General features: G+C 46.5%; 1 protein-coding gene across 1 annotated transcript; it reads right to left on the bottom strand.

Moving 5' to 3' along the window:
• Window positions 1-43,434: 43,434 nt before the first annotated feature.
• lmcd1 (LIM and cysteine-rich domains 1) lies at window positions 43,435-143,133 on the bottom strand. Its single transcript, XM_086001377.1, has 6 exons — window positions 142,916-143,133; window positions 110,853-110,938; window positions 104,081-104,336; window positions 79,283-79,657; window positions 50,621-50,836; window positions 43,435-47,544 (listed from the first exon to the last, which is right to left on the bottom strand). The coding sequence occupies exons 1-6, from the start codon at window positions 142,940-142,942 to the stop codon at window positions 47,383-47,385; spliced, it is 1,122 nt and encodes a 373-aa protein (XP_085857503.1). The 5' UTR covers window positions 142,943-143,133; the 3' UTR covers window positions 43,435-47,382.
• Window positions 143,134-144,179: the final 1,046 nt, after the last annotated feature.

Genomic DNA, 144,179 nt, shown 5'->3' with positions numbered 1-144,179 from the left:
ATGGTGCTCAAGATGCACACCCCCTTGCTCAATCGCTTCCTCAATGTTGCTGCCTCACCAGTTTTTCGTTTCAAACGCTTTGGCAGGGGCACTCAAGGGGTAAAATTGTTGCGTCACCCTGTGGACAGTGGCTTTTCTAATTGCCTTCCTCATAAAGAACTCGATTCGGTCACTCCCATCAGTGATGAGGATTCGAAAAAATGCGGCTCAACACAGGCCAGTGAACCTTTTAGTCCTGCTATCATCCTAAACGCTCCTTCCCACTTCGAAGCATCTGAAATTCAAAAATGAATAAAGCTTCAATCAACATGCTCCGTATTGCAGAGCCATACATTACATGGGAATATCCAAATCTGAAGTCTGTCCGTGAATTGATTTACAAACGTGGTTTCGACAGATCCAACACCAGCGCATCGCTTTCACTGCCAATGCCTCGATTGCAAAGCAGCTTGGAAAGTATGACATAATTTGTATTGGCGATCTGATCCATGGGATCTACACAGTCAGCAAGAACTTCAACATGGCCAACGGTGTCTTGTGGCCCTTCAAACTGTCCTCGCCACGTGGTGGCATGAACGAAAAGACAATACCTTTTGTTGAGGGTGGTGCTGCTGGTAACAGAAAAGACCGAATCAACAGAATGATCAGAACTAGGAACTAAGGGCCTGCCTGTCTCCAACTCCGACGCTTGGACAGCACCTGACGCGGGCCGACATTTGCCATTCTAGCCCGTTACATGCCGATGCTGTTTTTCAGCCACTCGCTCGCTGCGGCCGCCCATTCCCCCTTAACAAACGTAAACATCTACTGACACAGCAAACATCGAGGACGGGTCCAACGGACAGCCCGCGGCCGTGATCGGCCACGTGAAAGTTGCAGTCCGCACCGAGCACTGTTCTGCGTAGCAACGGCTCACTCTCCATTGTGCGATCGTCGTAGCACTATGGTACGCACCGTTCTGTGCGTGCCAGGCTCCCAACGATTATGCTCACCTGTCGGCGAGTTCACCAACCTCGCCCGTAAAGTCCTTCTGGATCGCCCGGTTGGCGTTCCTGCAGAGTTCGTCAGAACAAGGACTTCTACCATCAACAGAGCGATTGCCCGCGTCCGCCCGACCTGCCCGTCACTCTGACATGGCCTGCTGTTTCGCACGTTTCCACGGTCCTTCGCCTGACGGATACGTTTTATTCGCCATGACGTGCGTAAGGATCCGCTGACGACTAGCATCTTCAGACCTCGCCCGCCAAGTCGAGACAGCACGCCCACTGAGACCAACTGCTCATCAGACCATCTTATCTTTGGACTTTCGTTAAAGCGAATTCTGGGGGGGCGCATGTGGCGGTTCCACCGGGTGTCCCTTACACATATAATGTATATAATTCACTTTAACCTAACTGTACATGTATTACTTACCTGTTTGGGCCATTGCCCCTTTAACTTACCTGTGGGGGCCGTTGCCCCTTTAAGACGCGCCCTAGCGCGCTGACGTCACATCACGCATTGCGTGACGTACGCGCGACAGCCGCCGGCACAGCCCGGCCTACCGCGACTTCGGCCGCATCGGCTGGCAGACATGAGCGACGCGATCCCCCGCGGCAAGCGCCGGCTCAGCTCGGCCTCCAGCTCCTGCTACCGCGGTCACGACTTCGGCCTCAATGGCCAGCCTCCGCACCGGGTGAACGCGCCGACGTATCGGCGCGGGTCACGTGACCGCCCCAAGCGCGGGCCAACGCGCTAGCGTCAGGATGCGGTCACGTGACATCCGAAGAGCGGGAAAACGTGACTAAGCGTGATGACGTCATCACGCTCTCCCGAGGACTACGGACTCAGTCCTCATGGAGTCCCCGTCAGGGTAAGACCTATCTCGCATTGCTCCTGTATAAAGCCAGCTTACCTGTTGTATTTCGTCAGTTCCAGTTAATAAACAACTTAGTGATTATTCATCTAAACTCGAAATAAATTATTTAGTAGGCATTCGTCCCGAGAGGTCAACACGAATACCTACAACTTACCCTTTAATTAATTTAAATTAAATCAATACCACCAATTATACTACAATTAAATGATATACTCAAGGGCCCTTGTTTCCTAGCACTCCCCACTACACAACAGAGACCTTAGAAACTATAACCACAAAATTAAGACCTTCTAAACTTTATAAACTATGAACCTTAACTGTCAAACTATAGAGTAGTATAAGTACTCACCTGGCTGTACTCACCCAATCAGCTGCTCCCTCCTGCCCGCATCACGTTTTGAATCGTGACGTGGCTCTGGAACGCTGCTGCCGGTCTGTGAGATTGGTAAGCCTCTATAAAAAGCCTATGAAAGTGAGTTTAAATACTCACTGAACCTCCGCTCTCAGAGATCCTGACACCAGCCTCTGTAAAAAGCCCGCGAAACTGAGTTTAAATACTCACTGAACCTCCGCTCTCACTGCTCCCGACACTGGCCTGTGAAAGAAAGCCCATGAAAGTCTGAAAGAAAGCCCATCCATAGACATTCCCCTGTCCACTACTTTAATCACCTCTTCAAAAAATTCAATCAGGTCTGTCGGGCATGACTTACCTTTAACAAATCCATACTAGCTCTCTCTGATCAGCTGAAAATTTTCAAGGTGCTCAGTCACCCTATCCTTAAATATAGACTCTAGCAATTTTCCGACAACAGATGTTAGGCTAACTGGTCTATAATTCCCTGATTTCCCTCTCTCACCATTCTTAAAATTATGGAGTGACATGCACAATTTTCCAATCTAAAGGAATGATTCCTGAATAGAGAGAACTTTGGAAGATTATAGTAAGGGCATCTGCAATGTGCTCACTTACTTCTTTTAAAACCCTGGGATGGAAACCATCTGGTCCTGGGGATTTGTCACTCTTTAGTGCCATTATTTTCCTCATTACTGTTATTTTGCTTATGTTAAATTTATTGAGTCCCTGTCCCCGATTCAATATTAGTTTCCTTGGGATTTCCAGCATGCTATCCTCTTCCTCTACTGTAAATACTGACGCAAAGTAATTATTCAACATGTCCGCCATTTCCTTATTATCATTGACAATATCATCGATATCAGTTTTCAAGGGGCCAACATTGCTCCTGACCACCCTCTTTTTCCAAATATAATTGTAAAATTTTTGTGTTGATTTTGATATCTCTTGTAAGTTTCTTTACATACTCCCTTTTTGTAGCCTTACTATCTGTTTTGTCACCCTTTGCTGTTCTTTGTATCGTTCCCATTCGCCAGGATCTGTGCTATTTTTTTATATTTTTGTATGCCCCTCCCTTTAGTTTGATGTTGTCTCTTACCTCTTTAGTCGTCCATGGCGTTTTTTTTTGGCTAGTAGAGTGCGTGCCCCTTAGGGGTATAAACTGGTCTGTATCACATTAAGTTCTTTTTTGAACATCTCCCACTGATCTTCTATCGTTTTACCCATTAACAGATTTACCCAGTTTACTGTGGAGAGCCTTTGGGGGAAAAGTTCGGTTGCTTTGCGTCTCCCGCTAGTTGGGCGCAAAGCAACTAGCGCCCGGGCACGGCGATCTTTGTGCTGCTCGCAAAATTGACCAGACATTTTGCTGCAGCGCTAAACACTACTGCCACAATCTCCTGCGTCTGCAGATCATGATGTCAGTCAAGCATGCAACGCCCCAAACTGGATATTGAGTGGCGCCCCCTGCCTTACCACCTGCCGCTAGCAATGACAGGTTGAGGGGAACGTTTTGCAGTCGGGAAGGGGCTGGGGGAGCGCTATTTAAAGGCAGTCACTTCCTGACCTTTTTTGTCAGCGACATTTTTGCACCACGCATTCAGAGAGAGAGAGAGACTTCTGGAGAGATTCAACGCTGTGTGAAGGAGTTTTGGGTACTGAGCAGCACTTTGCAGGTTCATTTTGATTTGACCTTCCTTGCATTGATTTAGAAGAGACTATAGGGCTACACTCTGAGCTCTTTCCCTGGGCCTCTCCATTGTTCTTTCCGGCGGAATTGATATACAGGTCTCTCCAGGCCGAGATTCAAGGCTGCAATGAGCAGGGTGTGGATGGAGAGCAAGATCGACCCTCCCCTTTAAGAACTGGCTGACGCCAGTGTGTCTGCGTTCCATTGCTGACTGACATCACATGAGCTTCGCCAGTGCTCTGAGTTAGCGCCTCACTCCTTGGCGTTAGCGTCTTAAGAGAGGCGTGTAGTGCCTGATTTAGCGCTCCAATCACCTCCAGGGGCGATAGAAGCTAAGTTTGCAGTCGGAGGCGATAATTAGCAGCAGGCGCTAAACTTTGCGCCCGGCCGATAATTGCTCCCCAAACGGGGTGATCTCGAAGTTCTCCCCCTTTTTCTCATCATAACCGAATGAACAGCATTGTTAAATCTAGATAGTCCTCTAGTTTATCATTCGGACAGTAAAGTGGACACGTAATCATATATCATGGAGTATTTGTACAATCCAATTGAAAATTTCCAAAGGCACCGTTTTACTTTGTGTCTTGATGGATGCTGTTGTCAACCAGGTTTATTTGCTTTTATCTATGTTTTCATTTACAGATGATGCCAGCCCTGTGTGGTGACTGGTATTCTGACCTTTCAGCGTTGGCAGTGTGATTCCGATTTCGGCTTGCATCGCTTGTCGGTGCAGAAGTAAGAAGCTGAAAATTAAACCAGGCTGTGTTTTGTTTCTAATTGTATGTTACTATGAGAAACACATTCAAAAATGCAACAGGTCAAATTCCTGTGATATTTGTTCAGTCTTGGTAAGAGTGCTGTGGTTATATTTAGACTGGGTAAAATGTTTCTGCAACAGATGACAATTTGCTGAATGTAACTTCAAGGCCAAAGTATCTCTTCTGAGGCCAGTGGCAGCTTTCCAATTGGTTTGCAATCAGATTCAGTTCCACCATTTCTTGCCTTGGTAACAATGAAAGCAATATTAAAAATGGAAAAGAACCCAGACATTTCCTGAATAGATACGGCAAGTCTCCTCCACTGGGAGTGGAATGGACTGCTGATCCTTCCGATGCAATGTTCTGTTTTCCCTTTACCACGGTCAAAGAGTGTGTCTGAAGTCATGTAATATCATCAACGATTAGGGCATGTGTGCACTGTAGCTATTTCCCCCTGTGTGCCTGTGCAAATTGCACGTCATCGATTTTAAGCACATTTGTTAGAATTAAGATGCAAATAGTACAGAAAGCGGCCACTCAGCCCTTCGCTCTGCAAAAGTTATCCACTTAGTCTCAGTCTCCCGTCCTTTCCCCGTACCTTTTAAAATGTTCCTGTTTTAAAATATTTATCCACTTTCTTTTTAAAAGCTATTATGGATTCTGCTTTCACCATTGTTTTGATAAAGCATTTCATATTCTAACAACCCTCTGCAAAAAAGAAAATTCTCCTAATCTCCCCCTTCGTATTTTTGGTGATGATCTTAAATTTATGGCCTCCGTTACCGACTCACAGATCAGTAGAAATAACGTTTCCCTATTGATCTTATCAAAACCATAGTATAATAATCAGATGCAAATGTAGGTGTGCACCATTTTGTGCAAGGGTTTGCAAATAGAGGAAGCTAGAAACATCTCAGAGAAGACCATGATGTGACTTTTGACTCCCTTTGCTCCCTCTATCTTGAAACGTCTGGAGCTGGACACCGATTTAAGATAGGTTTCTTCAGAATCTGAAGGCCTTTGCCCCATGCAGTATTTGACTCAATATCTTACAGTTGTGGCTCAGGAATGTACAGGGATGACTTCTATCATATTTAACTCTTCCTGTAGCTTCCCCTTGGCACTATAGAGTAAAAATGCTCTACTTAATGCATCTGCAAGATGCATCCAATCAGCTGACTGACAATCCATGTATCACACATCAAACTTTCATTAACATACTTTGTCCTTTTTGGATTATTAAGAGGTCTCTTCACTACAGCTTCGAAGGACTTGTGATGTGTCTGTATAGCCACTTGTAAGTATGATGACGAATCCTTTCGAGTCCAAATACTATTGCTAAAAGGTCTTTTAAAAATTGTTATCTCTCGATGCTCTACTTATATGCAAATCTGGCTGTCCACTTTATATTAGTATGTTCCAAGACCTATTTCTGAGGCAGCCACTTATAGGGTGAGTTATCCCTGTAGTACTTCAGTATCAGTTGAACTGTTGTTAGCTGGTTGACTTAGTCAATTGCTTGTCTACAGATGCATAATCAATGCCGTTCCTGTCATTGAGTGTCAGTTTTCTCAGTGGCTTACACACATAACTGAGCAGTAAAGCTTTACTAAGATCCAACAAATCTTCTGATTCCTTGATTTACTTATCTTTATTGGGTCTTAGCTTTGAGTTTGTTCATGCCATCCTTCCATGAGAGGTCTAAGCTGTCTGTTGTGTTTGTACCGCTATACACAACTACATAAAATAATAAAGCAGCAGAGACTGAGAGTAACTTCAAATGATCTTTACTGGGTAACTGGAACTTCGGCACTGACTATACAAATCGATACGCGTCTGTTATATACGCTCGCAACTAAGGATGTACATCCGCAAAACAAAGTAGTCCTTTCAATGTTGTATACATTACAATTCCTCCCCCATTAGTTTAATAGTATATTAACAAAATTTCTATAATTAACATACAGAGCCTGTCTTTACAGTAACCTTATGGTTTTCTTAAAAGTAACAAAATTCAAATTCCAACATAACATTTTATTTTGTCAACAGCCCTTTTACAAGTCAAGTCTCTGGGGAGGCCTCCTCTGCCTCTCTGGGTAACGTCTCTCCAGACTCTTTTGCTTTGGGGAATGAGACTGTACAGATACAGGTGCATCAGGTGAGCTACCAGCACAGGTAGAGCTCTCAGCTGTGGATGAGGCTGGTGCTGATGCTAATGAATCAGGAGTGTCTGTTTCCCCCATGTCAGGTGAGTCTGGGTGAGGTATAGGGGTGTTTTCCACCTGAACATCCAGAATTTGGTCCACATGACGTCTCAAAACGTTCTCTCCCACATCCACAGTATACATCAGTGGTCCCTCTCTTGTGGATATTGTCCCTGGTTGCCACTTTTCTGTCCGGAAATCACGAGCAAGAACTGACTGTCCCACACTGAAGCTTCTTGTTGGCTTAGCATTCAAATGTTTGAACTGTTTGTTCTCTACATCATGATGTACATTTGGTTTAAGAAGGTCCATGCGAGATCTCAGGTTTCTGTTCAGAAACATCATCGCTGGAGTCTGATTAGTGGCTGCATGTACTGCGTTCCGATAAGCAAAGAGGAAATTGTCTATCTTGTGTTGCAGAGGTAGATTCTCGCTGTACATTGCTTTGATGGCCTTCTTGAAAGTCTGTACGAATCTTTCTGCCAAGCCATTTGTAGCTGGATGGTACGGGGCAGATGTGTAGTGCTTGATTCCATTTTTCCTCATGAAACCTTGGAATTTGTCAGAGACAAATTGTTGTCCATTGTCTGTGCAGATTTGTTCTGGTAGGCCATTTCTAGCGAACATGGTCCTCAGAACTGAAATGGTCTTTTCAGATGTGGTTAATTTCATTTTAATGACCTCGGGCCATTTGGAATGTGCATCGGCTGCAATCATGAACATGGAGTCCATGAACGGTCCAGCAAAGTCGATGTGCACACGTTGCCATGGTGATGAGGGCCATTCCCATGGATGGAGAGGGGCTTGTGGTGGTGCATTCTGGACCTTTTTATTATGTCCGTGTGTAATTGAGACACGGACTGCAGGAGTTGGTTATAACAGGTCTTTACTGAGTGGAGACAAACTGGAACTAACTATGCAAAGTTACTACACAGGCTTATATACAGGGGTGGTCACGACTGGTACTGCAGTATACAGGGGCTGCAGAATATAGTTCCTTCTGCAAAGTACATACACTACAATTCCTCCTCTTTTAGCTAAACAGTACATAACATTCGATTAATAATTAAATAACATATTTACAATTACAGTTGTCATATACATTAGCTGAAGTTAAGCAATTATAAGTTCAGTCTTTGAGGAGGCTTCCTGATTCTGTCTGGATAACGCCTCTTTGGGGTATCAGGTTCTTCTGGCAGAGTTGATTCGGAATCAACGTCGTTGTTGGGTTCGTCTGCTTCCAATATTCCCGATTCTGAGGTAGATGCAATTGGTACTTCGGTTTCATCACCAGGTGTATCGGATCGTGGTGTGGAATTGACGTTTTCCAGTGACTCTAGAATCTGGTCAGCATGGAATCTTACAATGCTCTCTCCAACGTCCACGGTATACATTAGAGGTCCTTGCTGTGTACAGATCGTTCCTGGCTGCCATTTCTCTGTGCAGTAGTCCCGGGCCAAAACTGGTTGATCTATCTTAAAACTCCTGGTCGGCCTTTCATTCAGATTCTGAAACTGCCTGTTCTCCACATCTCTTCTGATGTTTGGCTTAACCAAATCCAAGCGGCATCGTAGTCTTCGATTGAAGAACATCATGGCTGGAGTTTGGTTGGTAACCGCATGTGTCGCATTCTGGTAGGCAAACAAGAAGTTATCCACCTTGTGTTATAGGGGTATGTCTTCATTACACATTGCCTTGATAGCCTTCTTGAATGTTTGAACGAACCTCTCAGCCAATCCATTGGTGGCTGGATGATATGGGGCGGATGTGTAATGCTTAACACCATTGTTCTTTAAGAACCTCCGGAACTCTTCAGACACAAACTGTGGTCCATTGTCGGAGCAAATCTGTTCAGGCTGCCCATTTCTGGCGAATATGGTTCGTAAGACTGTGATAGTTTTTTCTGTGGTGGTTGAGGACATATTTATTAACTCTGGCCACTTTGAATGTGCATCCACCGCAATTAAAAACATCGAGTCCATAAATGGACCAGCAAAATCAATGTGCACCCTTTGCCATGGAGATGAGGGCCACTCCCATGGATGTAGAGGGGCTTGTGGTGGGGCGTTTTGGACTTCTGGCATCCTGTACAGCTCTTAGTCATCTCTTCGATTTCTCTATCGATTCCCGACCACCACACAAACGCTCTGGCTAAGTTCTTCATTTTTACCCCTCCCAGATGACCCTCATGAAGCTCATTGAGCACTCTATCCTTCAATTTGGGTGGAATTACTACTCTGGATCCACACATCAAGGTTCCTCGGCACACTGACAGCTGTTCTGTTCTCGGCGAGAATGCTGGCAACAGTGGTTTGCCATGTGCTGGCCATCCCTTCACCATTAAATCATAGACCCAGGAGAGTGTCGGATCATTTCGCGTTTCCTTTTCTATGTTTGCATTCGTCACAGGTAGACATCCGACTATGGTCAAGTGGAATATCTCCACTGGATCCACTGCAGGTGCTTCTTCCACCGTCGGCAACGGTAGGCGCGACAACCCATCAGCATTCCCATGCTGTTTAGTTCCTTTGTACTCGATGTCATATTGGTGTGCTCCTAGGAAAAGGGACCACCTCTGTAGCCGTTGTGCTGTCATTATCGGGACGCCCTTCTGAGGGTTGAAAATGGAGACAAGAGGTTGATGATCAGTTAGTAGAGTAAATTTCTGACTGTGCAGGTAGTGATTGAACTTCTTCACCCCCCACACCAGGCTGAGGGCCTCTCTGTCAATCTGAGCATAGTTACGCTCGGCTGAAGTTAATGAGCGTGACGCAAAAGCTATCGGCCTCTCTGAACCATCAACGAATTTATATGACAGTACCGCTCCAATGCCGTAGGGAGACGCATCACACGCCAGTCTTATTGGTAGTGATGGGTTGTAGTGAGCCAATACTTCTCTTGAAGTGATTAGGTCTTTACTCTTCTGAAAGGCCCGCTTACATTCATCGCTCAATTTCCATGCTACTCCAGTTTGTAGTAGGGCGTTCAGTGGGTGCAGAATTGTGGACAAATTCGGCAAAAACTTATGGTAGTAATTCACCAATCCGAGGAATGACCTCAGTTGCGACACATTTTCAGGCGCTGGAGCCTTAACTACCGCTTCAATTTTGTCAGGGGACTTATGTAACCCCTCTTCATCAATCATGTGGCCACAATACGATATCTGTTTCTTAAAAAAACTCGCACTTGGGGCGATTGGCTCGTAGCCCATGTTCTCTTAGTCTAGTGAGCACCTGCTCTAGGTTGGCAAGGTGTTCACTCTCATCTTCACCTGTCACGAGGATGTCGTCCAAGTAACACTGAGTCCCCGGAATCCCTTGCAAGACTTGTTCCATCGCTCTTTGCCATATCGCCGGAGCTGATGCTACTCCGAATACCAGTCGATTATACTGGTAAAGATCTTCGTGAGTGTTTATCGTGAGATACTTCCTAGAGGATTGTTCAACCTCCATCTGCAAATATGCTTGTGCTAGGTCAATTTTTGTAAAACGCTTCCCTCCAGATAGTGAGGTGAAAATATCTTCTATCCTCGGGAGAGGATATTGTACTGTGTGAAGGACTGGGTTCACCGTCACCTTGAAGTCCCCACAGGTCCGAACCTTCCTTGGCTCCTCAGACTTATTGTTTAACGTTTTCTTCATGACAGGAACGATGGGTGTCGCCCACTCGCTCCAGTCTACCTTAGATAACACGCCTGCATTCTCCAGATTCTCCAGCTCTGCCTCGACGGCTGGGCGAATTGCATATGGTACCGGTCTTGCTTTGAAAAACTTGGGAATTGCATTCTCTTCTATTTTTATCGAGGCGGTTACGCCTTTAAGAGTTCCCAGTTCCTGTTGAAATACTTCTTTGGCGTTAGCTAAGATTTTTGACAATCGGCCAGGTGTGACGTCGTCATCCTTTTTACCAGCCACCATCAGTGCCTGAATGGAGTGCCAGTCTAAACTTATCTTTCTGATCCATTCACATCCCAATAATGGTGGTCCACCATGTTGCAGTATGTACAGATACAATTTCTGTATTTCCTTGCCGTTGTATTCGACAGGCACCCTTATTTTCCCTCTGGGGTATACTTTTTGCCCCGTATACGTCTTCAAGACAATGGATGTCTCTTTCAAGGGTATGTGTGAGAATAGCCGCTCGTAGTCTCGTCGATTCATGACGGTCAGGGCTGATCCTGTATCCAATTCCATTTTGACTTGGGACCCTGTTATCGTGAGGGTGACCCAAATGGTTCGGTGATCCTCTTTTGCGATTACGTTGTGAAGTTTGAGACAGCTTAGTCTCTTGTTCCCGGATTCACTATCGCTCATCTGGTCTTCGGAACTACTGTCCGTCATCTTTTGTATTTTCCTGTACTGTTCCTTAGTAGCCTTTTTGTTGTCGTTAGTCTTCTTCCCAGACCTGCAAACTCGTGCAATGTGTCCCATCTTTCCGCATCGCCTGCATATTTTGTCCTTGGACCAGCAGTCCTTCTGGTCATGGGTTGTTCTGCCGCAGCGATAACATTTTTCAAAGCCCCGTGTCATTTCATGGGTGCCGTATTCCTGTGGCTTTTGCTGTATTTCCGCAGCTCCCCTTGCTGCTGCTTCGTACGATACTGCCACGCTGAAAGCCTTATCTAGCGTCAGCTCTTTCTCTGAGAGTAACCTCTTCTGGGTTCCTTCACTCAGGAGTCCACAGACAAATTTGTCCCGTAGAGTATCTGCCAGTCCTGCTCCGAACTGGCAGTGCTTTGATAGCTTGCCTAGTTCCGTAAGATAATCAGCATTGCTCTCATCTTTATGCTGATTTCTCCTGTGGAATTTAAATCTTTCTGCTATCAGCAGCGGTGTAGGATTTAGGTGTTCCTGTAGGATATCAACAATTTTGTTAAAACTCTTCGCCATTGGTTTGGCTGGAGTAATCAGGTTCCGCAATAGGCCGTATGTTCTTGCGCCCATTAAGTTTAGTAGTACTGATGCCTTTTTCTCATCGGCTACTTCGTTTACCTCGCAATATACTTTGACTCTTTCCACATACGTGGTCCAGTCTTCTATTGCATTATCGAAGGCAGTGATATTGCCAGTCTTCGGCATCTTGGGAATCTAAGATGGCACTCCTGCGCTTTGCCTTCTTCCCCGATTTAACAAAATGGTGCCTCCCGCGCGTTCCGTCTTCTCCGCTGCTGCTAGCGCTGTTGCTGGTGTTTTATGCCTTGATGGCGACGCCCTATGGTCTTCGCGCACTTCCCCCCGCGCTGCTGCTAACGCCACTCTCCGCGGTTCCCGTGGCAAACTGCAGCTCCTCGCGGCTTTCTGCGCTTCTAATTTCTTTTATTTCCCCGTCGTCGGAGCAACCCTATGGGACACTTTCCTCCCACTTCTCGGGTCTGTACGCTGCCCGGCTTCGTAGCACCGGCCGCGCCCTGTGTGCTCCACCCTCTCTCTCTCTCTCCTCTTCCCGACAACGCTGCTCGGCCCCGTTGAAAAGCCACCCGATCGAGCTCTAGCCCGCCGCAGCCCAGGAAGAATCAGTGTACTACCTGCCACCAGCCCGCTTAGCTGGAACACCATCGACAGGATAACCAAGCCCCGCTCTTGACAGCCTCTCCTGCAAATCTTCAACTCCGATGAATCAGAGGCGGTTGCCCACGGTCGACACCCGTTTCTTCTGTTTGTTTTATTTATTTTTTCTTTCTTCCTTCTGGCCTCGACCTCTCACAACTTCGCTTCAGGGATGGATCCCCATGAGGTGGTGCAGACTGTAGGTAAGTTCGGATCTGCTCGTTGTCAGTATTATGTCCATGTGTAATTAAGACACGGACTACAGGAGTTGGTTATAACAGGTCTTTACTGAGTGGAGACAAACTGGAACTAACTATGCAAAGTTACTACACAGGCTTATATACAGGGGTGGGCACTACTGGTACTGCAGTATACAGGGGCTGCAGAATATAGTTCCTTCTGCAAAGTATATACACTACACTTTTGACATCCTGAGCAGCTCTTTGTCAGATCCTCGATCTGTTTGTCAATTCCCGGCCACCACACGTATCCACAGGCAAGGCTTTTCATCTTTACCGTACCTAAGTGGCCTTCATGCAGTTCATCTAGCACTCGGTTACGAAGCTTGGGAGGAATCACAACTCGTGAGCCGCACATCAGTGTTCCCCAACACACTGATAACTGCTCCCTCCAGCTGAAAATGCTGGAAACAATGAGTCACCATGCGTTGGCCATCCCTTCACAGTGATGTCATAACTTTTGACAATGTAGGGTCATTGCGTGTTTCTCCTTCAATGAGGGAGTTTGTCACTGGTAGCTGCTCAACTATTGTCGTGTGAAATACCTCTGCTGAGTCAACTGTTGTAGCTCTCTCTGAGGTCGGCAGTGGTAAACGTGACAAACCATCGGCGTTGCCATGTTGCTTGGTCCCCTTGTATTGAATGTCATACAGGTGAGCCCCTAGAAAGAGTGACCATCGCTGCAGCCATTGTGCCGTCATCACTGGAACGCCCTTCCTTAGGTTGAAGATTGAAACGAGAGGCTGGTGGTCAGTTAACAGTGTAAACTGTTGACCATACAAGTAGTGGTTGAATTTTTTGACTCCCCACACAAGGCTGAGGGCCTCTTGGTCAATCTGTGCATAATTGCGTTCAGCTGTAGTCAATGATCTTGGGGCAAAGGCTATTGGTCTTTCTGAGCCGTCTGGGAACTTATGTGACAACACGGCACCAATGCCATGGGGTGAAGCATCATATGCCAGTCGAATAGGTAAGGATGGGTCAAAGTGAGCTAGCACTGTAATGTCCGTGTGTAATTGAGACACGGACTGCAGAAGTTGGTTATAACAGGGGTTTACTGAATGGAGACAAAACTGGAACTACTATACAAAGTTACTACACAAGGCTTATATACAGGGGTGGTCACTACTGGTACTGCAGTATACAGGGGCTGCAGAATATAGTTCCTTCTTCAAGGTACATACACTACAATTCCTCCCCTTTTAGCTAAACAGTACATAACATTCGATTAATACTTAAATAACATATTTACAATTACAGTTGCTATATACATTAGCTGAAGTTAATCAATTATAAATTCAGTCTTTGAGGAGGCTTCCTGATTCTGTCCGGATAACGCCTCTTTGGGGTATCAGGTTCTTCTGGCAAAGTTGATTCGGGATCAACGTCGTTGTTTGATTCGTCTGCTTCCAATATCACCGATTCTGAGGTAGATGCAATTGGTACTTCGGTTTCATCACCAGGTGTATAGGATCGTGGTGTAGATTTGACGTTTTCCAGTGACTCTAGAATCTGGTCAGCATGGCGTCTTACAATGCTCTCTCCAACGTCCACGGTATACATTAGAGGTCCTTGCCGTGTGCAGATCGTTCCTGGCTGCCATTTCTCTGTGCGGTAGTCCCGGGCCAAAACTGGTTGACCTATCTTGAAACTCCTGGTTGGCCTTTCATTCATATTCTGAAACTGCCTGTTCTCCACATCTCTTCTGATGATTGGCTTAACCAAATCCAAGCGGCATCTTAGTCTTCGATTGAAGAACATCATGGCTGGAGTTTGGTTGGTAACCGCATGTGTCGCATTCTGGTAGACAAACAAGAGGTTATCCACCTTGTGTTGTAGGGGTATGTCTTCATTACACATTGCCTTGATAGCCTTCTTGAATATTTGAATGAACCTCTCAGCCAATCCATTGGTGGCTGGATGATATGGGGTAGATGTGTAATGCTTAACACCATTGTTCTTTAAGAACCTCCGGAACTCTTCAGACACAAGCTGTGGTCCATTGTCAGAGCAAATCTGTTCAGGCAGCCCATTTCTGGCGAATATGGTTCGTAAGACTGTGATTGTTTTTTCTGTGGTGGTTGAGGACATATTTATTACCTCTGGCCACTTTGAATGTGCATTCTCTGCAATTAAAAACATCGAGTCCATAAATGGACCAGCAAAATCAATGTGTACCCTTTGCCATGGAGATGAGGGCCACTCCCATGGATGTAGAGGGGCTTGTGGTGGGGCGTTTTGGACTTCTGGCACCCTGTACAGCTCTTGGTCATCTCTTCGATTTCTCTATCGATTCCCGGCCACCACACAAACGCTCTGGCTAAGTTCTTCATTTTTACCCCTCCCAGATGACCCTCATGAAGCTCATTGAGCATTCTATCCTTCAATTTGGGTGGAATTACTACTCTGGATCCACACATCAAAGTTCCTCAGCACACTGACAGCTGTTCTCTTCTCGGCGAGAATGCTGGCAACAGTGGTTCGCCATGTGCTGGCCATCCCTTCACCATTAAATCATGGACCCTGGAGAGTGTCAGGTCATTTCGTGTTTCCTTTTCTATGTTTGCATTAGTCACAGGTAGACATTCGACTATGGTCGAGTGGAATATCTCCACTGGATCCACTGCAGGTGCTTCTTCCACCGTCGGCAACGGTAGGCGCGACAATCCATCAGCATTCCCATGCTGTTTAGTTCCTTTGTACTCGATGTCATATTGGTGTGCCCCTAGGAAAAGGGACCACCTCTGTAGCCGTTGTGCTGTCATTATCGGGACGCCCTTCTTAGGGTTGAAAATGGAGACAAGAGGTTGATGATCAGTTAATAGAGTAAATTTCTGTCCGTGCAGGTAGTGATTGAACTTCTTCACCCCCCACACCAGGCTGAGGGCCTCTCTGTCAACCTGGGCGTAGTTACGCTCGGCTGCAGTTAACGAGCGTGACGCAAAAGCTATCGGCCTCTCTGAACCATCAAGGGATTTATGTGACAGTACCGCTCCAACGCCGTAGGGAGACGCATCACACGCCAGTCTTATCGGTAGTGATGGGTTGTAGTGAGCCAATACTTCTCTTGAAGTGATCAGGCCTTTACACTTCTGAAAGGCCCGCTTACATTCATCGCTCCATTTCCATGCTACTCCAGTTTGTAGCAGGGCGTTCAGTGGGTGCAGAATTGTGGACAAATTCGGCAAAAACTTATGGTAGTAATTCACCAATCCGAGGAATGACCTCAGTTGCGACACATTTTCAGGCGCTGGAGCCTTAACTACCGCTTCAATTTTGTCAGGGGACTTATGTAACCCCTCTTCATAAATCACGTGTCCACAATACGATATTTGTTTCTTAAAAAACTCGCACTTGGGGCGATTGGCTCGTAGCCCATGTTCTCTTAGTCTAGTGAGCACCTGCTCTAGGTTGGCAAGGTGTTCACTGTCATTTTCACCTGTCACTAGGATGTCGTCCAAGTAACACTGAGTCCCCGGAATCCCTTGCAGGACTTGTTCCATCGCTCTTTGCCATATAGCCGGAGCTGATGCAACTCCAAGTACCAGTCGATTATACTGGTAAAGACCTTTGTGAGTGTTTATCATGAGATATTTCCTAGAGGATTCTTCAACCTCCATCTGCAAATATGCTTGCGCTAGGTCAATTTTTGTAAAACGTTTCCCTCCAGATAGTGAGGCAAAAATATCTTCTATCCTCGGAAGAGGATACTGTACTGTGTGAAGGATTGGGTTCACAGTCACCTTGAAGTTCCCACAGATGCGAACCTTCCTTGGCTCCTCAGACTTATAGTTTAACGTTTTCTTCATAACAGGAACGATGGGTGTTGCCCACTCGCTCCAGTCTACCTTAGTTAACACGCCTGCATTCTCCAGATTCTCCAGCTCTGCCTCGACGGCTGGGTGAATTGCATACGGTACCGGTCTTGCTTTGAAAAACTTGAGAATTGTATTCTCTTCTATTTTTATCGAGGCGGTTACGCCTTTAAGAGTTCCCAGTTCTTGTTGAAATACCTCTTTAGCGTTAGCCAAGATTTTTGACAATCGGCCAGGTGTGACGTCGTCATCCTTTTTACCAGCCACCGTCAGTGCCTGAATGGAGTGCCAGTCTAAACTTATCTTTCCGATCCATTCACATCCCAATAACAGTGGTCCACCATGTTGCAGTATGTACAGATACAATTTCTGTATTTCCTTGCCGTTGTATTCGACAGGCACCCTTATTTTCCCTCTGGGGTATACTTTCTGCCCCGTATATGTCTTCAAGACAATGGATGTGCCTTTCAAGGGTATGTGTGAGAATAGCCGCTCGTAGTCTCGTTGATTCATGACGGTCAGAGCTGATCCTGTATTCAATTCCATTTTGACTTGGGACCCTGCTATCGTGAGGGTGACCCAAATGGTTCGGTGATCCTCTTTTGTGATTACGTTGTGTAGTTTGAGACAGCTTAGTCTCTTGTTCCCGGATTCACTATCGCTCTTCTGGTCTTCAGAACTACTGTCCATCATCTTTTGTACTTTCCTCTACTTTTCTTTAGTAGTCTTTTTGTTGTCGTTAGTCTTCTTCCTGGACCTGCAAACTCGTGCAATGTGTCCCATCTTTCCGCATTGCCTGCATGTTTTGTCCTTAGACCAGCAGTCCTTCTGGTCATGGGTTGTTCTGCCGCAGCGATAACATTTTTCAAATCCCCGTGTCATTTCATAGGTGCCGTATTCCTGTGGCTTTTGATGTATTTCCACAGCTCCCCTTGCTGCTGATTCGTACGATACTGCCACGCTGAAAGCCTTATCTAGCGTCAGCTCTTTCTCTGAGAGTAACCTCTTCTGGGTTCCTTCACTCAGGAGTCCACAGACAAATTTGTCCCGTAGGGTATGTGCCAGTCCTGCTCTGAACTGGCAGTGCTTTGATAGCTTGCGTAGTTCCGTAAGGTAATCAGCATTGCTCTCATCTTTATGCTGATTTCTCCTGTGGAATTTAAATCTTTCTGCTATCAGCAGCGGTGTAGGATTTAGGTGTTCCTGTAGGATATGAACAATTTTGTTAAAACCCTTCTCCATCGGTTTGACTGGAGTGATCAGGTTCTGCAATAGGCCGTACGTTCTTGCGCCCATTAAGTTTAGTAGTACCGATGCCTTTTTCTCATCGGCTACTTCATTTGCCTTGCAATATACTTCAACTCTTTCCGCATACGTGGTCCAGTCTTCTATTGCATTATCGAAGGCAGTGATATTGCCAGTCTTCGGCATCTTGGAGATCTAAGATGGTGCTTCCCGCGCTTTGCCTTCTTCCCTGATTGAACAAAATGGCGCCTCCCACGCTTTGCCTTCTTCCCCGCTGGATTAAGATGGCGCCTCCCGCGTTTTCTGTCTTTTCCGTTGCTGCCAGCGCTGTTGCTGGCCTTTTTATGCCTTGATGGCGACGCCCTATGGTCTTCGCGCGCTTCCCCCCGCGCTGCTGCCAACGCCGCTCTCCGCGGTCCCCATGGCAAACTGCAGCTCCTCGCGGCTTTCTGCGCTTCTAATTTCTTTTTCTTTTCTTTTAATTACTGTTCCCGTCGTCAGAGCAGACCCAATGGGACACTTCCCTCCCTCTTCTCGGGTCTGTACACTGCCCGGCTTCGTAGCACCGGCCGCGCCCTGTGTGCTCCACCCTCTCTCTCTCCTCTTCCCGACAACGCTGCTCGGCCCCGTTGAAAAGCCACCCGATCGAGCTCTAGCCCGCCGCAGCCCAGGAAGGATCAGTGTACTACCTGCCACCAGCCCGATTAGCTGGAACACCATAGGCTGGATAACCAAGCCCAGCGCTCGACAGCCTCTCCTGCAAATCTTCGAATTCGATGAATCAGAGGGCGGTTGCCCACGGTAAATGCCTGTTTCTTCTGTTTGCTTTTTTTTTCTTTTTGGATTTCTTCCTTCTGACTTCGACCTCTAGTAAATTCGCTTCAGGGATGGATCCCCGTGAGGTGGTGCAGAACTGTAGGTAAGTTCGGATCTGTTCATCACCAATGTAATGTCCGTGTGTAATTGAGACACGGACTGCAGAAGTTGGTTATAACAGGTGTTTACTGAATGGAGACAAAACTGGAACTACTATACAAAGTTGCTGCACAGGCTTATATACAGGGGTGGTCACTACTGGTACTGCAGTATACAGGGGCTGCAGAATATAGTTCCTTCTTCAAGGTACATACACTACAAGCACCTCTTCTGAAGTAATGAGTCTTTTACTCTCTTGAAAAGCTTCTTCACAGCTGTCACTCCACTTCCATTGTGACCCTGTCTGTAGCAGTGCATTTAGTGGATGTAACACTGTGGATAGGTTGGGCAAGAACTTGTGATAGTAGTTCACCAGTCCAAGATATGATCTCAACTGAGACACATTTTCAGGTGTTGGTGCATTAATCACAGCTTCAATCTTGTCTGGAGACTTGTGTAAACTGTCCTTGTCAATCACATGTCCACAGTATGAGATTTCCTTTTTGAAAAACTCACACTTGTCTCGGTTCGCTCGGAGCCCATACTCCCGTAACCTGATGAGCACCTGTTCGAGGTTGGAAAGGTGGTCATTGTCATTCTTGCCAGTAATGATGATGTCATCAAGATAATACTGAGTACCTGGGATCCCCTGCAGGACTTGGTCCATTGCCCTTTTCCAGATTGCAGGAGCTGATGCTATTCTGAATACCAGCCGATTGTACTGGTAAAGGCCTTTGTGCGTATTTATTGTCAGGTACTTCTTTGATGCATCATCAATTTCCATTTGGAGATAGGCCTGGGCCAAGTCAATCTTTGTGAAGCATTCCCCTCTTGACAGGGAAGCAAAGATGTCCTCAATGCGAGGCAATGGGTACTGTACTGTGTGGAGGACTGGGTTAACAGTCACTTTAAAGTCTCCGCAGATGCGCACTTTTCTTGGCTTTCCTGGTTTTGTGCTGGAGGTTTTCTTCATCACTGGAACTATAGGTGTGGCCCATTCACTCCAATCCACCTTGGACAGGACCCCTAACTGCTCCAAGTTCTGCAGCTCTGCTTCTACTGAAGGGCGAATTGCATAAGGCATTGGTCTGGCCTTGTGGAACTTTGGATTTGCATTCTCCTCAATCTTAATTTTTGATTTCATGCCCTTAAGTGTTCCTATTCCCTTCTTGAACACTTCCTGAGAGTCAGAGAGTATTTGTGACAGTCTCTCAGGAGTGGCGTTGCTGTCCTCCTTTGCTGACACAAACAGTGCTTGGATGGTGTGCCAATCCAACTGTATTTTCCTGAGCCATTCGCGTCCCAGCAATGGGGGTCCTCCATTTTCCACTACATAGAGGTTCAATTGCGGTATTTTTTTTTCTTTGTATGTCACTGTCACTTTTATTTTACCTTTGGGGCACACTCTTTGTCCTGTGTATGTCTTTAACAGTACTTTAGTTGGCCTTAGTGGTATGTGTGAAAACAGTCGTTTGTAGTCATGTACAGAGATCACTGTTAAAGCTGAGCCTGTGTCCAACTCCATTTTCAGCCTAACTCCTGCCACTTCTGGAGTAACCCATATTATTCTGTGATCCCCTGTGTCTTTCACACTGTGTAGTTTTAGACAAGCCAAATCCTCTTCCTCTGAGTCTGTGTCACTTTTTTCTTTATCTGAACTGTCTCCAGTCACGTGGTGTACCTTCTTGTATCTATCTTTGAAAGGTTTCTTGTTTTCAGTCACTTGATGTACCTTTTTGTTACTCTGTATTGTATCAGTTTTCGGCTTCTTATTTGCTTTGCAGACTCTTTCAATGTGCCCTCGTCTGCCACATTGTCTGCAGTCTTTGGCCTAGAAATTCAGTAAGGCGCTGCCAGCTTTGCGCCCAGTTACTGCCTAAAGAGGGCTTCTGCGCCAATACAGGAGTTTGCGCTGATATTCAGCACAGCGGTAATGGCGGCGGTAGCCGTTAGCGCTGCGCCGGCACCGATGACGTCATCGGTGTGCGCAGTGCCCCGGTTCCGCCCCGATACCGGCCCGATCCCCATATTTAGTTGCGGCCGCCTCTTCCGCAGTGGCTGCAAACAGCGACCAGAAAACGGGGCCGTACTGTAGCCTTAGTGGGGCGCTTTAAGGTGGAGGTGCGGCCGGCCGCTTTTTCGGCGGCCGCCTGCCCGCTCCTCCTTCCCCGGCCTCCTCCACCCCCCCCCGCGGCATTGCCGGCTGCTTTCCGCGAACCCGGCACTTCTCCGTGGTGCCGGGCTCATTTGCCAGCACTATCCAGCTGCGATCTCCCCGTTGCAGGCACCTCCACCTTAAGAGAAGGAGGAGGCCTGCAGTACCGCAGCCTGCCGCTCCGCAGCGGGTGGCGCAGCGGCGCCTAGAGTGCTGAAATTCAGTTTCAGCGCCCCAAGCGGGGGCGGGCACACCCTGGAATAGCGCCCGGTTCTGACTTGGGGCGCAAAAAGTGAATATCTGACGGTCGCAAATGGCTCCGCGCCCAGCGCTAACTTTTGGGCGCTAGCCAGTTGGCGGGGCCATAGTGAATTTCTAGGCCTTTGTCTTTAAACCAACAGTCATTGTGGTCATGTGACATTTTGCCACAGTGATAGCACTTCTTTTCTTGTTTCAGTGACATTTTATTAGTTGAATATTCCAGGGATTTTTGTTGAATTTCTAAAGCACCACATGCTGCTGCTTCCATTGATATTGCAATACTTACAGCCTTCTCCAACGTGAGGTCTTTTTCAGACAGGAGCTTCTTTTGTGTGCTTTCATTTTGCATGCCACACACAAATCTGTCCCTCAATGCGTCTGATAAGCCCACTCCAAATTGGCAATGTTCTGATAATTTGTGTAACTTTGCCAAATATTCAGAAATGCTTTCATTTTTGCTCTGGTTCCGTTTATGGAATTTAAATCTTTCGGCTATGAGCAGTGGTTTGGGGCTTAAATGGTCTTGGAGTGTGTCCACTATTTGTTTGAATGTTTGTTTGCTGGCTTTTCAGGGGTTAATAAACTACGTAGCAGCCCATATGTCTTTGCGCCCATAACACTCAGCAAAACAGTGGCTTTCTTTTCTACCTCCACTCCATTAGCCTCACAGTACAGCTTCACTCTTTCAATGTAAGTTGCCCAGTCTTCAATGCTGCTATCAAATGCTGTAATCGTGCCAATCATCGCCATTTTTTTTTTCCAAACCCGTTTTTCTTTCTTTACTAGTTAGCTAGTGTCATGCAAGTCCTGTGCACTTTTCACTTGACTTACGTATCCCCTGCCTAGCTTAGCAAGCGTGCTCCGTTTTCTCTACCTTCTCGCTCCTTTCTTCCAAATTTCGGTGTCCTCTGGATGTGATGCCAGAATAGGAAGACGTAGGTTCATAATTCTCATCGCCAATTTGTTGTGTTTGTACCGCTATACACAACTACTTAAAATAATAAAGCAGCAGAGACTGAGAGTAACTTCAAGTGATCTTTACTGGGTAACTGGAACTTCGGCACTGACTATACAAATCGATACGCGTCTGTTATATACGCTCGCAACTAAGGATGTACATCCGCAAAACAAAGTAGTCCCTTCAATGTTGTATACATTACACTGTCTATTAAGGTTGTTGGTGGCTTCATCAACTCTATCACCATAGGCATTTGCAGCAGTCTATACTGTTGGTAGTTCCTCTATTGCTTTATTCTACCTGTGTGGGCATTCTTCTGTTACCCTGGACATACCAAAGGAGATAAACAACCATCTATATCTGCTAAATTAAGTATTAAACATAGTAAGATAGGAAATCATTTCATCCAGGGCTAGACACCAAAATCGATTTTCTGTGTACAAAGTAATGAATGATTTTACATGGCTTCAATCTGATAATATTTCCTCTTTCTAGCCCTGTTCAAATCTCTAGGGTTGATGCAGGTTCTCATTTTCCAGTGAGAAGTACAACAAAATAATAGGCACTTCACTTAAATATTAATGTATGGGCATATTGGTTCTATAATCCATTTCTCACTGCTCTGGCACATAAGAGCCAGGCATAAAGCAAATCCCTATTTGAAACCTGGATTATTAGCCAAAGGTAAATATCCTGGAGTTCATGGAAAAAAAACAATATTTAAGTAATTTTTTTAGATTTCTTTCTGCTGGGACTAAGGTTCTCATGATGCCTTGTGCCAATTTCTACCCAGCACCAATGGGTTTTCCAATGGGAATCCCCCTAACTGACATGTTTGGAAGAAGAGGAGGAGGACCTAAAGAGGGATGGCACACCAGGCAATGCAAAAGATTCTCTGTGCCCACTTGCATCTCCAAACAGAGGTAAACATCTCTCTTTACCACACAATTAGAACTCATGGAAGCTCCTCTTTCCAAAGGATGCTCCTGATGGCCTCACTAAGTTATGTGAGTCCTAACTAATGATAATTTTGGGTGCTTTTTCTCCATACACAGTATGTCATGTTTTCAATGGTTCGGCAATGAAGGCGAGCATGCCAAAATGATTGAGAGCCAGGGTTCTCTGATTCACCACACCTAGCCAAAAGCTACCAACCTTTTAGAGTAGGGCTAGCACTCCTTTCTGGCAATGACTTTGTGGATGTATCTTTGAGTCAGTAGAGAGGTAGATGCCATCTGCTGCATGGCCACCTACAGCCAGCAGGCAGTACAGAGCCAGCACACCCAGTGACAGTCATGGTCAGCTGGGTAACTTGCCACCTCCATGCTGGTGTGCTGACTTATCAGTACCAGTGCCATGGTGTAGCACAGAGCAACTGTCCTCGCTACCACCTCATGCGACACCACGCCCACTTTGGCAGTCATCAAATAGGGGCTGAGTCCTGAGCTGCTCAGTGATTTCCTTGCAGACTTGTACCTACTCTTTGGGTTTCTCTTCACTTCATTTTTTCCCATCTCTTGGCAAAGCCCACTGCTGGGTTTGGTTGCCCTGAGGCTTTCCAAAGCCTTTCAGAATTTCTCCGCCCCCCGCCCCGCCTCCTACTGTGACAGGGTCCTTTAATTATCCACATTGCTTTAATTTTCCACTCCCAGCACTGGTGTCGTCCCTACACCAGACCAAATCTGCCCCTGTAACTATGCTAAGGAGCTGACTTCAGAAAATGGGGTGTAAACAGCACACCTCCAGTTTGCCTCAAAACTGCCACGAGGCAATCTGACGTAAATAATGGCAGGATCAAAAAATCTAGGGTTATCACATACCTGACAAGGTTGGGTGTCCCTGAGACTGATACTGACACGAGTTCAGGGCTGAGGAGCATGGATCTGTAAACCTATTCCTCCACCAGGAGAAGTACATAGAATTACATAGAAATTATAGCACAGAAACAGGCCATTCAGCCCAACTGGTCTATGGCAGTGTTTATGCTCCATGTGAGCCTCCTCCAACCCTATTTCGTCTAAACCTAGCAGCATATCCTTCTATTCTTTCTCCCTCATGTATTTATCTAGCTTCCCCTTAAATGTATCTGTGCTATTCACCTCAACTACTCCATGTGGTAACAAGTTCCACATTCTAATCATTCCCTGGGTAAAGTAGTTTCTCCTGAATACCTTCTTAGATTTATTAATGACTATTTTATAGTTATGACCCCTAGTTTTGAACTCCCCACAAGTGGAAACATTTCTACGCCTATCCTATCAAACCCTCTCATAATTTTAAAGGCCTCTCTTAGGTCACCCCTCAGTCTTCACTTTTCTAGAGAAAAGAGTCCCAACAAATTGAGAACTATTTTGGCAAAGGATGGGCCTTCGATTAGCTGATGAAGCGAGCGTGGCTGTCATGCAATGTGCGAGCGTGTGATCTCATGACATGAGTATACTGAGCGGACTGAAGAATGATGTGGAGTAGGCGAATCTCATTCCAACTACAACACATTCAAAGAACCAAAAGGTGTTTTTTTTTTAAGAGTAAAGTAAATGGCTTCTGTAACCAGAAATGTGCTTTCACTAGGATAATTTAAGCATATAAAAACATTCTGTACCAGGCACTAAATATTTTCTGACTATAATATCTTCTCAAGCCAAACCAATTTTCAGATTAAACATAAAACCTTCGCAAAATATTGGATTTTGGCATCAAATCTAGCATGGCGGTTTAGTTATTTGGACAATGGAGCAAGCAGTGGAAAAACTAATATTGCTGGACACTAAAATACAATCTGCGCACAGACAGGGTCCACCCTGCCATTCTACACAGGGGGATTTAAAGTCACAGCATCCCCTTTCACTGAGTTATTTATGTAAAGGATGGTCAGCATTAAACTCCTCCAAAAATCCAGTTTTGCTAACCTTAGTTGCTGTTCTTATTTCTTCCTATTCTTTTTGTATCACTATTATTTGACATCAGTAACTTGCAGACAAATCTGCACAAATCAGCCCAATGACCTTTGAAGAATATCTCACACTAACATCTGGAGTTGGGATGTTACACTGCTATTTATGTGTGTTGAGAAGAACAAAATAATTACTTTATTATCTGTACTATTGATACCTTTGACGAAACAGTCCAGTGCTTTCTTTTCTCCTCCAGTTCTTTGCTGTCATTTCATATACTGATTGGAGACCGTCAGAATGTTATATCTTCACCCTCTAGGGTGCAGATATCACAGTTTCTGGAATGTTCTTCCACTGTGCCTTGCCCTTCTGCTCTGTCGGTCCTAGGATCCTATTCTTAGATTCCTGCAGAACTGGATTTTGCAAATTGTATTCACTTGCCGTGGAGCAGTGCCAACATATGCAAACCGTGGCTCTTTAGAACAAGGCAGAAATGCAATGTGAAGCAAACCAGTTTGTTAGCAAAAATAGCACAAACCAATGGTTGTGTTCTCCCCACCTCTCCTGACTCATTCTGGCTATGGTTCCATATGGGCACCAGCGGTCTTTCAGTACCTTGTCTAAAGCAAATATTCTTCATGCATGAGCCAAAGACATCAAGTGAGGGCAGGCTTTTCTGCTGCTGGGGGTTTCACAGCTCAGCCTGATCGTACTCTCGCATGACATCCTTGTGCGTACTTTGCAGTAGGAGGTCGCTGGAGAATGAACAGGAGTCAGGAATGATGGCTGATTGTTCTGCTTCTACTGTCTTTCTATCCATCGCTGGTGTGAGATTGTGGTCAAAAAGGGCACTGGGCAGAGTGTCAGTGATGTGACTAGCCTGCTCTCTCTCTGGGTCGAGTGAGGTTGTGATCACTCGCTGTCATCTTTCATAGGCACTGCTAACTCACACAAGTAAGGTGCTTGTTTTTTTTACCATCTCTTCCTCTCTACCTCTGTCTCATTCTTATAAACACCCTTTTGAACTCTACCTTTATTCAAGGGGCTGAATGGCCTACTCCTGTTCCTATGTTCCTATGACTGGCCAGAACTACTATGTAAATCGACAGCTTATCGATAATCCAGTGAGTCAGTATTTCAAACTCTTTAACATATGAAAAAGAACAAATCAGTTCAGAGCTTGTCGATGTTGATTCCTTTCTCCATATTATGAGGATCTCGGTAAATTGGTCGGGAGTGGGGGCAGATTGCTCAGTGAGTAAATGTACTCATGGTGTGGCATTAAACAATACAGACCAGGGACATTCAAATCCCAGTCTGTGTTGAGTTACCCAATCTTAATTGATACAGCTGTAGAGGCATTACAATCAACAACGATCTTTCTGTCTAGGGAGAGGAAGGGTCTCCCAGGCCCCCGCTTCTGATCACTATTCAGTGACTCTGGGAAAGTGCACGTGTGGACATTGGGTGAGGACAGGATTGAGCCCAGCCCATGTTCCCTCATCACTGTCAAATAAACTGATTACACATGAAGAGTGGCTGCCTGGGCAAAGTGCCAGAGGGTGCCTATTGCCTGTGGAGCTCTACCCCAGCATGGTTCTGTACATTCAGGGGAGCAGGCGAGAAAAGAAGGAGCATTGAAAAAAAAAGGGCTCCTAAACCTTGGCTTCCAATTTTGTGATGTTCTATTTTATGCTGGGATTTGCGATTTATAGCCCTTATCTCACACTTATGCACGTAAAATGGTTCTGTGGTGCAGCTCACTCAGCCTGTAGAACATCTTCCAACTTGTTACATGCACTAGTTCCCCATGAGCAGCACAAACCGTTCTTCCTGTTCTACAGTAATAAACTATCCGTATCTAAGTATAATTCTATCAGTCTATCCATCTATCTTGGTCTGTCTGTTTGTGAAGAAAATACCTCAGCTGGCCAACAAACATCTCTTGATATGTGTAATATTGACCGGTAATTACCTATTTACATCTTTACCCGAAACCTTCAACAGATGTGATAAAATGTCATTATAATAAACAAGGTAGAGTTAACAGCTCTGAAAGAAGCTAAAACAATCACCCTTCAGCAACACTGAACATGAGGAGCTTTCAAGTTGTATTTATAAAGTACTTATCACAAAAAGTGGTGGGAATGGATAGAATGCAGATTCACCTACAAAGAATTTTTTTGGAGGCTTTTGAAGGCGGTGGTGGGGAGAGTATGAATTACTCCCCTGCCTTCGGGAAGAGAGTTCCAGAAGGCAGGAGAGTAATGGCTGATAGATGAGTCTCCAACAGTGGAGCAGAAGCAGCAGGGAAGAGTGATCCAGTGTTTGCGAGAAGAAGGGGACAAACTAGAAGGTAAGACTAGAGGAGATTTTCCAGGTAAGGTGGAGCTTGGCCATGGAGGAATTTGATGATGTTGATGAGGATGACAATATTGAGCCCAGGGAGTCAGTAGAGCTTGGCAAGGACGAGGACTCAGGCTGCATGCCTCAACATAATATAAGGAGAAAGTATTTCACATGAGATACAAGAGATGATATTAACTCCCTGCGCCTGATGGAAACATGGTTACCAGGATGATTTGTGATATTTATCATAGCTTGTTGCTAGCCATGATGTAATTTCCCTTTATATCACACATCTAAAAATAATTTTACATGTGTTTATATATTGCTTCATAATTGAAATGATTTTGAGAGATCTAGTCAGTGAATACTTGGAAAAATATAATTTATGAAGGATTCATAACTACTGAAGGTTTTAGAACACACAACTGATACGGTCGTTGGGGGAAATAGAGTTTATACATAGTTGGATTTTTAGAAATCTTTTGACAAGGTTTACACATTAATAATTGTTGCCATGATACTAAATCATGGAATAGGAGGTAAAATGAGGGGCTAATGAACTAATTGGCTTTAAAACAGGAAATACAGTCAGCTTAAGTGGAAACGTTTTGGCTGGAAAGAGGCTGTGAGCAGGGTACCTCGGTTCAGTGTTTGGATTCTTACAATGCTGTATATGCATGACTTGAATGAAGCTGTCACAAGACAATTTGCACAGATGGACAGCAAATAATGAGGAACAATCCAAACAGATTCATAAAGATTTTGATCTTTTAAGTGGCTAGGCCAATAATGATAGGACAGATATTAAAGACCTTGAGAAGGTACAGATACAAGCAACAAAGGTGAGTTTCGGTGTCAGGAATTTCAGTTATATGGAAAGTTTAAGAAAATCACGTTTATTTGTTTTAGAGGAAACTTCAAAGCGATCTAGTTGAAGGTTTGAAGATTATTACATCGAATTATTAAATAGAATTTACAGCACAGAAACAGGTCATTCGGCCCAACTGGTCTATGCCGGTGTTTATGTTCCACTCGAGCCTCCTCACACCCTACTTTATTTAACCCTATCAGCATATCCTTCTATTCCTTTCTCCCTCATGCACTTATCTGGTATGAAGTAGAGCAACAAGGTTGATCTAGGCAAATTGTTCACTTTGCTGAATCACTTAAATACTATGGGAAACAAGTTAAAAATTAGACAGTTGAGAGTAAGAAAGGAACTCAGGCGAAACTTCCTCACCCAATGATAAAAGTTGTAGAATAAGTTACCAGGAACATTGAAACAGACAGTAAAAATTTGTTCATGAGACAATTAGATACATTTCTGTAGATAAGGAGCTGAAGATTATGGTGAAAGAAGGCAGGTACCTGGGGCAGAATGGATGATCTCATTTTGCCTAATAAACCTTTTCCTAATCTTATATCATGAAAAGTCTGGACACATTAAAAGAATTCCAAGTCTACAAGCATTGTGTGAAAACTCTTTTAATAATCCTAGGATGACTATTATCTTGGACTCCCTTTTGTTGTTCAGAGAACAGACTTCATATCAAAATAAATCTATGTACATGCTCAGAATAAGCAATCCAGTTTCTCAAAAACATAATTATCTTTGTACTCTACTGCCCAGTCATCAGCATATGTGTCATATTCATTAACATATTTCCAATATCTTGTTTGTGATTGGTCAGGCACTAAATGGCCACAATAGCAACCGATATCTGATTGGGCGTCATACCCGTAACTTATTGCCGGGGCTCAGTTTTCTTGGCTCACAATATTGTCCTATGTGCTCTGCATTCTCACTGTGTCAAAACAAGACTTCCATTATAGCATCCTGCACTAATTCATTTGTTCCCAGGATATCCTCACTGCTTACCTCCCCTCAGTCTTTCCTGTCTCCTGAAACCTATAACCCAGGCTTAGCATCACCTAATCACTACTTTGTGAAGTGCCTTACCTTGTGCCAAGTCTAAGAGCTTTGAAAATGACATCTAATAAGATTGAAGACTAGGCAGCCTGTTTACGATCTGCACTACATTCTGTCAGCCTTTTGTCAAACGTTAATGAAGCTTGACCTAGACAAAGAAAGTGCTCCCAATATTCCACAAAAAAAGTGAAAAAAGCGACAGTACACTTTGGAACAAATTACATTGAGCCTGAAGGGACATACATCTCCATAATGTCATTCCAAAACATTTTTAGACTGTTGGTAGGCTACAGGCTAATATTGTCGAGAGGGCTGGAACATGAGAGGGTGATTTTCGTCCCCATTTCTGGGCAGGAATGGGGCAGTAGCAGGTCAAAAATCATGGACAGAACTTAGCATCCACTTCCCACTGACCTCCGACCTGCCATGGTTTTGGAGCATCTGGGAAACAGGCGAGCAGCTAATCAAAAATCAACCCCTGTGTGTTTCACTTTAATAACTGAAGATTACTATAAAAGGGTATTAATTCTTTGAGAGGCAGAACTATATATATATATATTTTTTTAAAGTTTTTATTTCCAGAGTCTTAGCATCAGACCAGGTGAAATTGTCAGTCAACAATTTACATTGTAGTAAATTACTGGCAATCAGCTTTTCGCATCTGCTGATGCCACATAATATGAAATGTCTTCTACTGTTGTTGGTTGACTCACTTGAAAGAGTTATATTCTTCAAGGAATGGTATAGTACCACAGGCCAAGATCCTGAACCAGTGCAGACCATTGTTTCATGTGGTTTAAGGAAGCAATGTCTGAAAAATCAACAATGGCGCCACCTAGTGGTAATAACCATGACAGCTTTACATAGAAACTTTAGCCCCCTGTGCAAGCATTAAACTATTTTCCATTTCGCTGTTAGATGATTGTAGTAACTGAGATGAGGAGAAACTTCTTCACTCAGAGGGTGGTAGGTTTGTGGAATTTGCTGCCCCAGAAAGCTGTGGAAGCTACATCATTAAATAAATTTAAAACAGAAATAGATAGTTTCCTAGAAGTAAAGGGAATAAAGGGTTACGGGGAGCGGGCAGGAAATTGGACATGAGTCTGGGTTCGGAATGGTCATGGCCCTGTGGGTAGTGGAGCGGGCCCAGGGGCCGCGTAGCCTTGTTCTGCTCCTACTGTGTTCTAATTCTGTTAGATTTTAGGAGATGGTTTTATTCCTGTTCCTGGCTGGGGTGGAGATCGCCTTTACAGAAGGTAAGTACTGTAGAAAATATAGGGACAGAGTGATCTCCTGGAAGAATTTCGATCGCCTAGATGGGTCGGAGAGGAATTTCCCAGATTTTTTTCTCCCAAATTGGCCATTGGGTCTTTATCTGGTTTTTCGCCTCTCCCGGGAGATCACATGGGTTCGGGTGGATGCAGAGTGATAGAAGATTTGAGGTTAGGATCAGATCAGCCATGATCTTATTGAATGGTGGAGCAGGCTCGAGGGGCCGATTGGCCTACTCCTGCTCCTATTTCTTATGTTCTTATGTTCTTATGTAATATTTATAAGAACACTAATATCATAATGGCAGTGTTACAAAGAGCTGGATGAATATCATATTTGGGAGCAGGATCGAAGGTTGTAAAGATAAGTGTAGACTGTAAGCTCCATAGGAAATTATGGTTTCAGTGCGACTGCAGGTGGAGTGGGAGAGAAAGTGGTTCCTGTGGAGGGCAGCTCATTGGAGGCAAGCAGTAGAGCTATAAGAATGGATAGAGAGTTTGGAGTTTTGTTTGATTACCATTGGGGATCAGGAGCTATTTATTCAGGATTTTAATTTAGGAGATTAGAGGGTGTGACAGACTCCGTGGAAGGGTATATTGTACATGGTTTGTTGAGGAAGCAGATTCTATGCTCCAAATGGACATTCTTTTCTTCATGCTTTCTTACGTTGACACTATAGGTGTTAAGAACCTTTGCTTAGAAAGACTATTAGCTATTGACTGAGGTCTATACGGTGGTAATTACCGGCCTCCACTCACTGTACCAGCGGAAGGTTGCCAGTGTGCATTGTGTGATTAAATTGTACATCTGTTTATAAAGAATGGGTTTATGTTTAGTTACACATTGTGTACAGATTATTATAAAATAAACACTTTAAGTATTTGGCTATAACTACAGTTGTCTCTCAGGTTACAAAGGTGAATACAATTGTGCAAGAATGTCTACACCATTTAGTTCATAATGCTATCACACGCTCCAGGACTACATTTCTGTAAGAAGTCAGCAGTTTAATGCTTTATGTACATGTGACCCTCTTGTATGCATATCTCAAATTTACTTAATTATTTCTCCATTTAGCAAACTGTTTCTCTCAAAAGGAGACTAATCTAAAGTGTTTGAATAGGGACTTACACTAGAATGATTAAATGAAACACGTATCTATCTATGCACCAAATACTCAGAACAGGACTTGGGGTTAGGATCTCTACAGACTTATAATAAATGTTAATACTACAACGTACCTTGATGCATTCAGTTACTGCTGCAAGTGTTTCTAATTTTAAATACCTTTTTGCACAAGGTGATCTTTTGTACAATGTTAATAATGTATGAAAAGTGATAAATGTACACGGGAGACTATCCATTCCATGCTCCCTCCCTCGACTCCTGGCCTCCGATTAATGATTCCCAATGTTGTGTGCCTAAGATCAGGAATTTACTGGAATCAGATAATCAAAGCAGCTTCTCCCACTTCAGTGGTGCCACATGCTGGTGCTCCAATATTCAGCGCTAACATTCCGCCTCTTTAGCAGCTTCTCTTTCAATATCTGAGCACAGCACTGCTGTATGTCCGGATCCTCAGACAGTTTCACAGTGCTTCCCCCGAAGTTGTTAAACTTGATGCTTTTTTTCTGTGAGGTCACATATTGGTTCTTCGACTGGCCCATTTGCGATGCCGGGTATGCGTGTGATTTCCCAAGGACCTGCTCTGAGCGGAGGTCAGGGATACGACTATAACACTGTTTCTCCAACACCCTGCTCACTGCCATTGAGGCCGTGTGCCAGCAGAAAAATTTCCACAGTGTCCTAAAACTGCCAAATTACATGCCAAATCATTAACTTAAAACACGTTACACAAAAATCAAAATGGGATCCCTCAATGGCTCATCGAGCTTTTCCAGTGAGTACCAAAGCAATACAAACTTGCTTCAGAGAAGAACAGGACACTGGGAGAATTCCCCCTCCTTTTCTTCAAATAATGCCATAGGATGTTTTACATCCATCTAAGAGGTCAGAGAGAGCCTCAGTTTAACATCTCATCTGAAAGACACACCTCCAACAGTGCACCATTCCCTCAACACCACACAGTGTCAGCCTAGATTATGTGCTCCAGTCACTGGGGTGGGACTTGAACCCACAACCTTCTAACTCTAGAGGCAAGACTGCTACCCACTGAGCCACAGCTGACATCTCAAAAGGCTGTCACTAAATAGATGACCAATGGCTTCATTGGCGACCAGAGTTATAGGCAAGAGCATTTCTGGAAGACAACGCAAGAGATGGAAGAGAATGTCACAGCAAAGGATTGCATACTTTAGAGGGAGACAGATTACCTCACCGGCTGCCATCTTACATAGAATTACATAGAATGTACAGCACAGAAACAGGCCATTCGGCCCAACTGGTCCGTGCCGATGTTTATGCTCCACGCGGCCTCCTCCCGCCCCTCTTCATCTAACCCCATCAATATACCCTTCTGTTCCTTTCTCACTCATACGTTTACACACATCTCTGCATCAAAACTGAGAAAGAAATTGAATATGTCACTAAAGCTCATTCTGTGATGCCCCTTGTGATCCTCTGCTCGATGGAGCTGACCCCATCACTTTGGAATCACGTCCAAATCTGCTGCAGCCTCTTAGCACTGGCTGTCTGCGGTCATCTCAAATGTGGTTAATGGGAGACTCTGGCAGTTACTTTAGATGCTGTTTAGTTAAAAACAAATCAGGTTGCACATGGGAGTTGTTCTTAAGGAGCTAAAGCACTCACTTAAAGAAAGGGCAAAACACTTGGCCTTTGTGTAAATGAAAATATGAGGGGAAAAAACAGTTCCAGAAAACCCTCTTTTGGAAAGAAAGTAAGAAGAAAGAGTTAAACTAATAAAGTAAGGAAATTCCTATGAACCCAAAAGCAAATTGCTTGCTAACCAAGAATTCATTCTTCCAGATTTTATTGCTCCTGTAATATAGCACGCAGGTACTGTAATAAGATCCTAGATGGTTTGAATTTTTTTAATGAAAACAGATGGTTGCCTATTAAGCATTCACCAAATATAGCATTAGTTTAAACCGCAACTTGCTTTTTTTTAGGTAGATGGTGGTGTTGAAGTTCTAGTTAATGAGGTTTTTAATTATTTTTTTCTAGGGGGTGGGAAGGAAATTGGTTTAAACCCATGGAGCTGGCAGAGCTACAATCATTCCATTCATTAACCCAGGTCTGCCTTGCTGCCAACTGTGGCCTTGTATCAAGCGGCGGCGGGGGGAGGGGTGCCACCTCCTCCGTCGCACTGCACACAGGCTTTCTGTTTCATAAACCCACACCCCCACTGCCCCCCCCCCCCACCACACTAACCCCTCCATCCCGCTCCCCCGAAATAATTTATTGGTCCACCAATAAATAAAGTAGCTGCTCCAACAAGAAATGTCTTTCACTCTCCGCTGGCTTCTTTTGATTTCAATTGACAAGGATAAATAAACCCGCGGGCCCTCGCAAGAAGCAGCGATTGTCTGCCCTGCAGACTGCACATGGTTTCCTCGTAAGTCAATATTTTTCATTGGTGCTTATACAGGGAAATCCTGCTTCATTTATTCCTGGCTGCTGGCACCTCGATCCGGCATCGAGGTGCCAATAGACGTCTTTATTGGCTACGTCAGCCTCTAATTGAAAGCTCTGAAGAATAAATCTTCACAGGCTTTCTGTAACCCCGGCCTTGAAAAAAAACGATACCAATGATATTCAGAAACAGTTTTTCTGAGAAAGTTAAGAATATTCTGATATTGGTGATGGATGCATTGTTTTTTTGTCACACTGATCTTGATTGTTAAATTGCAACCACAAGTTACGTGATTTGATTTTTTTAAGCACTGGTGCACTTTCTCAGCTCATCTGCTGCTGAAACCCTCACCCCTGCCTTTGTTACCTCTAGACTTGTCTACTCCAGCACTCCTGGCTGGCCTCCCATTTTCTACCCTCCATAAACTTGAGGTTGTCCAAAATTCTGCTGTCTGTGTCCTAACCCGCACCAAGTCCCATTCACCCGTCACCCCTGTGCTTGCGGTTAAGCAACGCCTCGATTTTAAAATTGACAGCCTTGTTTTCAAATCCCTCCATGGCCGTGCCCCTCCCTACCTCAGTAATCTCCTCCAGCCCTACAACTCCTCCAATTCTGGCCTCTTGAGCATCCCCAGTTTCAATCGCTCCACCATTGGCGGCTGTGCCAAAAATTTTTGTCTTATAACACTCCTGTGCAGTGCCTTGAGACATTTTACTACATTAAAGGCGCTATATAAATACAAGTAGTTGTTTGTTCTTGTTGTGCCTTCAGCTGCCAGGGTCCTAAGCTCTGGAATTCTCTCCCTAAACCTCGCTATCTCTCTACTTCTCTTTCCTCCTTTAAGACACTCCTTAAAACCTATATCTTTGACCTAATATCTCCTTATGTGGCTTGGTGTCAAATGTTGTTTGACAACGCTCCTGTGCAGCACCTTGGGAGTTTTTTACTACATTAAAGGCGCTACATAATTACAAGTTGTTGTTGTTGTTGTACTCGTTTAACATCAACTAAACTATAAATTTATTGCGTAACTGTTTCTCTGGAATTTATTGTGTTGTAAATCTATCTTGCTTCTTACCATTCAGGCATAAAAGTGCGAATATTATTTTCATATTTAATATCTCCCCCCCCCCCAAAAAAAAGTCTGCTTTCTGTGACATATGGCTCTTTGTAACCCATTTTAGCTACATTAGGCGGGAATGTTTAAGCAGATCAGAGCTCACCATTCAACCATGAGCCAAACCTAAGCTATGTTAGCCATATGGAATGGCTCTAAATTCAGCAAGGTACATGTTAAGGGTGTTCACACGTGAGCTGAATTTCTGGAGGGGAGGAGAGGAGCAACAAGGATATAGGAAAAGGGTAAGGATGGCCAACCAGATGAATCCCGTGACTAGATTGTGTTCAACTCTCAAATTCGCTATTTTCTTTTTGCTACATAATCCAACCTTATATCCCTCCGTGCCCTGCGGAAATACAGGACAGACAATTGAAGCCCCTCTCTTTCAATTTTATCCCCTGAATCACGCATATTAAAATTATAGTACAAAATCGACAAAGCATGAATGAAATTATGAGCGTTGGCAATGTCAGGCCATTCAACCATCAGACGCATCATCGCCAACACTGACCCTGTTCTCATCCTACATCCACACTTTCCAGCGGATGTTATTGGATAGCGACCTGTTGCAGGATCGCTGGCTGCTTTGCCCCTTTGTAGCCCAGAGGCATTGAGTCCAATGCTAAACTTCAACCATCACCTTGGCTGAGGTCAGCCAACCCAGCACCTGGGTCTTTTTGCTCTGGTTTGCTCAGTTGCACATTGCTTTTACTAATTAGTCCACTGGGGTAGCCCACCTTAATTATCTTCAGAGATTACACTTTAAAATGATCACTGCTGGTAAAATGCTTTCAGGGGAGTATAATTGAATATTGTCTCTGCTGAACACACCTCCTCATAGAGTTACATATGACTGAAATCTTGTTGGCGATTGGAAGTCATTCCTGTGTTTAAAAACATAACTGGCACATTAGAGCTTTCTGGAATCATGCCAACACAAGAATGCAGTTCCTTCACACAGCCTAGCTCACTGGGATTCACCAATGCCATGTGTGTTGTACAGGGTATGTCCCCCCATACACACTCACACACACATGCACTCATTCCTCAATGGCAAGTGGGGAATTTAAATTCAGTTAATGAAATAAATCTGGCATTAAAAAGCTAGTATCAGTAATGGTGACCATGAAGCTACCAGATTGTCATAAAAACCCATCTGATTCACTAATGTCCTTTAGGGAAGGAAATTTACCATCCTTACCTGGTCTGGCCGAAATGTGACTCCGGACCCACAGCAATGTGGTTGACTCTTATCTGCCCTCTGCTGTTCAAGAAGGTGGCACACCACCACCTTCTCAAGGGCAACTAGGGATGGGCAATAAATGCTGGCCTTGCCAGCGACGCCCAGATCCCATAAGCGAATAAAAAAAAACACTCACACACACACATACACACACATACACATACATTGTTTTGCAGTGCACAAGTTGTTAATCTATTATTTTTCTACAATGGCAGCTCTATTTTTCCTCATCAATCACTGATGACAGCTCTTCCTTTTTATGCTGTATGTACACATTTAATAGTTACAGTATATGGGCATCAGTTAAAAACACAGTCCACTGTACACAGTTTTTGAGGAAAATGACCACTTGGACACTTGCCCCTTTCTCCTTGCACCAGACCGCCCCAATGTACACAGCCCATGTTCCTAAACTCTTTAAACTGTACGTTTTCACAAGAATATAAGAACATAAGAAATAGGAGCAGGAGTAGGCCAATCGGCCCCTCGAGCCTGCTCCGCCATTCAATAAGATCATGGCTGATCTGATCCTAACCGCCAATCTACTATCACAGAACCATCTCCTGAATCTAACAGAATTAGACACACGAAATAGGAGCAGGATCAGGCTACACGGCCCCTGGGCCCGCTCCGCTACTCACAGGGCCATGTCTGATCCGAACCTAGACTCATGTCCAAATTCCTGCCCGCTCCCCGTAACCCTTAATTCCCTTTACTTCTAGGAAACTGTCTATTTCTGTTTTAAATTTATGTAATGATGTAGCTTCTACAGCTTTCTGGGGCAGCATATTCCATGGACCTACCACCCTCTGAGTGAAGTAGTTCCTCCTCATCTCAGTTTTGAAAGAGCAGCCCCTTATTCTAAGACTATGCCCCCTAGTTCTAGTTTCACCCATCATCGGGAACATCCTCCCCGCATCCACCCAATCCAACCCCTTCACAATCTTATATGTTTCAATAAGATCGCCTCTCATTCTTCTGAACTCCAATGAGTAGAGTCCCAATCTACTCAACCTCTCCTCATATGTCCATCCCCTCATCCCTGGGATTAACCGAGTGAACCTTCTTTGTACTGACTCGAGAGCAAGTATGTCTTTTCTTAAGTATGGACACCAAAACTGTATGCAGTATTCCAGGTGCGGTCTCACCAATACCTTGTACAACTGAAGCAATACCTCCCTATTTTTATATTCTATCCCCCTAGCAATGAAAGCCAACATTCCATTGGCCTTCTTAATCACTTGCTGCACCTGCATACTAACCTTTTGAGTTTTGTGCACCAGGACCCCCAGATCCCTTTGTACTTCAGTACTTTCCAGTTTCTTGCCATTAAGATAATAACTTGCTCTACGATTTTTCCTGCCAAAGTGCATAACCTCACACTTTCCAGTATTGTATTCCAGTAATGCATGCATACTTTTTCACGATTACTAGGAACAGATATGTGTGTATTCTAAAAGTCAATGTAATGAATAAAACTGTCTTACAGAATGGGAGAGCTCCCTCCAACACCGCTTCTTTCATTGTAAAGGGGCAACTTAATCTGTTAAAATCACCTGTAAGTCTTTACACCAAGCTTGCTGTCTGAGGTGTTTGCAGCATCACGGTGCATCGGTGATGTGGTTGCCTTGTCGGACCATCAGTTATGATGCGTTCTTTAATAGTTTAATTCAAATCTAATTGGGATGCCCAAGCCCAATAGTTCAGTGAGCAACTTTACTGCCCAGTGTGAATTTGACCCTTACATGTCAGAACAGACCCCAAGATTGTGCTGAGTGAGCTGGGATTACAGTTGGTTACAGTGTCCTGGGTAAGGGAGGGGGGAAACAAAATCAGCCAGGTTCCCACTCCTGGTGGCCATCCAATAAGGTCCACTGGACAGTGCATGTGTGTGGATGTCAAGTGACAGCACTGCCCAAACGCACACATGAAGGACGGCCAGTTGGTGAGATACCAGAGGGTCAAGGTCAGCCATAGAACCTCCAGAAGAGGTTATGGAGAAAATTGTGGGTATAAAAGAAAATGATAACTCAGGAAATAGTTTGCAGCAGCAATAATGGAATAATGTCGGTGTGGCCCAGAGACTGCTCAGTCCTGCAGTGGGAGACAACATAACATTTACACATTCTACAGGGAAAATTACAAGAGAAGGGGTGAAAGCAGGATCAATGTGCCTCACTGCAGCCCACCTGACACTTTTAGGGCAAGAACTAGAATTTAAACCAATTTGAGTAACATGGCAAGATTATTTGTACCTGTCAGCCTGGAGACCTGCTAAGAATGAAAAAGAATGTGCATTCTATTTTTTTTAAATAACCCTCAGGAATTCAATTTGAAAATTTCCACCTCTGGTTACTAAGCAGGTCCAGATGGAGCAAAATGCTACATCAAGGGAGCTAATTGTGAGAAACAAAGACTGGATTGTGTTGTTAAGCATTGCAATGCCATTTACCAGGCACAAGTGTGACTCTAAATTATAGGCATTTCTACAATTTAGGATGAGGGAAAGATTAGACTGAGAGCCTTAAATTTCATTGTAAAATAAATAAAAATTCAAGGACAATGATGTCACTTGGCATTGTTGTACAGGTTGAGCGTCCCGAATCTGGAAACCGGTTTTCGGGTTTCTTCGGACTTCGGAATGTGTTTCTGATGTCCGAAGTCCGGAAATGCCTGAGCCAAGGTTGTGATATTTCCGGACTTCGGACATCAGAAACATTTGCTGAGTCCGGAAATGCCTGGGCCCAGGTTGCGCTATTTCCGGTTTTTGTTAAGCTTCACTCAGGGTGTCTGGATTCCGGAAACTTTTTACAGATTCTGGACCCCTGCCACCAATCGTCCTGGAGGCTGGATTCCGGAATCCCGGATTTGGGACGTTCAACCTGTATATAACTCCAAATGGGCATAATAAGGAGTAGAACTTGCCTATTAAAGGTGCCATGCCTGGTTGGTCATATGGCTATTAGATGCCATGGTCAATTGAGGTGGCTGTGTGTTGAGGTGGATTGTGTTGAGGTGGATTGTATTGAGGCGGCAGTGGGTTGAGGCGGTAGTGTGTTGAGGTGGCAGTGTGTTGAGGTGGCAGTCTGTTGAGGTGGATTGTGTTGAGGTGGCAGTTTGTTGAGGTGGCAGTGTGTTGAGGTGGCAGTGTGTTGAGGCGGCAGTGTGTTGAGATGGCAGTGTGTTGAGGTGGCAGTGTGTTGAGGCGGCAGTGTGTTGAGGTAGCAGTGTGTTGAGGCGGCAGTGTGTTGAGGCGGCAGTGTGTTGAGGCGGCAGTGTGTTGAGGCGGCAGAGTGTTGAGGTGGCAGAGTGTTGAGATGGCAGTGTGTTGAGGTGGATTGTGTTGAGGTGGCAGAGTGTTGAGGTGGCAGTGTGTTGAGATGGCAGTGTGTTGAGGCGGCAGTGTGTTGAGGTAGCAGTGTGTTGAGGTGGCAGTGTGTTGAGATGGCAGTGTGTTGAGGCGGCAGTGTGTTGAGGTAGCAGTGTGTTGAGGTGGCAGTGTGTTTAGGTGGCAGAGTGTTGAGGTGGCAGTGTGTTGAGGTGGCAGTGTTGAGTTGGCAGAGTGTTGAGGTGGCAGAGTGTTGAGGTGGCAGAGTGTTGAGGTGGCAGAGTGTTGAGATGGCAGTGTGTTGAGGTGGATTGTGTTGAGCTGGCAGAGTGTTGAGGTGGCAGAGTGTTGAGTTGGCAGAGTGTTGAGGTGGCAGAGTGTTGAAGTGACAGTGTGTTGAGGGGGCCGAGTGTTGAGGTGGCAGTGTGTTGAGGTGGATTGTATTGAGGTGGCAGTGTGTTAAGGTGGGCAGTGTGTTGATTTGGGCAGTGTGTTGAGCTGGCAGTGTGTTGAGGGGGCAGTGTGTTGAGGTGGATTGTGTTGAGATGGCAGTGTGTTGAGATGGCAGTGTGTTGAGATGGCAGTGTGTTGTGGTGGCAGTGTGTTGAGCTGGCAGTGTGTTGAGGGGGCAGTGTGTTGAGGGGGCAGTGTGTTGAGGTGGATTGTGTTGAGATGGCAGTGTGTTGAGCTGGCAGTGTGTTGAGATGGCAGTGTGTTGTGGTGGCAGTGTGTTGAGCTGGCAGTGTGTTGAGGGGGCAGTGTGTTGAAGGGGCCGTGTGTTGAGGTGGCAGTGTGTTGAGTTGGATTGTGTTGAGCTGGCAGTGTGTTGAGCTGGCAGTGTGTTGAGTTGGCAGTGTGTTGAGTTGGCAGTGTGTTGAGGGGGCAGAGTGTTGAGGGGGCAGTGTGTTTAGGTGGCAGTGTGTTGAGTTGGATTGTGTTGAGCTGGCAGTGTGTTGAGCTGGCAGTGTGTTGAGTTGGCAGTGTGTTGAGGTGGCAGTGTGTTCAGGTGGCAGTGTGTTGTGATGGCAGTGTGTTGTGATGGCAGTGTGTTGAGGGGGCAGTATGTTGTGATGGCAGTGTGTTGAGGTGGCAGTGTGTTGAGCTGGCAGTGTGTAGTGGTGGCAGTGCGTTGAGCTGGCAGTGTGTTGAGCTGGCAGTGTGTTGAGTTGGCAGTGTGTTGAGGGGGCAGTGTGTTGAGGGGCAGAGTGTTGAGGGGGCAGTGTGTTGAGGTGGCAGTGTGTTGAGTTGGATTGTGTTGAGCTGGCAGTGTTGAGCTGGCAGTGTGTTGAGGTGGCAGTGTGTTGAGGGGGCAGTGTGTTGAGGGGGCAGTGTGTTGAGGTGGCAGTGTGTTGAGATGGCAGTGTGTTGAGATGGCAGTGTGTTGAGGGGCCAGTGTGTTGAGATGGCAGTGTGTTGATATGGCAGTGTGTTGAGGTTGCTGTGTGTTGAGTTGGCAGTGTGTTGAGCTGGCAGTGTGTTGAGTTGGCAGTGTGTTGAGGGGGCAGTGTGTTGAGGTGGCAGTATGTTGAGGTGGCAGAGTGTTGAGGGGGCAGTGTGTTGAGGTGGCAGTGTGTTGAGGTGGCAGAGTGTTGAGGTGGCAGTGTGATGAGGTGCCAGTGTGATGAGGTGGCAGTGTGTTGAGGTGGATTGTGTTGAGGTGGCAGAGTGTTGAGGTGGCAGTGTGTTGAGGTGGCAGAGTGTTGAGGTGGCAGAGTGTTGAGGTGGCAGTGTGTTGAGGTGGCAGTGTGTTGAGTTGGCAGAGTGTTGAGGTGGCAGAGTGTTGAGGTGGCAGTGTGTTGAGGTGGCAGAGTATTGAGTTGGCAGTGTGTTGAGGGGGCAGTGTGTTGAGGTGCCAGTGTGTTGATGTGGTTTGTGTTGAGGTGGCAGTGTGTTGAGGTGGGCAGTGTGTTGATGTGGGCTTTGCGTTGAGGTGGCAGTGCGTTGGGATGGCAGTGTGTTGAGGTGGCAGTGTGTTGAGGTGGATTGTGTTGAGATGGCAGTGTGTTGACGTGGCAGAGTGTTGAGGTGGCAGTGTGTTGAGGTGGATTGTGTTGAGGTGGCATTGTGTTGAGATGGCAGTGTGTTGAGGTGGCAGTGTGTTGAGGTGGCAGTGTGTTGGGATGGCAGTGTGTTGAGATGGCAGTGTGTTGGGGTGGCAGTGTGTTGAGATGGCAGTGTGTTGACGTGGCAGAGTGTTGAGGTGGCAGTGTGTTGAGGTGGATTGTGTTGAGGTGGCATTGTGTTGAGATGGCAGTGTGTTGAGGTGGCAGTGTGTTGAGGTGGCAGTGTGTTGTGATGGCAGTGTGTTGAGGTGGGCGTTGAGATGGCAGTGTTGGGGTGGCAGTGTGTTGAGGTGGCAGTGTGTTTAGGTGGCAGTGTGTTGAGGTGGATTGTGTTGAGGTGGCAGTGTGTTGAGGTGGCAGTGTGTTGAGGTGGATTGTGTTGAGGTGGCAGTGTGCTGAGGTGGCAGTGTGTTGAGGTGGATTGCGTTGAGATGGCAGTGTGTTGAGGTGGCAGTGTGTTGAGATGGCAGTGTGTTGAGATGGATTGTGTTGAGATGGCAGTGTGTTGAGATGGCAGTGTGTTGAGGTGGCACACTCATGAATGTGTGCGTATGTTAGAATTGCACTGGGCAGTGGAATTGCACATCTTGCCCAGTGTGTCGAGATGACAGAGATAGGTAGGAGACAGCAAAATAACCATATTAAGACTTCAAGGCCTAGAAATTCGTCTTGGGCAGTGGCGCAAAATGGGCAGTATCGGATCGGGCAAAGAAATTCGGTTCTATTGACTGCAATGGCACTGAGTATCAGGCGCTGGGTATAACAGGTGGCCGATCCGACACCGTCCGCTTTATGCCACCGCCCGTGATGAGTTCTAGGCACTAGCTTTTTAACTGCAGGCTGAATAAATAAATTGGCCCTAATTTGATCTTTTATACTTTGATTGTCTGCCTCTAAAATTTTGAACCCATTGTATTGCACAGGGTCATTTTGCTCCCTGGTCCTTTCTCCATATGCTCACAAGGCACCTCTTTGCAACTGGCCAAGTACAGCACCATCTCATACTGCCAGCTAACATGTTAAAATGAACCAGGACTCTCATATGTATCTAACTTTTGGGCATCTGTGAAGAGTTTCTGACAATTTCTTTGTATCTTTTACTACGGACCATTTCCCAGCCAAGAGAGCAGGGAGGCAATCTATCTCCTCGGCCCATGACCCAACGTTCCATGCCCATGGGTTTCCCTCGTTCTTTGCGGGGGGAGGGGTTTCGGGGAAGTGGGTAGGTGGGTGTGGGAGAGGCTCTGCTCAGGAACTTGCCCTGATCATGAAGCCACATTCTACCACTTAGTGGCACAGCAGGTCGAGGCAGCATCACACTGTGAAATCCTTAGTATTGTCCATGTAGAACTAATCAGCCTGATTTCCAAGGTGATCTGATTTCAATTTATCCCATCAGCTGGCAATTCTTTGCCTTTGGCAGGGAGGTGCAAAGCTTCTCTGATTTATCCTGCCAACTTTCTATGCATCAATGATCTAGAGAGCAATGTGTCAAATCCATCTGATTTTGCTAGGAAACGGAATAAAGCAATCTGAATAGACTCGAGACAATGTGTACCTTCCAGTGTTACCGTGGAGCCTTCAACATATGCACATCCCATAATTTATGCAAAATTGTGATCAAGCTGGGAGAAAGGCACAGTGCAGAGCTGGAAAACACTTCTTAGAACTAAACACACACTGATGTTCAGCTTTTAATTTTTATTTAGGTTCTCAAAAGGGTTAAATAACTACAGAAGTCCGCATTTAAACAAGTCATTCATTGCTACACCAACACAGACACACAGACATTAACTTACACTAACTATATGATTTTCACAAACAGAAAGAAAAAAACCCATAAAAACCTCAGTTAACATTTTCCTTCCATATTTTGACTCTTGATGATGACATACAAGCATCTGGATAGACACAGCTCACTTCCTGAAGCCTAAAACGTCCAGCCTTCTGCTTCAAAGTTAACGTGCTACAGGGCAGAGTTGCTCGAGGCAAAACACTGAAGCCAAGAGGGGGGGGGGCAATTTTAACCTAACCCATCCATCGGGAAACCGACAGGATCAGGTGCAACACTGGGCTTAACCCCCGTCCGATTTTGCTCTCCATTGGAGTCAGTGGAGAGTAATGTTGCGGGGGGCGGAGTGTTCCACCCGAGCCTGTGGGTTTCCTGCCCGGCAAATTAGGTTAAAATGATCCCCCCCATGAGTCACTTTCCACCCTAGGAGTGACGTTGGGTGATGTTAGTGGACAAGCGTTCAATCCGTTTGTACTTGGTCCATTATTTTAAATGGAGGGATTAATTCATTTACTGTAAAGGGTTTGTGCTTTTGTTCAGATAGGCGACCATCCTAGGTCTACAGGAATGCACACACATGTCATGAACATTTGGCATCTGTAGCATGTCAAACGGTTTACAGTCAACAGAATAAGGCATGGAAATATTTTATACTGAGGTCACCCCCAAATCTCACTGGGAAACTGTTACTTGTTGAAGTCCAATAAACAACACACACAAGGAGTCACCTTGCACATTCACACTGCCGACGTGAGGCTTAAACCAGCAAGGAGTGCCTATGGGGGGAAATTTTTGGTACACAGGCCAATGGGCCCTACAGGATTTTAATGGACAGAGAACCTTTCCAAGCTCCAATTCCCAGTACGTGCACCAATTCCCAGCATGTGCACCAATTCCCAGTACGTGCACCAATTCCCAGTACGTGCACCAATTCCCAGCACGTGCACCAATTCCCAGCACGTGCACCAATTCCCAGTACATGCACCAATTCCCAGCACGTGCTCCCTGCTGGTGAAGCTCTGTGCTGGCAGCGTGAATTTGTAACGTTTACCTTATAGACCTAGCCTCTATAAACTGATTTCGCTACAACTAACAATTAATGCATTTTTTTAATTTAAAAAACTTGTTGAAGTTATTCCTACTTCAAGCAACAAGATACTCTTCACATAACTAATCGCATAAAAGACAGTAAGTGCAACTTGCTACTGTCTATGTCTGGGGTTGAGTATGTGGGATCTAGATGTTGCTGCATTAATAAATAGATTGTCCAGGGTTAGATTCCAGACATTTCTCTTGCCCTACTTCCCCTCCAAGAAAAGGATCGTTAAAGGACATCACAAGACGGTTCAAACCGCTAAGTTGCAGTCGCACCGTAGTAATGGTCAGATTGTAGCACAGTCACCTTATCTGCTGCAAGAGAAACATGGTTGGAAGGATGCTTTATTGGCAGCTTTGCAGTAATGTCTTAAACAGAAACAATTTCAGCATGAAGACACCAAGCTTGGTTCCCGCACCCCCTCCCCAAAAACAGAAGCAACAATGAAATTACCCAAGAGCTATTACAACAACCATCTTTGAAAAAATTCCCACTTGCAACATTTAATCTCTCCTGCCTTCCACCCTATCACAGACTGTCCCTTTTGTTCTTTCCTCCCCTCCCCCCTCTCCCTGCCTCTGCACCTGCTTAAAATCTGTTACATCTCTAACTTTTTCCAGTTCTGACGAAGGGTCACAGACCTGAAACGTTAACTCTGTTTCTCTCTCCACGGATGCTGCCTGACAAGCTGAGTGTTTCCAGATTTTTCTGTTGTTATTTTTGAAACATATGTACTGTTCTGACTTTCAGCAATTCTCAAACCAAAGCGAAACTTTGACTAGACCACCCCTGAGGCAGTAATCTTAAACCAGTTCAGAATAGTGAGAGATCTGATGGTCGTGTATTTTCTCTCCAGTAGGTAATGACTCCCTTCTGTGGCATGTTCCAAGGGGGCTGGGGCCCATTCCTGTACCTCCTCCACATGGCCACTGTTCATCTACACAGAGAGCACCAAGAGGTCATTCAACTGTGCTGGGCATCATAGCTGAGTGTGGTTTTGTCTTCATTCCACCCACAGAAACATTTCAACAGGGGTCACTGGATAGTGATGTGGGATATGAATCCTGGTTGACTTTCCCCTCTGTGGCCATGGGGCACTGAAGCTAACAGTGGCACCTTTACTGCTGCACTAATACCGAGACTGGCTAGCTCAGCACAGATCAGGCAATCAAACCCGGGAACTGATTGGTCTATGTGGCTGGCCTATTCACTGTCTTTACCAACTGAGCCAGGAGGGGATCCCCTTGGAAATTCTCAGGTTGTCTTTTGATATAAGGATGCTTGGTTAATTTAAATCGCAAAATACAATGGGGTTGTCGATATGTTCAACTCTAACTACAGCCGTGGCTCAGTGGGTAGCACCCTCACCTCTGAGTCAGAAGGTTGTGGGGTTCATAGTCCCACTCCAGAGACTTGATCACAAAATTCTAGGCTGACAGTGCTGAGGGAGTGCTGAACTGTTGGAGGTGCTGTCTTTTGGATGAGATGTTAAACCGAGGCCCCGTCTACTCTCTCAGGTGGATGTAAAAGATCCCACGGCATTATTTGAAAGAAGAGCAGCGGAGTTATCCCCAGAGTCCTGGTATTTATCCCTCAATCAACATCACTAAAAAGAGATTATCTGGTCATTATCACATTGCTGTTTGTGGGACCTTGCTGTGTGCAAATTGGCTGCCATGTTTCCTACATTACAACAGTGACCACACTTCAAAAGTACTTAATTGGCTGTAAAGCGCTTTGGGATGTCTGGTGGTTGTCAAAGGCGCTATATAAATTCAAGTCTTTCTTTATTAATAATCTAAAAGGATTTTGCCTTTTCAGTAATGCACAGTTCTAACAATTCAGTTCCAACAGCAGTTTAACTTCAGCTCAAAAAACCCCACAGGAATGTCAATACAGTAGACTCCAGATTAACTTTTCCACTGGCCCATTTCATGCCATGTCCTAAGGATGCTATATTACTCTATGTAACATTGAAGGGAATATGGTAGAACCTCTCCACAATATGGGCTTGAGAAAATGTTCTCCCTCCACCCAAAAGTAAAACCTCGGTCTTAGATTGATGGAGGGTGGAGTTATATTTTAGGCTGTGATATCCTGGAGTTAGTTAACTTTAAAAGATAGCTATGAGTATAAACTGGTGCCAAGCATTTTACACTCGCATCCTTCTTTTTCATTGCAAGTGGTGAAGAAAGGACTTTCACCGCCCGCTCAGAGAGTGATTATTGTAACTGGATTTTGGTGCATCAGCGCACACCGCTTGTCTAACCCATACAAGTGCTTTCAATGTTTTCTGTCGTCCATCCAGCAATGATCAACGGCTGGACATCGTCATCTCTACACATGTAAACCTACATCTACAACTATTTATATAGATCTGTGCTCGAAGAACTATTTCTTCTGTAGCATTTGGGGGCAAGGGGGGTTAGAGAGGGAAGGCGATTGCTGGGACCGAGCACTTAATACAAAAAAGGGGTCTGTTCTACGGATTAAAGTGTGTTACTCAGAGGGGCACTGCAAAATAATAAACTAATAACACGGACATCACCCAGGCCTTACAGATGAATCTTGAACAGTTTTAAAAGAATGCCCACTCTGTGGAACTACCTCTTTCACAGGAGATAGCGCCAGCCAGTGTCATAGTTAGATTTGCATTCTATGCTCTACCTGACCAAACTTCCTTAGCTTAATTTATGTGTACTGCATATGAAAAACACGGCACGGTCATTGTTCCAGTGAAAGGCTTTCACATGTTCTTGATGCTTTTGTTACAGGTCGTACACTGCAGCTTGGTCTGCACCAGCTCATAGGACTTCCCCAGCAGTGGCTGCTCACACTCCAGGCAGCAGAAGTGCTTCTTGTGCCATGCCAGTCCCTCGCTTTCTATGTAGTCTTCTGAGAAAATTAACTGTAACGACAATAAATCGCGATCAATACAGGATTTTATTTCCTCACAGTAGTTCTCATTCCTTTCCCTGTCAGTCCCACTCCAGAGCCTTGAGCACAAAATCTAGGCCGGCACTTCAGTGCAGTGCCTCCAACAATAAAACACTCCAGCGGTACTGTGCTGAAGTACTGGATTATGTGGCCAAGTGCTGGAGTAGGACTTGAACTCATGATCTTCTGACTCAGTCATAAGTAATACCAACTCAGCGAAGCTGAGACACACCCCTAAAAATAAAAAGGAAAAAATAAAAAATTGTACCCATAAACTTGGCTACTACCTCCTACATCATCCTGTTCCACACAGATGCACCCCGTTGGGTTTCAGAACATTTTAACCTTGGATACACCCTCACCTCACAGTTCATGGTTCCCACCTTGGCCGCTGACTCCCCACTTGCAGAGGTCTCCCAATGCTCTAATGCACGTCCTCCAAGAGGATCACAATTTTCCAGAAGGCCACCAGGGCGCCGAAATGTGCAACAAAAAGGAATAGACTTCTTTCTTCAAATAAAAAGGCCAACACAACCACTGTTCTGGACCTTCCCCACCAGCAATTTCCATTCTTCAATGTGTCCATTATCTTTTTGTATGTGGTTTTTGTTCTAAATGTACATTTAAAGATTTCTGGGATATATTGCTATTATAGATAGCTTCACATTAGAAGGGTAATTTTATACTTACTGGTAAAGTCGGCCTTTATACATACTTCTACTGGAGCAGCAGCAGCTTAGCTCCAGCGAGCAGCCCGAGTGCTGATTACTTTTCACAAGCCCCTCACTTGAGAAGTAGATACAGGTCACAGTGGCATCTATGGGCACTATTGTTAAACCTTGACAGAACCAGTGCTCCTGATTTCTGGCACATTATGTTGACACTGTGATATCCATTTGATAATGGCATTTGTGTGGGAAAAATATTGCACTGTTTGGACCAATTTTTATTAAGTTTTAAGGGATCACATTTGTAGTAATGAGAAAGCTGTCAGACCTGAGGTTCAGTACATTTTTTTAAATAAGCAAGCAGCTGCTGACAGTTTTTTAAACTCCACTCCATTTCTTGAAGCTTCAATGGAAGGATGTACACTGGCAGTTAATCATAGCAGGCTCTGGAGATCATAAAGGATCCTTTAGAGGGAGCCCTACATAGCGCACATGGTAACAGGACATGTGGCGGATTCCTGGATTGTCACTGTCACTTTGTTGGCCAGAGAGGGTTGCATTTGCATGGCAGTCGAGATGCAAGATAATGCAATAAAAAGCATCAAAACATAAATCAGTCCCTTTACAACGTCTGTCATCTGGTGGAAGCTGAGATCAGGCTGTCCTCTGGAGTGAGCTATGAACTTTTGTTACTCTTTTGTGAAAAAGCAAGGGAAGGATCAAAACATTTTACAAGAAAGCAATGGAAAATACAGAGGAAAAAATGTTACCATTAGATTTAAGCTGAGAATATTAAAATTGAGTGTGTACTGGCCTTTTACTACCCTTCTTACAGCCTCCTGTAAATGATTGAATGTTTTGCAATAATATTACCACTACCTTCAACAATATTTTAGCTGTGTTTATAACTCTCATTAGCAGACATTTGTACATATATAATTATTAAAATTGCAGATGGTAGGGTACAAAGGAGAACTTTGATGCCAGGCTTTCAGTGACGACTGCAAGTCACATTACTCTCACAACCATTGGGACCAATAAAATGCTGTTTCACATTGGGTCCTGTGTCCTCATGTTATTGGATGTGAACTAGGTGCAGGATTAAGGCCTACTTCTAGGCGCAATACACCTAGCAACACCCCAATGTGGCTGGCGTGCATGCCGGAGTCAGCACACAAGACGCTGTGCTGAGGCACACTGTGCCTTACAATTTTATTTAAACGAGAAATCCTCCCCATAATGCAATCAGGAGGTTCGTGGAGCAAGTAGGCTGGCAAATGGCCATTTCGTTCAGTTGGATCCTTCCCCTTGCTGCTCAGTTTGTATATCTTTGAGCAGCTGCTTGTTTCTGCACTTGTTATGGTCATGGAGCAAGTTATTGAAACTTCTTGGAGCTGTAACGCACATTTTGTTAATGGCTGACTGTACAGCTGTAGCTATTACAGAGGTCATCAGCTTCCATGTTTGGGTATTCCGATGGACATAGCTCTTCTGTTTCAAAATCCAGAGGACAGCAATGAAGATCACAGGAGGTTGCACCTGCTCCATTTGGAAACACCCACAATGATGTCACTGTAGCAATGACAGAAGTCCACCTGTATAGTTTAATGTGAACCCAGATGAAAGAACATAAGAAATAGGAGCAGGAATAGGCCACTTGGCTCCTCGAGCCTGCTCCGCCATTCAATAAGATCATGGCTGATCTTAGGCTCAAAGCCACTTCCCCGCCCGCTCCCCATAACCCTTCACTCCCTTATCTTGCAAAAATTTGTCTATCTCCACCTTAAATGTATTTAATGACCCAGCCTCCACGGCTCTCTGGGGCAGAGAATTCCACAGATTTACGACCCTCTGAGAGAAGAAATTCCTCCTCATCTCAGTTCTAAAAGGACGACCCTTTATTCTAAAACTGTGCCCCCGCGTTCTAGATTTCCCCACGAGGGGAAACATCCTCTCTGCATCTACCTTGTCGAGCCCCCTCAGTATCTTATATGTTTCAATAAGATCACCTCTCATTCTTCTAAATTCCAATGAGTATAGGCCCAGCCTGCTCAACCTTTCCTCATAAGTCAACTCTCTCATCTCTGGAATTAACCTAATGAATCGTCTCTGAACTGCCTCCAATGCAAGTATATCCTTCTTTAAATAAGGAGACTAAAACTGTACGCAGTACTCAAGGTGTGGTCTCACCAATACCCTGTACAGTTGTAACAGGACTTCCCTGCTTTTATACTCCAACCCCCTTGAAATAAAGGCCATGTTATGTGACCCAGTCTTTTCTTGGGGTGGGGGTAAGGCTACAGGCCACTGATGTGAATACATTTTGCTACATGCCACAGGCTGACAATGTACTAAACGTCGCCCCTCCCAAAATCCCACCTCATCACAGGCAATGCAGCGGGGCTTTTCACTCTCACAGTAATGGCGTCCGCACAGGAGCCTCCCGCTCTTCCAGAAGTAGATGAGATCCGCCAGGGGCTCGCTGCACCTGGTGCACAGAAAGCACGCTGGGTGCCAAAGCCGGTCGTAGCCAGCTCGCTCCCCATACACCACGGGGGCCTCAGTGCTGACTGCCTGCTTGCAAAGCTCACAATGCTGTAAAAAAACAAAGAGAAACTCAGATCAAAAATCAGGCCAGCAAAACAAAAACATTTCTATCAGTGACACAGAGTTTAACAACCAGGTGTGCGGTCCACCCCCCACCCCAACCGCCTGAAACGATAATCTTTCTCTTTCAGATGTGACCAACCTATCATCCATTTCTAGCATTTTTATGTTACATACGCTGTCTGAATATTCAAGCAGCAACTCTCTGTTAAATGGAGGGGCCTGGTCATACAGACTCGAGAACACGTGCCTCTGAACCAGATCACCAGTGGATTGAGCCCCAAAGGCTGTGCTACAGCTTACCTCTGTAGTTTACTTGTAATATGCACATTTTAGTTTTCATGCAAAGCAGCTCTCAGCCTAAGGAGCATGGACCTGCTGTGATCATAGAGGATCCCAGCACTCCAAACCAAGCACATCAACAGTCTCGAAGTCACAATATCCTAATGCGCGGGATGGTTATTTGTATATTAAAAATTAACTCCTGAATCTTTGATGGATTCAAACCTAAAGATCTGGGAATACTAGGGCAAGGCTCGCAAACCTGATTAGTGGGGGGGCCTCTCTGAAGTATATTCCATCAATGGTACTTTTGTGTTATATAGAGCTGCTTCAGATAGAAGTGACACTGCTTGTCCAGGCGGATGGTGTAACATTTACACATTGAATTATCATTGGCCCACAGGCATCTGTAAGGAATACCTATTATATTCACGTGATCACATGCTGAGTTGTCATTGGCCTGCAGGCATCTGTAAGGACTACTATTGTTTTGAAGACCCAGGCTAGGGGTCCTAATGCCAGGCTTTTCCCCACTGTGCTGCTATGAGTAAGATCAGATCTAATGCTTAATAAAAGAGTTAAACTGTAATACTCCGTTGTCCTGCAAGTTATTATTTTTGTACAAAGTGTGCAAAACAAGACATGGGGGTCGATTTTCTGGCCGCCGTTGGACGGCTTTTCATGCGGCCGGGGGCCGAAAATCGGCGAAAAAGTGGGGCGGGAACCCCCCCGCCTGATTCCCCGTCCCGTCTGACTTTCGGACCGCCGTTTCCCCGCGACCCGCTTCAGTCCCGGCCGCCGCTGGCGGGACTGGTCGTCGGCACACTAATTACCAATTATCAGCTTGTTGAGGTAGTTATTCCGGGGCCGTTGCAACTTTGGGGCTTTCCCCACATCAAACCCGCCTGCGGGGAACCCCGCTGCTGAGACCTGGCATGAAGCTTGCCGGCTTGCTTGCTGTCAGCTGCAGGTCAATCGGAGAAGCTGCGATTTAAAGTGACAGCACTTGTATGTTGAAGGACCTTGTTGTTGCAGGTTTGGGGCTACTTCTTCAAGGCTTGGGCACAGCTGTGGAAGGTTGGAGCCTCACACACTTCTCCAATGCGATCTCCTGGGAAGCCCCTCTCGCCACCCTCACTCAGCACTTCCTCAGCGGAGGCATCTACGAGAAGCATGGGATGCCTTTTTTTCCTTCCATTCTTGCCATTAGAGGATCTCCAGCAGCAGAGGCAGCAGCCGCAGAACCAGGAAAAGCAGGATGAGCACCAGGAGCACCAGGCTGCTGCTCACTCACCTGAAGCTGCACAGGCCAGAAGGGGCCAGCGCTTGGAAGTGGATTGAGAGCAGCTTGCTGCGCTTTAGGGGGCCATGGGGACGAGTTTCTGCACTGGCAGTCCTACTCAGAAGGACTTCCATGAAGATCTGGTTTCTCTGTTCAACAGATGGCCAATGCTCCTCAAGAGATGTCATTCTCTTATGAGCACTCATCATGTTTTCCGTACCTTGGCGAGTTATCTCCTCCATGGAGGTTGCCAACCTTTCCATGGTGATGCGTTCATGCGCCAATGACTCCACAAAAGGCTCTGCTCATGGTCGTTATGGACTCCTCCATTCGCTCCACACTTGCAGCGACCCTGGAGACAAAACCTGCTAGAGACTCCTGCATTTGTGCATGGAGATCCATCACCTCTTCTCTTGCGGATGGACCCAGAGGCAGAGGGTCGACATGCAGCGCAGCTGAGCTGAGCTGGCAGAGTAGTGCGCCCTCCGACGAGGACTCTCCACTGCTGTCCCTGTCTCCAGAATCTGCTGAGGCTCACTTGTGAGCTGTGAAACACCAGGTGACAACACTACTCTATGTCCCGAAGGTCCCCCCGAGATGTGAGTGTCTGCGCTGGTGCTGGGTGCGCTTACTTCTGCTGACGCTGCACCCTCAGAGGTTGGAGCTTCCTCTGAGGAGTCTGGCTGCACAGCCTCTTCCTCCTCCACAGTGAGGACGGGGGCTCTGGATGGTACTGTGGGGGAATAAAGGAAGGAGTTAGAGATGTAATGCCAAGGTTCTTCTGGTGACTCCCAGCGAGTTGGCATCTGCTGACACCTGCATCCATGCAGCATTGGTCTCAGTGGGAGGCCTCTTCCTCCCTGACCTAGGGAAGAGGACCTCCCTGTGGGCCCTAACCCCATCCAATAATGCCTGCAGTGAAGCCTCGTCGAATTTGGAGGCAGCTCGGGGTCTGGCACTGGCCACAGCTGCTACAGGCTCCTCTGCCATCCTGTATGGTTTGTTTGGAAGCCTTCAGAGGATGCAGTGCTTGCTATGGACCGTGAAAGCACCACGAATGATGACATCATAATGTGGGGATTTCTGACTCGAATTGGACAATTAGCAAGGCTTCCAACATGCTGGGAATTAATTGGCCACTTGAGGGAAAATTGCGTGGAGCTGGCTGACACTTTTTTGTGTGTGTCAGAAACCCCACATTCGGGGAAACCCGACCATTTCCCACACAAGCCGAAAATCGGGGCCATGGTGTCAGAACATGGATTGAAAATGGACATCGTTGGAGCTCCCTTGCCTCAAATCGATTGGGGATCTTTGAACTTACCTGTAGAATGGCACAAGTTCAAGCAACACGTGGAGTTGATGTTCTCGGGTCCGCTGAAAAGCAAAGGGGAGGAAGAAAGATGCAGCTACCTACTCCTGTGGATCGGAGAAAAAGGGAGAGACATTTTTAACACGTGGTCTCTCACCGCGGATGAAGCAAAGGTACTGAAAAGTTATTTTGACTGTTTTGAATCATATGTGATGCTCAAGACAAATACGATATTCAGGAGAAAGTACAAGGAGCTAGTGAGTCGTTGGAACAGTTCGTGACTGAGTTAAAACTGTTGGTAAAAGACTGTGAATATGCAGATAAAGATGAGATGGTCAGAGACCGCATCGTGTTTGGAATACATTCAGCTAAAGTGAGAGAGAAACTTTTGAATGTTGGGTCTGGGCTAACGCTGGACAAAGCTATGGACATAGCTAGATCGCACGAGATAGCCCAAGCACAGTTGAAAACCATAACTGGCGCCACGAGCAGCTCGTGTGAACAGACAGTGCATGCAGTTAATAGACACACACCAAAGAACACCGCCTAGAGAGCGTGTTTCAGAACAGAGAGAGTTCTAAAAATGAGTGACACAGACATAAAACGCTTCAAAAACTGTGGATATTGTGGAAACAAGGTGCATGGGGAAAAGGAGCATTGCCCTGCCAAAGGAAGGCAATGTGCTAAATGTGGTAAACGGAACCACTTTGCTAAAGTTTGCAGGACTGTTTGTGGAAGAGCAGTACACACAGTGAGTGACAGCCAAATGCCAGATAGAGAGCCAAATGCAGAGGAACTGTTTATTGATTCTGTGTCACAGAAAAAACAGATTTCAGAGACTGAGCAAGCCTTTGCAGATACTGAGATAGGAAAACAGAGCACAGAGCTTAGGTTTAAACTAGACACTGGAGCTCAGGTTAATGTAATTCCTCTGAGTGAGCATCATAGCTTGAAGGATAAGTGTGAGCTACAGCCCACCTCACGCAGACTGACCGGCTATGGGGGTGAGCAGCTCATTGTAAAAGGCACATGCGTGATGAAATGCAAGTACAAAGAAAGCGACATGATGTTGGACTTTTACATTGTTGACACTCAAGCACCTCCAGTGCTAGGTCTAAAGGCATGTTTAGACATGGACCTCGTCAAGCTAGTGCTATCATTGACAGCACCAATTGAGAAGCAGACAGTCATGGAGGAGTTTGCTGAAGTTTTCAAAGGAATCGGACTATTCCCAGGTGAATGCACTATTCACCTCGACCCAGCAGCAACCCCTGTGGTTTGCCCACCGAGAAGGATACCCATTGCTCTACGTAGTTGCCTGAAGGAGGAGCTGCAGAGCATGGAGAATACAGAAATTATCATCCAGGAAACAGAACCGACAGAGTGGGTCAACGCGTTAGTAGTGGTTGAGAAACCACGTACAGGCAAGCTCAGAGTCTGTCTCGACCCCAGAGATTTGAACAAGGCTATCAAACGCCCTCACTACCCTCTATCAATGCTAGATGACATAACACCCAAGCTAGTGGGAGCATGTTACTTCAGTGTAATGGACGCACGATCAGGATACTGGACTATCAAGCTCACGGAAGAGCCATCTAAGCTAACAACGTTCAACACACCATTTGGACGCTACCGATTTCTGCGTTTACCATTTGGTCTTATCTCAGCTCAGGATGAATTCCAGCAGAAGATCGACAAAACCTATGAAGGCCTCGACGGAGTAGTCGCAATCGTAGATGACATCCTCATCTATGGCAGCAATAGAGAGGAACATGACAGGAACCTCCGTGCGATGCTACAAATATCACGGGAGAAAGGTATCCGGCTCAACTCCGAGAAAAGCATAATCCGATCCACCGAAATCAGTTATTTCGGGCATCGCCTCTCAACTGTTGGCATTAAGCCGGATCCAGAGAAAATCTCCGCCATCAAGAAGATGGAGCTGCCGAAGAACCGCGCAGAGCTAGAGACAGTACTAGGCATGATTAACTACTTAGCCAAGTTTGCCCCGAGCCTCTCCGAAATCAACGCACCCATGCATCAGTTGCTCAAACAATCCAATGAGTTCCTGTGGGACAAACAACATGACACAGCATTTCAGAAAATGAAAGACCTAATCACCAGAGAACCAGGACCAGTTCTTGCCTACTTCGACCCCAACAAAGAGCTCAGACTACAAGTGGACATGTCAAAGTACGGACGAGGCACAGTATTACTGCAAGAAGGAAAGCCCATCGGCTACGCTTCCAGATCTCTCACAGACAGTGAAATCAACTATACTCAAATCGAGAAAGAGCTGTATGCAATTCTGTTTGGATGTAAGCGTTTCCACCAGTACGTCTATGGCCGACAAGTCATTGTGGAATCCGACCACAAGCCCTTCGAGTCAATCATGAAGAAACCACTAGCCGCAGCCCCACCAAGGCTACAGAGAATAATCCTTCAGCTACAGAAGTACGACTTCACAATCATTCACCGTCCAGGCAAAGACATTCCTGTCGCAGACACGCTCTCCAGAAAGTCTCTTAGCTACCAGGACAGCAGCCTCAGTGAAGGCATGGATGTGCAGGTGCACATGGTGTACAACAGCTTGCCTGTGAGTGACTCAAAACTGAAGGAGATCCGAGCAGGAACAGAGAAAGATGCACAACTCACACTGCTGAGCAAAGTCATACATGAAGGATGGCCTGACGAAAGGAGGAAATGCCCTCAGAGCATATCTGAATTCTGGAACCACAGAGACGAACTGTCACAAATCAACAGAATCGTCTTCAAAGGGGAGAAAATCATCATTCCTACCAGTCTCAGCGAAGAGATGTTGACAAAAATTCATGCTGGACATATGGGCATGGAAAAATGCAAACAAAGAGCACGTGACATTATGTTTTGGCCCGGAATGTGCAAACACATTGAGGACATTGTCGGAAAATGTTCCATTTGTCTAGAACGCCGCCCATCAAATGTCAAAGAGCCCATGATATCTCACCGTGTCCCAGACAGGCCCTGGCAGGTCGCGGCAATGGATCTGTTCACATGGAACAACGAGGACTACATAGTGACTATTGATTACTACAGCAGATTTTTTGAACTGGACAAGCTTCACAGCACCACATCTGCAGCTGTGATCCACAAGCTAAAGGCAGCCTTTGCCAGGCATGGCATGGTAGAGACTTTAGTCTCAGACAATGGCCCCCAATACAAATCAAAAGAGTTTGAGTCGTTTGCCAAGGCATGGGATTTCACACATGTCATATCAAGCCCACATTACCCTCAAAGTAATGGCCTTGCTGAAAAAACTGTCCAGATTGCAAAAACACTCATGGACAACTTTGAGTCTGTGTTTACAAGTGCAGTTATAATGAATAACAGGACACAGACAACAGAAGTAAGTAAACAGGTCTTTAGTGATTGAGGGTCAAGGCGGGAACTGAGGTACACTTGCTCCGCAGGGTTTATATACCGGTGTGGTCACCACCAGTACTACAATGTACAGGAGCCATTAAAAAGTAGTTCATAACTTTAAGGTATCCTCTTAAGGTAGTACAGGTTACATACACTATAATTCCTCCCCTTTTAGCTTAACAGTGGACACCCCAATTAATACACTACATGAATAATATACATATATACAATTTACACACAAGAACTGTTCAAAGATTCAGTCTCTGAGGAGGCCTCCTGATCCGGCCCGGATAACGCTTTTCAGGGATCTCTGGTTCCCGTTGCTGGGGTGACTCATCCAATTGATCTCCTATGGATTCAACATCATCCAATACGTTCGAGTCTGAGGTAGATGCTACAGGCTCAATAAGTTCTTCAACTGGTGTCTCTGCCGTAGACATGGGGTCGACCCTTGTTCTTGATTCCACAAGTTGGTCAGCATGACATCGTATTACGTTCTCTCCAACGTCTACCGTGTACATCAAAGGTCCCTGTCGTGCACAAATTGTTCCAGGTTGCCATTTATCATCCCTATTGTCCCTGGCCATCACTGGTTGTCCTATTTCAAAACTACGAGTGGCCTTTTTATTTACATGCTGGAGTTGCTTGTTTTCGACTTCCTGTCGCACATTGGGTTTTAACAAATCCAACCGGGACCGCAACCTTCTGTTATAGAACGTTATGGCAGGGCTTTGATTTGTCACTGCATGCGTGGCATTTCGATACGCCATTAGGAAATTGTCCACCTTGTGTTGTAGTGGAATATGATCTTCACTCATGGCCTTTATCGCCTTTTTGAACGTTTGTACAAATCTCTCGGCCAACTCATTTGTAGCCGGATGATATGGGGCAGATGTATAGTGTTTCACCCCATTCTTTTTCATGAATTTCTGGAATTCTTCTGACACGAACTGTGGTCCGTTGTCTGAACATATTTGCTCCGGCAATCCATTCCTTGCAAATATGGTTCTTAGAACTGCAATCGTCTTCTCAGAGGTAGTGGTCGACATCTTAATCACTTCTGGCCATTTAGAATGTGCGTCTACTGCTATCAAAAACATGGAATCCATGAATGGACCTGCAAAGTCGATATGCACACGTTGCCATGGGGCTGAAGGCCATTCCCACGGATGCAGCGGTGCAATTGGAGGTGCGTTCTGAACTTTATGGCACCCTGAGCAGCTTTTAGTCAGATCCTCTATTTGTTTGTCTATACCTGGCCACCACACATAAGCCCTAGCAAGGCTTTTCATCTTGACTCCCCCCAGATGACCTTCGTGCAATTCTTTTAGAACTCTCTCCCTTAATTTAGGAGGAATAATCACCCTTGTTCCATACATCAATGTTCCTTGACATACGGACAGCTGTTCTCGTCTGGCTGAGAATGCTGGTAACAGTGGTTCGCCATGTGCTGGCCATCCCTTCACTGTCAAATCGTAGACCCGAGACAGTGTCGGGTCATTTTGGGTCTCTCTCTCAATACCCGCATTGGTGACTGGTAAGCATTCGATGATGGTCGAGTGAAATATCTCGACAGGGTCAACTGCCGGTGCCTCTTCCGCTGTAGGTAGTGGCAGACGCGACAGCCCATCAGCATTACCATGCTGCTTTGTACCTTTGAACTCAATATCATACTGATGTGCCCCTAGGAAAAGGGACCATCTCTGAAGCCTCTGCGCCGTCATTACCGGAACACCCTTCTTAGGGTTAAAAATGGAAACCAACGGCTGGTGATCTGTCAGCAGCGTAAACTTTTGGCCGTGCAGATAATGGTTAAATTTCTTAACTCCCCACACGAGGCTGAGAGCCTCCCTATCTATCTGAGCATAATTGCGCTCAGCGGAGGTCAATGATCTGGATGCAAAAGCGACTGGCCTTTCCGAGCCATCTGGAAACTTATGTGAGAGCACTGCCCCGATACCATATGGAGATGCATCACAAGCTAAGCGAATAGGTAGCGTTGGGTTAAAGTGAGCCAACACTTCCTTAGAGGTGATCAATGCCTTGCTCTTTTGAAAAGCCCGCTTACAATCATCGCTCCACTTCCATGGTATTCCCGTTTGCAAAAGAGTGTTTAGTGGGTGTAACACCATGGATAAATTTGGAAGAAGCTTGTGGTAATAGTTAACCAACCCGAGGAACGACCTCAACTGGGATACATTTTCCGGTGCTGGAGCCTTGACTACAGCTTCGATCTTGTCAGGGGACTTATGGAGCCCCTCCTGGTCAATGACGTGGCCGCAGTACGAGATTCGCTTTTGAAAGAACTCGCATTTCTGGCGATTAGCTCTTAGCCCATATTCTTTCAATCTGATGAGCACCTGCTCCAAATTTGAGAGGTGATCATTATCGTTATCTCCTGTAATCAGGATGTCATCCAGGTAGCATTGTGTGCCTGGGATTCCCTGCAATACCTTCTCCATGGCCCTTTGCCAAATCGCTGGAGCCGACGCCACTCCAAAAACCAGCCTATTATACTGATATAAGCCCTTATGTGTGTTGATCGTGAGATACTGTCGTGACGCTTCATCAACTTCCATCTGTAGGTACGCCTGCGCCAGGTCTATCTTGGTGAAGTGCTTTCCACCAGACAGCGAAGCAAAGATATCTTCGATCCGCGGAAGCGGATATTGCACCGTGTAAAGAATTGGATTAACAGTGATCTTGAAATCGCCACAGATGCGAACCTTCCCAGGTTCCCCAGGCTTGTTGCTCAACGAACGCTTCATGACAGGAACAATGGGTGTAGCCCATTCGCTCCAGTCCACCTTCGACAGTACCCCTGAACGTTCTAGCCCTTCTAGCTCTGCTTCCACAGCAGGTCGTATCACATAGGGCACCGGTCTGGCTTTGAAAAATTTTGGGTTTGCTTGTTCTTCAACCTTGATGGTTGCAGTAATTCCTTTCAGTGTTCCCAGTCCCTGTTGGAACACCTCCCTAGCATCGTCTAAGATTTTGGACAGTCGTTTAGGTTTGACGTCATCCTCCTTACAGGCATCCAGTCAGTGCTTTTATGGAATGCCAGTCCAATTTTATTCGCCTGATCCATTCCCGTCCTAGTAGTGGCGGACCTCCATCAGGTAACACGTACAAGTCCATTTTCTGACTTTCTTTACCATTGTAGACCACATTTACTTTTATTTTTCCTTTGTGGTATACTTTTTGCCCCGTGTATGTTTTCAATACAATCTTCATACCCCTCAGGGGAAAATGCGAGAATAACCTTTTGTAGTCTTGCTTATTTATGACCGTTAATGCCGACCCTGTGTCCAGCTCCATCTTCACTTGGACTCCTGCTATCTGGAGCATGACCCAGATAGTTTGGTGGTCTGCTGTGTTACCCACATTATGTATTTTCAGACAACCCAGTTCCTTGCTGCTGGAGTCTGAATCCGTCCTCTGTTCATCCAAACTGTTCTCTTTCACCTTGTGTACTTTTTTGTACTTCTCCTGTGGACTTTTTGCTGCTGGTCTTCTTTCCTGACCGGCATACTCTCGCTATGTGACCAAGTTTGCCACATTGCCTGCATTCTTTGTTTTTGAACCAGCACTGGTTCTGGTCATGTGTTGTCCTTCCGCAACGATAGCACTTTACTGCGCCCAATGCCATTTCATTGGTGCTGAATTCCAGTGGCCTTTGCTGTATCTCTGCAGCACCCCGTGCTGCTGCCTCGTGGGATGCTGCAATGCTGAAAGCTTTGTCCAGTGTAAGATCCTTTTCCTCTAGCAGTCGCTTATGGGTTCCTTCCCTTAGGAGCCCACACACAAACTTCTCTCTCAGTGCGTCTGCTAGTCCTGCTCCGAACTGGCAGTACTTTGCTAACTTGCGCAGTTCTGTTAGGAATTCAGCGTTGCTTTCTTCTTTGTGTTGAATTCTTCTGTAGAATTTAAACCGTTCTGCTATCAACAGCGGTGTGGGGTTTAAATGCTCTTGCAGGATAGTAACAATATCCGCAAAACTCTTTTCTACCGGTTTGTCTGGGGTTACCAGGTTCCTTAATAACCCGTACGTCTTCGCACCCATCGAGTTTAATAGGGTTAGTGCTTTCTTATCATCCGGTACATCATTCGTACTACAGTAAACTTCGATGCGTTCCACATAAGTGGCCCGATCTTCCACATCGTTGTCGAAGGCAGTGATGTTACCCGTTTTCGGCATCCTTGCTGAGTTTCTTCTTTCCCTTCAGATATTATTTAATATGATGACTTTTTTAAAATTAAAAATGGCGGCTTTTCCCGCGCTTGGCGGCTTTTCCCGCGCTTGTCTTCTTGCCCCGCCGACTCAAGATGGCGATTCCCGTGCTGTTGCTGTCCATGCCTCCCAGCTGTCCTTCCTGCCTTTCTTTTCCCGTGTATACGCTTCCTTGCGCTGCTGCTCTTGTTGCCCCGCCACTCCCGCAGTCCTTGAGGCAATAAAGCGCCTTTCTGGCTGCTGCGCATCTCTGCCCCGATTGCAGTCCGGCCCCTGACACCGGCTGCGGTCGTGTCTTCCGCCCTTTCTCTTTGTTTTTCCTCCCCTTCTCCCTCTGACAACTCGGCCGACTTCCCCCCCGTGCCGCTCGATCGGGCTTACCCGCCGCTGTCGAAGAAGGGATGATCACTGCCTGTTGCTGATGTTGGACTTTGTGGCCAGAAAACCAAACCGGGTTCTCGATGGCCTCCCGTGCGATGCAGTGCTCTGCAGGATGTTGAGGGCAGATGCCCTTTTTCGACTCCCGTTCTCTGAGGACGAAGCCTCCTTGGAATGGACCCCAGAATCAGTACTGGGGGAGGTGATGCAAAACTGCCGCTAGGTACGATCAGACTCGTCGCCACTGTTGAGTCTGTGTTTACAAGTGCAGTTATAATGAATAACAGGACACAGACAACAGAAGTAAGTAAACAGGTCTTTAGTGATTGAGGGTCAAGGCGGGAACTGAGGTACACTTGCTCCGCAGGGTTTATATACCGGTGTGGTCACCACCGGTACTACAATGTACAGGAGCCATTAAAAAGTAGTCCATAACTTTAAGGTATCCTCTTAAGGTAGTACAGGTTACATACACTACAGACAAAGCCAAAGCGGACAAAAGAGACCCCTACATCAGTCTCCTTGAGTACCGCAACACTCCGGTTGACAACTTCAAGTCACCAGCACAGCTGTTGATGAGCCACAGACTTCACTCAATCCTTCCAAGCACCAACCAGCAGCTGCAGCCAGAGGTTGTCAGCTGCAAGCAAGTGCATGCAAAACATGTACAGAGACAGCAACACCAAAAGAGATACTATGACAGGTCAGCTAGACTACTGCCGCCGCTGCACAATGGAGAATCCGTCAGAATCCAGGAGCATGACTACTGGAAGCCAGCAGTCGTCATCCAACCAGCTGACACTGAGCGATCGTATCACGTCCGCACCCCAGAAGGACAGGTGTACCGCTGCAATCGCAGGCACCTCCTGAACACCAAGGAACAACACCGTCATTCCGACGAGAGGATCAGTTCAACAGAGTGTGATGAACGGAGCAATACACAAAACACATCATACTTACCTAAACCTGAACCTGAATTGTTGACCGATTCAGGAGCATGCTCAGTTTCATACCACACAAGGTCGGGACGAGAGGTCAAGCCTAGAGTTATCCTTCACTTGTGAACTGTCAAAGGGAGTAGGCGGATCGCTGCCCAAAAAAAAACTGTACATCGTTATTGAAACGTTGAGATGTTTTCAGTGCTAGTTAAATGCTAAGTTTACTTATATGTTTATGGTACCGAGAACATTATGTAGAAGAAAGGTTTAAAAATAATGCATAACATTTTTCTTTTAAAAGAAAGGGGATGTAACATTTGCATTTTGAATTATCATTGGCCCGCAGGCATCTGTAAGGAATACCTATTGTATTCACATGTGCTCACATGCTGAGTTGTCATTGGCCTGCAGGCACCTGTAAAGACTACTATTGTTTTGAAGACCCAGGCTAGGGGTCCTAATGCCAGGCTTTTCCCCATTGTGCTGCTATGAGTAAGATCAGACCTAATGCTTAATAAAAGAGTTAAACTGTAATACTTCGTTGTCCTGCAAGTTATTATTTTTGTACAAAGTGTGCAAAACAAGACAGATGGTGCTGTGGAATCCGTCCCGCTTACATTGCAGAGAGAGTTCCACAGCACCGGCAGAGCAGATGGACAACTGAACCCTTTGGTTGTCAGCCAGTGGCTCAGTGGGTAGTACCCTCGCCTCAGAGTCTGAACGTTGTGGGTTCATAGACCCACTCCAGAGACTTGAGCACAAAAATCTCGGCTGACACTCCAGCACAGTACTGAGGGAATCCCATGACACTCTTTCAAAGAAGAGCAGAGGAGTTATCCCTGGTGTCCTGGTCAATATTTATCTCTCAATCATCATAACTAAAACAGATGATCTGGTCATATCACATTGCTGTTTGTGGGAGCTTACTGAGCGCAAATTGGCTGCCACGTTTCCTATGTTACAACAGTGACTACACTTCAAAAAGTACTTCATTGGCTGTAAAGCGCTTTGGGATGTCCGATAGTCATGCAAGGCGCTATAAATCTTTCTTTCTTCCAGGTGTAGACCCATCCCTGTTGGCTGTGGAAGGTCCCTACATGTCATCAATGTAAATATGGCAGCACTGCACCGTGCGGGTAAACTGAGCCCAGCCACAGCCCCAATAAATGGCAGCCTTGTGCTTGGCTAGAGCACTAGTTCGCACATTTTGGGGTAAGTACACCATCTTCAAGAATAAATGTTTGAGTTACGATTTTATTCCATTTATTTACAACTATAAGAAGCAAACTTAGACCGATTACAGGTTACATCCCCCAAGGTGAAAATGGCACATGGCTCTTCTGAATCCAGGCAGATAAAATAAAGTTTGTAAATGCTTTTTTCAAAGCCCACGCTTCTCTTGTATATTTTACCTCTTTATCAATGGCGGCACCTTTTAACCATATAACCAGATAATTATTCAAGAGCTAAAGGTCCAGGCTTTTCTACCATCACTTCCTGTGCAATCATCACCGACTGAAATTGGGTTCACTTCTGTGCCTAAAACTTTGCTTTGTGAATTATTTGGACCTTCAGGTGGCTTCCAGCTGCCTATTTGCAGGTTTCCTCACAGCTTGGAGTCTGGATTTGACCAACAGTCAAAATGGCCAATGATCCGTTAAAGAAAGAGAGAGAAAGACGAAGAGGAGAAAATAGAGAGAGCGAGAAACAGGGAGGCAAAAAGAGGAGCTGAACAGCGATGAAATAAATAAGCAGTTCATCTGTTTTTTTTTATGGCATTGGTTGAGAGAGGAATATTGGCCAGGACACCGGGAAAATTCCCCGCTCATCTACAAATGGTGCCACAAGACTGTTAGCATCCACCTGCACAGACAGACAGGTTTAACGTCTCATTGGAAAGAAAGGATTAAACAAGACGGCAAAAAAAGTTGAATCAACTGGGTGCTGGAGTTAGTTACATCTGTACTTTGTGCTGTTTTCTTCACCGGCTTTGGAATCAGTCGGTCCAGCCCAGAAACGCAAATCTTTGACTGAAGCATTGTGATAGGTGAAAAAAAAAATCACACATTCTCTTCAATAGCTTGCTTAATAGCCTCCAGTCCCAACATTATGCAATTAACTGGCAGCAAATACAACTTGGTCGTGAGAAAGTGGTTCCTGTCTCTACGTAAATAATACTTCCAGACCATGTACCTCATCTACATTCCATATCATTCATCGATATTTCCTTTAATACCACTCAGATGCTATCAGTGACTGATGTGTTCAATGCCTCGGTGTGTAATGTATGCTGGGAGCTGTGTTAATGCTTTAGACTGGTAATAAAGCTGTCAGGAAATGGCAAGAGCCTTTGACTCAAGTCTTGTAAATGCACTTCCCCCGCCCTTTCCTTTGCCTGCAAAGAGGCTTTCGGCATTATCAAACTCATTAATCAAATCAAGACAGCTCATTTTGATTCTCCATCCGCCCTCTTCTGCACAGGTTCTACAGTTTTAAAAAAGCATTCATTTCAGAAATTGGCAACAGTCGGCATCTATTGAACTTGATCAAAGGGACAGAAATATCGCATGCTCTTAACATGTAGCGATAATATTTACCTCGCGGTGCAAATACTGCGCAACACCTGAAACCAGAAGTGTTTTAAGGAGACAACCTTCTGATGAAAATGAAAGTGCCAGCATTTCTTTGACCAACAGACTGGTAATAAAGCTGTCAGGAAACAATACCCCGACCACTTGGCAGGACATGATCACCATAAAGGAGCCAATCTTCCCTCCCCCAACAGCGTCCCGGGCCTGACATTTTGTGGCAGCAGTCGTAATCATATCATTCCAGGACACTTAATAGAAACCAGCGGTGCTCTACATGATTAAAGCGTAGGATTTCCGTCGCACTTCTGGCGTAGTTACGGTGGCGGAGTAGGAAGAGCTTGGAGGAAATTCCCGGCCATGGTACTTCCAGCATCATCAACCACCATAGTGGCCTTAGACATCAATTGTGCAGACAGCATTGAGGTAAAGACGTGTGCTTGGTTCTCATATAACCCGCACACAAATCACAAGCAGGTATAAAGCAGGAAGGAGGGGTAAAATAACGAGGATAAACTATAGAACCACAGAGGTTTACAGCACAGAAAGAAGTTAGAAATACAGCCTGTGCCAGCTCTTTGCTGGAGAAATCCAAAACTAATCCCACTGCCCTACTTTCTCCCCATTGCCCTGCATCATCCGCTGCTTCCGATGTTTATCCATGATAACTAAAATCAGAGGTTGTAATTAAGGAGCACAGGAAGACTTTGTGGTTTTTAATTCATTAAAATGCTGACCAACAAAGCTTTCAAAGGAATTTTTGACTATGGGCCTTACCTTTACCAGGGCCACATTTGTATTTCTTTTTAAGGTCATGTGTGGCAGATCATTTTTATGTCATGTATCAGTAGACGTTGGTGTGTATATATGTATGCATGCATGTATGTACATATTCATACACGTGTGCATGACATCAGTCTTCTCATGTTACCTTCCAAGAAAAACCTAAAAGTTCACAAGTGAGACCCAACCCTCAATAAATTCCTCACCATTTCTAGTGCAGCTGGACATTTATTGTAAACAAATTTTTATTCAGCAGTAGGACATGTGAAGTTTCTGCACTGCGGCCAATTGAACTCAGAAAAATAGCCAGCAGCACAGTTGGATTATAGATTTTGTCCTTGTATAGTTGGGCTGTGTCCGGAGAGAATATTTAGAGGTGAATGACACAAACTATAGGTCGGTCTGTCACATTGGTAAAAGCAATTTTAGGTGATGAATTATAAGCATCACACGAGAATCATATGGGCTTAAATGCGATTGTTCCTGAAGCTTTCGGCTGAAGCCAGGTGAAGGGCCAAGGCCCATGGCGCAGGGCAGCACCAACACTGACTGAGAAAGCAATCAAAAACAGGAAAGAGTGATTAGGTGATGGAAAGCTTGACTTTTAAAAGCCTGGAAATCGGCTGAGGAAAAAAAGGCAGCGGTAAGGAGTTCTATAGTTTTGAAGACCAGGAAAATAAAAGACAAGACTGTGCGATGGTTCTTGATCTCAACACCGTAGGGATGTGAGGAGAGTGTACTGTACTTGGATTCTAGCTCTGATAGAAGAGAGTCGAGATCATAGTTGGACAGCTACTCGGGAAACATCTACATATTTGAAATTCTTTTCGACATATGTTGTTGTTGCCACAACAAATTCACTGCCCTCAAGACACTGTCCAAAAAATATATAGGGCATTAACACATCTCTCAAACATTTCAAAGCAGCTCACGTATAATGAATTACTTTGAAGCACCGTGACTTGTTATGTAGGCCAATCACTTTATACAGAGCAGGATCCTATAAACTGCAACAAGATGAATGACCAGTTAATCTGCTTTTGGTGGCGGCGTTGGTTGAGGGGGGAATGTTGCCTAAGACACCAGGAGAACTCCATGCTTTTCTTCGAAAAGCACCATGGCATCTTTAACATCCACTGGAATCTTGGAACGTTGGTTTAATAGCGCAACAAAGAATGGTACCTCTGACAATGCAGCGCTCCCTCAGTTACTGCACTGAGGGTGTCAGGTTATGTATTCAAGTGCCAGAGTGGGGCTTGAACCAATTGAAATAATAGATGTTAATTTATAAAGAGCACGTGCATTCCTTGGGGTGGGGTATCGCATTATTATGACAAAGGTGACAAACAGTGCAACATGAAATCCTTAAACCTTTCTAAAAAGGAAACGATTGCACATTGGGCATTAATGGTTAGCAAGCCAGAGGCCAGGGGTTGTGCATTCGAGCACAGCCAGTGAGCAATTTACACTCTGTTTATTCTCTTCCTGCCTGTAACAAATATCCTGGTTTCTGCTTGCTGCTGTTGTACGAATCAGGCCTCCAATCACGATGAGTATCTGCCTTCTATCGCTTTCTGGTGCTGCCGTGACATATGTCACAAAAAGTTATCAGCCTCTGCTTTTCAATGTGCAACAGATGTAAATATACTCACACACCAGGGGCCGAGATCTGGGATACATCATCCAGCTCGTAATTTGAACCAGTCCATGTAGCCGGCTTTAATCAGGATTGTGGCATCCGTGAACTCTACTTATGATGGCCCACGTTTTCACACATGGTCACAATTTTCAACATAATAAGACCACTAATCAGATTAGAATCAAAAGGGAACTGCCTGCAGAGCAGGAAAACCTCTAAGCACGGTGGCATAGTGGTTAGCACTGTTGCCTCACAGCGCCAGGGACCCGGGTTCGAATCCGGCCTCGGGTGACTGTGTGGAGTTTGCACATTCTCCCCGTGTTTGCGTGGGTTTCCTCCGGGTGCTCCGGTTTCCTCCCACAGTCCAAAAATGTGCGGGTTAGGTTGATTGGCTATGATAAATTGACCCTTAGTGTTAGGGGGATTAAATACGTGGGGTTACGAGGATAGGGTGGGATATGTGTTGGTGTTGGTGTAGGGGTTACGGGGATCGGGTGGGATATGTGTCGGTGCAGGCTCGATGGGCCGAAATGGCCTCTATCTGCACTGTGGGGTTTCTGTGATTTCTGTGATTTCTGTGAAAGGCTGAAGTATTACTTACAGACAATACATTTAAGTCCCAAATAGTGGTTTCAAAATATTAGCTTCTAGTTTCTGCACCTGGTGTGTCTTTCTTAGGAGAGCTGGTGGGTAATTTTCGCCTTCTCCTGGGCAGTAAGATGGCGGAATGGATTGCCCGCCCGTGGTAGACCCCACGACATTGGCAAGAATTGGCCACGGAAAGATGCACATACTGACTTCATTGGCATGTGACGGCAAAGGTGATGCATGGCTCTTTTCCATCAACAAGAAAAATAATTGGCCAAACACTTTTTCGTCCCTTTAAATTTGAATTCACGAGCCGAAGTTGGTAAATCCGAAAACATATCTTCAGACGCACAGAGAGTTACATATTTTCTATTTGAAGTCGAATTGAAATTCTTACACATTTTAAAGATCAGATTGCATCCACTCCTGGCAATTAACCTTAGCATCGGGTAACGCCATGGATATCTGACCTCAATTAAGTTAGACCCTGGTAGCCCTACTTTTGTATTTAGTGGTACGGGGCGGGTGGGGTCAGAGTTCACAGTCTGTGGTTTTATCAGACGGCATTTGAGATTAGTCAGGCTCTGTGTTGCAGCTGGACATACTCAGATTTTAACGTATTCCATTCATCATTACAAGTGCTTTCAAGTGATTGTTTCAAGTTACTACTATATTCCCTCTAACTACAAAGTCCAACTTCCTATTGAGCAGAGTCACCCAATAATGCAGATTTGGCATACTACCCGCCTTTGTAACCATGCTTGCCGTCCCAGGAGGGAAACCCACATTGTAGTGACTGGACTTACAAAAGTAAAAAGGTTACAAAAAGAAGCTATCTGTATACTTATTGTTGCTCTCAATCATTCCTCTATCCCTGAATTTTAACACTGCTGCTCAGAGGAATTGTGGGGCCAGGCTGTGGGGAATTCCCTCTTCAGTGACGAAGTGAGTGAGAGCTGGCAGCTCTCCCATGTCATGAGGTCACCGGAGGGAAGATTCAGTGACAGACCCCTGATCGCAGGCTGCCTTTCGCCAGACAACACACTGGAAGGCACGTGTGACACAAGTGGCAACCTCCCTCTCAATTTTATAGTTATGTGTCACACACCCCTTTTTATTCCCCTTCGTCCAATCCCATGGGAAAGGCTCCACAGTGATGAAGTCTCACCAGCAGCTTGTCCTTTCTTTGAAATAAGAAACTCGTTGTTCCTTGATGTGTACACTCTCCTTGGAGACCCGCGTGCAGGCTCTCCCACCGCACTAGGCCATTGTAGGATGTCAAACAGACACAACTGCGCACCTCCAGGCTGCTGGTTAATGGTTAACTTGGTTGAGGTTTAGGAGCTGGTAGTCCCTCAAGGAGGGAGCCTCGCAGCAAGGTTAGGTAAGTGTTTTGTTGGGTAAGGGTATCAAGGGATCTGGAACTGAGGTGGGTAAATGAAGTTGAGATACAGATCAGATATGATCTGATTGAATGGTGGAACAGGCCCGAGCGGCTGAATGGCCTCCTCCTGTTCTATGTTCAAGGGGGAGGGGGCAAGAGGAATAATTAAACAGAATGCTACTAAACGCCAAAACATTTGGCTTTTTTTAAAATAAGGTATTTCACCTCATGTAACATAATGATTAAAAATAATGAACAATGTGGGTCTCCGCGCTCCTCCTTTCACAAGCCTAAGAATTCAGCTGCAGCAATGGAGCGATCCAAGTCAAGCACATAGGACATCCTGTGCAAGCTGCAGCTTGTTAAAAGGCAGCATACAGGCGCAGTCGTAAATCTATAGCATGAGGATATTGGAAAGATACTTTTTTTTAAGTCTTCTAGAAAGGGACCACAGTTTCTTTTTACAAATCGCATGGAAAATATACAATCAGAAATTTCTTTAAAAAAGTGAAAATAAAATCCTAGTTCTCTGTACAAAGGTTCTTCAGAAGAGAACAGAGGTGGGCCACAGACTAAAGTTTTCCACTGGACTTGAGCCAGACTGAGGTGTAAAAACCTCGAAGGTCGCCCCAGTGGTAGGAGTCTACCAAATGTGAAAGAGGGTAGATTGAGGAATTCCTAAGATGGATGAAAGCTGTCTTGTACACATCTGCAAGAACATACAGATTAGGCCCAATTTCCTTCCACTTTTCTCCTGAAGAACACTTCCAGCTGCTGGCATGCAATTCTGTGGATGCTCCATCCCAACTTGACTGTGCCCATTTGGTCACGTGTTAATCTAACCGGTGAGCGTTGGAAGGCTATGTGACCACATGGGGCATCACAGTCTGGCTCAATTCCAAATAAATAATTCCTGCAGTGTATCAAACACATAATAAGGAAAGTAACAACTTTTCTTCAGCTGCCCAATTGATTTACAAGCTGGAAGGTGGCATGGAGCACGAGGCTCGGCTGTGATTACGCCCATGGTAATGTGCCCTCAGATAAGGACATGCAGAGTGGCCATGTGGGAAAGGTGCTAGAGGGCTACAGTGGCCATGGGCTTGTATCCCAGTACCTTCAAAAAAGAGTAGGATAGAACAATGAAGGAAACATTTTTAAAAAGCTGTGCGATCACATGGCACTGTACAACAAGCTTTCATCCAGAATAACAACAGAAAATGCTGGAAAAACTCAGCAGGCCAGGCAACATCCGTGGAGAGAAATTAGAATCGACATTTCGGGTCTAACCCTTTTTCAAAACAGGAAAGGAAATGAAATAGATCGAAGGCAGGGCTGCGATAGAACAAAAGAAGTAAAGGGACATTAAGAGGTATTCAAAACCAGACGAGATGGTAATAGGACAGTGGAGACAAAAGACGGCTCAGATTAGGTGTGAAGTGTACTGGCAGGATGAGAGACAGCTGCCATGTGGGAGAGAGAAAAAAAAAAGGAAAGAGGGGGGGGAAACCCAAAACAAAGGGGTGGAAAAAAATATATAAGTAGAAATGTAATAGGGGCCGAGGTTATGATCTGAAATTGTTGAACTCAATATTGAGTCCGGAAGGCTGCAAAGTGGCTAATCGGAAGATGAGGTGCTGTTCCTTGAGTTTACGTTGAGCTTCCGTGGAACAATGCAAGAGGCCAAGGATGGTGAGGTCCGAGTGGGAATGGAGCGGTGAATTAAAATGACAGGCGACCGGAAGCTTGGGGTCACCCTTACGGACTGAACGGAGGTGTTCCGCAAAGCGGTCACCCAATCTGCGTTTGGTCTCCCCAATGTAGAGGAGACCGCATCGTGAGCAGCGAATACATTATACTAGATTGCAAGAAGTACAAGTAAATCACTGTTTCACCTGGAAGGGGTGTTTGGGGCCCTGGACAGTGGGAAGGGGGGTGGTATAGGGGCAGGTGTTACATCTGGTTGTGTTAGAGAACTGGTTGGTGGACAGAAAGCAAAGAGTTGGAATAAACGGGTCGTTTTCCGAGTAGCAGGCAGTGACTAGTGGGGTACCGCAAGGATCGGTCCTAGGACCCCAGCTGTTCACAATATATATTAATGATCTGGACGAGGGAATTGGATGTAATATCTCCAAATTTGCAGACGACACAAAGCTGGGTGGGAGGGTATGCTGTGAGGAGGATGTCGTGAAACTCTAGTACGATTTGGACAGGTTGGGTGATTGGGCAGAAACATGGCAAATGCACTATAATGTGGATAAATGTGAGGTTATCCACGTTGGTGGCAAAAACAGGAAGGCAGATTATTTTTTGAATGGCAATAGATTGGGAAAAGGGGAAGTGCAAAGAGACCTGGGTGTTCTTGTGCACCAGTCGCTGAAGGTAAGCATGCAGGTGCAGCAGGCGGTTAAGAAGGCAAATGGTATGTTGGCCTTCGTAGCAAGAGGGTTCGAGTACAGGAACAAGGATGTCTTGCTGCAGTTGTACAGGGCCTTGGTGAGACTGCACCTTGAGTATTGTGTGCAGTTTTGGTCGCCTTATCTGAGGAAGGATGTTCTTGCCATGGAAGGAGTGCAGCGAAGATTCACCAGGCTGATACCTGGGATGGCATGAATGACATATGAGGAGAGATTGTGTCGATTGGGCTTATACTCACTGGAGTTTAGAAGATTGAGAGGGGATCTCATAGAAACCTATAAAATTCTGTCAGGCGTGGACAGACTAGATGCAGGAAGGATGTTTCTGATGGCCGGGGAGTCCAGAACCAGGGATCATAGTCTAAGGATAAGGGGTAAGCCATTTAGGACTGAAATGAGGAGGAATTTCTTCACCCAGAGAGTGGTGAACCTGTGGAATTCTCTGCCACAGAGGGCGGTGGAGGCCAGTTCATTAAATATATTCAAGAAGGAGTTGGATATATTTCTTAAGGCTAAAGGGATCAAGGGATATGGGGAGAAGGCAGGGACAGGGTACTGAATTTGGATGATCAGCCATGATCTCATTGAATGGCGGAGCAGGCTCGAAGGGCCGAATGGCCTACTCCTGCTCCTATCTTCTATGTTTCTATGTTTCTATCTCCTGCGCTTGCACGGGAAGGTGCCAGGCGAAGGGCAAGGGCTGTTGGGGGTGATAGAGGAGTGGACTAGGGTGTGTCGGAGGGAGCGATCCCTACGGAATGCTGAAAGGGGAGGGGAGGGGAAGATGCGTTTGGTGGTGGGATCACTTTGGAGGTAGCGGAAATGGCGGAGGATGATCCGTTGAATGTGGAGGCTGGTGGGGTGAAAGGTGAGGACAAGGGGAACCATATCGTGGTTCTGGGAGGGAGGGGCAGGGGTGAGGGCAGAAGTGCGGGAGATAGAACGGACACGGTCGAGGGCCGTGTCAACCACGGTAGAGGGGAATCCTCAGTTGAGGAAAAAGGAAGACATGTCGGAAGCACTGGTGTGGAAGGTGGCATCGTCGGAGCAGATACGGCGGAGACGGAGAAACTGGGAGAATGGAATAGAGTCCTTACAGGAGGCAGGGTGAGAGGAAGTGTAGTCCCGGTAGCTGTGGGAGTCAGTGGGCTTGTAGTGAATATCGGTCAATAACCTATCCCCAGAGATGGAGTCAGTTGACCACCTCTGTTCTCTTCCGAAATACCCTTGTACAGACAGCAGCGTGTATTTAAAGAAATTCTGGCTTTAAAATATGTTTTTGTAAATAATGGAGAGTGCACAGGTACTTGTAGTGTATGTACCTTTAAGAGAGAACTACTTTTACAGCTCCTGTATACTGTAGTACCGGCAGTGACCACACCTGTATATAAACCCTGAGTAGGGATCTGTACTGTTAGTTTTTAGACTACCCTCATCCAGTAAACACCTGTTGATTGTTAATCTGCAGTCTCCGTCTATTTATTGAAGAACACCATACCTTAAGATTCACGGATTTAACAGTGGCGACGAGGCCGATTCGAACCTACCTGCAACTCTGCATTTCCTCCCAGGGATTCGCTCCTGGAGGACAGTGGAATAAAGTCGAGGCCAGAAGCAAGGGCGTCGACCACGAGCAACCGCCCAGTCATCCAGCAGAGAGTGAGCATCGCAGGGGAGGCTGTTGAGAGCTGGGCTTGGTTCTCCAGTCACGACGATCCAGCGCAACAGGCTGGCAACAGGTATGGCGCAGACCCTTCCCGGACAGCGGCAGCTGGAGCCGGCCGACGGCACAGAAAAGGCCGAGCAGCGTCGACGGGGTAAGAGAGAGGGTAAAGCGCACAGGGCGCAGCCGGGGTTGAAGACCGAGCGGCGTCGACGGAAAACAAAAAGAGAGGGTAAAGCACAGCCGGGGTTCAGGACCGAGCGGCGGCAACGAGAGAGGCGTGTAGGAAAATGCGCAGAGCGCAGCCAGTGCTCAAGGGCTGAGCAGCGCCCACAGGGGAAGAAAGGAAGTGCGGGAGACGCCATTTGAGCCGTGGAGAAGAAGGGAGAGCGCGGGAAACGCCATTTTTGAAGCCGCAGCGGAGAAGAAGGGCGAGTGCGGGAAGAAAGGGAAGCGCGGGAGACGCCATTTTAGCCAGTCTAACCACACCCAGGGATGCCGAAGAGTGGCAGTGTCACAGCGTTCGACAATGAAGTCGAAGATTGGGCGACATATGTGGAACGCATTGAAGTGTACTGCAAGGCGAATGAAGTGCCAGATGCCAGGAAAGCACTGGTATTGTTGAATTCCATGGGTGCAAAAACGTATTGCTTACTGCAAAACCTAGTAACCCCAGAGAAGCCAGTGGATAAGGATTTCGAAAGCATAGTGGCAATCTTACAGGACCACTTAAACCCCACACCGCTGCTGATAGCAGAAAGATTTAAGTTTCACAAAAGGAACCAGCATAAAGATGAAAGTAATGCTGAGTATTTAACGGAACTGCGCAAGCTATTGAAACACTGCCAGTTTGGAATGGGACTAGCAGATACGTTAAGGGACAAGTTTGTGTGTGGGCTACAAAGTGAAGGAACCCAGAAACGGCTTCTATCAGAAAAGGATCTTATGCTGGACAAGGCTTTCAGCATGGCAGTATCACATGAAGCAGCCGCACGGGGCGCTGCAGAGATACAACGGAGACCGCAAAAATATGGCACCAATGAAATGTCATATGGAGCAGTGAAGTGTTATCGCTGCGGCAGAACAACACACGACCAGAAGGATTGTTGGTTCAAGGACCAAGTGTGCAGACAGTGTGGAAAAACAGGACACATAGCAAGAGTCTGCAGGTCGGGAAAGAAAACCAGTAGCAAGAAATCTCCACAGGAGAAGTACCAAAAGGTACCTAAGGTGACGGAGAGTAGTTCAGACGAACAGAAAAGTGATACAGACTCCGGAAGCAAGGAAATGGGTTGTCTGAAACTACATAATGTAATCAAAATGGAGGATCACCAAACTATCTGGGTCACGCTCAAGATAGACGGAGTCCAAGTGAAAATGGAATTGGACACAGGATCAGCCCTAACAGTCATAAACCGAAGGGACTACAAGCGGCTATTCTCACATATACCCTTGAGAGATACAGAGATTGCCTTGAAGACGTACACGGGGCAAAAAGTCTACCCTAAAGGAAAAATAAGGGTGAACGTGATATACAACGGCAAGGAAACACCAAAAATGGACCTATATGTATTGCCAGATGGAGGACCACCACTACTAGGACGTGAATGGATCCGGAAGATACAGTTAGATTGGCATTCCATACAGGCACTGACGGTAGAGGCCAAAAAGGATGACGACGTCACACCTGGACGACTGTCAAAAATGCTAACTGACGCACAAGAAGTGTTCCAGGAGGGACTCGGAACACTAAAAGGCATAACAGTGATGATCAAAATAGAGGAAAATGCAAGCCCAAAGTTTTTTAAGGCCAGACCGGTGCCTTATGCGATCCGCCCAGCCGTCGAAGCAGAGCTGGAAGGTTTGGAACGTTCAGGAGTACTGTCCAAAGTGGACTGGAGCGAGTGGGCTACACCCATCATTCCTGTAATGAAGAGGTCGTTGAGTAATACGCCTGGGGAACCAAAGAAGGTTCGCATCTGTGGGGACTTTAAGGTGACAGTGAACCCGGTCCTTCACACGGTACAATATCCGCTTCCGCGGATTGAAGATATTTTCGCCTCGCTATCTGGAGGAAAACGCTTCACTAAGATTGATCTGGCCCAGGCGTACCTGCAAATGGAGGTAGAAGAAGCCTCGAAACAATACCTCACGATCAACACTCACAAAGGTCTCTACCAATACAACCGGCTGATGTTCGGGGTAGCATCAGCTCCGGTTTTTGGCAAAGGGCAATGGATCAAGTCCTGCAAGGGATTCCAGGGGCCCAGTGTTATTTGGACGACATCCTGGTCACGGGCGAAAATGACAGTGATCACCTCGCCAACCTGGAGCAGGTGCTCACTAGATTGAAGGAATATGGGCTACGAGCTAATCGCCACAAATGCGAGTTTTTCCAGAAGCAGATCTCGTATTGTGGCCACGTTATTGAAGAAGAGGGGTTACGTAAGTCCCCTGAAAAGATTGAGGCAGTAGTCAAGGCTCCAGCACCGGAAAATATGTCACAACTGAGGTCGTTCCTCGGGCTGGTGAACTACTACCATAAGTTCTTACCAAATTTGTCTACAGTATTACACCCACTGAACACCCTACTGCAAACGGGGGTACCATGGAAGTGGAATGACAAATGTAAACGAGCTTTCCAGAAGTGCAAAGAATTGATCACATCAAAAGAGGTGTTGGCTCATTTCAACCCAGCACTACCAATTCGGTTGGCGTGTGATGCATCACCCTATGGTATTGGAGCGGTGCTGTCGCACAAATTCCCAGACGGGTTGGAGAGGCCAGTAGCCTTTGCGTCTCGGTCACTAACCTCAGCCGAGCGCAACTACGCCCAGATTGACAGGGAGGCCCTCAGCCTAGTATGGGGAGTGAAAACGTTCAACCACTATCTGCACGGGCAGAAGTTCACCTTGCTGACTGACCACCAACCACTTGTCTCCATCTTTAATCCAAAGAAGGGCGTTCCGGTGGTGACTGCACAACGGCTACAAAGATGGTCCCTTTTTCTAGGGGTGAACCAATATGAAATAGAGTATAAGGGCACGAAACAGCATGGAAACGCTGATGGGCTATCACGCCTGCCACTGCCTACTGCGGAGGAAGTACCAGCAGTGGATCCTGTCGAAATATTTTATTCAACTATAATTGAACGCTTGCCAGTAACTAACGCAGATATAGAGAAGGAGACCCGAAATGATCCGACACTGACTCGGGTATATGATTTGACGGTGAAGGGATGGCCAACACATGGCGACTCACTGTTGCCAGCATTCTCATCCAGAAGAGAACAGCTGTCAGTATGCCAGGGGACATTGATGTGTGGATCCCGAGTGGTAATTCCACCCAAGTTAAGGGAGAGAGTGCTCAATGAGCTTCACGAAGGCCATCTGGGAGGGGTGAAAATGAAAAGCCTTGCTAGGGCTTATGTGTGGTGGCCGGGAATCGATCAACAAATCGAGGACCTAACAAAGAGCTGCTCAGGATGCCAGAAGGTCCAAAATGCACCACCACATGCCCCTCTACACCCATGGGAGTGGCCCTCCTCTCCATGGCAACGGGTGCATATTGATTTTGCTGGTCCATTCATGGACTCAATGTTCTTAATAGCAGTGGATGCGCACTCAAAATGGCCTGAGGTGATCAAAATGTCCTCCACCACTACGGAGAAAACGATTGCAGTCCTACGGACCATTTTTGCCAGGAACGGCTTGCCAGAACAGATTTGCTCTGATAACGGACCACAGTTTGTGTCCGAAGAGTTTCGGAAATTTATGAGAAAGAATGGGTTAAGGCATTACACATCCGCCCCGTATCATCCAGCCACAAATGGATTGGCTGAGAGGTTCGTACAAACCTTTAAAAAGGCAGTAAGGGTCATGTGCGATGACGACATTCCACTGCAGCATAAGGTGGACAATTTCCTGTTAGCCTACAGAAATGCGACACATGCAGTCACCAACCAGACCCCGGCCATGATGTTCTTTAACCGAAGGTTGAGATCTCATCTGGATTTGCTCAGGCCAAATGTACGAAGAAATGTTGAGAATAAGCAATTCCAGCACATCAATGAGAAGCTGACAAGGAGCTTCAATGTAGGACAACCAGTCTTGGCCCGCGACTACCGAACGGAGAAATGGCAACCAGGGACGATATGCACACGGCAGGGGCCACTAATGTACACAGTGGATGTTGGGGAGAACATTGTGAGACGCCATGTTGACCAGATCCTAGCGTCACAGGAACGAGTCAACCCCATGTCTCGCGTACCTGGTGATGAACCCGACATACCGGTAGCATCTACCCCAGAAACAGTAGCATCGGAAGCTGATGAACTAACTGACGACAGGGGGCCAGAATCGCCTCCGCACCAAGAACAAGAACCTCAGGAAAGGCGCTATCCCGAAAGGATCAGGAAGCCGCCCCAAAGACTGAATCTATAAATGGACTATTGTTGTTTAATGTACATGTTAAAGTGTTAATTGTTATTTGAATATTATGGGTACTACAAATCTAAAAGGGGAGGAATTGTAGTGTAAGTACCTTTAAGAGAGAACTACTTTTACAGCTCCTGTATACTGTAGTACCGGCAGTGACCACACCTGTATATAAACCTTGAGTAGGGATCTGTACTGTTAGTTTTTAGACTACCCTCATCCAGTAAACACCTGTTGATTGTTAATCTGCAGTCTCCGTCTATTTATTGAAGAACACCATACCTTAAGATTCACAGATTTAACAGTACTGTTACCACATCTAGAGTAGACAAGATGACTGAAAACGAAGGGGCCAAAATCAAGTCAGTATGGCATCCCATCCTCAACATTGCAAGTGCAAAATCCACTGTTCGTGAACTTGGTACTTTATTTTTTAAAGAGAAAAGCGATGTTGTGTCTGTAATAATAATACTCATACCGCTGTAAAGTCATCAAGGTACTCTTAAGTGAAAATTAGTTCTTCTTCAATGATTGAATGTTGATCAGCTAAATCACACTGTCTGTCAATCACTAGGCCCAGTCTGCAGAGAGGATAAAAGAGAGACAAGCACAAAAAGATGGCCAGCTCAGTTATCCTTTGATGCTTGCAGTAAATGACAACTGCGTGAAACTCCAATTCTTAACATCGTGATTGTTGCAGGTAATCGTGGGGAGGGGGGAAGAGAGAGAGAAAGAGAAAAAGGAGAGAGAGAGATAAAGTAAGAGAACAAGAGAAATATGAGGTAGACAGAGAATGTGAGAGAGATAGAAAGGAATAGAAAGACATTTTGTAGCTTGTGGTTACTTTTCATCAGAGTGCATAAAACTTTAAGAGCTAAGTAGTTGTGCTGAAATGTGCAATCATTCTTAACAAGCCACAGGATTATTTTTCCTGATGTGTGTCTTGGAATAATTGCTTTCACATGTGCCAAACGAAGCTCATTTAAAAAAAAAGAGCAGTTAAAATAGACCTAAACTAGGCACGAAAGCCAAAAGGATCCACAATTATCTTATTCTTTCAGATTTTGTTGAGTGACCTTATCTTTAAAACCGAACTACACTGATTACTCACATATTCGTCTTTTTGGTGGGACTCTGCCAGTGTCCCATTGGGTGCAGTAGGGAGGTCCTGAGGTTTCTCTTTTGCCACCTTGCCATTGGTAAATTGTCCTGCGGCTTCGGTCTTCTGCTGCTGGTTAGCTTCTTCTTTGGTACTGCCCACTTGGCCAGGCAGCGCCACCTCTCCAACACCCAGCATGTCGCTCTTGTACTTCCTGACAAACTCCTCCATGCCTTTCACCTCGCTGTCCGACAAAGCATGGCACTGAAGGGGGTCCTGGTCGTAGACCGGCAGCTGTCTCAGTAGTTGCCTACGGCGATAGTAGGCCCCTTCCGTGCCAGCAATCGGCTGCATTTCCTTTGGAATGAATTCCATATAATGAATAGCCTGACGGGGGGAGAGAGAGAACAAAAAAAAAGGACTTTTGTGATGTATAATAACAAACATGTGGATTTAATTCCTGTTAAATTAAAGCCAGAATTTAATAATATTGTGCGTGGGGATAATGCAGTCATTTCATTCACTTCCAACTACAAAGCTCTTCACGTTTTACAAATATTTTCTTTAATATTGTAAAATTTTACTATAAATGGTAATAAATTATTGCCAATGGTGGTGCCTTTATATTACTCATTCTGAAGCATTAATGGAATTCTACAAATATTGTGTTGTTTGGAACATTTTCTGCTGATTACACTGTCTACTCCTATTAAATGAAAAATCAGTTTCTCTTAAAGCGTTGCTATTTAATTTATCGAGCCAGATTTACTCTGCAAAAAGCCAGGCTGATTATATTTCTACGAGTGTCCTACTGAAGAAAGTTCTGGAATACTATATATGCAATTAAATGATCAATTAAAAAAGATTTTAGAAAGATAATTCTTATTAACATCATTTTAACCAGACATTTTTTAGGCATGAAGAGCACACCAGACTTATTATACAAGGGCTACATAAGATTTCAAGGAGTTGGAGTAGAGTAACTGGACAGGAATTTACTGGTATAACATCAGGAAATATCATTCTTGGCTGTTGTCCAGGCATGTCGAACGAATAAATAAATAACTGGAGCAGAATTCCCAATCCCACATTGAATCTTGGGTTTCCCTGGGAAAGGGGGAAGATTTTAAGTTGGCAGCTCTCCATTCTCCTTGCAGCCTCTCTTCCTCTGCACCCAGTCTTCCTCGGGTAACAGCAGGGTCTTCCGAAATTGCTTGAGCGCATCTCATGGTTAGTGATAGCCCAGCGCTCGGCTGCATTGGTATGGTAAACTACTCAATGATGGGGTGCAGACCGAGTGTTGCATCCACGGTGATCCTCACTGCAGGTTCCCCATATTAGCTGGGTTGCTCTATGGGTAGGGAATAGACAGAGAGAGAAAAAACACACACAAAACCCACTCTTTTCTCAAGCACCCTGTAATGACTGGTTGAAGAAAAGCAATGTTAACAGTTTAGTGTGGCGTTGCCACATTGGGGAAACACTGTGTGTATGTAGATAAACCTGTATAATCCCCTTTTAACTGCTGTATTCCCCTCCCCCCGCAAGACAGTTGCAAGCTGAGAAGAATAAGGCATGTTCAAACTTGCCTGCTGCTGAGAGAAGGAAAACCAATCAGGTTCCAGCAGGTGACCAATCCGTGAATCATCACAGGCTCGCGGGCTTTACGAATTCAGTACTGTATTGTGAGAGTTGGAGTAAAGACCTATTTCTTGTAGCTCGCTGTGTTGCCTATTTCTTTACGCGGGAGACTGTAGTCTCCCACATTGGTGACCCCGAATGTCGGCGGCCGAAGCCCCCGACTCACGTAGCCCTACAGAGGCCAGCAACGACCCGACGGCAACCAGCAGCAGCCCGATGTCGGCCGGCGCCACGTCCTTGAAGCTCCCCACCTTCTGGGAACACCAAGCACCAGCTTGGTTCGCGCACACGGAGGCCCAATTCACCCTTCGCAGGGTTCAAGACGATGAAGAAAGGTACCTCCACGTAGTCTCAGCACTAGCAAGCTCCACCGCCGCCGAAGTTCTCGACCTGCTGGGGAACCCACCACAGACCGGCAAGTACTCAACCATTAAGGGCCGCTTGCTGCAGGCTTACGGCCTGTCCGGGGAGGAGAGGGCCCGTAGGCTTCTTTCACTACCAGGCCTCGGCGACTTTACCCCGACCCAGTTGATGAGCCGGATGCTTGCGCTCCTGGGCTCTGAACCGCAGTGCTTCGTGTTTCGGGCCCTTTTCCTCAGCCTGCTTCCTCAGCAGGTACAGACTGCCCTCGCGGGGTCCCCGATCATGGACTGCGTACAACTGGCAGCCGCCGCGGACAAAGTCTTCGCCGTCGCCCAACTCGGCTGTGCAGCCGCAAGGCTCCCCGACACCACCGAGCACGCGCCGCCACGCCAGGCCGCAGAACTATGCTACTACCACGCGCATTTCGGCCACAAGGCCCAACGCTGCAGAGCACCCTGCTCTTTCGAGTTCCTGCGCATGCCCTTCGGGCTCAAGAACGCCGCACAGGCCTTCCAACGGCTCATGGATTCCGTCCTACGGGACCTGAGCTTCCTGTTCGTCTATCTGGACGATATCCTCGTGGCCAGCACCAGCAAGGCCGAGCACATCGCGCATTTGCGCTCTCTTTTCCAGCGCCTCAGCCAACACAGGCTAATCGTCAACCCGGCCAAATGCCAGTTCGGAGCAGCCCAAATTGACTTTCTCGGCCACAGAATCTCACCAAGGGAAGCCATTCCCCTACCTTCCAAGGTGCAGGCGGTGGCGGACTTTCCCCAGCCCACCTCGGTCAAGGCGCTGCAGGAATTTTTGGGGATGGTCAATTTCTATCACTGTTTCGTGCCCAAGGCTGCCTCACTCATGCGCCCCCTCTACGAAGCCACCAGGGGCAAAACGGGCAAAGAGCAACTCACCTGGTCCAGCGAGATGGCGACAGCCTTTCACCAGACCAAAAGCGCCTTGGCCAACGCCACACTACTGGCCCACCCCATCCCGGGCGCCAAGACCGCCCTCACCACGGACACCTCGGATTACGCCGTCGGCGCTGTCCAGCAACAGTGGGTCGAAGGCGCGTGGCAGCCACTGGCATTTTTCAGCCGACAGCTGCGCAAGAACGAGCAGGCCTACAGCACGTTCGACAGAGAGCTCCTGGCCCTGTTCCTGGCAATCCGGCACTTCCGTTTCCTCCTGGAAGGCCGGCCGTTCACCGCATTCGTGGACCACAAGCCGCTCACTTTCGCCATGGCCAAAGTAACCGAACCCTGGTCCGCGCGCCAACAGCGCCAACTCAACTTCATCTCGGAGTTCACCACGGACATCCACCACGTTGCCGGCAAGGACAATTTGGTGGCCGACTGCCTCTCAAGACCCTCGCTCCACGCAGTGCACCTGGGCGTCGACTACGCCAGCATGGCGAGAGACCAGGCCGCCGACGCGGAGATCCAGGCCCTCAGGACGTCAACCACCAGCCTCACTCTGGCCGACATCCACTTCCACACAGCCGGCACAACCCTCCTGTGCGACATCTCAGTCCCCTCGCCTAGGCCGGTTGTCCCATCCGCCTGGCGCAAGCGAGTTTTCGACATCATCCACGGCCTCTCACATCCAGGGATGCGTGCGTCTCAGAAACTCATGTCCGCCAAGTTCGTCTGGCCTGGACTCCACAAGGATGTGAGAGACTGGACCAACACATGCGTGGCGTGTCAGCGCGCTAAGGTCCAGCAGCACACCAAGGCGCCATTGGAGTGTTTCCCGGTGCCCGAGAGACGTTTCGACCACGTCCACGTTGATCTGGTAGGCCCCTTGCCGCCGTCGCACGGTTTCACACACCTGCTCACGATCATCGACCGCACCACCAGATGGCCCGAGGCGGTTCCCCTCGCCTCCACCACCACGACCGACGTCGCGCGAGCATTCGTCTCGACATGGGTGGCCCGGTTCAGCGTGCCGACCGACATATCCTCGGACAGAGGCCCCCAGTTCACCTCCCACTTGTGGAATGCCATCACCGCCAGCCTCGGCACCAAGTTGCACAGGACAACAGCCTACCACCCGCAGGCCAACGGGCTCTGCGAGCGCTTTCATCGTTCCTTGAAAGCCTCCCTCCGCGCCAGCCTGGCCGACACCAGCTGGATCGACAAACTACCCTGGGTCCTCCTGGGATTGCGCACCGCACCCAAAGAGGACCTCCGCGCCTCCGCGGCCGAGATGGTCTACGGCCAACCACTCAGAGTACCAGGCGACTTCCTCCCCCTGACAACGGAGCCGTGGTCGGCCGCCAGACAGTTTTCCCTGCACCAGGACGTGGCCCAGCAATTCCGTCCAGTGCCCACTTCGCAACACGGCCCGCAGCCGTCCTACGTGCCTCGGGACTTACGACATGCGGAGTTCGTCTTCGTGCGCCGGGACGCGCACAGAGGCCCGCTGCAGGCACCATACACCGGCCCCTTCTCAGTATTGGAGACGGGGGACAAAGCTTTTCTTATCGACGTCGGCGGGATGCCGGACCTTATTTCAGTAGACCGCCTCAAACAGGCGCACCTGGACCTCAGCTTCCCGTTTCGTCCGGCTCTTCCCCCACGGCGGGGCAGACCTCCCGCGTTGGCGGCGGCCCCACAAGAGGACCAAGACACGCCAGAACCTTACTTCCCGGCCGCCACCCCACCTTCGCCGGCAGCCCGTCCAGCCAGCCCACCGGCAGGCCAGCCACCAGACCAGCCGACGAACCAACCGGCCGACCTCCCAGACAGCCCTCCTCACACGCCAGATGGCTACTACAGCCGCTACGGTCGTTTGGTCAAACCTCCGCAGAGACTGACTTTTACAGTTAACAAGGATTCTGGGGGGGCGTATTGGGGAAACACTGTGTGTATGTAGATAAACCTGTATAATCCCCTTTTAACTGCTGTATTCCCCTCCCCCCGCAAGACAGTTGCAAGCTGAGAGGAATAAGGCATGTTCAGACTTGCCTGCTGCTGAGAGAAGGAAAACCAATCAGGTTCCAGCAGGTGACCAATCCGTGAGTCATCACAGGCTCGCGGGCTTTACGAATTCAGTACTGTATTGTGAGAGTTGGAGTAAAGACCTATTTCTTGTAGCTCGCTGTGTTGCCTATTTCTTTACGCGGGAGACTGTCGTCTCCCACATTAGAAAGATTGCAGATTGTGTTGGGGAATCGCGCACAGATGAGGGGGATCCACCTGAGCCAGCCAGAGTGAGTGGCTCTGAGCCGTACAGGTAAGGAAGCTCCCAGGTTTAGCATAAGCTGAAAACATCTGTCCTCGGAGACCAATAATCCTACCTGAGCTCCAACCTGTTTTCACCCACACATTTTCCAGCAGGATCCATTAGGCAGCAACCATAAGCTGAAAACCCAGCAGCAATTTCTCCTTCCTACCCCAGGAGCAATGGGGACTGTTGAAGCTCTTCCAGAAACGCCAACCCAACAGAGATATAGGCCGTGGAATGAATCTAGACCCTTCCAGGGCTGTAATCATCTAGTCTTAGTTGAATACATCAATCGACCGCTCCTCAAATAAGGACACCTCTTTGCATCAAGCTTGCAAAAATAAAGAGAACCAGAAACTTTGTAAACGAGAGTGTCGTTTATAACTGGCCAGTTTACAATCCAGCCATACAGCTGCCGGCACAGGTGACAAAAGATTTTATTCTCATTGTTACTAAGGTAAAGATGTGATATGGAATATCCCAAAGCATATTCAATTTCTGGCATAGATGATGAGCTGGATTTTTCTGATATCAAACAACAGCGTAAGGAGGGCGTAATGCTGATTTTCGGCGTGAAAGAGTGAGGAAATTTGGCTATGAGTAACTTGCGCACATTTTTACGCTCATCTGAAATTCCTTGACCTTTTACGCCAATTCCATAAAACCTCCATTGAAACTCTCAGCCGCTCATCAAATTAGCTCCCCCCACCACCACCCCATGCAAAAGTGCAGCCCACACAAATTTCCTCAATTCACACCTGTTCCAAACGGGTTGTAAATTTACACCTAAAATTTCGGGTGCAACAAAGCCCAAAGTCATATTTCTGGTATTTTATGGTGATTTTATTCAACAATAAAAAAAAAAATTCTCCTCACTGAGACCTAAAATGTAATATTGGCCCAGAAATTCGGGTCTCCACGGGTGAGTACGCATGGGGTACTCACCCGTAATCCCAATGGAAGTGCCGGTTTCTTGCATGCACTGCGCATGCGCGGGAAACCGGCACTTCCGTTCCCCTGAAAGCAGGGGTTCAGAGGTCGAACACGTGCGCGGGAGAGGCTGCGCGTGCGCATTGAACTTCATTTTTTTTTTACAGGTTTTCCTGGGAGGGTAAGTCTTCAGAAGTTAAACATATAAAAAAGCAGGCGTAAGGCCTGCTTTTTACAAGGTAAGTGGTGAATTAATTAAAATTAAAACATTTTTTCCACAGGTTTATTATTTTTAAATACATTAAAGAAAGGTAAGTTTATTTTTAGCCCCGTTAGAAAATAAAATTATTTTTTTCAAAAATTTTAATTTAAAATGTAATTTATAGCTTATTTAAAAAATGTGATTTAAAAAAAAATTTATTTGAAGTTTTAGTGATGTTATGGGGCCCGTAGTATTTCTAAGTTTTGACAGGCCTTCCTGTCAGACTTATGAATGGAGCTCCCCATGGCCCACGTGATCCCAGGGGACGCATCGAACTAACTGCGCCCCTGGGATATGCAAGCACTGTGCGCCGGCAGCTGGAGCAGGCCCCGGATTGGAATTCCACGGGGGCCCACAGCTCAACGGCCGGCGCGCAAGCTAAGTGCAGGTCGGGGGCTTGCACCCGTGGGAAGCCCCCGACCCAAATTTCTGGGCCATTATCTGTAGTTTTATGGCATCAGATTGATTTTCATTAAAAATGGAAAAACTTCCAGGATTGCATTGTCTTAAACATTCCGGGGCCGATTTTTGCTGACTACTTTTGTGCTAAATACCCTCCGTGGTGGCCAAGATGGGGTCTTAAGCTGCAATGCCGGTTTAGCCTGTGTTTCGCGCAAGACGCCATCTTGGTAAAGGAGTTGAAGCCAGCGCTAGGAACGGCCGCCCAGAGGCTCGTTAAACAGCTGATTGCCACTTAAAATGCCTGCTAGCACTCATAAAAGAGGCTGCACGGCACTGCACGACATTTTGCCGGCTAGCGCATTAACTAACGCCTTCTCCTAACAGCAACCAGCTGTTTGGGAGTAAACATGGTGTTGTTGTCGATTTCAAGCACTTTACTCACCATTTCATGTTCATTGCTGCTGGAGCTGTGTAAAGGACCTCTGAAACACATCAGGAGATTTTCTGGGACACTGTCAAGAATTCACCCACACCGCGAGCAACATTTATTCCAGAAATTCTCTGAGGACTTCACCTAAAAGCAGTAAGTTCTCTGCTACTCCACCTTATAGGAGTTACCAGGAGAAAGGGAGTGCTTGGTCATGGGCATCGTGCTAGGGGTTCCTCTTGGTCTGGCGGAGGAATGGGAGGAGGACATGAGGCCAGGCAGAGCAGCATCAGCTGTGGCAGGAGAGAGGGACAGGAGGGCGAGGAGGTGTTTTTCGCCCCTGCGGGCACAGGACACCCCTCCTCCTCTGGACCTCCTCCACCAGGACCTCCGGTGCCGTGTCCGCGAACCTGTGCACCCTCTCCCTCAGTCCCTGAACCATCCTGCAATGTGCCACTGTGTACCAGCCAGCGCACTCCACACCTTCAGTGGAAATGGGTGCAAGGAGCCCACATATACTGCGTCCCGAAAATTGCATCCAATCAGCACTTGAGTGTCTGGTTTAGCGCCTCCAGGCAAGTTCAAATTATGGCAATCAGCAATTAGGACCAAAATTGTGTGCTAAAACCAGACTTTCAAACTGCACCCATTTAGCACCTGCTTTCACCCTTTGGCCAAAAGAAGCCGTCCCCTGTGCCTAATATGTGCAAAGGATGGTTTGATGCTGTAAAATTTTAATTTTCATGCATAAAGGGGGACTTGAAGAAAGAATACGGCTTAAGAAGGGGGCTTTCCTCGGGCACCAATTGTTTACACTGGTTTGACAATGGATTTTACGTTCCAGTCTATTCTAGTGAGATTCTCAGGAAATTTTGGCGTATCTTGCTGACAGGAAGATGGGTGTAAATATTGGCATAACTTACCGGTTATGCCGTTTCAGGAAATTCTGGACCGGCGATTCTAACATTTCTCCTTCAGGAACTAAATATCAGGCGTGTGTATAACGGGCGGCCGATCCGATACCGTTCGTTTTGCGCCACCAACGGAGACGAATTTCTAGGCCAAAGATTGGGTGACCGCTTTGCGGAACACCTCCGTTCAGTCCGTAAGGGTGACCCCGAGCTTCCGGTCGCCTGTCACTTTAATTCTCCCCTGCACTCCCACTCTGACCTCACTGTCCTCGGCCTCTTACACTGTTCCAATGAAGCTCAACGTAAGCTCGAGGAACAGCACCTCATCTTTCGATTGGCCACTTTACAGCCTTCTGGACTCAACATTGAGTTCAACAATTTCAGACTATAACCCCCCCCCCACCCCCCCAGTTTTTCAGGCAGCAGCTGTTGATGATTCTGCCATCCCCATTTGCAACATTTGACCTCTCCTGAGTTCAATCCTAACACAGGCTGTGTCTTTAGTTCCTTTCTCCCCTCCCCCCTTTCCCTGCCTCTGCACCTGCTTAAAACCTGTTACATCTCCAACTTTTACCAGTTCTGTTGAAGGGTCCCAGACCTGAAATGTTAACTCTGTTTCTCCCTCCAAGGATGCTGCTTGGCCTGCTGAGTGTTTCCAGCACTTTCTGTTGTTATTTCTAGGCCAAAGTGTTGTGTTGACTTCTTTGAAGTTGCTAAGGTTGTGAACCAATGTCAGAATGTACTGGATACTGTCAAGTGTTGGACACACACATTGTGAAGCAAGGTCAACAAACTGTACCCTTGTGGGCGAGCTTTTGCAGCATTCTACGCAGTCCGACGCCCACACGAATACAGCCCTGTCAGTTTTTTATGCTGAGGCAATTTGTTATTAATCTGCGCTATACACAAGGAACCACAGGGGCTGAAATGAAAAAAGAAAAAACGTGCATAATGCTGGAAATGCACACCAGGTCAGCCAACATCTGCTGAAGGGACCCTCTTGAACATTAAACTTTCTCTTTTATTCCGGGGATTGAAAATAAGTTAGCTGGCAGGGCAGAAGGAAGATCAATGCTCTACATCTGCCCTTTCTTCCTGCGCGCACACACACACACACACACACACACACATAACCAGGGACATGATAGTCACAGCAGACGGGATGTAGATCTTACTAGAATTCTTGCAGAATATAGACTACAGGGCCAGCAGGAGATGATTTACAGCTCCTAGTGGCCTGAACTAATAACTAAAGCATTTGTGAGTAATCTCCATAGGCCAAGAGCAGGAATAAAAATCTCTTCACACTGTCCCCATACAGTATTTGGTTTAATTTGTTTGGCTGAAGAAAAGTCAAATTTCTTGTGTTTTTTTTTAAAGCGCCAATTTTCTGCGCCTCTCCTCTTGAAGATATGGATCCATGAATACCAGATGTTTGCAGTGCAGCCATACTTTATGTGTGAGCTTCAACAGCGAGTATCAGCGGGTTATTCAAACGTGGTGTTCATCACAGCACCGCTGATCCTGTCCTTGCTCAAGCTCTGCGCTCATGCACCTCCACTTATAGCAATCAGGAGTAAAACCCTGATTCGCACCTAATAGGCGGTGAGAAATTGCAGCAACTCTAATGCTACCCCTGCTGAGATCACTTAACTCAGCACAAACGACACCATTTATTTTTTTAATGTACACTAGAGGATCTCTTGTGGCACGATAAGCTAAATGACGCACTGTATCCTAGCAACAGGAGTAATTCTCTGCTGCTAAGGTGGAGCAGTTTTTAAGTTGGCTGTTAAGTCCCTTTAAAGCTACTGGGGGAGAAATTCGGTATCGCCCCATTTGGGGCGCAATTATTGGCCGGGCGCAAAGATTAGCGCCTGGTGCTAATTATCGCCTCCGACTGCAAACTTGGCTTTTATCGCCCCTGGAAGTGATTGGAGCGCTAAATTAGGCGCTACACAACTCTCTTAAGGCGCTAAGGCCGAGGAGCGAGGCGCTACCTCAGAGGGTGGGCGCAGCGCAGGTGCTGTCAGTTAGCGATTGAACACAGACACACTGGCGCTGGTCAGTTCTTAAAGAGGAGGGTCGATCTTGCTCTGCAGCCACACCCTGCTCACTGGAGCCTTGAATCTCGGCCTGGGCAGACCTGTGGCTAAATCTAGCAGCCAGACACTATGGAAAAGGCCAGGGAGCGAGCACAGGCTCTGGTTCATGGGGTGGAGTGCAGGAGATCCATTCTGTACCCAGAGAGTGGCAGGAGGCCTTTGCCACGCGAGTAGAGAAGAGTGTGGAGGGAGGTGTCTCACAGCGTTTCCTCAAGCAGCATGGTGCCTAGGACCCATGTGCAATGTAGAAAAAGTTCAACGACCTCACTCGGGTCGTCAGGGTGAGTGCCTTTTTTTTCAAAACCTCTTCATCCCTCCATCTCAACCTCACTTTATGGCCATAGGGTCTTGAAAGCCCCAATGCCCAACACTCATCCAAAACCTATGGCCCTTTCATCAAACACACACGCACATTCCACACTTTGCATACAGTAAGGGTTATTCAACTATGGCAGGCATTTCAGGCAAGACAATGGCTGTATATTTACTCAGACGCCGTCCTTTTTCTCGCAGGCCAAGCTGTCTCATAATAGGAGACAGCAGCAATAGACTGGTGGAGGGCGGCCTCAGCTTCAACCCCTCAGTGATCTTGAGGAGCGCGTCCACAGGATTGTGGCAAGCCGGGTGATTGGTCCCGTCACCACTGGAGACGCCGACCCCATTCTGGACAGCAATGGTAAGGTCATCACCTTTTTGTCCTCTCTCCTTCCACTTGTTCCTCACAACAGCAGCCTTTGACACTTTCAATCCAAATCACTAAATCACTGCACTCATGCCTCCCTTGCTGCCACCCTGTCCTCACGCTAAAGCCACTCTTGTACCTCCCTGCTTTCAGAAGGTGATTCACCAGGTGAGGAGACGGGCCCTCAAGCTGCCAGTGAGAGTGAAGCTGAAGGCAAGGAGGAAGAGTAAGCCGGACCATCAGCGCCACCCTCAACCGAGGCAGCCCATGCCCATACTGGGGAGACGCCTTCCCTGGAGGGGAGCAGGGGAGAATGGTCTGATGAGGGTGAAGCTCCAGGACTCAGCGGGCTGCAGCAACGCAATGGGGGTAGGGAAGCTCGGGGGCCTTCTCCCCGGAGGGAGAGTATGGCCTCGAGTCCTGCTGCACTGGACGCAGACGAGGAGCGGGTCCTCGCTGAAATGAGGGCCCAGGCAGAGCCAGGTGCACAGAGGATATCCCTTGTCCCCGAGAAGCCAACCTCCTGGGTGATGCGGAGCCTGGAAAAGGTCTGCCACAGAAGTCTGGCACAGGATGAAGGCATCGTAGCTGCTGCCTGGAAAGTGGACATTGACGGCGAGTATCAGCTGTCTGTGGTCACAAACCAACTGGACGTTTAAGGAATGGAAGCCCTTTCGGTTGCGGAAATCCTCGGCATTCTCTTGCGGCACCCACAAAGCCACATGCGTGCAGTCAATGGCGCCCTGCACCATGGGGAAGCCCGCTATCCTAGCAAAGCCCGTTGCGCGTTCTTGCTGCTTGTCCGGGGTCATGGGGAAAGAGATGTACTCTCGTCTCCTTTTAAAGAGGGCATTTGTTACCTGACTGATGCAGCAATGCACCGCGAACTGGGAGATATTGGTGATGTCCCCAGTAGCTGATTGAAATGAGCCGGTGGCATAAAAGTTGAGAGCCACTGTTATCTTCACTGCCACTGACAGAGACATCCTGCTCCTCAGTTGAGGCTGCAGATCTGGCTGAAGCAGATGGCAGAGCTCAGTGACCACCTCCTTGCTGAATCGCAGCCTTTGCAAACAGTGCTCCTCAGACATATTAATGTTGGAGAAATGTTGCCGAAAAACCCTGTGAGGGTAAGGTCTCCTGTACCGAGGCCTGTTGGCCCTCCTCCATCTGGCCACGATTGCCACTCTCTCTCTGCGTCTCTGTGCCCTCCTAATGTGATGGAGAAGGACGACGTTCCCATCCATTGCAGCCCCCACAGTATCTGGGCAATCAAAGCTATGAAGGTCAAAAAGCAAAGTACCTGCAAAGTTATGGTCAGAAGCCAAAACTACCTCAGACAGCGTTTACTCAATGCAGAAGTGTGTCTTTCTCTCTTTGTCTCTCTGCAAATCTCTCTCTCTCTCTCTCTCTCAGAATGAGTGGTGCAAAAATGGCTACCACACAAAAGCCAGGAAGAGGCCCCCTTTAAATAGCGCCACCCCAGCCCCACAGTGACTGGGATGCGTTCCAGTCAACCTGTCGTTGGTAGCGCCAGGCGGAAAGGAGGGGGGCACCACTGAATTTCTGGTCCGGGGCGCTCCAAGGGCATTGCACTCTCGAATGACATCAAGATCTGCGTGCGCAGGAGATCGGGCGGTATTGTTTAGCGCCGCCGCAAAATGTCCGGTCAATTTCACGAGAGGCGCAGATATCGCCGCGCCTGGGCGCTAGTTGGTTTGCATCTCACTTAGCGCCCTCTTAAGCCGCTAACGGGTGGCGCTATCAACTGAATTTTTCCCCCACTATGTTTAATTATTATAAACCTTGAGGTCCGTTAGAGGCTAATTGTTGTTTGCAGGGAGGTTTGCAGACAGAGAGACACTTGTAAATATCCAGCTCCCGAAATGACTGCTTTTCGTTCTCTTTTTATAATTTTGACACTTAGAAGTGTGACACTTAGAAGTGTGACGTGTGACATGTGACGTGTGACATGTGAAGTGTGACATGTGAAGTGTGACATGTGAAGTGTGACATGTGAAGTGTGACATGTGAAGTGTGACATGTGAAGTGTGACAGCCACACACCAGATGTGTTACATTTACTTATGAAGGGGTTGAATAAGTTTTTCTACCGGAACCAGGGCGAGTAAGTTCAAGTTAAGGAAACTAAATGAATAGGCAACTCAAGACAGAATTTAATGAGCAAAACTGTGCTCAATTTATAGAATAAATAGCCAATGTATGCGGGGAGGGGATAAGAGCCAAGAAAACTTAAAATGGGTTTTGAAAAGGAAACAGACAAGTTCTTGCCATCTGAGAGGACTTATGTTATGAAATTTGACTTATCTTACAGGAAAGGACAGGGCTAATTGGATTGGCAGACAAGATAATCTTGTCATGCCTCAAATGCATCAGAATTATATTGGTATAATTGGATAATGCATAGAATAGAAAACATGTCTGTGTTCACTGCCTAGCAGCTAAATGGACTGTCCACTTGAGTGTCATTAAATACAATTTGCAATCACATAGTGCCTGTTAGCAAAGTAAACATCCCAAGATACCTCACAGTGGAGAAACAGACAGCAAGCAAATGACAATGCATGGCCGATGAGAGGGATTTTAAAAAGGCTTTCAAATGTGGGCAGGGAAGTAGCAAGGGAGAAGGATTTGGAGAGAGCAGGACTGAGATGGCTAAAGTTCTTCTCTGGTGGTAGTGGAGAGTGGTGGTAGAGAGAGGGGTGGATCACACACACACACACTCACGAGGTCAGAGGCTGGGGTGTAAGGCTGGAGATTCCAGAACAAAGCCAGCTTGTATTAAGTGATTTGTACTTGTTCTACAATCAAAACCTATTTGCATCAGAATAATATCTTTGAAACAACATTTTGCAAATCTCTTCTCTCTGATGGGGGTGGGAGGTGAAAGAAAGCAAGCTACAGTAACCAAATTTAGAGTGACAAGTCATATCTTGTAGAAAGATATTTTAAAAATCTAAAGTTTACAATTTGAATCGTGACAGATCCCCCATTCTTAACAACGATATTACAGTCTGCTATTTTTCTATGAAGTTCCGGCTCATTGCTGAAATGTGGCACAAAACAACGGAATCACATGAGCTTTCGAATTGACCAATAGCTATTTCATATATCGAAACAGAAAGTGCGGACAATACCCGGCAAGTCAGGCAGCATTTGTGGAGAGAGAAACAGAGTTAACATTTCAGGGCGATGACCTTTCTCGGTTAGGACACCTCAAAACAAACAGCTGTCAATCAAATTGTAGTTCAAAGTGGCAATCGCCAGAGACAAACTGCCTACCCCAACAAACGACTCCTTTAAGCAAAAACTATCACAAACAAACAATTAGCTTGCATCCGTTAGCCTGCTTTCTTTGACGCCTGTTTGATAGGAATTACCCAAATGAAACTTGTCAGCCAGTGGCTCAGTTGGTAGCACACTCGCCCGAGTCAGAAGGTTGTGGGTTCAAGTCAAGGGACTTGAGCACAAAAGCTAGGCAGTACTGAGGGAGTGCCGCACTGTCGGAGGTGCCGTCTTTCAGATGAGACATTAAACCGAGGCCCCGTCTACTCTCTCAGGTGGACGTAAAAGATCTCCTGTCACTATTTCGAAGAAGAGCAGCAGAGTTATCCCCGGTGATCTGGCCCATATTTATCCCTCAATCAACATCACTAAAAAGAGATTATCTGGTCATTATCACATTGCTGTTTGTGGGACCTTGCTGTGCGCAAATTGGCTGCCACGTTTCCCACATTACAACAGTGACTCCACTTCAAAAAGTACTTCATTGGCTGTAAAGCGCTTTGAGACGTCCGGTGGTCGTGAAAGGCGCCATATAAATGCAAGTCTTTCTTTTTTCTCCGTTGTTCCGCAAAGCATGGGTGGTCAGAGCTCAAAGGGCTTCTGGGGCTTCAAACCAGATCAGCTGACTTTGCACTCCCAAGCTGCAGCAACAATAACTTGCCCTAGAGAATCACTGGCTAAAGTTCATTTTAAAACTCCTGCAGCATTGCTTAGTTAAGAAAGTGATTCCTATGATCTGAAACAAGACAGATGGTCAGGTTGGTCACAAAAGGTTCCGGCTGATGATGACAGAAGACTAAATTTATTGCGTCCTGCGATCATTTAATCCGATGGTGCCACCAAAACCCTTTAGAAATCCAAGGTAGCTTCAGGTGGCTATTAATCAGGGCAGTTTTAATGCAAGCACTGCTGCCATGATCCTGGTAATCCCTCAACAAGCAGATCGACCACCGCAGGGACTTGTAAAAGGCAAACGGTCACTGAGAGACTCATGGCAGCTGCTCAGCTCATGCTGGTTTAAAAGGATCAAGGAAAGCCTCAGGCAATCTTCCACCACCCAGAATTCAAATGCAACTCTCAACACAGAGAATGAAAGGGAAATCAGGCCAACCCCACATCTACACCAATACAAAAGCAAAATACTGCGGATGTTGGAAATCTGAAATAGAAACAGAAAATGCTGGAAATACTCAGCAGGTCAGGCAGCATCTGTGGAGAGAGAAACAGAGTCAATGTTTCAGGTTGATGACTCTTCATCAGAACATCTACACAGGCCTCCACAGTCTGATCGTTCAGAAGGTGGGTTGAAAAGCTGCCCTCCTGCCTGGGAGGGCAACGTTAGCCATGCTCGTGGAGATCCTCAGCACTCCAAAAATGTGTTCCAGTTGGGTTTATGCTTTGCGCGTGGATCGCATGCTTTAAGCTCAGCTGCAGCTTGCGGAGATATTCTTCTGAAAACAATGGTCTTAAAAGAAGGCAAGAGCAGGGAGAAGACCTCGGACATGGTCAAGTAAACTGAACATTTTTGGCTTGTGACATTATCGCATCACTTGTAGTGGACAAATGCACTGGCTTGTGTAGCATAGATCAGAAGGTCCCAGATATTACCCGCCGTCTGTGCTGAGTTAGCTGACCTCATTTGGGAAAGTGGTTGAGGCCCTTCAAACGGCCTCAAAATCCCTGGACTAGGAAAGAAAATAAAGCCAGGGGTTCCAGTCCTAATTGCTATTAAATTGCATTCTGCTGGTAAGTGAATGTGTAGACATTAAGAGAGGACGTTGAACAGAAACACAGAAACTGGAGTAGGCCATTCAGCCCCTTGAGCCTGTTCCGCTGTTCCATTATGTCCTGGTTTATCTGCATCTCAATTCCATTTACCCACTGTGGTTCCATATCCCTTAATACCCTTGCCTAACAAAAATCTATCACTCAGTTTTGCAATTTTAAATTGATTTTACCTCAACAGCTTATTGGGGGAGAGTGTTCCAGATTTGCACTACCCTTTGTGTGAAGCAGTGCTTCCTGACATCACCCCTGAACGGCCTAGCTCTAATTTTAAGGTTATACCCCCTTGTTCTGGACTCCCCCACCAGCTTCTCTCGATCTACCCTCTCAAATCCTGTAATGCTCACCGCCCAGGTACGCAGAGGGCTACTTATACACTGTGCCAAGGCCTGTGTCAGTGATGCTGGCCACGAACGCATGGGTCTTGTGCAGCCGGCTGCATTCTAAAAAGTAAACTTACTGAGATTCATCTTCTGAGCTGCGGGCCTCAGCAAATCTCAACAAAGTTACCTTCAGGGTGCAGCTAGCTGCACCAGGCCCATGCAATGGGAGCTCCTGGCACAGTATAAGCTGCTTCACTGGTGCTCGTGGAACTGTATCACCACAGGTGAAGCACTCTCATGACATGAGTGAAAAAGAATAAATCACTGCGTTGCTATTCTAGAATATATGTATATTAAAAAAAACAGTTGGGCTGATTTCCCCCCCACCCACCATGTGTCAGATGGAGCAGATGCAAAGTGCATTCCGTCTGAAAAGACCTGAACCCAGCCGTCAGGTTCAGGAGATTTGAATTCGGTAGTCCTTAACCCTGCAGGGCCCACCACCTGGTTGGGCCAATGGCATGGCTGTGGGGGACGAGAGCCAGCCACTGCTGCAGTGGAAATGGCCACTAGCTGTCCAAAAACAGCAGCCAAAAGGCCTCCAATCCCGCTTCCCCCTCTTGATGGAGCTGGAGATGGTGCTTGTCCTCTGCCTGGCTCCCACAATTAGCGCCCAGGCCATGGTCACATCGTCTGATTGGAGTAGGGTTGGGAGCAAGGCCCAAGGCCTAGTTCTTCTGGACACAACTCCTATTGGGCATCCGCCCAGTATAGAGACTGGGAAATTACTTGGGAGGCACATTGTGGCCATCCACTTCAGTTAAATGCCATTCGGATGTTTGTACCTAATCCAGGCACAAGCCCTCCACAAGGGAGACCCAGAAATCCTCAGGCAACACAAAGGTGTGGAGTCTCTGTGTCCTCTGCTTTGCACCTGGTAATTGCTTTTCCCTTGGTGTGAAGCAAAGGAAAATTGGTCACAGAATCTATTCGAATAAAAAAGATTTGCATTTATATAGCGCCTTTCACGACCACTGGACATCACAAATGCTTTACAGCCAATGAAGTACTTTTTGAAGTGTAGTCCTGCTGTAATGTAGGAAATGTGGCAGCCAATTTTCGCACCGCAAGCTCCCACAGACAGCAATGTGATAATGACCAGATAATCTGTTTTTGTTATGTTGGTTGAGGGATAAATATTGGCCAGGACACCGGGGATAACTCCCCTGTGTCCTCTTCTTCAAAATTGTGCCATGGAATCTTTTACATCCACCTGAGAGAACAGACGGGGCCTTGGTTTAACGTCTCATCCGAAAGACAGCACCTCCGACAGTGCAGCGCTCCCTCAGCACTGCACTGGAGTGTCAGCCTAGATTTTGTGCTCAAGAACCTGGAGTGGGACTTGAACCCACCACCTCCCAACTCAGAGGCAAGGGTGCTACCAACTGAGCCATGGCTGACACGGCTAAATACAGAAAGGTTGTCTAATCTAAAAATCGCAACGAGCGTTCAGCGCTGAAAGCAAAGGTTAAAGTATGTGGCAATAAGCTAATGGGGAAAAAAAGTCAGCCAAAAGAGATGATTATGCAGAATAACAACAGAAAATGCTGGAAAAACTCAGCAGGCCAGGCAACATCCGTGGAGAGAATATAATCAATAATTCGAGTTAAACTCTTTGTCAAGACTGGAAAGGCACAGGAAATGAAATAGATTGAAAGGCCAGGCTGGGAGAGGACAAAAGAGAAGTGAAGAGACATTAAGAGGTATTCAAAACGAGACGAGATGGTGATAGGACTAGTGGAGACAAAAGACGGCTCTAGATTAGGTGTGAAATGTGCAGGCAGAATGAGAGACAGCTGCCATGTGGGAGAGAGAAAAAAAAAAAGAAAAAAAAGGGGGCGGGGGGAAAGGGCCAAAACAAAGGTAGGGATAAAAAAATAAGTAAAAATGTAATGGGGCCGAGGTTATGATCTGAAATTGTTGAACTCGATATTGCACTTTGGTAATACAATTAGCCTGGATTATACAACAGTGCTGCCATTATTTGATACATTTCATGGTCATGCAACTGTTGTACGTTTTGGAGGACTTTACATCCTAGGACTAAAGAATCATGAGAGGCTACAGCCTTTCAGAGTGTGAAAGGCTTAGAGGGTGCAGAATTCTTAAAGTGCATCCAGGAGAGCTTTTTGAGCCAACATGTAGAAAGTCCTACAAGAGAGGGGGCGGTACTGGACCTAATTCTGGGGAATGTAGCCGGGCAAGTGGTGGAAGTATCAGTAGGAGAGCATTTTGGCGACAGTGACCATAATTCGGTGAGATTTAAGGTGGTCATGGAAAAAGACAAAGACGGCCCGGAAATAAGGGTTCTAAACTGGGGGAAGGCCGATTTTAATATGATAAGGCAGGATCTGGCCAAAGTGGACTGGGAGCAGCTACTTATAGGAAAATCCACATCAAAACAGTGGGAGACTTTCAGAAGGGAAATAGAGAGAGTACAGCGCCAACATGTTCCTGTAAAGGTCAAGGGTGGGACCAACAAGCAAAGGGAACCTTGGATGACAAGGGATATACAAAAATGCATTAGAAATAAAAGGGGGGCTTTTGGCAGTTACAAAAGACTAAAGACGGAAGAAGCCCTAGAGGAGTATAAAAAGTGCAGGGGCATACTTAAAAGAGAAATTAGGAGGGCGAGGAGGGGCCATGAAATAACACTGGCGAGCAAAATAAAGGAAAATCCTAAGATGTTTTATAAGTATATTAAGGGCAAGAGGATAACCAGGGAAAGGGTAGGGCCCATTAGGGACCAAAGTGGCAATCTGTGTGTAGAGCCAGATGATGTAGGCGGGGTTTTAAATGAATTTTTTGCATCTGTGTTCACTATGGAGAAAGACGATGCAGACATAGAAATCGGGCAAGGGGACTGTGACATACTTGAACATATTAGCATCGAGAGGGAGGAGGTGCTAGCGGTTTTAGCAGGCCAAAAAGTGGATAAATCCCCAGGCCCGGACGAGATGTATCCCAGGCTGCTGTGGGAGGCAAAGGAGGAGATTGCAGGGGCTCTGACACAAATTTTCAGAACCTCTCTGGCCACAGGGGATGTACCAGAGGACTGGAGAACAGCTAATGTAGTACCATTATACAAGAAGGGTAGCAGGGATAAACCAGGGAATTACAGGCCAGTGAGCCTAACCTCTGTGGTAGGGAAATTATTGGAAAAAATTCTGAGGGACAAAATTAGTCTCCACTTGGAGAGGCAAGGATTAATCGGGGATAGTCAGCATGGCTTTGTCAAGGGTAAATCATGTCTGACAAATCTGATTGAATTTTTCGAGGGGGTGACTACGGGGGTGGATGAGGGAAATGCTGTGGATGTGGTTTACATGGACTTCAGTAAAGCCTTTGACAAAGTCCCGCATAGGAAACTGGTCAAGAAGGTAAGAGCCCATGGGATCCAGGGTGCCTTGGCGCGTTGGATCCTAAACTGGCTGAGTGGCAGGAGGCAGAGGGTGATGGTCGAAGGTTGCTTTTGTGACTGGAAGCCTGTGTCCAGTGGGGTACCTCAGGGATCGGTGCTGGGTCCCTTGTTGTTTGTGATCTACATAAATGATTTGGATGAGAATGTAAAAGGTATGATCAGCAAGTTCGCAGATGACACGAAAATTGGTGGGGTGGTCAATTGCGAGGAGGAAAGCCTCAGGCTACAGGACGATATTAACGGGTTGGTCAGATGGGCGGAAAAGTGGCAAATGGAATTTAACCCTGAAAAGTGCGAGGTGATGCATTTTGGACGGACAAATAAGGCAAGAGAATACACAATGAGTGGTAGGACCCTAGGAAGTACAGAGGGTCAGAGGGACCTTGGTGTACATGTACATAGATCCCTGAAGGCAGCGGAACAGGTAGATAAGGTGGTTAAAAAGGCATATGGGATACTTGCCTTCATTAGCCGAGGCATAGAATATAAGAGCAGGGAGGTTATGATGGAGCTGTACAAAACGCTGGTGAGGCCACAGCTGGAGTACTGTGTGCAGTTCTGGTCGCCTCACTATAGGAAGGATGTGATTGCTTTGGAGAGGGTGCAGAGAAGATTCACCAGGATGTTACCTGGGATGGAGCGCCTCAGCTATGAAGAAAGACTAAACAGGCTGGGGTTGTTTTCCTTGGAGCAAAGAAGGCTGAGGGGGGACCTGATTGAGGTATACAAAATGATGAGGGGCATAGATAGGGTAGACAAAGAGGAACTTTTCCCCTTTGTAGGGGGGTCAATAACAAGGGGGCATAGATTCAGGGTAAGGGGCAGGAGATTTAGAGGGGATTTGAGGAGGAACTTTTTCACCCAGAGGGTGGTTGGAATGTGGAACTCAATGCCCAAAAGGGTGGTAGAGGCAGGAACCCTCACAACATTCAAGAAGCATTTGGATGAGCACTTGGAATGCCAATGCATACAAGGCTATGGACCAAATGCTGGAAAATGGGATTAGACTGGACAGGGAAGGGTGGGCGGCGCAGACACGATGGGCCGAAGGGCCTCTTTCTGTGCTGTAAAACTCTATGACTCTATGACTCTAAATGAGCTGCACCATTGAAGCAGACAGTTCACCTCTAATGTCCCAGAGGGAAGCATTTTACAATTAGATAACATGGTTCCCACCCCCTCCCCAAGTTACTGAGAGGAGTGCCAGACAAGCACTTAATGATTCCCAGTGGATACACATGGTGCTCAACAGGAAACTGGCATGACCTGCAAGAGTCCAAACATCAGGAACAACTATCGTGTCATGAACAGAGGCTTGACTTTACTCAGAGCCTAATTGTCTGTGGCATTTGACCCTCAGATTTAAAGTCATTAACACAGCCAATAACAAATATAGGGCTAGATTTTCAGTATAGACAGTTTTGGGGCGCTAACCTTAGCGCCCGCCTGAAGTTAGCGCCCGCCCCAAAGTAGCGCCCCGTTGCCGGAAATTCAGTGGCTTCGCCCTAAGAGGTTGGTGGAGCGCTAAAAGAGGCGTTCCACTACTATCTTTAGGCGCTAAGCCGGCGGTGCAGAGCGCAACACCCGAGCTCGGGCGCAGCGCACGGCAGACACTCTGGTGCCAGTGAGCTCTTAAAGGGGAAGGGTGCATGTGTTTTTTTCAAAGGCAGAGTCTGGGGGGGAAAACAGGAGGAGGAGGAGGAGGAGGAGGAGGAGGAGGTGGTGGTGGTGGTGGTGGTGGTCGGAATACACCGTTCACAACAACACACTGGATCCTTCCACACAACACATGCAGACTGCCTTTTATAGTGCAGGAGGAGTGCCCTTTAATTTGCGCTCCCCAGGGTGTGTTGCGTTCCATTTTACAAACGCTCTGGACGCCAGCCGCACAATGGGGCGGTACGACTGAAGTTTGGATTCGGGGCGGCCAAAGGGCGTTGCACGAGGATGTGACGTCATTTTCTGCGCGCGCATCCGGGCGGCTGCTAAACTTTGCGCCGGCGCTAACGGGCAACTTAATTTGGGGTGGGGCGCAAACTGCGCTGCGCCCGGGCGCTACACGCATAGCGCCCGAAAATCACTTCTCTTAAGGCGCTAACTGCTGGCGCAAGCAACTGAAAATCTAGCCCATAAAGTTTAATGACTGTTGTATTTATTTGCTGTTCCCAGTGATCTTAAGCATTCGCTGATGCTCTATTACTGCAGCTCATCTGCAAAGAGTCTTTCATAGAATAGTACAGCACAGAGGCCATTCGGCCCATCGAATCTGTGCTGGCTCTTTCGAAGAGCAATCCAGTTAGTCCCATTCCCCTGCTCTTTCCCCATATATCTGCAACTTTTATCTCTTTCAAGTATTTATCCAATTCCCTTTTGAAGGCTACTGTTGAATCTGTGTTCACCACCCGATCAGGCAGTGCATTCCAAATCCTAACCACTCATTGTGTAGAAAAGGTTTTCCTCATGTCGCCTCTGGCTCTTTTGCCAGTCACCATAAAACTGCGCCCTCTGGTTATCGACCATTCAGCCATTGGACACAGTTTCTCTTTATTTACTCCATCTAAAACCTTCATGATTTTTAACACCTCTATCAAATCTCCTCTTAGCCTTATCTGCACTAAGGAGAACAACCCCAGCTTCTCCAGTCTATCCACATAACTGTAATCCCTCATCCCTGGAACCATTCTAGTAACTCTCTTCTGTACTCTATCCGAAGCCTTCACGTCCTTCCTAAAGAATTGGACACAATACTCCAGCTGGGGTATTTGATGGTGAACTTTTCCCAACAGACTCGGGTTCAGAAAAAGCCCCGTGTTAGCAGTGTTGGACGCCAGAGGGAAGTCTGCTCTTCAGACACTGTGGCCCCGATTTTAAAGTTGGGGGATGGGAATGGAGCATGTGATCCCTGAAGCGGACACGAACCCGAGGAGTCCAGTGATAGAGACATAGGCCTAGAAATTCAGTATAGCCACGTTTGGGGCGCTACAGCCGGGCGGCCGCTAAAGTTTGCGCCCGGCGCAACTTCGCGCCACCTTCGCCGATATTCAGTGGCATCGCCCCAAGAGGTTGCTGCTGCGCTAAAACAGGCGATGCACGACTATCATTAGGCGCTAAGCCGGCGGCCCGGAGCGATACCCCCGAGGGCGGGCGCAGCGCAGGTGCGGCGAGTTGCTGATTGACGGCAGACACTCTGGCGCCGGTGAGCTCTTAAAGAGGGAGGGTGGATTTGTCTAAGAATAAGGGGTAAACCATTTAGGACAGAGATGAGGAGGAATTTCTTCACCCAGAGAGTGGTGAACCTGTGGAATTCTCTACCACAGAAGGCAGTAGATGCCAATTCATTAAAGGAGTTGGATATATTTCTTAAGGCTAAAGGGATTAAGGGATATGGGGAGAAAGTAGGAACAGGGTACTGAATTTGGATGATCAGCCATGATCTCATTGAATGGGGGAGCAGGCTTGATGGGCCGAATAGCCTACTCCTGCTTCTATCTTCTATGTTTCTATGTTTCCTCAGGCATTGACTCCTCCTGGGGTACGATATCCAGAGTAGGACCTCTGACTAATTTTCCACTCCCTAACCCATGGAAGCGGAGGTCAGTTGCAGCTCCCCTCCCACCAGTCCAATGGAGATCAGCTAGCTTACAAACTATTGATCAAACGTGGGACCTTCCTAGCCTGCATGACTCAACTTCTCATTAAACTATCAGGGGAGCTCATACCTGTTGAAGTGAACCTGGACAGAGAATCTTTGCAGGCTATCCAGCCATGGACAAGCAGCACAGCCCAATCCTGTCCTTACCAAAGGTAGGCCTTTCAGCAACCGCCAATGATAGTAATCAAGGGTAGGAACCGTGACTGATTTCCCCCTCTGCAGGCCAGGGGTGCAAGGCCAGTTCTAACATCCTGGTTAAGATCAGCTAAATCAGCTGAGGCTAGGAATAAAATGTGGAACCTTTTGGTCTAGATGTCTCTGCTACACATGAGGGGAAAAATTGAGTCGCGCCCCCTTGGGGGTGCTAACTTCGCTGGGGCGCCACTTTTAACGCCCTGAAAGAATTAGCACCCCCACAGCTGAAATGGACTGGTAGCGCCCCAAGAGAGAAGTGGGGCACTACTGGAAGCACCCCGCCTCCCTCTTGGGCACTGGGAGGGAATATCGTGGTGCTATGTGCCGCGGTATTGCAGGCCTTTCTCCCCTTCTTATAGGGGAGGGGCCTTGCGCAGTGTGACCCGGGGCCCAGCTGGGCCACCAGGATTGGAGTGCCGGCAAAAGAGCCCGGCACTCAAGAGAAGTGCCGGGTTCACGGAGCGCAGCCGGCACTTCGCGGGGGGGTGAGGGCGGTGCTCAGGAGGTTGGGGACGGCAACGGGGACAGGTGCTGGCAGGTGGCCAGCAATAAAAGTGGTCTCCCGGCACCTCACCTTTAAATAGCGCCGCCCCGGCCGCAGGTAGGCCCCCTGACCCCGTCGGACATAATGTCCGGCGGTAAGTGAGGGGGCGCTCCCGAAGTGCCCCCTCTTAGGGCGCTAATGGGAAGCGCAAAGCAACCGAATTCTTCCCCCATGATCTTTACTATTCAGATATAACCAAGCCTCATCCTGGGAGCATTTGCAGAAGCACTGTGAATGAGTGCAAAAAAAGGTTAAATACCTGCAACTTAATACCTGCAGTGGTGAACCTAATTTAAGTTTGTAAAGTTTCTAAAATTTTCTAGTTCGTGAAAAATATTGGAGATTTTTTTTTATAAGGTCTTAGATTATGCAGAGAAAACAGATTGTTTCTGCTGATTCTCAGAATATAAATTTAGTCAGCTGCTCAGAATAGCTTTGATTTTATAAAATAATTCTCATTTCTTATATTTTGTTTTCCCAATGCATGTCAAGAAACGCCATTACAATAGTCCCCTGATAGAGTTAGTGAGACAAGCTTGTGAAACACATGTCAGCTCTCCTGTGTAGATCAACTTACCAGTTTCTGGGTCAGCCCTGGTGGGGCCCACTCATATGTGACTGTATCAAACGTTGGATCTTTCCTCGTCACGATGGGGTTGGTGATAATCATTCGGTTCCTTTTATAAATGCGGACCCCATCTTCTCCCTTCACCCGGGCAGTCAGATTGGAATATTTGGAGTCAGCCAAAAGGCGGCCGATTTTCCGATCATCCTCAGCATCAGAGTGCAGACTGTGATCCTCCTGGCTGCATTTACATGACTTGCATATCTTCCTGTGTCAAAAGTAAACGTGTAACATTAGATAGCTTGCTTCTCTGTAAAGGAATGACCATCATCTGGCAGATCAATGCAATTAGTCATGCCACAGAATTAGATCAAAGGGCCGTTGTTTGTTTGAGCCTTAACATATTTGATGGAAAAGTTGCACTTAGTACAAGTTGTAGCTGCATTTTGGAAGAAGGCTGTATTAGAAGTGCTTTAGCCTCTGTACAACGAGTCGTTATCTAATGGGAATGGGTGGTACAATGTCCAAGAACATTGCCTTATAAACATCTGGGAATGGAGTTGGAATTCAAGCCAGATTGAAAAGAGCAACAAGATTTCTGCCTCCCTCTTGATGTCAAGAGTCACCAGTTCAACAAAAAAATGGCCAGTTCTCAATCCACTGTGCAGTAGGAAAGAGCCGATAGCACAAAACTTTTTTTCATTTGGTACAAATGGTATTATTAATCTGTTAACACTTCTTAGGCCTCAAGAATTAATAACTTGAGAACTGCAATGCCATGCGAGGTCACTATAGGACACTCGCCGATGTTGCAATCGACAACAACAATTATATTGACACAGGATTTGAGCTGCATTACTCCTCCACCTGACTGCAAAATGCTTGATGCCACCATGGTGTACAAAAGTGACAAAACATCCTCTCCCCACTGCCTGCTCAGTTACTGACAGCAGTCTTCCACCTCCTCCCCTCACTTTACACTGGCACTCTCCTCCCTCCCCACCCCAAATCATTGCTCCTGGCTTCCCCTCTCTCCCTTCCAAAGCACAACTTCTCACTACTCCTCCTGCCTAAGCTGCCACTCCTGGTTCTCCCCACTTCCCCTCCCTCCAAGCTGCTCCCAGCTTCCCCCACCTCCTCCTCACCCCTTCGCCCCCAGTGTATGTAGGCTCTGGAATCACTTTAAATAGCAACAGACCTCAGATAAGAGCAGCATTAAGGGAAGAGAGGGCCTAATCCATGCTGATTTCCAACAGGGGCTGTCCCTTTTTGGATGGTATATATGCATCCATGTGAAGGGAAAAGAAAAGAGATCTTCATTTTAATCCCTGGAGCAAATCAAGACTTCTTATCCTTACAGATCATCCACCCCTGCTAAATAACTAACCAAACACGTTTTAAATCATGTTTCCCGACTAAAAAGTGACACTGAAATCTGGATTTTTATTAATATTTGTCCAGCTAATATTGTGTTGGCAGTGCACTGTTCCGACAATGTCCATTTAAAATTAACTTTGGCAGCAACACAGCAAGAAAGAAACTCGCCTTAACTCAGCACTAAATTTATAATTTCATTTCGAGACAGACCACAGGATAGTTAAAGCTGGAAATTATAAGGTGTTGCACTGGTGCAGTGTGGGCTGCTCTTACAATATCCACCATGTGAGCAAAATGCTGACTCAGACTGGCTAGGTCCAATGGCCTGTTTCCGTGTTGGAACTTCCATTTATTTTCATGTATTTCTACACTGCTGAGGCAGAGGGAGTTTTACTCTGCATCTACACCCGGCCGATGAACGCTTGAAGTGCAGCCCTGATTTTCCCTCCCTCCGCATCCGATAAGAAATGGGATATGCAGGGGGGTTGGGGGGTGGGGTGGGCAGGGGGAGTGTTAAGATCACCTGCTCGCCCACTGACCTCACATCTTTGACCTCTGGTTCAAGCGGAATTTGGGCCTGGCGTATTTAAATGTGGCTCGGGAGTTAAAGTGGCCAGGGCCTCACATTGGCGAGCCAGGGCAAGCTTGACCCTCACCCGCTGACCCCCACACTCACTGCGAGTTAAAATCATGGGCTTATGAAGCAGTGTACTGTTCCATTTCCCACCTGGCATAACTCAACCAGAAAAAGAGAAATTATTATATTAATATCAAGTCTAAATAATTATGAATTTCAAACTAAAATAGATTCCTGTTTAGTCTTTCCAACCTGTTCCTCCACTCCCTCTCACCCATATAAACAAGCAAACCTTCAACCACAGGAATCTTTAAGATCCTCAGAGACCAATATTTTAAGTGTTCAAGATCTTCCATTTCAGAAAGAAAAATCAGAATAGATGCAGAGAGTTTACAGACTTTGTAAAAGTTCCAATATAATTAGACCAACATTTTTGAGATGTGACTCTTGTCTCTCCTGGAATTTAGCCTTCAACCCACTGAAATCACCATGTCCTTCATAGAGGAACAGGCAACATTGCAAAGTTTCTATGTAATTGCATCATTTATTCATATCGTCAAAAATTCTGAAGTCTGTGTGTATATAATTTACTGTGTATCTGCATGTATTTGTGTGCATCTGTGTGTGCACGTGTGGATCTCATAACCAGCCACTCACATGCAATTAAAACAAAAGATAAGTATGTGAATAACATAGGAACAGGAGTAGGCCATTCAGCCCCTTGAGCCTGTTCTGCCAATCAATTAGATCATGGCTGATCTGCATCTCAATTCCATTTCCCGCTTTTGCTCCATATTCTTTGACACCCTTACCTAATAAACATCTGTTGAATTCAGTCTTGAAAATTTCAATTCACCCAGCATCCACAGCCTTTTGGAGGAAAAAAATTCCAGATTTCCACTACCCTTTGTGAAAAAGTGCTTCCTTCCTGATTTCACTCCTGAATGACCTGGCTCTAATTTTAAGATTGTACCCCCGATTCTTGATTCCCTCACCGGAGGAAAGAGTTTCTCGGCATCTATTCTATTGAATCCTTTTATCATTTTAAACACTTCAATTAGATCATCCCTCAACCCTCTAAACTCAAGGGAATACTAACTAAGTTAGTGCAACCTCTCCCCAATATTTTCTACCTGAGGTGCGGTGCCCAAAACTGAGCAGCAGTCCAGATGGGGTCTGACCAAGTCTCTGTACACTAAAGCATAACTTCCTCCCGTTCATATTCCCGTCCCTTGAGAGAAGGGCCAACAATCAATTTTGATTACTTTTTGTACCTGTGCACTAGCTTTCTGTAATTTGTGTACTAGGGCTAATAACCATGACTCCTCATTGTAAATAACTGAAAACCAGATTTACTAACAGGTCTTTCTGCCACAAAGCAGAACTGATGTCACATGGAAAAGGCTTCTTTAGGCGACTGTCAAATTAGAAGCATTCAGGAGAAAAACGTCACCCAAAGTAGGATACATTATTTGACGTTTGCTTTTCTCGTGTACTGACCAATGTAGTTTCCAGAAAATGGAAGGAAAATAAATTGCTTGTTTAAACACAATTCTGGAATAAAGAAAGGTTACACACCAGGTTAAAAACAATATATTAAGCATCTCCGATGGCTGAGCTAGTTTAGCTAATGACTCATATAAATTAGAAAGCTTCCACGAGCCTCTGCTGAGATAGCTGATCTCAAATGTGGCAGTAGTCAAGGTGCTAAAATTGGCTTCTTTGCTATTGAGTTGGGTTGGATTGTGTTGTATTAGTTGGGGGGGGGGGCGTGAAAGGGAAAGAAAGAGAAAGGACAAGGTTTCTGTTTACTAGTGCATGGGACAGAGCCAATCTTGCCTGTGACCCAAGAGGTCAACTCGCCTGCTGATACTCACCAGTAAGGCTCATGCATGGAATATGGGCTCTAGTTCAAGGGAACAGACAGCAAATGCTTTGTGTACCTCAGAAAAGCGAGGAGCAGGGTTTGGGGGCGGGGGGTGGAATTAAACTAGCCAGTTGGGGAAGGTGTGGTGGAGGGGGGTGCGGGTGCATTCCAAAAAAGCAACGTATCCAAGTTCTCTTGCAGGTTGTAATCCGCTTCCTCAGTTCTTTGAAACTTGTTCTTGATCTTGGTCCTTGTTCAAGTTCAAATAACTAAGAGTGGATCTGTATGTTGGCTGCAGGTAACGGTTGTGAGGAACAGAGCTAAGAGAGTCTACAGAACTGTCGACACTAGTTAAATGCATTAGGAAGTGCTTTCCTGTGATTAAGCAGCATTGAGGGTAGATTTCCTCTGATCATAATAACATTGTGAGCCTGCTGATGATGGGTTTCATTATTCCTCATGCTTGGGCAAGAGCAGATGGTGATGTACTTTACGTCTGATCTCTGCTGTATCTATCTCGATAGTTCTTGATGCCGATATTGGGCGCCCTAAAATATTAAATCTGTAGTACTTACATTCTTCATCTTGATAAACTTAAACACTGGGGGCAACCATGTTACAAAGCCAAAAATCTAAGTTAAGTTCCCTTTCAGGTCTTCAATACCTGAATCCTTCTTAGTTTCAAGCTGCCAGAAAAGGACTATGTGCTCAGCTTTTTCAGTAAATAAGTCGTGCACCAATTATCTAAAAATGTTCCCATCAATTGAAAAATCGCTCCGAAAAGCTGATAAAATAAGGCTTTTCTTACATTCCTTCCTAATAATTGAGTTGGGGGAAAGAAAGGGAACAAGACTTACTTCTGAACAAGACTTACTTCTGGCTATGGTGAGCTCAAGAACAAACAAGTGCGGTGACAGTTTAAATGTAGCGTTACTGTAGTTTGATTATTCTTTCAATGTGTCTCGCTGCTTTCTTTCTACTTCTAATCCTTCATGGCTGGTTACAGACCTCAGAAAAAGATGACTTTATCCTATTCAAATCCGATTAAACCTAAAAAAACCATTTTTTTTTACTGACTGAATATTTATTTAGGCGAGGGAAAATTCCTGCTCACCAGGGCTCAGCATTAAAAAAAACTTTTTCCACCACTTATGCAGTACAATTGATTAAGTGTGCTCGTGACAGTTTTAAAGGATTCAATATCTATTTAAAAGTCGGTGAGGCACTATGCACAGTCAAGGCAACCCTGGCATTATTCAAGTGCAACTCAGTAAGTTACAGTCCACAAATAGACTCAATCCACATCAGTCCAGTTGTGAGCCTCTTCTAAAGCTAACAGATATGTCACATGCTAGGCTTATTCCTCAATGACTATTAATATCATCTCCTTGCTATTCTGTTGAATCAAACTGGCATCAGGCAATTGTAGCGGCATCTGAATATCCCACTGCCCACTTTGCAATCACACTGAGCAGTTAAGGTTATGCCAACCACCCTATCAATTTACTTCCTTTAAAAAAATAAAAAATTGACCCAATTTCTGCCCAATTTGTCAGAAACTTCAGTGCGGGTCGGGGGGTGAGGGGGGTGGTGGTGGCAGAGTTATGGATGGGAAACCCAGAAGTACAGGTTTCCCGTAGTTCCCGTAGCAGGACATCTTTTAATTTTTTGCCTGTCGGGCGGGAAAGCCTACAGCACAAGGCTGCAGCCAAGCAGCAGGTAGGGAGAAATTGCCGTCGGGGGTTTAGTGGGGGGCGGTGGGAGAGATCACGGGGGGAGGGTGGCGGTCGGAGGGGGGGGAGTGGAGATGGTGGTCGGTCGGAGGGGGGGGGAGTGGAGATGGTGGTCAAGGGGGGTCTGATCATGGTCAGATCAGATGGTGGGGGTGGGGGCGTGGGTTTACAGGGAGGTTTGTTGGGCCTGGTGGAAACACTCGTGCTCCTCCTGGCCCACAAGCAGTGGATTCAGCCCATCTCGCCTCCTTTTACCTGCCTGGTTTCCCAAGGCCAAGGAAGGCCAACATGACATAAAATAGAATCGCCTGTTAAAATGAAGGCACAAAGCCTCCTTAAAAGGTTTCAATGACCGACCCGTCTCATGCGAGCGTATTGGTCGCTTGATCCTCATCCTGCCTCTGCTGAAGCCAGTAGTGGGCGGGTTCGGTTCCTGTTTCAGATTTTTAACTTTTTAAACCTCCCACCCGAACCAAACCCATCAGTTTTTGGGGGTTAAAATTGCCCTCTTCATGTCACTTTAAAAACAAAATCTGATAATGAAGTCTGAATGTTGTAGGTCTGGAAGTTGAATATTGGACTATCATCCCAATCACTCTCTCAACAAGAAGAACTGGAGTGAATATCTAAGTTTAGTGTGGTGCTATTAAGAAATACTGCAAGAACAGGGACAAAGAAATCTCAAACATTTCTAATTCAAATGAAAATAATTCACCTCATCTGTATTTACGATTCGAGCCAGAGTTTGACAGTTTATCTGCAGGCTGCAGCTCAACATGAATAGGCTGAAAAAACAGCTTCATGTTGCGACTGCAGTCAACAGACATCAAGCCAGAGTGGCAGAACCGTGCCTCGTTAGTGGGTAAAAAGTGTGCAAATTTACATTTTGTAAAATTTAAATTACTGCATCTCCTCTTTGGGAACTAAAGCCAAGTAGGAATTTCATTGACAGGGAGTGCTCTAGTTGGCTGCTAAATATTTGACAGGTACTCACTTATTAACAACAGATTACTTCCTGCAAGAATGTTCAAACAGAAGCATACTTTCATGGGATTTCTGGAATTCACTGCCTGAAAGGGTGGTGGAAGCAGATTCAATAGTAAATTTCAAAAGGGGGTTGGATTTATACTTGATGGGGAGAATTTTGCAGGGCTGTGGGGAAAGAGCTGGCACAGGCACGATGGGCTGAATGGCCTCCTTCTGTGCTTTAAGATTCTATGATTCATTTACCTCCAAGGATGTGGCTCAAATGCTTTGCACACCCCTCTGCATCCCAAACATGGAGCCCCTTTTCCTGTCTGATGAAGAATGGACATCTGTAAAGAGAATATAAAGAAATACAAGAATGTTATGATCGATCAATCTGAAAAGTCAAATCTTAACACGTGTGTATGAAATGTCTTTATCGGGACATGAGCATGTTTATTTTAATATTCTATTATTGTCCATAAGCATCACACACAAGAGGCAATGCCTACTAAAACTCAGCTGTATTCCCGGAGTTGTGACGCAGATAGTTTTTACACGGTACCTTTGAGGTAGATGCAGCCTCAATTCCTGGTATTAAATACGGGCAGGCAACATTGTGTAGGGGGTGGCGTATGGTGTTTGTTTGGCGTAAACGCCCAGTCAGTTATGCTGCTGACTGTTTATGAGCGGTTCGAATCGCTCCCATGCCCCTGGGTTCTAGACACCGGACTTAGGTACAGGCGGCGATACAGAAAAGACTCGAGTAGACAGGTGGTTTGGATGTAAGCAAAACTCAAGATTTTATTAAAAGGAAAAATAACACAGTCTTATGAGAAGTTACCAGTGTATAAAATTACAGGCAAATACAAATAACTATACTTATACAGGGAATGGGGAACACACGGCACATCGAGGGAAAATAACTATCTTAACAATCCCCTTATCCTTACCCCACCCCCTATGCCTAACTAGATTAAGCTATGAGGGGCCAGAATTTATGCTCACCAATCAAAAGGGTCTGCTGAACTCAAAACAGCGGTGGGGTTCGCTCTTGGTGCTCTCTGGAGCCTGCCATCATCACATGGTCTCCGGGTGCTGCAAGGGCGTTGTCCAGGTTTGAGTACCCCAAAGTTAAAGTCTCTGTTTGGGTACTTTACCTTGCAGGGATGATGGTTCCTCTTCCTCGGCTGACAGTTTGAGTTTGCATAAAGATAGTCGCAGGTTGGCTGAGACTGAAGGCCCGATGATTCTAAGCCTATCCTCAGTTCATCTCCTCAGTTTGTCTCCTCAGTTGGTCTTCCTCAGTTTGTCTTGCCTCGTCGCGTCCCACCTCGCCTGGCCTGAATTGTCCGTGTCCGCCCGATGCAGTGCCTGGGCGATTTCCAGATGGAGTGGGGAAAGGCACGGGCAAAGGCCAGTGGGTAAGCGCGGGACGAGGAAAGAGCGACAGCCACGAGGGCGAGGAGGAGAAGAGCAGAGCGAGCAGAGCAGAGAGAGTGCGATTGCTACCCGGGGCCTTCAATTATACTCCTTTCGAAAGCCCTTATCTTCGCGCCAAATCAGGTTAGTTCTTTGTTTTAATCTTGGTGGGCTATTTTAAATAATGGTAGCAATCTATACTAACTGTTTTTAGATGGCCGGTAATTGCATCTACCGGCCCGATAATTGACTTGTTTTGTTATGAATGGACCTTGATGGGCTTGTCCAGCCTCGATGGCTTCCTTAATCTGTTGCTGATTATTTATGTAAACTGCTTGATGGCCTTAACTATAGGCCTAACTGGGTTTAGATTTGTCTCCAATTTGATCTAATACATCATTCAAAGTCCTGTCTGCTTTCAAAATACAAAGTCCCTCTTCACAGAAACTGTAGCTTTGGTTTCGATTTCTCCACAAGCTACCTGCGTCGCAGAGCCCAAGTTTTAAAATCTCACAGGTTTTCTGCCACGAGGCACGGACGCCATCTTGGGTACCCTTTTTGATTTAAAATGTCCATGCAAGGTCCCTTTTTTATTAATAGTAACCTTCGAAAAAATGTACAAATTTTGCAAATCTTACAATTGGGGAGTTCAACAAGGCAGTACACAAATCGGTGCCAGTACTGATTACCTTCAGTTTTAAAATGATGTCAAAATGCATCACCAAAGTTTCACTTGAACCACATATCTGTACCTTGTACCTTGAGCAAGTGTGCGAGGTTCCAGCAACCAGTCAGGGATTGTAGCATTTTCACTAATGTACATCTCAAATCTTTTAAAATTCAACAATGACAAGTTGGCCCACATGGTGCCATCAAGCCAGATGACTCACATCTCTTGTTGATTGATCCAGGTGTACCTGGAGATGATCTGTGCTCACACTGCGCGGATATTTATTCCACTCATACAAAACTCAGGTTCAGAGAAGTAAGGAGTCTGAATGCTTGCCCTGAGTTGCAAACACATTGGATAGCGATGAGCAGAGAACCACTTTTGATAATGTACTCAAGGGCAATTAGGGATGGGCAATAAATGCTGGCCTTGCCTACAACGCCCACATCCCAGGAACAAATATTTAAAAAAAGACAGCAACCCAAACTGGATTATTTTAAGCTAATTCATGAATACTCAAACTTGGCTCAGCTTCTATTATGTTAGGCAAACTGCCATGTATATGCGGAAGGAAGGTCTATGTGCCAAGGTGCCCTTTCAAAAGTCTGACATTTCCATATCCCTCCATATACTGTGCTGTTGCAGTTGGCGGCTCATTACAATGTATAATTTTTGAAAATATATATTTTTGTAAGTTTGTGCATTCAAAAAGAGGATCTCAGTGGTGGGGATTTGAACACTCTCTCAATACTAGCATGAACTACCAGCACTCCCCTGTTTATCCAGGGAATAACTGAGCCCTACAATCCCAGGTTTGATCCCCAATTTGTACCGAGTTAAATGATCCTAGTCGGGGTGGCAGCAAGGACACCATTATTGGATTAGGGAAATCAAAATCAGCCAGGGCCCCCACTGCTGATCAGTGTCCAGTGACCCCTGTTGGTAGCGTGTGCGAGATATATCTGGTGTTGACAGGATTGGCTGTGGCTAGAATGTTCCCATTGTTGAATAGCTCCTTGATATTCACTGTAAAGGCTCACACCCAAATAATGACCACGTGGATAAAAGTACCAGATGGTGAATTGCCCCTGTGGAACTGTTCCCCAGCAATGAGCCAACAAATTCAGGACAGGATTGGAGGGAAGGGAACAAAACTGGCAAGCAAAAAAAGAGAAGCACTTCCAGATCAGATAGAACATGGTGTAGATACAGATTAAACCTCCTTCTACTTTGTCTCACCAAAAGGAGGATCTCAGTGATGTGCCTAAAATTATATCCCCAGAAGACCATTCTTCACCGACAGTGAGTTTTACTCCCCGCACCAGGCATATTTCGAGTCTCTTGAGTTTACCAACTTAGCACTAACTTGTTGGCAGCTTTGCACTATGGACCCCTCTGAACTAGAGTGATGCTGCCCAAGGCCTTTCATTATAGGATCAATAGACCCAGCAGAGAAAGGTGATTTGCATTGCACCAAATTGGGACTGGATTCAAACCCAGGGCTCAGTAGTGATGGAGCCGTGTTTTAATCCACTACGTCACTCTTATTTTCGCAATTAAAACTTTGCACTTTTTCAATCACCTAGTGGTGAAGGGGTGGGATGTGATCCTTGATGGCCAAATAACAGCTGCTACTCTGCACTGTTGGCACTTTCACACACACACACAAACTGCAGCCATCACTCTGTGCCATGCACACACATAGGCCAGCCCGCAGCTCCCGCTCATAGCAAGCACATAGGCTAACTTGTGGTCACTGTGTCACACGCACAGAAAGACACACCATGATATAACAAGGCTAGACTCTTGGGTCTGAACATTTTCACACATTGCATCAAATTAATCCAGCTACATACAGTCCATCCCCCCAATTAACATTGTTAGTATTTCTGAAAATATATTTGACATTAGACTGTACTAAATCGCTGCTTAACGTGATAAGCTATATGCTCAATCATGATTCACCTAATTACAGTACCATTAACCTTGACTTTAAAAAAATGCGATTAACACAAGTCTGGAAGTCTCCAACATTCCACAGCATTCTCACACAACATATGTGTAACAAGCTCTGTGAATCAATCACAAACACATATTTAAAACATAACCTTAGTCTTGTTTGTAACTAACTGAAGGAGTAATAACATCTCAGGAGGGCATGACTATGCTGCAGTTGCCTTTAGTGCTCCCCCAAAAAATGGAGACTTAGCCTCTCAAACAACAGGCAATATTATTGGCTTGCTCAGATCCTGGCTCTTTATAGACCTTCAGAAAGAGCAACAAAGATCTAGCAACACCACACTGTCACATGAACCCTTTCAGCCTCTAGGGGAACCTGCACTATGTTAAAGAAATCTCCAGGTCTGTTGACCCTTTTCACCCCTGTTGGATCCGTGGTTCAGTGGATATGCTGTTATTAAATAATCACACGGATGCTGTACATTAACAAGAAACAGGTCTTTACTGGAGGAGGGTAGTCTCAAGACTGGGGGTACAGAGGCATGCGCAAAGCTTATATACAGGTGTGGTCACTGCCGGTACTACAGTATACAGGAGCTGTAAAAGTAGTTCTGACTTAAAGGCACATACACTACAATTCCTCCCCTTTTAGATTAGTAGTACCCCTAATATTCAAATAACAATTGACATTTCAACATGTACATTAAGCAACAAAAGTCCATTTATAGATTCAGTCTTTGGGGCGGCTTCCTGACCCTTTCGGGATAGCGCCTTTCCGGAGGTTCTTCTTCTTGGTGCAGAGGTGATTCTGACCCCTTTTCATCGGGTAGTTCATCGGGTTCCACTGCTACTGGGTCTGGGGTAGATGCTACCGGTGTGTCGGGTTCATCTCCAGCTCCTCGAGACATGGGGTTGACGCGTTCCTGTGTCGCTAAGATCTGATCGACGTGGCATCTCACAATGTTCTCCCCGACATCCACTGTGTACATTAATGGCCCCTGCCTTGTACATATCATTCCGGGTTGCCATTTCTCTGTTCGATAGTCACGGGCCAAGACTGGTTGCCCTACATTGAAGCTCCTTGTCGGCTTCTCATTGATGTGCTGGAATTGTTTGTCCTCAACATTTCTTCGCACATTTGGTCTGAGCAAGTCCAGACGAGATCTCAACCTTTGGTTAAAGAACATCATGGCCGGGGTCTGGTCGGTAACTGCATGTGTCGCGTTTTGGTAGGCTAATAAGAAATTGTCCATCTTATGCTGTAGTGGAATTTCATCGTCGCACATGGCCTTTATCGCCTTCTTAAAGGTCTGTACGAACCTCTCAGCCGATCCATTTGTGGCTGGATGATACGGGGCGGATGTGTAATGCCTTACCCCATTCCTTCTCATAAATTTTTGGAACTCGTCGGACACAAACTGTGGTCCATTATCAGAGCAAATCTGCTCTGGCAAACCGTTTCTGGCAAATATGGTCCGTAGGACTGCAATCGTTTTCTCTGCAGTGGTTGAAGACATTTTTATCACCTCAGGCCACTTTGAATGAGCATCCACTGCTATTAAGAACATAGAGTCCATGAATGGACCAGCGAAATCAATATGCACCCGTTACCATGGAGAGGAGGGCCACTCCCATGGGTGTAGAGGGGCATGTGGTGGTGCATTTTGGACCTTCTGGCACCCTAAGCAGCTCTTAGTTAGGTCTTCGATTTGTTGATCGATTCCCGGCCACCACACATAAGCCCTAGCAAGGCTTTTCATTTTCACTCCCCCCAGATGACCTTCATGTAGCTCATTTAGCACTCTCTCCCTTAACTTGGGTGGAATCACCACTCTGGATCCACACATCACTGTCCCCTGGCATACTGACAGCTGTTCTCTTCTGGATGAGAATGCTGGCAACAGTGAGTCGCCATGAGTTGGCCATCCCCTCACCGTCAATTCATATACCCGAGACAGCGTCGGATCATTGCGGGTCTCCTTCTCTATATCCGCGTTCATTACTGGCAATCGTTCAATTATTGACAAATAAAATATCTCAATAGGGTCCACTGCTGGTGCTTCCTCCACAGTAGGCAGTGCCAGGCGCGATAGCCCATCAGCGTTCCCATGCTGTTTCGTGCCTTTATATTCTATTTCATATTGATTCGCCCCTAGAAACAGGGACCATCTTTGTAACCGCTGTGCAGTCATCACTGGAACGCCCTTCTTAGGATTAAAGATGGAGACAAGTGGTTGGTGGTCAGTCAGCAACGTGAACTTCTGCCCATGCAGATAGTGGTTGAATTTTTTTACTCCCCATACTAGGCTGAGGGCCTCCCTGTCAATCTGGGTGTAGTTGCGCTCGGCTGAGGTTAGTGACCGAGACGCAAAGGCTACTGGCCTCTCCAACCCGTCAGGGAATTTGTGCGACAGCACCGCTCCAATACCATAGGGTGATGCATCACATGCCAAACAAATTGGTAGTGCTGGGTTGAAATGGGCCAACACCTCTTTTGATGTGATCAATTCTTTACACTTCTGGAAAGCTCGTCTATGGTCGTCATCCCACTTCCATGGTACCCCTGTTTGCAGTAGGGTGTTCAGTGGGTGTAATACCGTAGACAAATTTGGTAAGAACTTGTGGTAGTAGTTTACCAGCCCGAGGAACGACCTCAGTTGTGACACATTATCCGGTGCTGGAGCCTTGACTACTGCCTCAATCTTGTCAGGGGACTTATGTAACCCCTCTTCATTGATGACGTGGCCACAATACAAGATCTCTTTCTGGAAAAACTCGCACTTGTGGCGATTAGCTCGTAGCCCATACTCCTTTAATCTGGTGAGCACCTTCTCCAAGTTGGCGAGGTGATCACCGTCATTTTCGCCCGTGACCAAGATGTCGTCCAAATAACACTGGGTCCCTGGAATCCCTTGCAGGACCTGATCCATTGCCCTTTGCCAGATAGCCGGAGCCGAGGCTACTCCAAACACCAGCCGGTTGTATTGATAGAGACCTTTATGAGTGTTGATCGTAAGGTATTGTTTCGAAGCTTCTTCTACCTCCATTTGCAAGTACGCCTGGGCTAGATCAATTTTGGTGAAGCATTTACCTCCAGATAGCGAGGCGAAAATATCTTCAATTCGTGGAAGCGGATATTGTACCATGTGAAGGACTGGGTTCACTGTCACCTTAAAATCCCCACAGATGCGGACCTTCTTTGGTTCCCGAGGCGTATTACTCAACGACCTCTTCATTACAGGAACGATGGGTGTAGCCCACTCGCTCCAGTCCACTTTGGACAGTACTCCTGAACGTTCCAACCCTTCCAGCTCTGCTTCAACAGCTGGTCTGATCGCATAAGGCACTGGTCTGGCCTTCAGAAACTTTGGGCTTGCATTTTCCTCTATTTTAATCATTGCTGTTATTCCTTTTAGCGTTCCTAGTCCCTCCTGGAACACGTCTTTTGCGTCAGTTAGCAATTTTGACAGTCATCCAGGTGTGACGTCGTCATCCTTTTTGGCCTCAACCTTCAGTGCCTGTATGGAATGCCAATCTAATTGTATCTTCCAGATCCATTCACGTCCTAGCAGTGGTGGTCCTCCATCTGGCAATACATATATATCCATTTTAGGTATTTCCTGGCCTTTATATGTCACTTTCACCCTTATTTTTCCTTTGGGATAGACTTTTTGCCCCGTATACGTCTTCAAGACAATCCCTGTAGCTTTCAAGGGTATGTGTGAAAATAGCCGCTTGTAGTCTCTTTGATTTATGACTGTTAGAGCTGACCCTGTGTCCAATTCCATTTTCACTTGGACTCCATCTATCTTGAGTGTAACCCAGATAGTCTGGTGATCCTCCATTTCTGTTACGTTATGTAGTTTCAGACAACCCTGCTCCTTGATTCCGGAGTCTGTGTCACTTTTCTGTTCGTCTGAACCACTGTCCATCACCTGGTGTACCTTTTTGTACTTCTCCTGTGGAGATTTCTTACTGTTGGTTTTCTTCCCAGACCTGCAGACTCTTGCTATGTGTCCTGCTTTCCCACACTGTCTGCTCACTTGGTCCTTGAACCAACAATCTTTCTGGTCATGTGTTGCTCTGCCGCAGCAATAGCACTTCCCTGTTCCATAGGACATTTCATTGGTGCCATATTCTTGCAGTCTCCATTGTATCTCTGCAGTGCCCCTTGCGGCTGCTTCGTGTGATACTGCCATACTGAAAGCTTTGTCCAGCGTAAGGTCCTTTTCTGATAGAAGCCATTTCTGGGTTCCTTCACTTTGTAGCCCACACACAAACTTGTCCCTTAACGTATCTGCTAGTCCCGCTCCAAACTGGCAGTGTTTCGATAGCTTGCGCAGTTCCGTTAGGTACTCAGCATTGCTTTCGTCTTTGTGTTGGTTCCTTTTATGGAACTTAAATCGTTCTGCTATCAGCAGCGGTGTAGGGTTTAAGTGGTCCTGTAGGATTTCTACTATGCTTTCAAAATTCTTGTTTACCGGCTTCTCTGGGGTTATTAGATTTCACAGTAACCCATAAGTTTTTGCACCCATGGAATTTAACAGAACCAGTGCTTTATTAGCATCTGGCACTTCATTCGCCCTGCAGTACACCTCAATACGTTCCACATATGTTGCCCAATCTTCGACTTCATTGTCGAACGTAGAGATACTGCCACTCTTCGGCATCCTTGGGTGTGAGTTAACTGTCAAAAATGGCACCTCCCGCGCTTCCCCTTCTTCTCCGCTGGCACAAAATGGCGTCTCCCGCGCTTTCCTTCCTTCCGGTGCTCGCCCTTCTTCTCCGCTGCGGCTTCTAAAAATGGCGTCTCCCGCGCTCTTTCTTCTTCGCCCCGTGGACCCTGTTCAGCCCGTGAGCCCTGGCTGTGCTCTGCGCGTTCTTCTTTTTATATTTTTCGACGCCGCTCAGTCTAGAACCCGGCTGTTTCTCTACCCTCTCTCTCTCCGGTTTGTTTTCTTTTTCTCGACGCTGCTCGGTGTTCAACCCCCGGCTGCGCCCTGCGCTCTTCACCCTCTGTCTTACCCCATCGACACTGCTCGGCTTTCTCTCCGCCATCGGTCGGCTCCAGCCGCCGCTGCTCGGGAAGGTTCTGCGCTGGACCTGTCGTCGGTCTCTTGCTGCTCGTCATGGCTGGGGAACCAATCCCGGCTCTCCACAGCCTCCCCTGAGAAGTTCAATCTCTGCCCGACTGCTGGGCGGTTGCTCGTGGTCGACGCCCGTGTTCCTGGCCTCGACTATTTTTTTTTATTTTTTATGTTGCAGGTAGATTCGAATCGACACTCGTCGCCACTGTTGGATCCGTGGTTCAGTGGATATGCTATTATTAAATAATCACACGGATGCTGTACATTAACAAGAAACAGGTCTTTACTGGAGGAGGGTAGTCTCAAGACTGGGGGTACAGAGGCATGCACAAAGCTTATAGGTGTGGTCACTGCTGGTACTACAGTATACAGGAGCTGTAAAAGTAGTTCTGACTTAAAGGCACATACATTACAACCCCCATCTGGTATAAATGGAGAACCTCCAGGAGCACACCTGTCATTCAGAGCCTGGGATGATAAAGGCATCAACAAACTGGGCCAGCTGATCCACAAGGGCAAAATGATGCCCTTCCACCAGTTAGTTGACAAATTCCATCCCCCCCCCCCCGCACCACCAATACCAATTGAGGACTACCTCTAGAACCAAACAATATTTTACACACTCCCAACATAACCCAATCCCTTCAAACTCTTCCTTCACTCCTCAACAGACCCTTCCAGACCTTGCACAAGTGTTCACCTCCGTGACAAAAAACCCCACAGAAAACCAGAAAAAAGTTGTGGAAGCAGCTAGGGGTCAAATTAAAAAACAGAACCTCAAGGGTAATAATCTCTGGATTATTACCTGAGCCACGAGCGAATTTGGCTAGGACAAATAAAATTAGAGAGTTAAATGCGTGGCTCAAAGACTGGTGTGGGAGAAATGGGCTTTGCTTCCTGGGACACTGGCACCAGTACTGGGGCAGGAGGGAGCTGTTCTGTTGGGATGGGCTTCACTTGGCCAGTGCTGGGACTAGAGTCCTGGTGGATCATATAACTAGGGCTGTAGAGAGGGCTTTAAACTAACTAGTGGGGGGGAGGTTCCTAGAGAGCAAATAATAAAAATGACAACAGAGAAGGTCATAGACTTAGGTAGCAGTGGGGAAATTAAAAACCAGAGCGTGTCAGGAAGGGGCAGAAGGTATGGAGTAAAAGGTGAAGTAATAAAAAGGGCAAAAGTAGGAACTAAGTGTCACAAAACATATTTGAAAGTTCTCTATCTGAATGCACGTAGCATTCGTAACAAAATAGACGAGTTAATGGCACAAATAACTACATATGGGTATGATCTTGTGGCCATTACAAAAACATGGCTGCAGGGTGACAATGCCTGGGAATTAAACATACCAGGTTATTTAACGATCAGGAAGGACAGGCAGGAAGGAAGGGGAGGTGGGGTGGCTATGTTAATAAAGGAAGGAATCACTGTAATACAGAGAAATGATAATGGGTCAAAAGATCAGGATAATGAAACAGTTTGGGTGGAGATAAGGAATAATAAGGGGAAAAAAACACTAGTGGGCGTAGTCTATAGGCCTCTGAAAAGTTCCAACTCTGTTGGACGGAGTATCAATCAGGAAATAGTTGAGGCTTGTAATAAGGGAACATCTATAATTACGGGGTATTTTAACTATCATATTAATTGGACAAATCAAATTGGGCAGGGCTGCCTTGAGGATGAGTTCATTGAGTGTATTAGGGATGGGTTTCTTGAGCAGTATGTAACTGAACCGACCAGGGGGCAAGCAACCTTAGATCTGGTCCTGTGTAATGAGACAGGATTAATTAAAAATGTCCTAGTAAAGGATCCCCTTGGAATGAGTGACCATAACATGGTTGAATTCCATATTCAATTAGAGGGTGAGAAGGTTGGATCTCAAACAAGCATGCTAAGCTTGAATAAAGGAGACTATGAAGGTATGAGAGCGGAATTGAGTAGAGTGGATTGGGAAAATAGATTAAAGGGTAAGACGATACATGATCAGCGGTGTACATTTAAGGAGTTATTTTACAACTTCCAAAAAATATATATTCCACTGAGAAGAAAAGGGTGTAGAAGAAAAGACAGCCATCCGTGGCTACGTAAAGAAATTAAGGATAGTATTCGACTAAAAACAAGGGCATATAAGGTAGCCAAATCTAGTGGGAGGATAGAGGATTGGGAAAACTTTAAAAGACAGCAAAAAATAACAAAAAGATTGATTAAGAAAGGGAAGATAGATTATGAAAGTAAATTAGCAAAAAATATAAAAACAGATAGTAAGAGTTTTTATAGTTATATAAAAAGAAAAAGGGTGGCTAAAGTAAATGTTGGTCCCTTAGAGGATGAGACCGGGAAATTAATGGTGGGAAATATGGAGATGGCAAAAACACTGAATGAATATTTTGTATCAGTCTTTACAGTAGAGGACGCTAAGAATATCCCAACACTGGACAAACAGGGGGCTATAGAGGGGGGGAGGAGCTAAACATGATCAAAATCACTAAGGAAGTGGTACTCGGTAAAATAATGGGACTCAAGGCGAATAAATCACCTGGACCTGATGGCTTACATCCTAGGGTCTTGAGGGAAGTGGCGGTAGGGATTGTGGATGCATTGGTAATAATTTTCCAAAACTCCCTGGACTCAGCAAAGGTCCCGGCAGACTGGAAAACTGCTAATGTAACACCCTTATTTAAAAAGGGCAGTAGACAGAAGGCTGGAAACTATAGACCGGTTAGCCTAACATCTGTGGTAGGTAAAATTTTGGAGTCCATTATTAAGGAGACAGTAACAGGACATTTGGATAAACATAATTTAATAGGACAAAGCCAGCATGGTTTTATGAAGGGGAAGTCATGTTTGACAAATTTGCTGGAGTTCTTTGAGGAAGTAACATATAGGGTGGATAAAGGGGAACCAGTGAACGTAGTGTATTTAGACTTCCAAAAGGCATTTGACAAGGTGCCACACAAAAGATTATTGCTTAAGATAAAAAATCATGGGATTGGGGGTAATATTCTGGCATGGATAGAGGATTGGCTATCTAACAGAAGGCAGAGAGTTGGGATAAATGGTTCATTCTCAGACTGGCAATCAGTAACTAGTGGTGTTCCGCAGGGGTCAGTGCTGGGTCCCCAACTCTTTACAATCTATATTAACGATTTGGAGGAGGGGACCGAGTGTAACATATCAAAGTTTGCAGATGATACTAAGATGGGAGGGAAAGTAGTGAGTGAGGAGGACATAAAAAACCTGCAAGGGGACATAGACAGGCTAAGTAAGTGGGCAGAGATTTGGCAGATGGAATACAATACTGGAAAGTGTGAGGTTATGCACTTTGGCAGGAAAAATCATAGAGCAAGTTATTATCTTAATGGCAAGAAACTGGAAAGTACTGAAGTACAAAGGGATCTGGGGGTCCCGGTGCACGAAACTCAAAAGGTTAGTATGCAGGTGCAGCAAGTGATTAAGAAGGCCAATGGAATGTTGGCTTTCATTGCTAGGGGGATAGAATATAAAAATAGGGAGGTATTGCTTCAGTTGTACAAGGTATTGGTGAGACCGCACCTGGAATACTGCATACAGTTTTGGTGTCCATACTTAAGAAAAGACATACTTGCTCTCGAGTCAGTACAAAGAAGGTTCACTCGGTTAATCCCGGGGATGAGGGGATGGACGTATGAGGAGAGGTTGAGTAGATTGGGACTCTACTCATTGGAGTTCAGAAGAATGAGAGGCGATCTTATTGAAACATATAAGATTGTGAAGGGGTTGGATCGGGTGGATGCGGGGAGGATGTTCCCGATGATGGGTGAAACTAGAACTAGGGGGCATAGTCTTAGAATAAGGGGCTGCTCTTTCAAAACTGAGATGAGGAGGAACTACTTCACTCAGAGGGTGGTAGGTCCATGGAATATGCTGCCCCAAAAAGCTGTAGAAGCTACATCATTACATAAATTTAAAACAGAAATAGACAGTTTCCTAGAAGTAAAGGGAATTAAGGGTTACGGGGAGCGGGCAGGAATTTGGACATGAGTCTAGGTTCGGATGGGACATGGCCCTGTGGGTAGCGGAGCGGGCCCAGGGGCCGTGTAGCCTGATCCTGCTCCTATTTCGTGTGTCTAATTCTGTTAGATTCAGGAGATGGTTCTGTGATAGTAGATTGGCGGTTAGGATCAGATCAGCTGGACCGGGAGCCAAGTAGTTCAGCAAGTACAGGAGCGATGGGCAGGCGGGTGGTGTTGCGAGTTAGGATACGGGCAGCAGAGCTTTGAATGAGCTCAAGTTTACGGAGGGTGGTAGGATTTGTACATCATACATTCCACACACACTCCACAAATTTCACACATCTTTACCAAATCACCACATGGAACTGCAACACTCCTCCCTAGCACCACGTATAACAAAGACAGGCCTTCACATCAATGCCAATGTTATTCAAATATTAGCCAGCGCTCCAATGCAAGATGACATCGGGCCTGACTGTCCTGCGAGCTTCTTTCCTCGTCGTTGAGCTGCCAACAGTTCAACCTTTTACAAAAACAGAAAATGCTGGGAAATGGGATGGGGGATGGGAAACAGCAAGTTAATGTGGAAAGAACAGACAAGTTAATGTTTCGGGTCTGCACCCTTCTTCAAAATGAGAAAAAGAGGCAATCAAGCGTATTAATATAAATCAGAAAAAGGAGGGGGAAAATATATAAATGATCATTCTCCTCTCAGTTTTGAATATATTTATTGTTCTCTCTCCCCTTTTTCTTGAGTTAATATGCCTGTCTGCCTCCTTATTTTCCAGTTTTGAAAGGCCTACACCTGAAACGTTAACTTGTCTGTTCTCGCCACAGATGCTGACTAACTTGTGTGTTTCCGGCATTTTCCGTTCCTGTTTCAGAATTCCAGTAAATGCAGTATTATTTATTTTACTTCTATTCAACCTTTTGTTTTGCTTGCCAACAGGTAAATCCTATAAGTAGAAAAATGTTTACAACAGTGAAGTTTTAAGAAGCTTCTTCCCAGACATAACAAAATGTCTCCTCTCTGTCAGTTCTCAGTTGTTTATGGACGAGGGAAGTCGGAGAATTACAGTGTCAGAGCACCTTCAATAAGTCGTAAAAATCACTGTCTCTGAAATGGGCTGTACACAGAACATTAGCTGTGCAATGACTGTAAGAGTAACTTAACACTAATAACCACAGGTTCCAACAGTAAAGACACTCAGGCCAAAACAAGCTTTCTTCATCTAATTGGAGCTTGTCTTGTTTCGAATGCAAGCCCAAACTGTACTGGCCACATTCTCGTATGGTGCTAGCTTACGGTTTTTTATTTCACATGTTAGCTGCACAGAAGCAGTAGTTCTGCTCTGGTGGAAACTGCTTTGATGAGGAAATGGGTAAATGTCTGGAAATAAATTAGCACTTTTTCTACACAAAGAAAATGTAAAATATGAGTTAGGTGTCCAAGATTGTCAGCTCTAGTTCCAAGTAAATCCGTTTGTAGATTTAAAAGGGCCCTACCTTCATGGAAAGACGGGAAAGAGGGAAAGACTTGCATTTATTTAGCTCCTTTCACAACCTTAGGTTGTCCCAAAGCACTTTCCAGCCAACTAAGTACTTCTGAAGTGCAGTCACTGTTGTAATGTAGGAAACGCAGCAGCCAATTTGAACACAGCAAAGTCCCACAAACCGCAATGTGATAATGATCAAATCATCATTTTTAGTTATTTTGGCTGCGCTATAAATATTGGCCAGGACACCATAGGAACAGGAGTAGGCCATTTAGCCCCTCGAGCCTGTTCCGCCATTCAATGAGATTATGGCTGATCTGTGACCTAACTCCATATACCTGTCTTTGGCCCATATCCCTTAATACCTTTTATTAACAAAAATCTAGCAATCTCAGATTTAATATTGACAATTGACCGAGCGTAAACTGCCGTTTGCGGAAGAGAGTTCCAAACTTCTACCACCCTTTGCATGTAGAAGTGTTTCCTAACTTCACTCCTGAAAGCCCTGGCTCTAACTTTTAGGCTATGTGCCCTAGTCCTAGACTCCCCAACCAGTGGAAATAGTTGCTCACTATCTACCCTATCTGTTCCCCTCAATATCTTGAAAACTTCGATCAAATCACCCCTTAACCATCTCAATGCCAAGGAAAACAACCCTAGTTTGTGTAATCTCGCCTTGTAACTTAACCCCCGGAGTCCATATATCATTCTGGTAAATTTACACTGCACTCCCTCCAAGGCCAATATATCCTTCCCAAGGTGTGGTGCCCAGAACTGCTCACAGTACTCCAGGTGTGGTCTAACCAGGGCTTTGTATAGCTGCAGCATAACTTCTACCCTCTTGTATTCTAGTCCTCTAGATATAAAGGCCAGCATTCCATTAGCTTTTTGATTATTTTCTCTAATCAAACATTTTAACAATCTATATACATGGACCCCTAAGTCTCTTTGGACCTCCACTGTTTCTAGCTTTTCACTATTTAGAAAGTACTCCGATCTATCCTTTTCAGATCCAAAGTGGATGACCTCACACTTGCCTATATTGAAATCCATTTTCCAGTTTTGCCCATTCACTTAATCTATTAATATCTTTGTAATTTTATGCTTCCATCTTCACTATTTACAATGCCACCTATCTTTGTGTCATCGCAAACTTAGATATGTGGCTCTCTATCCCATCATCTATGTCGTTAATAAATACAGTGAATATTTGAGGCCCCAAAACATATCCCTGTGGGACACACCAGTCACATTCTGCCAATTAGAGTACCTACCCATTATTCCTACTCTTTGTCTCCTGCCGCTCAACCAATTTCCTAACCAGGTTGATAATTTGCCTTCAATTCCATGAGCTTCAACTTTAACTGACAGTCTCTTATGAGGAACAACTCCCCTGCTCTTCTTCGAAATAGTGCCATGGGATCTTTTATGTCCACCTAAGAGGGCAGATGGGGCATCAGTATAACATCTCATCCGAAAGACAGCACCTCCAACAGTGCAACACACCCTCAGTACTGCGCTGGAGTGTCAGCCTAGATTTTGTGCTCAAGTCTCTGGAGTAGGACTTGAAACCACAAACTTCTGACTCAGGTGACTGTGAGCCACGGCTAACACAAGATAGTGAACAACTTAATGCAATTGGTTTTGCTAACGCACAGTGCAATAATTTAATGCATTTTAGGTTTAAGTACATCACCATGGGAACTACACACAATGCATCAATACAAGCATTATATATTGGCTCCTCACAAAAAACAGTAATGGATGGTACAGGGGTATGGGTAGTGGAATGAATTACCATATTGTCCTATCGGTTCTCTGGGACATGGGTGAAGTCCAGTCCAGAATACCTCCACTGCCTTTAGAGCCCTATGTGAAGCAGGATTGGATACCCTATTGATTTGTTCCAAGTAGAACATGAGAATTTTTAGAGAAAAGGAAACATCATTAGTCCCAACATGATCTTCCTCTTTTGATGGATCTCAAGCCCTTATTCCAAGATTTACCTTGTCCATCAGTCCTTCTACTCTCCAGAAACACATACAATACCTCCTGAACCCATTTATTCTTTCCACTTTAATGGCCTCCCTTGGTAACTTATTCTACAAGCCATGATGTGGAGATGCCGGTGTTGGACTGGGGTGGACAAATGTAGGAAGTCACACAACACAAGGTTATAGTCCAACAGCTTTATTTGAAATCACAAGCTTTCGGAGCGCTGCTCCTTCGTCAGGTGAAATGAAGAGAAGCATACGGGCACAGCATATATAGTCAGAGAAAACTGCCAGATGATTACAGGTAATCTTTCTAACTGCCCTTTATCACACCTCGGCAGAGAGATAATCACAGCAATCAAAAGGTGTGAATGGTGTCCAAACAGGTCAGTCAGGAAAACATTACATCAAAGAACAACGCGATGGACACCTACAGATGCTGAAAGACGTCCTCGTAAGAATGGGATATGATGCTCAACTCGTCGATCGACAGTTCCGATGGGCCACAGCGAAAAATCGCATAGACCTCCTCAGAAGACAAACACGGGACACAAACAACAGAGTACCCTTCGTCGTCCAGTACTTCCCTGAAGCGGAGAAACTACGCCATGTTCTCCGCAGCCTTCAACATGTCATCGACGACGACGAACACCTCGCTAAGGCCAACCCCATGCCTCCACTACTCGCCTTCAAACAGACGCCTAACCTCAAACAGACCATCATTCGCAGCAAATTACCTAGCTTTCAGGAGAACAGCCACCACGCCACCACACAACCCTGCCACGGCAACCTCTGCAAGACATGCCAGATCATCAACACAGATACCATCATCACACGTGAGGACACCACCCACCAGGTACATGGTACATACTCATGTGACTCGGCCAACGTTGTCTACCTCATACGTTGCAGGAAAGGATGCCCCGGAGCATGGTACATCGGTGAGACCATGCAGACACTGCGACAACGGATGAATGGACACCGCACAACAATTGCCAGGCAGGAGTGTTCCCCCCCAGTCAGGGAACACTTCAGCAGTCAAGGACATTCAGCCTCCAATCTTCGGGTAAGCATTCTCCAAGGCGGCCTTCGAGACACACGACAACGCAAAATCATCGAGCAGAAACTGATAGCCAAGTTCCGCACTCATGAGGACAGCCTCAACCGGGATCTTGGGTTCATGTCATGCTACATGTAACCCCACCTGACGTAGTCATCCAGACTCGAGTCGTCGTTGGCTTGTTCTCTCTGCACAGATGCGGCCGGACCTGCTGTGATTTCCAGCAAAGTTTTTTGGGTTTTTTCTGTTTTTCATACAGACCCCAGCATCTGCAACATTTGACCGCTTGTGACCCCACCTCATTGTTCTTTGATGTAATGTTTTCCTGACTGACCTGTTTGGACACCATTCACACCTTTGATTGCTGTGATTATCTCTCTGCCGAGGTGTGATAAAGGGCAGTTAGAAAGATTACTTGTAATCATCTGGCAGTTTTCTCTGACTATATATGCTGTGCCTGTATGCTTCTCTTCACTTCACCTGACGAAGGAGCAGCGCTCCGAAAGCTTGTGATTTCAAATAAAGCTGTTGGACTATAACCTGGTGTTGTGTGACTTCCTACATTTATTCTACAAGGTCATTGTTTTAGTGTAAATACTTTTTGTCTGATTTCACTTCTTACTGCTACTTTTCTAGGTTTTGAACTTTTGCCATCTGACATTTCAACCCTTCTCCAGTGTGAACAACTTGCCTGGAACAACTTTTCCAATCCTGTTTGTGACCTGGAAAATTTTGATTAGGTCACACCAAAATCTCTCCTTTTCCAAAAAAAAGCCCAATTTCTTTAACTTTTCCACGTAACTTAAATTCCTGGTACCAGTGATTTGTTGCCTGCCTCTATACCATCTCAAGGGCAATAACATTCCTCAAGGGCAATAACATTCCTCCTACAATTAGGTGATTAAAACAGCACAATGTACTCCAGATGGGGTTTGACCAATACCTCACATGCGACCAGTACGTTAATGACCCTTTTCAATATAAATTGTATCTCAGCACTGAGCTATGGTTTCATAGATGTATCCACTATAACTCTGAATTGCTTTCCTAATCAGCATACTACAATTGACACATGCTCCCTCCTTTGGCTCCTTACTTATTATTTTACACTTATCCACCTTGAATTAATTCTGCATCATGTACCACAAACCTGTTTCTACGTTTGTCCAAGTTAGTCATTTTTTATTAAAAATAGCAACGGTCCAAAGACTGTCAACTACTAGGAATGGGATGCATAGCAAAGAGTGATACCATTTGATATAAATTGGCAGTGTCACTCAGAGGCCAAAAGGGTAGCTGGTATGGGAATCAGATCCAGTAGGAGATGTTGTTTGTCGACTGGATTAATGCAGACTGTTGGATAGAGTATCTGATCCATGCTCCAATTGACTTTAATCCTTACACTAATGCATAAAACAAAAGTGCTCCATTACAGTTCCTCTATCCATGTTGCAGAGGAATGTCCATGCTGATGCCCCCCCTGGGTTTCTGCCATCTCTTTCACTCTGTTCCTTCTTCATACCAATGATCTCCTCCACTTATCATCTAACTGTATCCACCCTGTTGCTGATGATTCAACTCCACACTCATCAACTTCCATTAGATTATGTGCCCCAAGTGCACACAATTCCCATTCCTCTTGCAGTGCAACTGTTGTATCATTACATCTTAACCCCCTCCATGGTGGGCTAATTAAAACCTTACTTCTTTCAATTCTTCAAAGGCAGAGTTTCTTCACAACCTTGCAAGTCCAACCAGCAGGTACTACTGAAAATGTTGAAACCTTCACCTTAGTCCTCCTTTATCCATTGCATCCTAGCCTTGACAACCTCTTCTGATATCAAATGGAACTCCAAAATCTCCTCCACTGGTAACGCTCTCACCAAATACTCAGTTTCCACTTTTCCCTTCAGCAACAATTAATTCTCTATAAAGTTCAAGTCTATCCAATATTTGAATACTGCTCCTATGTCATAATATCCTCTCACACCCCAGACAGGATGCAAGAAAAAGCTCACCACCTCATAAGCAACCCCTATGTCACCTCCAGTCTGTCTGTCTGTCTCGATTTCATCAATACTACTACGGTCATGCCTCCTCTTAGCTTTCCTAAATTGGTGATTCTAATCTTCACATGTGCTGTCCTACATGCTCTTCCTTCTCCCTGCATTGTCACCGCATTGAAATCAGGACTCCTTGCAACACCCCTTACTTAACTGATTTCTTCTCGGTACCTCAAAGCAGTGGAATTCTTTACCTCACTTAGTCTTCCCTTCCTTCTACAATCTTTTAAACTTGAGATTGACTTCATCTAATCACATCTTCTTGGTAAACCTCATTTTCTCTCCTTTTTTTGAACCTCTGTCGTGAACTATGGACCTTGACCCTTCACCTACGCTTCTCAATTAAAAACAAAAATGCCAACATCCCTCACTTTGCTGAGTACGAGTTTATCCCTGGCCCCAATAATAGACTTTGAGAAGTAAACATTGCCTGAAGCTTGAACGATTCTTAGGGCTGCTGTCAGTGGTTAGCCCACCAGCAAGACAGATAACTGCTGGTAAATTTCTGAATATTCTGAATATAAAAGCTATGGTTACACATAGACAGTGGATGATCCACACTGCTTCCAGCGCACTGGCCTGCCCCCTCTGTCCCTCCCTAACAGCACTGTGGGAGTACCTTCACCACACGGACTGCAGCGGTTCAAGAAGGCAGCTCACCACCACCTTCTCAAGGGCAATTAGGGATGGGCAATAAATGCTGGCCTTGACAGCGACGCCCACATCCCAGGAACTGCACTAGCCACTAAATATTGCTGAGTGGCTGTTGCAGATAGTGGAGCAGATCTCCAGTTCACCCCCAACCCCTGCCCTCCATTCCTTTTCCTCCACCTCCAGTCTGAAGTACAATGGTACCAGTTTAATAAAAAGGCAAGCCCTGTGTGATCAGCTGTTCCATCTGGGGTCCCAACAAGCAGAGAAAGGATGAAGCTCAGCACACCTGTGGCAGTCAGCTCGACTCCAAACAGACACGGTCAAAACTGCCACGTAAATGCCATAAAATGCACACATTTGACCGCTTCAGGCAAACAAAACAGTTGTTTTATTCGTGGGCTATTAATGTTGATAAACTATTTTTGATGATTTATGCAAAACCAGCCGAATACAGTGCTAGCTAACTTCTGATTCAATAAGTGCTTTGTTATGAGGCGAGTGTTACGAATTCAGCAACACTCACCCAGTGACCAGCATCACTCACCCATCACTACAAGGTGACAAAAGGGTGCTTTGATAATAATAGCTAGAACTATGCAACCGAATCCCGGCCGCTAAACAACGATCTCCCCTGGGTCCTAAACCCCTAAATATCAAAATAATACTGTCAAATGAATGGAGGATTTCCACAGACAGGTGCAGAGGGAAGGTTCTAGTATGGACCAGGTTTAGCTGTGTTCTTGGCCTGCAGTTACACAGTGAGCCGTGGCTCCCGAAATGCGTGCAGAATGAACGCTATGCTACTCCATCATTCACCACCGACATGCATTCCTGACATGTTCACTTTCACTGATATGTGCATTCACAGCCAGGAGTCTGCTCACAAGCAGAAGGTGTGCGAGAGATACTTCACACGGAGATCTCTTCAACTCACTATTCACAACTTGAACATTGCTGCCATGTCTATGGTGGTTCTTGATTCCGCCCCCACCCCCCCCCCACCTCTTACACTCCTGTACAGAGGAGCGTTCTTTAACCTCGAGGGTCCAACCTCTGTCCCTCCACTGTCATAACCTTCTTTATTTTATTGATACTATAATATGGTCAGTGCTTCTCTGAACGCTCCTTTCTTGCTCTCCTGAGCTCTAAATATGTCACTGTGGCGACACGCCACCACTGGACATAATCCGCTCATGGCGGCACGGACAGTTTAAGCAGACGCCCCCAGCCGGGGGCCCTTTCCTCCAGCAACTTGTTTCCCGCAGGGTCAGGCTGCCGGGAGCACTTCCTGTCTGGGGAGTATTTTAAGTGGATGCGCGGGCTTTTCCAGTTCCTCTTTGCCATGAGGTTGATTAAAGCAGTTGTGTTTTACTAACTCTGGTCTCGACTCCCACGTTTGCCGCGGTATCTCAACACTGGTGACCCCGATGCTCAGGACGAATCCTAAGCTAGCATGGCGGATACAAACACAGTCACGGTTAAACTACCGGACGTTTGGGAGAACCTGGCCGAAGCCTGGTTTGTTCAAGCTGAGTCCAGATTCCGGCTGAAACACATTACAGTCGACGCCACAAAGTACGACCACCTCGTCTCCTCTCTCACCTACGCCACAGTCCCCAAAGTTTGGACAGCGCTGCAGGATCCACCAGTGGAAGGCAAGTACGAACATCTGAAGGCTGCGCTCCTTAAAAAATTTCAAACGTCCTCTTACCAGCGCAACTGCCAACTCCTTGACCTCCCCGGCCTTGGTGATGCTTCACCGTCGGATCTGCTTTCCCACATGCTGTCCCTCTCGGACGACAAAAACACCGGCGCCCTCTTTCGCACGCTTTTCATTCGGCAGCTCCCCGCCAGCATCCGCCTGCTCATTGTGGAGTCTGACTCCACGGACCTGAATGAGATAGCCGAAAAGGCCGACTGGCTGCTCTCTGCGCAGTCCGCTCGCGACGTTGCGCCCGACCTCACGGCAACGACCACGCGGTCTTCCCGGCCCACTAGGCCCGACCGCCCTACCACTCTGGGTCACTGTTACTACCACACCCGTTTTGGCACTAGGGCCCAACGCTGCACGCCACCGTGCACTTTCAAACCCCCCCCCGCACCGGCCCCCGCGATGGCCGCGGGGCAAAAGGGGCCTCTACTGTACGTCACCGACGACAGAACCAACCGCCGATTTCTGTGCGACACAGGGGCCCAGCACAGCATCACCTCCGCCTCCGCCCTTGAAATCCAACGCGGCGCACGGGGTATCACGCTGGCCGCAGCCAATGGCTCTGACATCCGCACATATGGCACCCGCATGGTCACGCTCGACCTCGCAGGCCGCCGCTACCGCTGGGAGTTCCTCACAGCCAGGGTCCTCTGCCCACTCATCGGCGCCGACTTCCTACGCGCCCACGGCCTCCTTGTCGACATTCCGAGGCACCGCCTCGTCGACATCAACACTATGGCCCCCATCCCCGGCGCATTCACCCCGGCCCGTTCGGCCGGCCTGATGACCTACTGCCTCGCCAGAGTGACAGATGACTACTCGGCACTTCTAGCCGAGTTTCCCGCCCTCACTAACCCGACCTTTTCGGCCAAAGCCGCCAAATACGGTGTGGAGCACTATATCCCCACCACCGGCCCCCCGGTTTCTGCCCACGCCCGCAGACTCAACCCGGCCAAGCTGGAAATCGCACGGGCCGAGTTCACCACCATGGAACAACTCGGCATCATCTGCCGCTCCAGCAGCCCTTGGGCCTCGCCCCCCCACATCGCCCCCAAGCCCGGCGGAGGCTGGCGCCCTTGCGGGGACTACCACTGCCTCAACGACGCCACCACCCCCGACCAATACCCGGTGCCACACATCCAGGACTTCTCGGCCCGACTGGCCGGACGAACCGTCTTTTCCAAGGTCGACCTGGTGCGCGGTTACCACCAAGTCCCCGTACACCCCGCGGACATCCCCAAAACGGCCGTCATCACCCCATTCGGCCTGTTCGAGTTCCTGAGGATGCCCTTCGGCCTCAAGAATGCAGCCCAGGCTTTCCAGCGCCTTATGGACTCAGTCCTCCGGGACCTGAACTTCCTATTCATCTACCTAGATGACATTCTCGTGGCCAGCTCCTCCAAACGGGAACACCTCGAACACCTTTGTATCCTGTTCGGGCGCCTAGCCCAACACGGGCTCATCCTCAGCCCGGCGAAGTGCCAATTCGGCCTAACTGAGATCGATTTTCTCGGTCACCACATCACCCCTGCTGGGGCCGTCCCCCTGCCCAACAAGGTGCAGGCCGTCCAGCAATTCCCCCGCCCCAAAACCATCAAGGGCCTCCAGGAGTTCCTCGGGATGGTGAACTTCTACAACAGGTTCATCCCCAGAGCTGCAGCCCTCATGAAGCCCCTATACGACTCCCTCTGAGGTAAATCCGGCAAGATGGACGTAGCCTGGACCACTGACACGTCAGCCGCCTTCGACGCCACCAAAAACACGCTCGCCGACGCCACCCTGCTCGTGCACCTGAGGGCCGATGCCCGGGTCGCGCTCACTACCGACGCCTCCGACCACGCGGTCGGTGCCGTGTTCGAGCAGTGGGTCAATGGCGCGTGGCAGCCACTTGCCTTCTACAGCCGCCTGCCTTCTACAGCCGCCAACTGCGCCCCCCGGAGGTCAAATACTCTACTTTCGACTGCGAGCTTCTCGCGCTCCACCTGTCGGTCCGCCATTTCAGGTTCCTCCTGGAAGGCCGCCCCTTCACCGCGTACGTGGACCATAAGCCGCTCACATACGCGATGGCCAAGCACACCGAACACTGGTCCGCTAGGCAGCAACGCCAGCTCGCGGCCATGTCCGAGTTTACTACGGACATCCAGCACATCTCCGGTAGAGACAACGTTGTCACCGACTGCCTTTCCCGTCCCGCCATCTGCGCGAATCACCTCGCGGTCGACTACGCGCAACTAGCAGCGGCCCAGCTCACGGACCCAGACCTCCTCTCGGTGGCTACCAGCCTGCCAGGGCTACGCCTAGCCAAGGTCGCGCACGGGCCTGAAGCCACGGCAGTCACTTGCGACGTCTCACTCGGCCAACCCAGGCCGGTCGTCTCTGCAACCTGGCACCGCCGCATCTTCGACACGCTACACGCGCTCTCCCATCCGGGTGCCCGCGCATCCGTCAAACTCCTCTCCCAGCGTTTCGTCTGGCGCGGCCTCAGCAAAGATGTTCGGACTTGGGCCACCTCCTGCCTCGCCTGCCAACGGGCTAAGGTACAGCTACACACAAAAGCACCCCTGGGAGACTTCGAGGTACCCAGCCGCCGCTTCGACCACGTACACGTCGACATCGTCGGTCCTCTGCCGCCATCGCAAGGCCAAACTTATCGCCTCACGATGGTCGACCGCTACACACGCTGGCCTGAGGCAGTGCCGCTGCCCTCCACCACTACAGCCGACATCGCCAGGGCGTTCGTTAACACCTGGGTCGCAAGGTTCGGCGTACCAGCCGACATAACCTCCGACAGAGGTGCCCAGTTCACCTCCGAACTCTGGACGGCCACAGCACGCAACCTCAGGGTGACGCTCCACCGAACCACGGCGTACCACCCGCAGGCCAATGGGCTGTGTGAACGCTTCCACAGGTCACTCAAGGCCTCACTCCGCGCCGGTCTGCAGGACAGTACCTGGAATGACCGCCTACCGTGGGTGCTACTAGGCCTACGCACCGCGGTCAAGGAAGACCTCCAGTCCTCGGCAGCAGAGTTAGTCTACGGACAACCGCTGCGCGTCCCAGGCGAATTCCTTCTGGAGGCCACCACGCCTTGGTCGGCCGAACAGCAGCGGCTCAACTCTTTCTCTTCTGCTCAGCAGTTCGCCCCACTTCCGGTCAACTGACACGGCGAACTCGCACCGCACGTCCCGCCAAACTTACAGCAGGCGCGCTTCGTCTTCGTGCGACACGACGCGCACCGCGGGCCCCTGCGACCCCCGTACGATGGACCGTACGAGGAACTACAAACTGGGGACAAGGACTTCAAGCTGCGACTCGGCGACAGGGTCGACACAGTCTCCATCGACCGGCTCAAACCAGCACACACAGAACCAGGGGAACAGGTCCCCGTGGCCCGGCCTCCAACTAGAGGCTGTCCCGCCAGCAAGCCAGCACAGCCGGCGGCGAACCGCCCGGCCCCACCAACTAGACCGGCGACCACTCAGAGCCGCTCCGGCAGAACCATCAGACCACCGTCATGACTCGTCCACTCCTCCTAAGCGGATTCTGGGGGGAGCTCTGTGGCGACACGCCACCACTGGACATAATCTGCTCACGGCGGCACGGACAGTTTAAGCAGACACCCCCAGCCGGGGGCCCTTTCCTCCAGCAACTTGTTTCCTGCAGGGACAGGCTGCCGGGAGCACTTCCTGTCTGGGGAGTATTTAAGTGGATGAGTGGGCTTTTCCAGTTCCTCTTTGCCATGAGGTTGATTAAAGCAGTTGTGTTTCACCAACTCTGGTCTCGACTCCCACGTTTGCCGCGGTATCTCAACATCACCTTACATGTTCTTCCCCTTCCCTACAGTCTTGAAATCAAGACTTATTGCATAGCCTTTTACTGTAACTTATCTTTCCCTAGGATCTTTATCTTTCTTACAATCTTTAGGTTTTTAAAACTTACAATGATCATTACCTACCCATCATTACTTCCCTTTTACTCTTCTCAACCTTGGTGGTGTCCTGAGTTATTAGCCTTGACCCTTCATCCTGATTTCTCAATTTTAAAAAAGTACATTTCCGCCTTAAGTGTAAATAGAGATTTATAACTAAAATAAAAACAGAAAATGCTGGAAATACTCAGCAGGTTGGGCAGCATCTGTGAAGAGAGAAACAGAGTTAACGTTTCAGGTCAATGACCTTTCCTTTTGCCTTGCATCACCATCCCTTTTGTCTCTTAATCTCTTGTGCTTTCCATCCTATCACAGACCTTCCCTTCTGTTGTTTCCTCCCCTCCCCCCTTTCCCTGCCCCTGCACTTGCTTAAAACCTGTTATACCTCTAACTTTTTCCATTTCTAATGAAAGGTCATCGACTTGAAACATTGACTCTGTTTCTCTCTCCACAGATGCTGCCTGGCCTGCTGAGTATTTCCAGCATTTTCTGTTTTTATTTCAGATTTCCAGCATCCACAGTACTTTGCTTTTGTATTAGAGATTCATAACTAACTGTGACAGCTGAAGTTCCAAGTCACTGAAGGGAGCAGGATGAGCCAACACCCCTTTCTCATTCTGAATCTCCTCATACCAGACTGAAGTGTCCTGAAATATCTACACTTCAACACCACGGTGAAGAGGCGTTACATGAATGAAGCCTAATGCTGCAGCTATAACGCATCGTTGGTTTAAATAAGCTCTATATTACCAGCGATAGCCCCCTAATTTCACCCTCAAGTGAGAGGTCACTCCACACTGTACACAGACCACAGAATAACTGCAGACAATGTGGGAGCGGTAGCATTTGGGCTCAGCCTTGTGTGCGTATGTTGGCATGAGCACTCAAGTGTACACCAGTGGGATTCCCAGGCCTGCAACCTTTGGCCACATAATCCAGGTGGACAGTAAATCTCCATGCTGTCTGCCCAGGCCATTCAGAAAATTGTAACTGCATTCATGCGGAATCCTATACTCATCAGATAGGATGTGCAAGCTGCTACCAAATTGGGTTGTCACCTTTAGCCAAGTCCAAAAACCAGACAGGAGGAAGGATATGGTGGAGCTGGGGTGGGGGCTCGGAGCTGCGGGCGGGGGGGGGGGGGTACGGGCGTGCGGAATGGCGGGTTGTGGTGGTGGGAAGACCATGGTTTGAATTTGGATATCTGTTTTGCTGCTGTTGAAAGTTCACAGAAAACCCAAATAATTAATGTCTCTACACCATAGGATACAGAATTCATGTGGAGAAAAAAGTGAACAATTACAAAAAATTGACTTTTGTTGTTTGATTTATATATTTTAGCATTTAGAAAATTGGTGGCAACTATTCTAACAGCATCTGCTGAGCAGTTGTCCTGTCAAGCATCCTGACCTGACCACTACCAGGGTGAAGGCCCAGGGTTACAAAAGAAGGTAAAGGCAAACCGTCTTTGTATCGTCACTCTTGCCCTTGCCTCCTTTCCTTGCTGCGATGTGTAGGGTTTCCTTTTTTACCAGGAGATACTCGTTTATGCTGCCTTGCACTCTCCTTACTCCACAATTTGTTTACTGAGCCGATGTCAACAACAACCCCTGCTTCATAGCAACGGTGCACTAAATTAATCGGAGCGCCTTGAGGGTCCGAGAGTGGCCAGATGAGATAGTTTTCACAGGTGCTTCCGAGGATGGTGCTGGAGGCAGCCATGTCTTTGGCCCATCAGTAGGCTAAGCTGTACAGACCAGCAAAGCCCTTTTGCACTCACTGACCTGTACCAATCTTCCACAGCCATTGGTAATAGCCACAGCCGAATACTTGGCTCTGAGTAACAACTTAAATACAACTGCACACATATAATTGAGGTAGATAGGTATGTAGATAGATAGATAGATAGATAGGTATGTAGATAGATAGATAGATAGATAGATAGGTATGTAGATAGATAGATAGATAGATAGATAGGTATGTAGATAGATAGATAGATAGATAGGTATGTAGATAGATAGATAGATAGGTATGTAGATAGATAGATAGATAGATAGATAGGTATGTAGATAGATAGATAGATAGATAGGTATGCAGATAGATAGATAGATAGATAGATAGGTATGTAGATAGATAGATAGATAGATAGATAGGTATGTAGATAGATAGATAGATAGGTATGTAGATAGATAGGTATGTAGATAGATAGATAGATAGATAGATAGATAGATAGATAGATAGATAGGTAGGTAGGTAGATAGATAAAGTGACAACTCACTTTTGACAGCACTGATAATGCTGTCAAAATAATGATGAGACTAATGGTGCCCGCTGTTATTTATGCGGAAATGGTGCAGCAACTTCAGGTGAGGAGCAGATGCGTGTTAAATGCCAATATCCAAAAGTTGCTGTCTGAGATGTGCCACTCCACTGTTAGCTTCACCAAAATGGCATCTCACTGTCTGCCTCACCATTGAACAGCATCGAATGGCATGAAGTTGCTGTATTTGCATGGTAGATATGAATTAAACTTACCACAGAAAGTTATGTCTTGTCATTTCAAGTCTAAGTACCCTTTTAATGGTGTGATAAGTGTCAATTATTGCCAGGCAACCTCTCTGGCACTGAAAATTAACTATTACAAATGTGGAGTCTCATTCCTTTAGGTATTAATTTCAAATTTTTTACATTTCTTTTTACTTTTCTTTCCAGTCTCTTTTTTCTTTCTTTCAATCCAATCTTTCTTTCCCTCTCTTTATTTCTCTTTCTGTACCTGATTTGGCATTGAATTCACCCACTCTAGTTCATACTTCCTTCTCAGTCCTTGCGTTGTATAGTTCTCAATCCTTCAATCTGATTGGTTAAGGATATACACGGTTCACTGATGTCACTACAAGCCCACTGACTCCCACAGCTACCTGGACTACACTTCCTCCCACCCCGCCTCCTGTAAGGACTCTATTCCATTCTCCCAGTTTCTCTGTCTCCGCCGTATCTGCTCCGACGATGCCACCTTCCACACCAGTGCTTCAGACATGTCTTCCTTTTTCCGCAACCGAGGATTCCCCTCCACCGTGGTTGACACTGCCCTCGACCATGTCAGTTCTATCTCCCGCACTTCTGCCCTCACCCCGCCCCTCCCTCCCGGAACCACGATAGGGTTCCCCTTGTCCTCACCTTTCACCCCACCAGCCTCCACATTCAACGGATCATCCTCCAGCATTTCCGCTACCTCCAAAGTGATCCCACCACCAAATGTATCTTCCCCTCCCCTCCCCTTTCAGCATTCCGTAGGGACCACTCCCTCCGAGACACCCTAGTCCACTCCTCTATCACCCCAAACAGCCCTTCCCCTGGCACCTTCCCGTGCAAGCGGAGGAGATGTAACACCTGCCCCTATACCTCCCCCCTTCCCACTGTCCAGGGCCCCAAACACCCCTTCCAGGTGAAACAGCGATTTACTTGTACTTCTCGCAATCTAGTATACTGTATTCGCTGCTCACGATGCGATCTCCTCTACATTGGGGAGACCAAACGCAGATTGGGTGACTGCTTTGCGGAACACCTCCGTTCAGTGCATAAGGGTGACCCCGAGCTTCCGGTCGCCTGTCATTTTAATTCACCGCTCCATTCCCACTCGGACCTCACCGTCCTTGGCCTCTTGTATTGTTCCACGGAAGCTCAACGTAAACTCGAGGAACAGCACCTCATCTTCCGATTAGGCACTCTGCAGCCTTCCGGACTTAATATCGAGTTCAACAATTTCAGATCATAACCTCGGCCCCTATTACATTTTTTCTGATATTTTTCCACTCCTTTCCCCCCCCCCCTTTCCTTTTGTTTCTCTCTCACACCTGGCAGCTATCTCTTGCCCTGCCAGTACACTTTACACCTAATCTCAGCCTATTACCATCTCGTCTAGCTTCGTATACCTTTTATTGTCTCTTTTACTTCTTCTGTTTCTTTCACTTCTTTTGTCCGATCGCAGCCCTGCCTTCGATCTATTTTCTTTTCTTTCCAGTTTTGAAGGGTTCAACCCGAAACGTCAACTCAAATTTCTCTCCACAGATGTTGCCTGACCTGCTGAGTTTTTCCAGCATTTTCTGTTGTTACCACTGATGTCCCAGATGCCCTGTTTCCCTCGCTGCGCCATTATCAGATCGCACTTTCAGCAACTTGCCACATAAACATTTTTGAAACCTAAACGTGTCTGACTAATGGCAGACACCATTAGATGCCCTGCCACAGCAAAATTTGGGCCGATGACTTACTAAAAACAAATCCCACGTGACTGCTGCAGGCATTGGGATAGAGTAATGACTGCAGTACTTCCATTTATTTGGTGCCTGCTGGCTGTGCAGTTACTTTCCCACACACCAAGTTTCAGCTTCAGATACAAGTGCCTAACAGCCTGAGCTAAAAAGTGGTAAATGGGTAGCGAGCATTCCTGCCCACACACAGCCACTCCGGTTGGTGCCAGGAATGTGTGTTTCTTTAAAATGACTGCAGGAGACAGATCCCAATGCACAAGTCTGTGCAAACCTGGCTCTTGAAATCAAAACAAGTTTAATTTAAACAAAATTCTAGCACCTGTGGTGAATCCATTGGTTTTATTAATTGTGAAAAGCTTATCGAAAAAAAAGCTTTCTTCAACCACCTATTCTGTCAGTTGCACATTTCAATTTACAACAACTTCGACAACAACAACTTGTATTTATATAGCGCCTTTAACGCAGTAAGACGTCCCAAGGCGCTGCACAGGAGTATTGTAAGTCCAAAAATTTGACACCAAGCCGCATAAGGATAAATTAGGGCAGGTGACCAAAAGCTTGGTCAAAAGAGGCAGGTTTTAAGGAGCGTCTTAAAGGAGGAAAGAGAGGTAGCGAGGCGTAAAATATACTTTTGTGACTTTACAACAATGACTCTGATCTCTGAAGGAAAGGAGGACTTGCATCTCATGTTTTCACATACAATAAATTACTTTAAATTGTTGTTATGTAGGTGGACACACATTTTGCACACAAGGTCCTACAAACAGCAAATTAGATTAATAAGCAATTGATCCATTTTTTTGGCAGCGTTGGTTGAAGGGGGAATGTTGTGGGAGAACTGGCTGCTCTTCTATTAGTGCCATGGGATAGGACTGGGCCACTGCCGTGCTTCCTCACTACTGCCGAAGTGCCAACCGAGATTACACATTCAAGTTCTGGCGCGGGGTGAAAGTAGAGGCTGTCAACAGAGACAACGCGACCATTCAATCACCTCTAAAACAACATTAATTAAAGTTTTTAACAAAAGTTTTATGAGAGGATGGAGAAGCGTGACCTTGGATCACAGACTAGAACTTTGGGAAGTGTCCTACAGCGAAACTGGCTGGATTTGGGACCCGAGAAAGCCTCGGGGTCACTGACCGGCTGCAACTAACACTCGTCAGTTTCACAGGCTCGGTCTACCAAGACACCAAGTAACACGGCGCAATCACCGGGACACCTTGGGGCTGTGCCCAACCGTTCCTCCCGGGCCGTCGCTTGCCTTCCAGCGGTCCCGTCGCGGGGACAGAATGAAGTAAAATAGCTTTTCGGTGCGTGAAAACGAGAACCGACCGCCAACTTCTAGCTAACAGATAGATTCAGGAAATCGCTGGTCCAAAGCAAATATTTTGTTTTGTTAACTGCTTGGGAAAAGGGAACTTTTGGCGGCACTCCTCTTCCTGACAACCTGTGGAAAGCCAAGATAGCACCCTTAATGTGTACGATAGCAGACGGCAGCCCTGTGCTCGCAGTCACTGCATAAAAAAGCCTTTCACTTATCTTCAATAGCAAATACTCCCTTTGTGCTAAATGTAACTCCTCTCTCATTCGGGACCACAGCTCGCGGCTGAGAAGGGGCTCCCTTTCCTCCCAGTTTCTCTGAATGTCACGCTGAGGCTGGGAATGATACAATAGGTAGTTTCCAACCCCGTGCAGCAACAGGCAAGGGACAAGCAGGATAGCAAGCCATTGCTGAGATGCTGGTAATAGGGAAAGGGAGTTTGGAGCTGTACCTTGTGATGGGGGCTCTTATAATCACCAAAACCGGTCCCAATAATTAACATTAAAAGCAGCATAAACTGAAAAGAGAAATTAATCCCAAACAAGGTGATGTGAAAGTTAGAATTTTCCCCACCCAATAAATTCATTGTAAAACCTCTTATCCATGAACTAGTGAAACCCGACAGAGATCCTGTCACTTATGTCAACCAGGGGCGAAATGTTGTCCGTAATTAAGTGTCAGGAAAATCCTGTCGCACTTACCTTCTGCATCCCCGTGTTGAGATCCATGTGGAAATTCACACACTGCACCTTTTAAACAGTGGATCAGTTACCGAAATCTTATCTGTTCCCCCCCGCCCCTCTCTACTTTTTGATCCTAAATTTACTTGGCTATCCCGTTTTTCAGAGCTAGCAGTCTGGATGTTTTGTATTTTTGTGTATGTATTGCCACTTGTCGGTTGCAGCTCTGCAGCTTGAGCCCAGAGGTAGTTTTATTTGAGAAGGAGGGCAGGGCTTCTGAACTGCAGGAGCGAATCAGGACGTTCAGCCGAGCTGCTTCCCCTGCCCCGGTAGATGGGAGGCTCGGCTCCTTCCACCCAGTTGGGGAACGCCCAGTTCTCGCAGACCCGACGTCAGGCCGGGCTGTGAGCTCATCTGATTGATCCATTGCAGAAAAATGCTTGATTCATCGCTTGCAACCCCACCACCGTCAGGGAAGAGGGGCTGCTTCCTGCTTCTTCTCATCTTTTCTTCCCTTCCAAGGAAACAATATACAGTAATGCAGACGAGACGTAAACAGTAAACCACAAGCCAAAGAATGGGGGCTTTTTTTTTTAATTCAATGAGAATGACTGAACTTGCATATTTGTGAGTTGGATTTAAATGCCTGTCCCTTGAGTAAAATGCTACAATTAGTAATTCATTTCTGTACAACTCACTTGAGACAGTAGTGAAGGGTAAAGATGTGTGTAGCTTGTGTATGTTTTACCATGTGGCAGGTTGTCTTGGAATAAACATGTTACATCGCCCTTAACGCACCGGACCACAGTGTGGTCGGAATGGGCTTTGTCTGCGTTTTTCTATGTAGTTCCCTAGCCACCAACTCCATCTCTCTCCCTGGATACTGTCTGAGGCTGAACCAGACCATTCGCAACTTTGGCATCCTATTTGACCCTGAGCTGAGCTTCCGACCCCCCTATCCACTCCATCACTAAGACTGCCTACTTGGACCTCCGTAACATCGCCTGTCTCCGTCCCTGCCTCAGCCCATCTGCTGCTGAAACCCTCATCCATGCCTTTGTTACCGCTAGACTCGATTATTCCAGTGCTCTCTCACCTTGTACCTTCCATAAACTTGAACTCATCCAAAACATGGAGAATGAATGCCTCTTATTTTTATTTCTAATATTAAAGTTAATATGGACAAATGCATGATGGTCTAATTGCCACTGATCAGCCAGGTTGAAATTCTGTTGAGCTCTCTTTGTAAGATCTTGGCTAGCTCCTTTGGGTCTACAGTTCCCCG

This window comes from Somniosus microcephalus, chromosome 11 (assembly GCF_052327205.1).
Source record: "Somniosus microcephalus isolate GS21.2 chromosome 11, FLI_Smic_1.0, whole genome shotgun sequence".
Taxonomy (NCBI): Eukaryota; Metazoa; Chordata; class Chondrichthyes; order Squaliformes; family Somniosidae; genus Somniosus; species Somniosus microcephalus.
The sequence above is the reverse complement of the archived record's forward strand: the minus strand, read 5'-3'. Positions and strand labels throughout refer to the sequence as shown.

Coding starts and splice junctions, on each gene's coding strand:
- lmcd1 (XM_086001377.1), bottom strand. CDS start 142,942: ATGGATCTCAACACGGGGATGCAGAAG. Junction 104,337..110,852: donor TTTGAGCCACATCCTTGGAG/GTAAATGAATCA, acceptor CTTTTGACACAG/GAAGATATGCAAGTCATGTA. Junction 79,658..104,080: donor CAGGGCTGACCCAGAAACTG/GTAAGTTGATCT, acceptor TCCCCCCGTCAG/GCTATTCATTATATGGAATT.